Raw genomic sequence first — 141,778 nt, forward strand, 5'->3', positions numbered from 1 at the left:
GTGTCTGAGAAGTATGATGGGGGTTACTAGGCTGGATAGAGTGAGAAATGAGGAGGTGAGGAGAACAGGGGTGGAAAGGGAGTTGGGAGATAGGGTTGATGAAAGAGTATTAGGATGGTTTGGACACATGGAAAGAATGAGTGAAGAAAGACTAATAAAGGAGGTATGGAAGGCAGATGTGGAGGGAGTGAACATGAGGGGACGTCCTAGGATGGATGGGGTGAAGGGGGCTTTGGGGAAGAGGGGAATGTCTGTTGAGGAAGGACGGGAGAGGACATTACACCATATACAACCATGGAGAATGGTTGTGTATGGAAGATGTTGTGATGCATGAGGTGGAATGGACGGGGGGATGGGGGGTGAGGTAGTGTGTGAGCAAAATTTTGACGCAGCCCGAAGGGATTTCTCCCCGTCCTCTCCTTTATATGGGTGGACGGAGAGGGGGGTCGCCGACTTAATGAAGCGGCCTTGCTGTGGATGTGCTGTGTCTTTCGACACTGCTTCTGACCCAAGGCAGTGGACAGGGTGCAGGGATGACCCGTCATCTAGGAGGTGCTAAGATGGGAGGGAGGGTGGAGGGGTGTGGAGTGTTTTCGGGGATGGAATGGGCGGGAATGATTTTATGCCTTTTCCTTTTTGGCTACCTCCCTTGTAAGGGGGAAAAGCCTTGGTATATGTATGTATGTATGGTGACCCGCTGTTTTCTGTTACTAATCCAAGCTCTAATCCATTCTAACACTTTTCCTCCTACGCTATGGGCTTTGATTTTATTTAGTCTCCGGTGTGGTACCTTTCTGAAATTTTGTCACCACTCTAAAATTTAACAAAAAAAATGTCAAGTTTGTGTGGTCAAAACAGTGTCAAGTAGCTTATAATGTCATTAAAGAAGTTTTGTGTAAATCTTGTGTTGTATCATGATTTACTGTAAAGTCAAAATTGACTCTTGAATGTGATGCTTCTCCAGTAGGTGTAGGTTGTGTATTGATACAGGTTTAAAATGTTGAAAAACCTATTGGATTTGCTAGTAAAAATTTTGCTTCTGCTTAAAAAAATTACTCAGACGGGGAAGGGCTAGCATTAGTGTTTGGTGTCACAGTTTCAATACTATCAATTAGGTAGAAATTTTGAGTTGAGAACTGATCAACCACTGCTTGGATTGTTTGGAAAAAAAACAAAGCGATTCCAATAAATTCAAATGCAAGATTAATCAGGTGGTCTATTTTGTTTTCGCAATGTAGCTATGATCTTGTTCATAAAAGTGGTAAAAACAATGTAGTTGCTGATGATTTGAGTAGGTTACATATTGCTGATTGTGTCAATTCAGGTACAAACGCAGAATATGTAAAATTTAAAGAAAATTCCAATGCTTTTATCTTTTCTTTTGAAGCTGTGCGGAAAATGACAAAAGAAAATCCTGTACTCAGTAAATTAATTTCTCTTGTAAAATTTGGATGGTCTAACAATTCAGATGTTTGTAGAAAATATTCTCGTGTTACAAATGATTTATCCATTCATAATGGTGTTCTATTTAAAAAGTTATTGTTCCATTTGCCTTAAGAGTTAAAGTATTAGAACTACAACATTCCAGTCATAATGGAATTGTGGCAATGGAAGCTGAAGCTAGAGAAAACATTTGGTGGCCCAGGCTTTCTGATATTGAAGAGCTTTCAAAAAGTTGTAATGAATGTAGTGTTAGAAATAATCAAAATTCTTCAAGCAAATTAATGTGGAATTTTGCTAGTAAGCCTTGGAGTAGGATTCACGTTGATTATTGTGGACCAATAGATTTTTTTTTTTTTTTTTTTTAGATTCTTATTCTAAGTTTATTGGTGTTCTATATACTTCAAGCATGACAAGTGCTAATACTATGGAATTGTTAAGGAAAAGCTTTGCTAATTTTGGTATTCCTGATGTCAGTTTCTGATAATGCTGCTTATTTTGTTTCTGCCGATATCAGAGTTTTATGAAAGGAATGGAATAAAACTGAACAATCCAGCTCTATTTCACCCGGCATCCAATGGATTAGCTGAGATATGTTAAAAGTTTTAAACATGGAATGCTAAAATATCAAAGTGGTTCAATTAACACAAGAGTTCGTTTCTGTATATAGCAGCAGGAGAACCATTCATTCAGGTACAAAAGAAAGTCCTGCATGATTAAATGATGTTTCACAGAAAATTTAAATCTCCTATAGGCATATGTACAACAACTAAAACAAAGAGAATACGCTAGTTAATAAGAAAAATGCTATTGATTGTGTAGAAAGCAGATTTGAAGTTGGGCAAGCAGTTTTGGCAAAAAAATATTCTAGAGGTGAACCTTGGTTACCAGGCATTGTTATTGAGGTTACAGGTGTCGGAAATTGTTGTAAAAGTGTTCACTGAAAGTGGATTTTTTTTTCTTTTTTTTTTTTTTGCATAGACATTGTAATCAATTGAAAGCTAAGTATAATACTATTGAAAATAAGATAAAAAATCACCAGTTTCTGCATTTTCTGTTTAATTGTCAAATTGAAAATTCGTTTATTAAACCAAATACTATCAATGTTGGAAACAGTGAAACTGTAAATGACTGTTAACAGTGAAACTGTAAATGACTGTTAACAGTGATACCATTTCACAACCTGCAGGTGCCACTGAAGGGCTTACTAATAATGATATTGACAAATCTATTAACCTTATGTTCCTACTGAGCCACTAATGAGAAGGTCAAATGGGTCAGTGAAACCTAGTAAGAGATTAATTGAATCAATGTAATGTTTTTTATTTTGTATAAAAAATAGGAGGGGAGGAATATGTAGTGTATTCAGATTAAAACAATGTTTAGGTTAATGACGACATGCGCCTTTTGCTTTTGTTTTGATGTTTTTTGCGCGCTTTTAGAGCGCCATGATGTAAACATAGTGTATAATATACAGTGTTACAGGGAACATGAGTATAATTACCCTTACTGAGGAGAGATGTTGCAAAGAAACTGATTTGCACGCACGGGAAAATTAAAACATAGCACGTTGCATCTCAAGAACACGTGCATGACATCGGTATTAATGAGTGCGGATGCAATTTTCTCCCACCATATCAACACCGCCAAAAACAATCAGCAAGCTAACTGGGTAGACCCTCAGGAACTTTCGAACAAGTGAGAGGACTTGTGTATTAACTCTCTGGAAAGTCTTGATCCTCCCAAAGCTTGAATACAACTGTCAGATCGGGGCACCACATAAATTAGGAGATAAAACCAAACAAGAATCCATACAAAGGACCTTTACACACAAGATCTACGGTCTCCAGTATATGAATTATTGGGAGCGGCTGACATTTAAATTTGAACTCGTAACAAAGAAGACGTGAACGCTACATACCCATTCGTGTATGGAGGGTCTTGTTCCTAATGTGTGGATTGAGGTAACAACCATATAAGAAAAGGATGACTATGCCCAATCAAGAGAACAGCAACGCCATTACATAACTGCTTCGTAAGGAACGAGGCTCGTCTTTTCAATGCTGCCAAAGGCAATCGGAGAGCTGACAAAAGTCGCAACTGACTCTTTCAAGCGTCAACTGGATAGATGGCTGGTGATATCTGGCGACCGACCCCCTCCCATACTGGGATCCCTAGCACTGCTACAAACTGCCTGGACATCCTACAGAATCCTGGCGTAGTAGAGTTGACTGGTCCCACGGAGGCCCAGCTTAGCTGCGCTCACTGAGAGCGGAATTCTTCCGAGTCAAACAATTATAATCTACAGGAAGGAAATAGACTTTTAAAATCTTATCTCTTACTCTCGAACTACCATACCTAGCTTCGAAAGTGTTTTTATTCATGCTAGTATCAACTATATTTGTCTGAATATTTCCACATATGAAGTCTAATAAATTGGTCTAGTGTATTTTGATGACCTCTAGAGGTGCCAGATGCATACCCCAAAGGAGGTTAGGTTAAGTTGGTGTGATGTGAATGTAGTACAGACGGGTACGCAGTTGGCACCCCCGGCGCCGGGTCAAAAAGGTCACGGTGAGGAAGGAGGGCCGGGGCATGGACGATGACGTGGGTCGCAGTGTGTGTGTGTGTGTGTGTGCGCGCGCGCGCGAGTGGAACGAGGGGAAGCAAGTGGAACTTTTACAATAGGTAGTGGTTTTAGGCAAGGTAGAATAGGGAGCGAAGAGGGATTAAAGAGTGAAACAGAAGCAACCGGAGAAACGGGATTCTACAGAAATCGGATAAATGATCGAAAACCGTATAGTTAGGTTAAACTGGACCAATTCATTAGACTTCTTCGACAACAAACACAAACATGTCTCGAAGCTCGCCGACGTCCGATAGGCCTATATACTCGCTGTAGTTGGCAAGCGTAGTTAGCAAAGACGTCCAGGCTAGTCAGGCGCCAGCCAATCAGGAACTCTGAAAGCTCCCCGGGTTCCCACCAGCCTCCTTAAAGGTCGGCACCTAGCCGAGACGAACATTTACACAATTCTCAATCACGTGATTCTCTGCTCTCAGTCGTGATTGGAAGGAGAGAGATAATACAACACCCGACCGCCTGGCTCCCCTCGCACCGCCACTGAATCAACTCTACAGACTCTCAAACCCAACCTGGGGGAAAGCGGGAACAGCTCAGGCCTTGCCTGGGGCTAAACAGGAACGCGCTCTACATGCGGGAAGTGAACTCTACTCACTTCCCGTAAGATACTTACACACACCTCTCACGAACATAACCACGACCCACACACAAACATCTACACTTACTTTTTCTTCGACTAAAATTTGCTTCCTTTCTAACTTTCTCTTACACTACATCTTCTCATTTCAGTTTACCTCCCACTAAAGATTCTTCCGCATTTCCACCTTTCTCTAATACTATGCCTCCTACCATTTTATGAACTTTTGGTGATTTTAATCCCGGCGTCGGCGCCGCCGTCCGATTTCCCTGTCCATTTCTCCCGAGCCACGACCACCAACAGCCCCTGATCGCTCGCTTAATCGCCCGGTGGCAATAGCCCTCTTTTATACACTATCTTTTCATTTTCTTACAGACCTTCTTCCCCTCCCACAAAAACCGATCCCGTGCAAGCGGGTGGTCTTACCTTGCAAGTCGCAAGTTTACTCCAAGCAGGACTCCTCTCCAAGCAGGACTCCTCTCCAAGCAGCAGTCCTCTCCAAGCTTCAAGTTCCCCCTTCGCTCTCTGACTACGACCTTCTCTCTACGAGCTTAGTGTTCATTAAAAGCTCGAGTGCCTTAGTGTTATTGTGAGTTTCATTTCCCTGGCTTGTCTGAACCATATCATGACACTGAAAATGTATATTACGTTTATGCATTATAATTCACAAAATCTATATTTTAAATTCTATTAATATATCGCTTAGGTGTGCACTTTTGAAGATTTACCAATACTACTGAGCTGAGTACAGCCATGAATCCTTCGTGTCTATGGCGCAATACAGTTTATTCAGTTGAGTGCTAGCTTGTTTCATTCGCCTGAATGTGAAAGAATCTTATTTACAGAAAGTCAGACCATACAATCTAGTTGTTCTAGCTATATTTTTATTTACCTAGCACCAGACTATCTTGTTCACCTAAGGTAAGCCTCGGCAGGGAATTCTGCCACTTCACGCGGCTTACATGGGATTTTCAATATCCATCTATCTTAGTCTATTTTTTTCATTTTTCAAGCCCGTATAAAAAGCCCTTTTTTAAGCCAATTTTTTTTCGTTTGTTTTAAATCCCATTTTTCTTTTCAAATTTAAAGTACTTTTTCAGAATTTAAGGCCGTTTTCCATTGGAAAGTTTTTCCATATATGCTTTTTTTCAAAATAAACCATATTTTTTATTTTCGAGCCCTTATTTCCATTCTCAAGCCCTTTTTTCTATTTTCACACCTATCCGTTATCAAGCCCTTTTTTGAATTTCAAACCTCTTTTCCATTTGAAGAATTTTTTGTTTAAAGCTTTTTTCCATTTCATGTCTTCTCTAATTCTCAAGCCATTTTTTATTCTATTTTTAGCCCTTTTTCTTACATCTCAAGCCCTTTCTCTTCCATTTCAACTTTCTTCTATTTTCGAACCCTTTGTTCTCTTAAGCCACGTCCACACGGTCGAGCTGTGCCTGGCAGGGCAAAGTCTGCAGTCTATGCCCGCGTAAGATGTCCACACAGCTGTCTGTGGTGGTTGGAGGGCAGTCGGACGCCAGCAGTTGTGAGCGAGTGGTTCATTACGGTAAGATCACCATGGTGCGCTCCATACTTCGAAAGAAGATAGCACTATATTCTATCATAATTGGTGCCTGCATTAAAAAGAGACGTGTCTGGTGCCGGGAGTGGTTGCAGAGACGTGAAAGAATGGGTAGCTCTGTGACAATCCTACGTGAATTGCATGAGGAAAATGAAACTTTGTTCCGCAATTACGTGCGGATGGACATAAACAGTTTTTATATTCTTGTATCGAAAGTGGAGAGCTATATTCAGAGGAAGAGACAAATATGAGGCAAAGCATTACACCAGCAGCACGTTTGTCTCTATTTCTGTAATCAAAACACCTTACATTCCACAGATATTCATGTGATTTATATATATCAATCGAAGTTAGTGTCTTGTCGTGACCAATATGCACTAGCACTCGGTGTGGACATGGTGTACTAATAACGTGGTAGTCAGTGGATCTGCCTACACCTTACCTCGTGCGTTTGGCAGTGACGGAAGACCTCCATCCACTGCCCTCTATTGGCGCCGGGAGCGGACAGTTTGATGGTTTGCCCGCTGAAACTGCTCGTACAAGGGCAAAGCCTCCGTGCCCGACGGTCACTGCTCGACCGTGTGGACGTGGCTTAAGGAAATAAAAAGATAGTTGTGTATAAAAGAGGGCTTTTGCCATTGGGCGATTGAGCGAGCGATTAATTGGCGGTCTGTACTGAGCGGGTTTGCTAACTTTGCTCGCACCTCACCTTGTACGTTTGGCAGCGATGTCAGCCCTCCATCCATCCACTGCAAAGACTATATAGGATATATAGTCTTTGATCCACTGCCCGCAAATGGTGCCGGGAACGGACAGTTTTATGGTTTGCCCGTTGTCGAGCAAAGCCCTCGTGCCCGGCGGGCAGTGCTCGACCGTGTGGACGTGGCTTTAGCCCTTTTTCACAAGTCCTATCTTCCATATAAGCCCTTTTTTCATTTGAGCCCGATTGTTTCTATTTCAGCCCTTTTTTTTAAGCTCGAATTTTCCATTTCAAGTCCAATTTTTTTTTCAATATCGAGCACAATTTTTTTTAAAGTTCCAAGCCCAATTTTGTCCACTTCTAGTCCGATTATTATTATCATCATTATCACAGATTGGTTACAAAATAGGGAGAATCATATGAGAAGTACAAAGAAAAGAGAAGTAAAACAAATGATAAAGGAAGCAAAGAGGAGACCAGCGATATGAAATGGGGTAGGAGTATGACAAATTTTTTAAAGTAATAGATGTTTTGGAAAGAAATTAAGAGAGGAAGAGGAGGCAAATCAAGTAGAGGAGAAAAGGCAAAAGGTGTAGATGAAGAGATGATAAATTCCTTGGCACCAGCCGAAATGCCTGAGATGTATGGTATGGGTTACTAGTCTGGTTAGAGTGAGAAATGAGGTGAGGAGGAGAACAGGAGTTGGAAGATGGGGTTGATGAAAGAGTATTGGGATGGTTTGGACACATGGAAAGAATGAGTGAAGAAAGACTAGTAAAAGAGATGTGGATGGCAGAGGTGGAGAGAGTGAGCATGAGATAGATGGGGTAAAAGGGGTGTTGCCACAGAAAGAGGGGATTGTCTGTTGTGGAATGATATTTTGTGAATGATATTTTGACACAACTCAAAGGCATTTCTCCCAGTCTTTTTTCTGCACGAGGGGACAGAGAGGGGGGTTGTCAATTAAATGAAGTGACCTTGCTGTGGATGTGCTGTGTCTTGCTACATTGCTTCCAACTCAGGGCAGTGGACAAGATGCAGAGATGGCCTGTCATCCAGGAGGTGCCAAGATAAGAGGGTGGAGGGAAATGGAGTGTGATAGGGATGGAAATGGGAGTGGTTTTTATGCCTTTGTTTTTTGGCTACCTCCCATACAAGTGGGGAAAAAAGCCTTTGGTATATTTATGTACTTTTGATTTCAAATTTTTTCATTAGTTTCCTTTTCAAGCCCAAATTATCCCTTTTCAATTTTCATACCAGACATTTCATGACAAATATTTTTGTCTATATATATATATATAATGTATAAATATATATATATATATACTGTGTAAATATATTTTTTCTGGCTATATATTTTTTAACAATTCCCCCCCCCCTTTTTTTTTTTAGGGGGGGGGGGCATTTGGGCCTGCTTCTAATGGAACTCTTTGTTTTTTTTTCCCACTCTGTGAGGATCCTGTGTGAAGCACTGGCCACCTAGGAAACCCAGGAGGCCCTCCATCAGGAATAGGGAGAGTTTTTTTTTGCCAGACACCATGCAGACTACAGGCTAGCGATAGGAAAGAGTAAGACTTGCTAAGGTGAGGCAAAAAGGATTTGTGTAACTTGCAACAACAAAGGAGAACCATGCTGGTGCCAAACAAAATGAAGAACATCTCTTTTTGCTGGCTCTTGAGGTTGTCAAGTGGCCCCATTTGAGATCAGGTTGGTGCATGTGGCACTGGGCAGTGAGGTTCTACAGTCAATATTGGTGGTGTTGTTGCTTTTGTTGTTTTTGGTCATTGTAATTGATGTTCTTACTATTAATATTTTTCCTGTTGTCACTAATATATTGCTGTCATTGTTGTTCCCAATGTTGTTATTCCTATTGATCTTGGCACTGTTGTCATTGTTGTAACTCTTTGGTGCTGTTATTTTTCTTGACACTGTTCTCATCATTGTTGCTGCTGTTGTATTCAGCAAGTTGTGACATCAAAGTAGAGCACACCAACAATGGAGTGTTTCCCTAACGAATATTAGCACAAGTACATACCTCAGGGGGGCTAAGTGGAGATGCATCTCAGCCAAGTCAATATTGGATGAGAACTTCAAACATTCAAATTACTATATATATTCTTTGTCTGGTTTGATGAGCCCTATAGCCTTAGACAGAAAAAAAGTGTAAATGATTTCTCAGTTTTCATTTACTACCCTGTAACACCATGATAATCCCTGACAATGTAATTTTCAGTATCTAGCATGGATGTGTCAAATTACTTTCATCATTCTTCACTAACCCTGTTGCTGCAGAAAACTACATCCTCACTCCATCATATGATTTGTTAGGCTTGGGGTCAATTTGATTTTTGCTTCCATCTTATTTTCATCCTCCAATTTGATCAGGTACTGCAGCAAGTGTATAAATCAGTCAAGAACCAGTGGATATCTGTATAACCATTTAACTAATGATGGAAGAACAATCTCTTAACAGTTTTATTCATTCAGAGTAACTATCAGCTGTCCGTTTCCTATGATGCTTTTCACAGACATTTTGGCTAATGCCAGACTATTGTATTTAGCTTGGGGAAAAATATTGTGCTGAAGAGGTTAAAGTTAACTTAACCTCATTGCTACAATGATACCCATTGTAAATTTTGTTCTGGGTTATGCCAGATGATTTTATTCAGGTAAGGGTAACTCCTTGTGATGAAGTTACCCTGTAGTTTTGTATACTGTAATTTGGAATTTACATTGAATTCACATTAGTATGTTTGTGTATAATACAGGTTTAACCTTAGGTCAAATGCCCAGTTCTAGTAGTCTAAGGCACAATTATTAATGTTAGTCAAACCAAATAGGAACCAGCTAAAAGAATCTGAAGGCATTTTTCTACTGCAGTACATTATGACATTATAAGCAATATATATATGTTACTTGGAAGCATAATCTTGATAGAAAGGATGATGATAAGGTTTAACGTCACACACTACACCCTATCAGGAGGCTAGGACGGTGCCCCTCACAGAGGGTTTTGTAATGTGGAATTTAATGAACCATGCCCTTGGTTCAACTTCACTGGCGATAGGATTCGAGCTGCCCTCGTCTCGACCTTCGCCGTAAGTGATGACGCCCTAACCCGCTCAGCCAGCGAGCTTCCTGGGAATTTGTATTAATTCTCCTTTCTTTGTATTTTCACATAGATGGTAGTCAAGAATCTTATGTATCCTAATCTCATCTACAATAGCAGAAAACAATTTGTTACAAAAAATTAAGTTTTATTTAGACATCTACTTGCTTCTGTTGACTACAGATATGGGTATATTGATGTATCACTGCAATCTTTAGATATTTCACTTAATACATGCTTTGTTTCTAATTTGAAAAATAATTTTTGTTTCCTATTTATTCTTCTATAGAACTGTGCAAAACTACACTTGAAATCTATACCTGGAGAGTGAATTCACTTCTACAAGAGGCAAAATATATAATTTTATTTTTAATATAAATGGTTAAATAAAGTACATTTGTTTTCTCATGCAACAAAATATTGTAATGTACTGACGAAAATGTCAATATTTTGTACAATTAATACTTTGTATCTTGTCAAAGCAACCTGACAAAACCAGTATCAATAAAAACCGAAAATGAGGCACACTGCAGCACAATTCTAACCGCTGCACTTTATTTCTAGCGAGATAAAATATTGACCAACAATAAAATATGGAATTGCAAGTCCTGTCAATTGCACATAGTGGAAAAGAAACATGTTTACAGCTATTATTACACAACACTTCTTTTTTATAATTAACAATTCTAGGGCACTATATTTTGGTAAATTATATCTGGATGCCATACAGCAAATGTGCTGCTGATAGTTTGGATAATATGAATGACAAGATTCATCTGCGAGGAGGTTTGCGATTAAATTTGCCAACGGGCAAACTTGGAGGAGGACCAACTTTTGCAGCATCAGTTGGGGGAGCTGTTGGATCCATTCCCATTGGCTGCGTGGTTATATCAGCGACAGGTCTTCCACCAATGACTTTAGCATTGCTGGGGGGAAGAGCAGGATTAGATACATTGGGAAAACCTCCAGAAATGGGGAATGATTGATTTGAAACAGGTAGGTTTATTGTAGGAACTGGGCAACCTCCAGCACTAGCTGGACTTATGAGAGGAACTGAAGCCCCTGAACTGGATTCAGCCAAATCTGGATTGAAGGTAGGAATATCCTCATTCCTTTCTGATGCTACAGGGATATACTGAGTTGAGAGTACTGGTGATGACAGACTTCGTGGTTCTTTGGAGTCAACACTATCAATCATTTCAGCATCACAAAGTGTGTCCCATGGTCTATACAGTTCCTTCAACATCATAAGCATTGTATCTTCAGATTCCCTAAAATGGAGAGAAAAAATAAAGAATAATAAGTACATAACCACTAAGACTGGTCAGTATAAAGGCATTTTACATCACACAAATATGAATATACAAATTCAAAGCAAATAAGGAAGGGAGGAGGAATTGTATTGTATTTTGTTGCTAACAATTTACCAGATCTATCTTTGTGCACAATATTGTGCCATTGTTGAAGGATATTTCACATTCATGGTGTGCGAGTTAGCTAGAGAATAGTTGTGAATGGACAATAAATTGACATGACCCAAAGTGATTTCTTCATGTCTGCTCAGTGCTATTATGAGTGGATGAGGTGGGTGGGGGGCACCATACAATGAAGCTATGAAAGGTAGACCAGCTTTGTCTGTCAGGCCCTGGTATGGAGAAGCTGTGTCTTGCTACATTGCTTCTGACCTGGGAAGTGGGTATGATACAGGGATGGCCATTCATCCACAAGAAGCTAAGAAAAGAGGGAAAACAAATAGATGATGGATGGGTGAAAGGTAGGTGCATGACTCAACTGACCACTTCTCTTATCAGGGGGAATGGGCCTTTTGACATATGTATGGCATATGTATGAACTGGAGGAAGTAGACAGTTTTAAGTATCTAGGGTTGCATGTGGCAGGAAATGGAGTAGGGGTAGAGGTAAATTATAGATAAAAGCGACTAAATGTCTCGGGATCTGAAAAGTGTCATGAGAAATAGGCATCTGGGAATAGAGAGATTATATGAAGGGGTGATTGTGTCAATGACAGTATGGAGCAGAGACTTGGAACAGTGAGGCACAAAGGAAAAGTTGAAATGTGCTTGAGATGAAGTGTCTAAGAAGTATGGTAGGGGTTACATGGTTGGACGAGAGGAGCAGAAAGGGGGTGGAAAAGGAGCTGGACAACCTGTAAACATATGTCTACACACATCTATACAAATGTTCACTCATTATTACCAATAGGACACATGAGCCTGTAGAGCAAAGATGTATTCATTGAAAGTTTCATAGGGTTTTTCTTGAAGAACATAGTCAATTCTTCGTCCATTGTTCAGCTGACCTATGGGGGGATGGTTTTTTGAGTGACTGTGGCAGCTTTCATCTTCCTCTTCCACTTGCCCCATTTTCTGCTCAATAGCCTGAAAAGTATCATTCAATTCAATTCTGGACACATAATATGTACCTAATTATTTTAGTCTTCAACAAACATGTATATAAAAACAGGTGAACAAGGTATGATGAGCCACTTTTCACATTCATTATCCTTGCAGCTAAGCTAACAAGTTTAAAGACAGTTTCACCATCTTCATGAAACCAAATACTTTAATTACCTAGAGAATCCAAATAATACTCCACATTGAACTCAGTTTACCATCTGAACCCATATAGTATGGTGAGGAAGGCTGGCAACCAATCACCAAGGTGCTGAGTTAAGAAGGGTGGTGTGTGTGGGTGTATTGGAGTAGGTGGTTGGTTTCACTTGGCCACACACCCTTACAAAAGGGACCGATGTCTGTACACACACATTCCTTACCTCACTGACTTGTTGCTCAAGCTCCCTCTGGCTTCCTCCATATAGCTTTGAATACAGGGAATTCCATGTGGATGACACTGTATCCAAAACCAATTGTTTGATGTCGGAGCCAACTCTTCCTATGGTCTCCTTAATTTCTGGATTTGTTAATGAAATGAATATTATTACAGATAAATTTGGTGAAGTTATTTTTGCCTCTCTATCTCCCTCTCTCTCACTCACACAAAATACACAAGATAATTGATTTCCCACTCAAAGAAGGAAAAATACCACAAGATTAGAAAAATGAAAATATTGTACCAATATACAAAAGAGGACAAAGAAAATCCAACCAACTATAGACCAGTCTCCTTTACAAGTACAATAGCAAAAATATGTGAAAAAGTTATCAAAAGTAAATGGATTAAACACTTGGAGGACAAAAAATACTAAATTCAATTTTTTTTTTTATTTAGACGTGGAAGATCATGTGCCACAAACTTAATATGCTTTTACTCAAGACTAATAGAAATAATTCAAGAAAGGGATGGATGGGCAGATTGTGCCTTCTTAGATTGACAATAGTCATTTGACAAAGTACCACACAAAAAGCTACTAAGAAAAATTGAAACAATAGGTGGAATACAAGGAAAGTTATTGGAATGGATGAAATATTTCTTGAATGGGAGAAAAATGAGGGTGGTACTCAGAGACAAGAACTCAAATTGGGAAGAAATAATAAGTGAAGTCCCACAAGGCTCTGTATTGGCTCTGATAATGTTTCTCGTATATATAAATGACATGGATGAAGGTGTGGAATGTCATATGAACTTCTTTGCAGATGATGCAAGACTACTAAAGAGAGTAAGTACAGAGGAAGATTGCAAATCATTACAAGAAGACCTGGACAAAATCTGGAAGGGTGAAATGAATTTCAACATCCAAGAAATGTAGTATAATGGAATTTGGAAAAAGGAAAAACAGAATATCGGGACAATACAAAATTGGTACAAAAGAAATTAAAAAAGTCAACTCAGAGGGGGACCTAGGAGTAACTATCACCAATGACATGGCACCAGACAAACATATCAACAAAATAGTCAGAGAAACTTTCACTTTATTAAGATCAATGAAAGTGGCCTTTGACTATATGAAGAAATTGTAAAGAAAAAATTAGTTACCACCACTCACTACCCTTCCTTCTATTTCCTCCCACCCTTCTTGTTCCACACACCATCTCTGCACACTTTGTGACTCCCTCCTTGAACCATCCTCATTCCTCCTCCGCACCTAGTTCTACTGTCCTTCACTCCCTCCAACTCCTCTCTCAGCTTCTTCTTGTACTCCTTCTCCTTTTCCTTTTCATTTAAGCAGTTCACTCTAAGCACCTCCCTACCTTCTTTCCTTTTCCTCTTTTTCCATCTATCCTCCACTCTCAACTTACCTTCTACCAAAAAATTATCTGATATTCCCCCAGTCTCTCCCCTTAGCACATGTACATCCTTAACTCTTCCTATTATACTACTATCTACCACTACATAGTCCATTAATGCTCTATCTATCACCCTTCCATCCACCATCCTCTCCCATGTGTACTTACATTTGACTTTCTTCTGAAACACTATACTTGCTATCATCAACTCTCTTTCTAGACACATCTCCACCATCAACTCTCCACTACGATTCTTTCCTGGAACTCCACATTTCTCAACCACTATATCAATTGGTTTATTTCCTACTCTAGCATTAAGGTCTCCCAATACTACTACATTGATGTTCCTCCCTAATCCCTCTATGCACTCATTTAAATCTATCCAAAAAGCCTCCCTTTCTTCTACACTCTTCTCACTACCAGGCCCATATGCACTTACAAAAACCCACATCTCCATTCCCAGTTTCACCTTCATCCACATTAACCTTGAAGAAACCTCCTTCCACTCCACTACACATTTACCTATCTCTTCACCTACTAGTATAGCCACCCCTTCTCTCCCTCTCTTCACTCCTGAGAACCTCCCAACTACACTCCCAAACTCACACTCGCCCTTCCCTCTCAACTTAGTTTCACTCAAAGCCAACACATCCATCTTTCTTCTCACAAACATACTACCTATCTCTTCCCTTTTACTCTCATCTGTATCACATCCATGCACATTAAAAGACCCAAACCTTATGGAACTGGTTGGAAAACTCCTAGACCCTCTTATGCCTTTACTTTTTTTAGGAATGTCCCCTGTGGGGCTACAGGGAGAAGGATGCCTGATCCCAATCTCTGTCCCTTTTTTCTCGCCTCATATGATGCACGTAGGAATACTTGGTGGCAGGATTCTTTTCCCCCACCACAGGGTAGTTCATTCATAAAGAAGGAAAGGTACCACAAGATTGGAAAAATGCAAATATTGTACCAATATATAAAGGGGGGTAATAAGGAAGACCCAACAAACTATAGACTGGTCTCCCTTACAAGTATAATAGCTAAACTATGTGAAGTTATCAAAAGTGGATGGACTAAACATTTGGAAGAAAACAATACAGACGCTCCTCTACTTACGTTCATTCGTTTTACGTTTTTTCGATTTTACGTTTGAACCGACGGTAAAAAAAAAAATTGTAAAAAAAAATTTTTGAGTGAATTTTTTGTTTACCGCGCTCTCCGTAGTTCAAATGATACTTGCACACGACGCTGCGTCCATTGTTTACATTGCGCAGACGACAAACTGAACATGCCTTGCCTCCTCCTCCCCCTCCTCCTCCACCATCTCAATTTATGTTGCTTGAATTTAATCTATTTGAAATTAATGTTATTATTTTACAATGTTATGTGTTTAATTAATGATTTAGGGGTGTTTTATAAGATACGGTAATAGAATTTACCGATGTATAGTACAGTAACAACTTACGTTCATTTTCAACTTACGTTCGGCCGTTCGGAACGTAACTAAAACGTAAGTTGAGGAGCGTCTTTATACTAAATCCAAAACAATTTGGCTTTAGACAAGGAAGATCATGTGCCACTAAGTTGATTTGTTTTTACTTGAGGCTAATAGATATAATGCAAGAAAGGGATGGATGGGCTGATTGTGCTTTCCTAGATTTACAAAAGTCATTTGATAAAGTACTACACAAAAAGCTACTAAGAAAATTTGAAATAATAGGTGTGCAATGAAAGCTATTGAAATGGATGGAAGATTTCTTGAACGGGAAAAAATGAGAGTGGTGCTTAGAGACAAAAACTCAGTTTAGGGAGAAATAAGTGGAGTTCCACAAGGTTCTGTATTAACTCTGATAATGTTTGCCATATATATATAAATGACATGGATGAAGGTGTAGAATGTTATATGAACTTCTTTGCAGATGACGCAAGACTACTAATGAAAGTACAGGAAAAGACTGTGAATCACTACAGAAAGACCTGGATAAAGTCTGGGAATGGAGTCAAAAGTGGGAAGTGAACTTCAACATCAAGAAATGTAGTATAATGGAGTTTGGAAAAAGTGAAAATAGAGTATTAGGGCAATATAACATTGGTACAAAGGAAGTAAAAAAATGTAGCTCAGAAAAGGACCTAGGAGTAATTATTAACAAAAACATGACACCAGACAAACATATTAACAAAATAGTCAGAGAAACCTACAATTTACTAAGATCAATAAAGATGGCCTTTAACTACTTGGATGAGATAATGGTAAAGAAAATATTAGCCACACTGATAAGACCAAGATTGGAGTATGCTGCGACACTATAGACACCCAGCACAAAAAAGAATATAAAGAAATTAGAAAGAATTGAAAGAGCAACGACAAAAATGGCACCAACACTTTCAAAATTTACAAACAAACAAAGGTTGTCTAAACTGGAACTACCAACCCTGGAACAAAGAAGAGAAAGAGGAAATTTATTGGCCATTTACAGAATCATGAAGGGCATTGAAGTCCTTGACAGAGAAGATTTATTAAAGTGGAATAAAAGAAAAACAAGAGAAAAAAAAAATAAGTTTCCCACAGTGTGCGGTATTTGGAACTAATTGGATGAAACAACAGTATTTACAAAAACCATACAAGAATTTAAGAACAAACTATATCTTGAAAGATACAAAGACAGGTTACTACATAGCTCCCTTCCCATATAATATAACTAAGTAAATACAACTAGGTAAAATACACATGAGGGAAATAACAATAACATAAAAAGAAATAATGGATCAACTGACGAACCTTGATGTCATGAAATCATATGGCCCAGATGGAATTGCAAATTGGATACTAAAAGAATGTAAAGAGCATAGCTCCCCTTCCCATAAGATACAACTAGGTAAATGCAACTAGATAAATACACACACATTTATCAAAATCTCATGTGATCTAGACTAGAACATTATTCAAAGGATAGCAACTATAGAGGTGAATGAAAAGCTTTACTGTAGCCATAATATAATCAAATGGCCATCCTTTACATTTAAGATCATATTAATATTTCTTTTTCATCAATATAACATTCACATAGACTTAATCAAGGGAAGTATGCCAATATATCAAACACTCAGGTCAAAATGAACCTTACCTAGGTGCATTCGCTTTCTGCCTTTATGGTGAGGAATAAGTTCAGCTCTTAAATCTGTTAGTCCTGGATTGATAAGTGTTTCAAGTCTGTAAGCCACTGGGTCATATGGGTGAAAGATGTTGAAGACACGGTCACAGGTGGGAAGCTTGAAGGACTGATCAAGGCAGCTTATACCACGAACTGTGACGAACATTGCTGAAAAATGTAATTCACATTATATCTATTCAGTATCAGTACCAACACTACTTTCAGAAAGCATACATGAGTATTTAGAGGTGAGAAATGTCACGTAGTCAATGTCCACTTTTTTTTCTCGTATTGGTTGTTAGTTGTCTATCAGCATGTATCTTAACAGACCCCCCCCCCCACCTATCTCTGTCATTGGTGTATACCAGTGTCACACCCAGAAGGTCAACATTAGTAAGATCACAGCAGGTTTTGGTTGTCCTAGCCTCAGGTCATATGGATGCCAGATTTATTATATTTCTTTCCTTATGATTTTACTTTCCTCATTGATGTAATGTGGCCAAATCAATTTAATAAAACTAGTAACAAAGATATTATGAGTCAGTGCATTGTGATGTACTTCAATTTCTGTATTGTAATTCAAGTTTAGATCTATGGTAATGGTGATTCCATCACCAGCAGGCTAAGCATGCGCATTCGAGTTGCCAGTTAATTATCTTGTTGTTTTGCTTCTCTTTTCTGTGTTAGTATTAAGGTAATTTTGGATATGTATATTCTTGTATGTAATTTAAGGTTAGTATGTAAGTGGTTAGGCTGCAATGCAGTTATCCAAAGTGGGGCAGGAAAACTTCCTTTATTGCACCCTTCTGGCTCCATTGACCTGTCAGGGCAATTGTGAGTATTTCAGGTGGTTTCAAACCTCCCTTGCACTATTCTCTCCCTCTTCTTGTTGAGTTGGTGACTGTCCACCCATCTCCTTTTATGTGACTTTTTCCCACAGGGTATGTAGTAACAGCCAATGTGTTACAACACATGTGTTTTTTTTTTATAGACATGAGGAATTATGTCCTATGTCTGGCATGAGGTTTTTGATTTATTTTAGGCTCACCTTATATTAATTTAAGAGTATCATAAAGGGCTTTTTCTGGATTCTCATGTGTGACCTTTTTCTTTGTTTCCTCCACATGTATATCCACATTACGCATCTCCTTAGGAGACTGCAGCTGGGGTTAGTTTTATGTTTCATTTAGTGGATTGTGTCTATGATGTGAGGGGTGGATAGGTTCAAAGGCTCTTGTGTACAAGTATGTGCCTATCATTCTCATGTGCTGCTCTATGAGAAGGATTTTGAATTCTAAGCCTATATGTTCTATTGGTGTTGTTTTAGTGAAGTCTGTTATTATTTCTATTAGCCCTATTTTATTTTGTGTGGTCTGTTTTCTTAATTGTTGGATACCATACTGTGGATGCATATTTAAGTGTAGTTTGAGTTGTTTACATATAGTGATTAGCATTTCTTTTTGGTTTCTAAAACCTATGCTTGCAACTGTTAGTATATTAAACTTCTTCTCTAATTCCAATGTAAGGTCTTTTATGGTGTGTGTGTCAAATGTGCAGTCAAGTATTTTAGGGTTTTTGTTCAGTGAGTAAGGTTGCCCATTCAATCTGACCACTGGGTACTTTTTAGGTTCATGGTAATCAGGGATATGCAATGTTACCAAGGCTTTTTGTGAGGATGCAGACCTTCTGTTTTGTGTCAACAATAATTCTAGCTTATTGATAAAAACTTGAGTGTTTTTTGGCTGCTATTACATAGTAGTGGAGCTGGGCTGTTATTGACAGGTCACTTTAGCTGTGCATCAATAGGGATTCATGATAATACTGTTTTTTGCTGTGACTTGTGAAAGAGTATTTAGTCAAGTAAAATAATGCCTAATGTTCCTCTTGCAGGGGACCCATGGCTCCTAGATAGCTGGCAATGGCTACTGGATTGGCCCACAAGTCAATTGGAGAAGAGATTCAATGTTGTTTGGATAGGGTGAGGGTGGGGCAGTATAGGACAAAGTGCTTTGTGTTTTCTGTATCATGGTTGATACATTACAATTACACTAATGAACTTACCTACAGGTGATCCAAGAAGAAAGAATGCATCTGGTTTAAAACATATTGTTGGGTATACTACAGACAGTTGTCCAGTTCCAGCTACACCAACCACATAATCAACTTGGGATGTGTTGGAGTTTTCACGTTCTCGCAGTCTTATTGAACTTGGTTCAATAGCACTACACTGTCATTGTAGAAATAATAAAAACTTTAATAATAATTGATGCAATCAATTAATCAATCCACTGACCCCATTTTCTTGATGCAAACATAAAGCAATAGTCAAACATTATGTTTAATTAGAGAAGAATGAATAAAATAGAGCAATATGAAATAAATGAAGCTATCACTGATAGTAATTGATGATGATGATCATCATCACTGATAATTGATATAATCAACTACATTAATTATGATATGTGAATCTGTAAATAATGTCAAGCCTTCAATAAATAAGTATTAAATCTGTACATTCATACACACTGGACAAAATCTAAATAATGCCTGAACAAGAGGATGTCATCATTGGCATTACTAACAATTAACCTATAACCTCAAATATCTCTAGCATAATACCTGCAGCCCTGAGGAATCTAACTATAGCCACTGGTTTAGTCCATAGGTCTAAGAGAAGATTTTTTGGTTGTCCGAAATGGATGTCTGTTGTCCTGTATGAGATAAAAATGTTGGGTTTCTTTTGTTGTGATTTGTCCTATGGCAAATTTTATACTTCAGCAGATATACCTAGGAATTAACTCAGAAGAGAAAATAATCCCACATAAGCAAGAGTGATACTTGCATGTCTGTGTTCAGATTATACCATGCACTGAAACATCAGAAATGACTTAATGTTCTACACAGAATTGCAGAGAAGACACAGTATGCATTATCTTTTGCTGTCCTACACTCATTGCAGACAGCTCCACACATCTTCATCATTGATTGATCTATGGGCTGAACCAGTAGCTGTAGTCCATTTCCGGGGGACTTAATCCCTCTTGCAAGAGAGAACAGAGGTAATGGATTAACTGATGTGGCACTTACATTCCCCCCTATCTTATTAAGAAAATTACAAAGTTTTTCTATCTGTCCTTTTTCTAGGTCTAACTGTCCAAGTTCCTCATTTGTAAAAGTTTTCAGGGCTTCCAAGTCAATCTGTTCCTTCTCAAAGGTTTCAGACAGTTCCTCCAATTTCAGATGAGACAGTAACTCTTCAAGTGTGTTAATATTTTCCTGAAAAAAGAAATATAATTAATTTTGTTATATATAAAGAATAAACAAATATAAGTACAGTACTTGCAAATCTCCTAGCTTAGAAGGTCCACTATATTTTTTCCATTTTATTTTTCCAACTTTTAATTGAATTATGTAAACTGCTGTGATTAGAAGAGAACTGAGTTGTGATTCAACAAGATGGATATGTGGTGTGACAAGTTGTAGTATGAGGCATTCTGTAACTTTGGAGGGGGTACAGAGAAATGTGACTGGGTAGTGTGATGCTGGAACTATTGGGTCTTTCTTGTTTTTAGGGATTGTGATAATTTTCCCAGACTTCTATATGTTGGGTATAGTGTTGTGTGAATAGCAGTAGTTTGCAATGTTGGTGAGTGCATGTATGCCATGTGGTCCAAGGTATTTTAGGTGGATGTTGCTTATGTTGTCAGGGTTATAGGTGGATGAGTGTTTGAAGTTTTGGCTTACATGTTTTGTCTAGCTATCTATGAAGGGTGTATAGTCTGGATCTGTAGGGAAGTCTTTCTTACGTCGAATGATGCATCAGTCATCAGGGTGAAGGATGAGATGGCTTGTATGTGCAAAATAATTCATGAGTATGTTTGCTTGTCTGTTTGAGGGTAAACTGACTGTTGTTGTGGTAATTGCTGTGCGAGAGCATTGAGCAAGGAAGGGAGAAGGCAGGAGAGTAGGATGAGTGGATAGTGGCTGTGTATAGATGATAAGGAAGGGAGGGACATGGAAAACGGGGTTTAGGGGGTGCTTATGTGTGAAGAACATTTTGATGCAGCCTGAAGGGATTTCTCACTGTCTTCTTTTTTTCTGGATGAGGGGATGGAGAGGGGTGTTGCCAATCAAATGAAGCAGCCTTGCTATGGATATACTGTGTCTTGCTGCATTTATTCTGACCCAGGGCAGTGGGCAGAATCTAGGAATGAACTATCATTCATGAGGAGCTAAGATGAAAGGTATAAAGTTTGGGTTGTGTGTTTTTCTGTTGTCTCTGAATATGTATTTCTTGTTTGCATTTTGTATGGTTGTACTGATGATGTGCACAGCAGCATCTATTTCTGTGACTGATATACTATTCAGTGTCTCAAATTGTTGTTCTGTCCCTTCAGTGAAAGCTTCCCAGTTTGCTCTTTTGAAATTGGTGTATGCATGTCTGTGGCCAACTGGGGTGTATCGTGTTTTAGTGATGATAATGATTGGAAGATGATCAGATCTGATTGCTCCGACCTCAATAACTTGTTATGGATTCCCTTGTCAAGGATTTCTTAATATACAACATTCCAGCCTACTGAATGGTGAACATAGCTAAAATAAACCCGTGGAGGACTACATATTCATACTCCCTTAATACCATTCCTCCAGACAATTCTTTATCAACTTACTTTGCTTTCAGGAGTCGAAGATTCATTTTCTTCCTTATCCATCTCTGATTCTGATGTTGGTTGATTCATGAGGAGGTCAAAGAGGATAACAGATCCTAGAGAGTGACCTCCAAGCGAGACATGACCCGTAAAAGATGGGTTTCTTTTGCAGAACAAGTTATACAGCCGATTCATCTCTGAAGCTACTGTATTAAGGATGTGCTGCACAAAAGAACATATATAAAGATTAATCAAAAGTTACACTAAACATGCAATAAACATTTTTAATAAACAATGTCACAATAAAGTTGGAGTTGAATATGTGATACAAAATCTATATCCATTCACTGAAGGAGAGCTGGCAGGTAGGGCAGATCAAGGAACAGTGGGTTTGGGCATAAGGAAAGATTAAAAAGTGTGAAAGACAGAGGTGGAAGGAGTGATATCAAGGGGAGGACTGAGAATGAGGTAGATGGATGGGGTGCAAGGGACCTTAGATGTAATTTTTATCAAGCAGGGAATGGAGAGGGTAAGAGATAAGTGTGAGTGGGGAGTATTTACCTAATTGTTTTACCTAATTGTAGTATACAGGAAAGGAGCAATGCTCATGGGGTCCCGTCTCCTATTCTCTAATTTTCTACCTAGACTCAAATTCATGTACAGTTCTAACTTAATCTATGTCTTTTATTTCCAATTACCATATTTATATTTGGCAGAAATATGGAATATAAGAGAGGAAGGGAGGAGGAATTTCAATGTGTTTGAGATGAGGTGTCTGAGAAATATGATAGGGGTTACTCGGCTGGATAGAGTGAGAAATGAAGAGGTAAGGAGGAGAACGGGTGGAAAGGGAGTTGGGAGATAGGGTGGATGAAAGAGTATTGGGATGGTTTGGACACATAGAAACAATGACTGAAGAAAGATTAGTAAAAGAGGTGTGGAAAGCAGAGGTGGAAGGAGTGAACATGAAGGGATGAGATGGATGGATAGGGTAAAAGGAGCATTGGGAAAGAGGGGAATGTCTGTTGGGGAAGGACAGGAGAAGACAGAAAATAGGGGTGAATGGAGAATGGTTGTGTATGGATGATGCTGTGATGCATGAAAGGGAGTGGGTGGGGGATGGGGGGTGAGTGAGTATGTGTGGAAAAATAATTGGATGCAGCCTGAAGGGATTTCTCCCTATCTTCTCTTTTTCTGCATGAAGGGATGGAGAGGGGGGGTTGCTGTGGATTTGCTGTGTCTTGTGACACTGCTTCTGACCCAGGGCAGGGGGCGATATGCAGGGATGACCCATCATCCAGGAGGAGCCAAGATGGGGGGAGGGGTGTGTGTGAATGGGAGTGGAGTATGTGGGGATAGAATGGGTGGGAGTGGATTTTATGCCATTGCTTTTTGGCTACCTCCCTTGTAAGGGGGAAAAAGCCTTTTGTATATGTATCTATGTAGATCTGAACTCATGTATTGTTTGATCTTGGGCTATATCACCTTCTAAGCTATTCCACATATTTATACACCTATATGGAAATCTGTATTTCTTTGCCGCCTTTCAACATGTGGTCTTTCTTAATTTACTTCCATAATCTCTTAAAGCCTTCCCATCTTTAATCAGGTCTCTTCTATCAATGCAATCTATTTCCTTTAGTGACCTGAACACTGTAATCATGTCAGCTCTTTCTCTTCAGTCTTTCAAAGTTGGTAAACCCAGTATTTTTAGTCTTTCCTCATATGGTTCATCTGCCAGGTTGGGGACAGTCTGGTTGTTGCCCTTTGTATTACCTCAATTTTGCTTATATCCTTCACTCTGTGTGGGAACCATACTACTGATGCTTATTCCAGTCTTGGGAGTATCAGGGTTTTGAGATTTTTTTTCATCATCTCTTCATCCATATAATGGAATGCCACTTTAATCTTCTGCAGTAGATTAAAGTGGCTGTAAATGGATGTGGAAATGACACAGCACAAAGGGTTCTCTATTTTCTTCCATGGGTGGAGGAGGGTAGGGGGTTACTATATAATGAAGAGGTGGGGTGAACCAGTTCCTGCTGTTGGACCCTGCTGTCGAGGTGGTGCATCTTGCTGCATTGCCTCTGTGCCAAGTAGTGGGCAGTGGACAGGGATGACCTTTTATCCACAAGGTGCTAAGATGGGTGTGGAATACATGTGTGTATTTACCTAACTGTAGTATAAAGGAAAGGACCAACACTTGTGAGGTCCTGTCTCTTACTCTCCAGTCAATCATACCTAGTTTCATATTCATGTATGGAGCTAATACAGAGCCTTGTGGGATGGCACTTATCACATCTTCCCAGTTTGAGTTTTTGTCTGTGAGTACCACAATACACTTTAATTCTCGGCCATCAAAATTGAGAGACTCAAGAAGGCCAAGATGCAGAAATTGAAAATGGTACAGCCAAGGACTCGAACCTGTCTGCATGTTGGCCTCATCGAGTCTCTCGATGTTGATGGCTTAGAATTAAAGTGTATTGTAGATGATAAAAATGTATATCTGTTCACTGGGACCCATTCAGTGTTGTATATACATACATACATATATATATACATATATATACATACATATATATATATATATATATATACATACATATATATACATACATATATATATATATATATATATATATATATGTACAACACTAACACATTTGTCACGTGCTAGCCTAGGTTCAAGTCCTTGACCGTACCTCGTTTCAATTTCTGCATGCTGGCCTCCACGAATCCTCCTTGATGTTGATGGCTTAGAATTAAAGTGTATTGTGGTTGATAAAAAATTGATATATATATATGTATATATATATATATATATATATATCTATATATATAAGGAACCCTTACAACAGTATCATGCATAGAAAAAAGTAATAGCTATGCACTGAACATATGCTGATATGTTGACCTGATAAGAAGGCCAAATTTGATTACCTGACAATATACAGGGCTTGTGAAGAACAATATGTCAAGAAGTGTGTCATTGGTGAACTCTCTCAACTTGGGAATAGACCGCAATGTAATTGGCTTGAGCCTCTCATCAATTCCAGTAGCATCACCATGAAGAGCCTGTGGGGCAGAAAATAATTATCAGTATGAGGAATAATAAACTATGATCTATATATACTCTATATCCCTAAGTCTTTTTTCCTCTTATAAGGGCATTGCCAAGTGAAGGGATGCACCTACTCCCCCCCCATATAATAATAAATCATGATCTACATGGCCTATAAGCTTCACTTCAATCGTAGGAAAAAATTATGGACACTATCATCAGAGATGCTATTGAACATCATTTAGAAAGTAACTGATAAATGATAGCCAGCATAGATTCAGACGGAAACGTTCTTGCGTGACTTACTTGAATTCTACTACACAGTCATATCGAGTTGTGACAAATGAAACAATATAGATTTAATATATTTAGACTTTGCAAAAGCTTTTGATACCATTCCCCACAAAAGACTACTTATTAAATTAGCTTCACACGGAATAAGTGGTAGCCTATTAAGTTGGACTAGTAATTGGTTGAATGATTGAAAATATGTCCAAACCATCCTAATACTCTTTCATCAACCCTATCTCCCAACTGCTTTTCCACCCCCATTCTCCTCACCTCCTCATTTCTCACTCTATCCTGCCTAGTAACCCTTAGCATACTTCTCTGGCACCTCATCTCAATCACATTTAATCTCCTCATCTCCTCCTCTCTTATGTTCCATGTTTCTGCCCCATACAGTGCTGTCGGCACAATCACTCCTTCCTACAATCTCCTATTAGCATCCATTCCCAAATGTCCATTTCTCATTACACTTTTTAATCCCACATGGCATTTACTCACTTCTCTCACTCTACATTCTACCTCCACCCCCACTCCTCCCTTTCCCGCCACATTCGCACCCAAGTATCTAAAACTATCCACTTCCTCCAGTCTCTCTCCGTTAATACTCACTTCCAGTCTGCTGCCACTTTCTCCCCTTGTACATCTCATCACCTTGCTTTTACCCACATTTATCTTCAACTTCCTTCTTTTGCACACCTTCCTAAACTCTATCAATAGCTTTCTTAATACCTCCTTTGATCCTGCTAAAAGCGCAGTGTTGTCAGCAAACAACAACTGGTTTATCTTCCACTTTTCCCAATTTCCTTTAACCATCTCCAATCCCCAACCCATTACCCTTGCATTTACCTCTTGCACCACCCCATCCATATAAAAATTGAACAGCAAAGGCAACATAACATGTCCCTGACAAAGTCCCACCTTTACCTCAAACCACTCACCCTCTACATTTCTAATTCTAACACAAGCTCTACTACTCTTGTAAAAACTCTTGACTGCTCTTAACAGCTTTCCTTCTATCCTATCCCATATATCTGCAATACTGTTCTATCTACCCTGTCATAAGCATTTTCCAAATCCATAAAAGGCCAAAAAACATCTTTACCTTTTCCTATAGCTTTCTCACATATCTGTCTTACCACAAAAATCTGAGTCACACAACCCCTACCTGTCCTAAACCCACACTGTTCTTCACCAAGTACTCCCTCTGTTCCTCTTCTAATCCTCTTCATCAAGACCTTTTCATAAGCCTTTCTAACTACACTAAACAAACCCATCCCTCTGAAACTATTACACTCACACTTGTCCCCTTTTCCCTTGTAAAGTGGAACTATACAGGCACTCCTCCAGTCCTCCAGCACTCTAACCTCTCTTAAACAAACATTAAATATCCTTACCAGCCAGCCCACCATCACTGTACCTCCTTTTTTTAGACATTCTGCATGAAATCCATCCAACCTAGGTGCCTTACCTGCTCTCATCTTAACAACTGCCTTCACCTCATCTTTCCTTATTTCTCCTCCATTTTCCTCATTCATCACAGTCGTTTTCTTAGCGCTTCCCTTTGCAACTACCATTCCCTCCCCACCCTCCTTCACATTTAGCAACTCCCTGAAATACTCTGTCCATCTTCTTCTTCCTGCTGTCTCTTCCATTACCATCTCTTCATCAGCACCTTTTACCTTTTCTCTACTTAATTCACTTCCTCTTCCTCTCTTAATTTCTTTCCAAAACTTATATTTATTACTTTTAAAAATTTGTCATAATCTTACCCACCCCATTTCACATCTGCTCTCCTCTTTGCCTCCTTTATCTTATGCTTTACTTCTCTTCTCTTTTCTTTGTACCTCTCATATGATTCTCTTGTCCTATTTTGTAACCAATCTGTGAAAGCTTGCTTCTCTTTTACACCTTTCTTTGCTTCATTATCCCACCACTCACTACCCTTCCTTCTATTTCCTCCCATCCTCCTTGGTCCACACACCATCATTGCACATCTTGTGACTCCCTCCTTGAACCACTCCCATTCCTCCTCCACTCATAGTTTTACTATATCCTTCATTCCCTCCCACTCCTCTCTCAACTTCTTATACTCCTCCTTTTCTTTCTCATTTAAGTAGTTCACTTTAAGTACCTCCCTACCGTCTGTCCTTTTCCTCTTTCTCCCTGTATCCTCCACTCTAAACTTACCTTCCACCAGAAAAACATCTCATATTTCCCCACTCTCCCCTTAGAACACATACATCCTTAATTCTTCCTACTATACTCCTGGTCACCACTATGTAGTCCATTAATTCTCTATCTACCACCCTTCCATCCACCACCCTCTCCCATGTGTACTTATGCTTGACTTTCTTCCTAAACACTGTATTTGCTATCATCAACTCTTTAGACACATCTCAACATCAACTCTCCACTATTATGTTTTCCTAGAACTCCACACTTCCCAACCACTGTCTATTGGTTCATTTCCTACCCTAGCATTAAGGTCTCCCCAATACCACTTTATAATCTATACATGCATGATATACCCACACCCTACACCTCATTAATACAGATCTCTTCTTACACCAGCCTCCAGAAGCATATCCATAGTCATATCACTCACTGCTCCATCAGCAAACTGAGACAATACACTGATGCATACCAAACCCCCTGATGTCTTCTCTCACTTGAAAGGATTGAGTCCACCTGGCGAGACTGTGGTGTGGTCACCATCCAGCCCTTCTAAGCTACCATAAGAGGTTGGATGACTGCATCCCAGATAACTGTCCAGAATGCAACACTTCACCCCATACTATACAACACATTATGGAAGACTGCACTCTACATAATCATGCAAGCTAACAACACAATATAAACTTTATAAAGGATTTATGGGAAAACCCCATTCCAGTCAAGGCATTCCTCAGGGAAACCTGACTGCTTGGCCAGACAGTCTAGGGAACGACAACAACAACTTGTGTATCTATCTCATTTGTCAACACTTTTGACTCATTTCTTACTCTCACCTTGTGCCATGAGATGGGGAGAAGTTCCACACGACCAACCAAACCCTGATCTTTAACTCTGCTAAAGTTGGTAGCCAACAACTGATCTCCAAGTTTTCTGAAGTCATTCACTGTAAAGAAAAATGTTAAAACCAAAACTTAACTGAAAAATCTGACCAGCTATAGTTATATTTTAATTTTTTTCTGGTTGCTGTTGATGGTGACTTGGATGCCATAGGACTCAGGCAAAAGAGACCTGGGGCAATGAACTGATTTATTTCTTTTTCCCTCAAACAATTACTATTCTCTATAACCTACACATAACTTTCACAAAACAGAGTGTTTTTAGAGCAGGTTTTCTAAAACAATCTTATATATCACAAAACATTGTGCTTTATCAAGTATATACAGTATATTATACTGACAAGCTGTTCCCATATTTTCTTTAAAATTTACTTTTCCCTCAAAACTCACCACATTCCTCAACTGCACGAAACCTGAGGTCACATACTGATCCAATACCATGGACCAAAAACAGGAGGTGGTCAATCTGCTCATCCTCCCCATCCTCAATAATGAAATCATCCATTCCACGTTTAACATACATTGGGGTAGAGGCATCCTTTGGGAGAAAGAAAAAAGGTTATAAAATAGTCAATATTAACTGCACTTTCTATAAGGACCAATGATGGGTGTTTGTACATAATGGTCCTGAAGGACAAACACTGTAGTGTGTCATCTCCCAATATGCAAGTAATTGTTGTTGGTCCCTTATCTGTATCTATGCTAAACTTATGTCAAAAAGTTTCTTAAAAAATATTATTAAGCAGTAAATTGGTCCCTCAAGCTCAAGCTTTTCTATAGAAATGTAATTTTCGCAGGAAAATTAATTTTTCCCTGATACAAACCTGAGGTACTCCTTACACTAGGATACTCTCGCGTAGCGCGAATATTTCTACTGCGAAATTAAAATCCTCACTCTGGGTCTGGGCAACACTTATCCTCAGTAAGGGGCCCCATTGGGGCAAGGGGGGGGGCCCTTGCCCTCCACCACAAGTCTCGCACACTATAACCATTCTCTGAGCCAAGTATGATTTAAGCACAAGGTTGTCAGGCAAGGAGAAGGAACTGTTTAGAGGGGTGGTTGAGGAGGGCCATTAAAGGTAAGGAGTACCTCAGGTTTGTATCAGGGAAAAATTAATTTTCCTGCGAAAATTACATTTGTTCCGAAGAATACAAACTCTTCGGTACTCCTTACACTAGGAGACTCGGACTTAGGAGGGAAGGAAGTTGTTATCTAGCCTGGGAAACCGCTGTAAGGAAAATCTAGTGTGCTAAGACTATGTTGACCAGACCCCTATACATTCCCCTCACTTTGAAGTGCACCCCTTTCTGTTCCCTGGAGTGGAGACAGAAAGGTTATAATCACTTTTGTACCACTGAAGGGCTTGAATTGATTCCCTTGGAATGCTTGAGAGCCCGCGGGTGAGGTAAGGGAATGTAAGAGTATGAGAAGGATTTTAGAAAGTTATCCCTGCAGTTGCCGAGCCAGAACCTGGATGAGTTGTCAGGGTCGGCTGTGTGCTCTTGAGGAGGGGTATATCATTTTCAGGACTTCTTGGGCGGCCACTATGGGGCCCAAAGATAAGTTCCCTAAAGATTCCCGCATAACTTCTTTGAGGTAAAAGGAAGTGAACGTATTCTGGCTCTTCCATATACCTGCTTGAAGAACCTGGTTGACTGACCGATTCTTACTGATGACTAGGGAGGTCCCTACTGCCCTCAGGTCATGGGCAATCTGTGTGGTTCATGTCGCAGGCTCTGCGGATGACTTCCATTGTCCAGTAAGAAATGGAATTCTTAGTGATGGGCTACCTTTAGTAGAGATGAACAACCACTTTAATTCTGGTCGAAGATGTTCGGTTCTCTTGAGGTAGGTCCGGATGGCTTGTACCGGGCACAGAACTGTTTCAGTCTATTCTCCCCCTGCAAATTCGTCTAAGGATGGAACACTAAAGGACCAGAATCTAGGGTCGGATTTGGCAGGATCTTTGTTTTGGCAATGAATTGAGGCATGAAAGTGAAGGAGACCTCTTTCCATCCTTTGGAATGGGCGACTCTATAAGAGATGGCATGTAACTCCCCTACTCTCTTGGAAGATGCCAGGGCTAGCAGAAAAAACTGTCCTCTAGGAGAGGTCCTTCAGATGTGCCTCTCGGAGAGGTTCGTAGGGGGGACCCCTCAGAGAGTTCAGGACTAATGCCACATCCCGCGGAGGAGAACTGATTTCCCTGGGAGGGGCATGATCTTTGAAGTGCCTGAAGAGCATGGAAATTTCCTGTGAAAGGGCTAGGACCATGCCCTTCAGAGAAAACACCTGAGTTAGAGCTGCCCTATAGCTTTGTACTGCCGAGAGGGAGATCTTCCTGGACTTCCTGAGGACGTGGAAGGAGGCGATCTCAGGAATGGTGGCTCGAACTGGGACTAACTTCCTGGAGTGGCACCATTTTGCAAAGGCGCATTTCCCTTGATAAAGGTTAGCTGAGGAAGAGCAAATAGGAGCGGACATGTCCTCAACCACTTCTCTGGGAAAACCCTTCTTTAGGAGGATCTGGACTATAGTCTGAACGCGTGAAGATTGAGTGCTGAAGGGTTCTTGTGCCAAGGCCCGTTGATGGGTGGATACAGAAGATCTGGTCTTCCCTGAAGGGCCAGAGGCTCTTCTACTGCTAGCTAGAGGGCGTCCGGAAACCATGGGGCTTCGGGCCACCAAGGAGCGATCAAAGTCATCCGAAGGTAGGATGCGTGTCTTGCTCTGAGGAGTACCTTCTGGAGCAAGGGAAATGGTGGGAAAGCGTAGGAGTCCAGGTTGTCCCAACTTTGCAGAAGAGCGTTTTCTCCTGCTTTCAGAGGATCCAGGAAAGGGCTGAAATATATTGGGAGTTGGTGATTCCATCTCATTGCAAAAAGGTCCACTAGAGGGGAGCCCCATTTGCTGAGGATGAAGTTCGCTACCTCTCGATAGAGGGACCATCTGTGTTGATTATCTGATTCTTCCTGCCGAGGTGGTCCGCCCAGACACTCCTCTTCCCCGGGATGTAACGGGCTTTGAGTGACACCTGGAGATTCTTGGCTAGGTTGAGGATGTCCATCATCAGAAGGCATAGTTCCTGGGAGACTGTGCCCCCCTTGCTCGTTTAGGTAGGCTACTACCAAGGAATTGTCCGACATTATGCCCACTACTTTTCCTGAGACTTGATCCTTGAAGTGACGGAGAGCCAGGAGTACTGCTTTCAACTCAAGCCAATTGATATGGGCTGTCCACTCGACTGTGGACCAGGAACCGCTGATGTGATCGTCGTTGAGGTGGGCTCCCCAGCCCTCCTTGGAGGCATCGGAGAACAGGAGGACTTCGGGGGGAGATGGGCCGAGGGGCATCCCCATGAGAAGGTTGCATGGGCCTTCCACCAGAGAAGAGAATCCTTGACTTCTTCGGTGAGGGAGATGTGTTGTAGGGGTTCTCCCTCTTGCGGGGCCCACTGAGACTTGAGGAGCCGCCGTAGCGGTCGCATTCTCTGTCTACTCCAGGGGATTAATTTCTCTATGGAGGCCATATGGCCCAGGAGGATTTGGCATTGTGTAGCCGTCAGGAACCTGGTCGATAGTGCCTGTGCAACTAGAGATGCGAGATGCGGGATCCCCTTTCCTACTGGGAAGGATTCCATTAGGGAGGAGGCCAGGACCATACCCAGGTACGTGACTCTCTGTTCTGGTAAGAAATCTGACTTTTCCGGGTTGACTACTGTGCCCAATTTCAGGACAAAGGTTAGGACCATTCTCAGGTGTTCTTGGCATAGCTGGGCGGAATGCATCTTGGAGGTCCAGCGACACCATGAAGTTCCCTTCCCTGATAGACGCCCTTACGGACTCTGGGGTGGCCATTCGGAACTTCGTCAGGGAAAAGGAACTTGTTGAGTGGAGACAAATAGATGACTGGTCTCCACACCCCTGTTGTCTTTTCTACTAGGAATAGCCGTGAGAAGAACCCTGGGTCCGGAGTCGAGACTTCCACTAAAGTTCCTGTCTGGAGCAGAACGGAGGATTCCTCCGCTAGGGCCCGCCCGCGAGCCGAGTCCGGGTGGAAGCTGCTGACTGGGATGGGATAGAGGGAGAGGTTTGGGACAGTGGAAAAGGGAAGACAATAGCCCGTCTTAATGACTTAGTAGGTCCAGTCTTCCGCCCCGGCCTCTTCCCATGCTCTCCAGTAGAGGGAGAGGCAACCCCCTATCTTGTGCGGAGGGGCTGGCGAATTCCTAGGAGTCCTGTGGGGGAGTCCGGAGCCTCTATAATGTTTGCGTCTAGGATCTCGGAGTCCACCATATCCGGGGGAATCAGCGCGTGGGTGAGCATAAATCTTCCTGAGGAGGGGGTCATTAGGGTTCCCCGAGGATGGTGTCTCTCCTGCGGGACTCGAAGTTGGCTCAGGACGTTGAGAGACAGGAAACCTGATGCTTCAGGGCTCTGCTCGCGCTTGCCAAAAAGCCTGGAGGTCGCATTCTTCCTGGGGTTGTAGTGCGGGTAAGAACTCCCACGCCGAGGCAAGGAGGCGTTCTAGCCAGGAGTTCACCGCCAGGGACAGAGCCAGTGATTGAAGGTGGGAGCTGACTTCCCTGCCAGAGAGGAGGACGTTTCGCCTGCGCAGCGACTCGGCGTCCGCCTAACCAGCTCTGGTAACCTCGCCGGGATCGAGGCTGCTCCGAGGGTTGACCCCGATGGGGTGTAGAAGCGCTTCTGGTGTTCCAATGGGACCGGAAGCCAACGCGTCTTCTCGGTCGTCCTTGTTGCGAGAGCGTCGGAGGCCTGGGCCATGGCTCTCGCCGTCTGCGTACTCCATGGAAGGTGGAGGGGAGGAGGCTGGGCTTTCTGAGAGTTGGCCGTCAGGAAGATGTCAGACTCGAATGTGGCTTCCTCTGCTTTCGGGTGGCCCAGTCGATTCGCCCTCCGAACCCTCGCGAGGACGTCCGAGAAGGAAGGAGGGACCACCATCGAGGATTCCGACTGGGAAACGGGAGGGGAAAGGGAGCGTGCCCCCCCCCCCCCTACGGAGCTGTGGACATCGTCGTCGGCGTAGGAGGGGTCGGCACGGGCAGAGAGGAACCTCACGCTACCATCCCGGTCACTGATGGGTACAGAGGGGGGCCGAGCAAGTGGAAGATGGTCGAGGGGGGCCCTTGGGGGCGGTGACTCCTCACGAGCTTCCGTGCGGTGCACGAACCGCGCTTGAGAAGCGCGGAAAAATTCCCGTTGGGCCTCCATCTGTTCCTTCAACGTAGTGACGAGTGAACAGAGAGTGGGGAGGAGGTCCGGGGAATGTCCGCTTGGTGAGTCCCGCCTGGGTGCGGATGGTCCGGGAGACGCCAAGGGGAGACTGCCTCCAATGGACGAAGCTGAGTCACCCACGACGAACGCGCGCGTGGGCACATCTCGGGCTTCCTGCCCACCGGGCATAGAAAGGGTTCCGGCGATGACCCGGCTCGTCTGACGACGGGTGGAAGGTGGATGTGGGGGACCACCTGAGGAGAAGAGGCCGACGCGCTCCGAATCTCCGAACTCGGCTCCTTTGTCCGTGGGGGGGCGGAGCCGCCGGCAGCGTCGCGGGGCCGGCGGACGCATCCGGGAAAAATCTCGTGCCCGGGGGGGGGGGTTCGCGGGGGCGGCTATGTACAACCATTCCGTTTACTACGCTTAGGAGGGGGGAGACAACTGTCCGCGTCCTCCGCCGACGTAGCATCCGGTCAGCGAGAAATACCGCGTCTGCAACCTCGTCCCTGATCTCTGTCCCTGTGAGCAAAGGGCATGGAAGGTCACCGTTGATCACCCGGCTCTTTGTGCGTACTGCGGGATTCCTGAGTAGAAGAGACTAAGGGGCTCTTTGCCCCCCCCCCCCCTTTGTCCGTGCCGGCGTCGAGTTTCGGGGGCAGCCGCAAGCGACCACATCCGGGAAAAATGTCATACAGGAACGGTAGCTAGCGGTGGCGTTGACGCGCATGTCCGGCTACGCTAACCGTCCTGGTTTGAAGGAAGAGGACAACTTGGCCTGAGAATGACTCGAAGTGGCGTTGTACCACCTTCCTGGCGACTGTTGAGTTTCTGGGATGGGCGAGGGCAAGCCGCAAGCGACCACATCCGGGAAAAGCTCGTACAGGAACGGTAGCTAGAGGTGGCCTTAGGCGCATGTCCATCTACGCTAACCGTCCAAGTTTAAAGGAATAAAGGACAACTTGGCTTCCTGTCTACTACGCCGTGGAGGAGGGAGAGAATGCTCGTCTCCTCCGAAGCCGTAGGCCGCCTGCCCATGTTTTTGGGGGGGTGAAGAGGGAAGCCATTTTCTATGCGTGCGCACCTTTCCCCTTATCACCCTGCGGCAAAACCACAACAATACTGGAACCAGATTCCATACTTACAGTGAAGGGTAGGATACCCGGTGGCGGTTAAGGGAATAATACAGGGAATGGAGAAGCACTTAATTCCAGGACACAGGATGGCGTAGGGAAAACCCCGATGAAATCGAAGGACGACGAACTCCTTAGCGTCCTTAGAGTGAGCTGGCGACAATCGAAGCGGATTGCTTGATTTTCGGCACCGACGTAAACATAGAACTAAGTAACGGTTCGCTGCCGCGCCAATAAAGGAATTTGACTGAGAATCGGCCCATTAAGGGGGAAACCGAAAAATAACTAAACATGCAGTAGAGAGATGTTAACGCGGTCACTACTGCGAAGAGAATGGTTATAGTGTGCGAGACTTGTGGTGGAGGGCAAGGGCCCCCCCCCCTTGCCCCAATGGGGCCCCTTACTGAGGATAAGTGTTGCCCAGACCCAGAGTGAGGATTTTAATTTCGCAGTAGAAATATTCGCGCTACGCGAGAGTATCCTAGTGTAAGGAGTACCGAAGAGTTTGTATTCTTCGGAACAAACTTGTAACCACATGGCAGTTGGGAATAGTCCTTCAGTGCTACCATAGCTCTTTCGATGAAGAAATACTGAACTAGTTGTCATGTTCCTTGACGCATCATTGACTCAAAGAGATGCGGATATGGCACCATAAACCATATCCTAGCAAGAGACATATTTACTCACCATCATTATTGAAAATGTGTATGGATGTTGAATTCAACCACTACTAGGTTATCTTAAGCTAGATAATAAGATGTAGGATTATAAACATAAGGAACTTATGATAAATGACCAGTTACAGGAGTTTTTGCTGTGCACACAGCAAAGGAATATATACTAAGGCTTTCCATGGAAGAGATAAGGGGGCATCCAAACAACTATGGCACATGAAAGTAGTATACCTGTGTATATGGTGTTATATTTCTATTAGTCTAGATAAGTAATGACTGATAATTTGTAAGCCTTCTTCACACAAAAATAAAGACGTGAATGGATTGTGTGAAGCCAAGTAGAGGTAGATTAGGATTATTAACATAACTAGTTGGCACTTGCCATTGGCACTTGAGTTGTGTGCTCTAGTATAAAAGGAAAGAGATGCAGGCAATGAAGTCTCCCTTGCTCGCACTCTGTTTATACCCCAACTTCAGTGCAAGTTGAAATCTTATATTTTTATATCATGCATGTAAATTAAGTAGTTTTGTACCTCACCCTTTCTTTGGTCCTTGTGAAGTGAGAAAACCTCTTTAAAAGGCAAATAATCACACTGGCTATTGGATTGAAGGAACTGTTCATATCAAGGCTGAAATTTGATACATCAACTCAAATACAAAGGCTAGTCCATGACAATAGTCTATGCTATATGACTGTGGGGCTGTTTCTATGTCACCTGCTGGTAGAAGAGCAACCACCTGTTGTACATTTAGCTCTCTTAATGTGAAAAAGTGGTGTAAATACATATGATGGAATTAATAAGAGAAAGAGCTTAGGCTTAGTCTGAAAGAGTACAAGTCCCCAAAAACTTGCAACTCCAGATGGAGGTGAGGATGTTGATGGTCTCTGGAGACAAGTACCAGGGAGAAGATATTCTTTAATACCTATAGAAGAAAGGGTAGTGAATGGTGGGATGAGGAAACAAAGAAGGTTGTAGAAGAGAAGAAGCGAGCATTCACAGATTGGTTACAAAAGAGGACAGGGGAGTCATATGAGACGTACAAAGAAAAGAAAAGAGAAGTAAAGCAAAAGGTAAAGGAGGCAAAGAGGAGAGCAGATGTGAAATGGGGTAGGAGTATGACAGAAAATTTTGAAAGTAATAAAAAGATGTTTTGGAAAGAAATTAAGAGAGGAAGAGGAGGCGAATCAAGTAGGGAAGAAAAGGTAAAAGGTACAGATGGAGAGTTGATAATGGAAGAGATGGCAGTGAGGGGAAGATGGGCAGAATATTTTAGGGAGTTGCTGAATGTGAAGGAGGATAGGGAAGGAAAGATAGCTGCAGTGGGAAATGCGAAGAAAATGAGAGTGATGAGTGAGGAGAATGGAGGAGAAATAAGGAAGGATGAGGTGAAGGCAGTTGTTAAGATGATGAAAGCAGGTAAGGCACCTGGTCTGGATGGATGTCATGCAGAATGTCTGAAAAAGGGAGGTTCAGTGATGGTGGACTGGTTGGTGAGGTTATTTAATGTTTGCTGGAGAGAGGGTAGAGTATCGGAGGACTGGAGTAGTGCCTGTATAGTTCCTCTTTACAAGGGAAAAGGGGACAAGTGTGAATGTAGTAATTTCAGAGGGATTAGCCTGTTGAGTGTAGTAGGGAAGGCGTATGGGAGGATCTTAATTGAGAGGATTAGGAGAGGAACAGAAGGAGTAATTGGTGAGGAACAGTGTGGTTTTAGGATGGGTAGAGGTTGTGTAGATCAGATCTTTGTGGTAAGACAGATATGTGAGAAAGCTATAGGAAAGGGGAAGGATGTTTTTTGGGCTTTTATGGATCTGGAAAAGGCTTATGATAGGGTAGACAGAAAGGCACTGTGGGAGGTTATGCAGATTTATGGGATAGGAGGAAAGCTTTTGGGAGCTGTCAAGAGTTTTTATGAGAGTAGTAGAGCATGTGTTAGGATTAGAAATGGAGAGAGTGAGTGGTTTGAAGTAAAGGTGGGACTTCGTCAAGGATGCGTTATGTCGCCCTGGCTTTTCAACTTATACATGGATGGGGTGGTGCGAGAGGTGAATGCTAGGGTAGTGAGTCAGGGATTGGAGATGGTTAAAGAAAATGGAGAAAAGTGGGAGGTGAGCCAGCTGTTGTTTGCGGACGACACTGCGCTTGTGGCAGGGTCAGAGGAGGGATTGAGGAAGCTGGTGGCAGAGTTTGGGAGAGTATGTGATAGAAGAAAGCTAAAGATAAATGTGGGTAAAAGTAAGGTGATGAGATGTACAAGGGGTGAAAGTGGCAGTAGACTGGAAGTGAACATTAAGGGAGAGCGACTGGAGGAAGTGGATAGTTTTAGATACTTGGGTGCAAGTGTAGCAGGAAAAGGTGGAGTGAAGGTGGAGGTAGAATGTAGATTGAGAGAAGCGAGTAAATGCCTTGGTGGTTTAAAGAGTGTAATGAGGAATAGACATTTGGGAATGGATGCGAAGAGGAGACTGTATGAAGGAGTGATTGTGCCAACAGCACTGTATGGGCCAGAAACATGGAACATAAGAGAGGAAGAGAGAAGGAGTTTGAATGTGTTTGAGATGAGGTGTCTGAGAAGTATGGTGGGGGTTACTAGGCTAGATAGAGTGAGAAATGAGGAGGTGAGGAGGAGAACAGGGGTGACAAAGGATTTGGGAGATAGGGTTGATGAAAGAATATTAGGATGGTTTGGACACATGGAAAGAATGAGTGAAGAAAGACTAGTAAAAGAGGTATGGAAGGCAGATGTGGAGGGAGTGAACATGAGGGGACGTCCTAGGATGAGGTGGATGGATGGGGTGAAGGGGGCTTTGGGGAAGAGGGGAATGTCTGTTGAGGAAGGAAGGGAGGGGACGGAAGACAGAGGTGAGTGGAGAATGGTTGTATATGGATGATGTTGTGACTGCATGAGGAGGAATGGGCGGGGGATGGGGGGTGGGGTAGTATGTGTGAGTAATTTTTGACGCAGCCCGAAGGGATTTCTCCCCGTCCTCGCCTTATATGCAAAGGGGGACGGAGAGGGGGGGTCGCCGATTAAATGAAGCGGCCTTGCTGTGGATGTACTGTGTCTTGCGACACTGCTTCTGACCCAGGGCGGTGGGCAGGGTGCAGCGATGACCCGTCATCCAGGAGGTGCTCAGATGAGAGGAAGGGTGGGAGGGGTGTGGAGTGTATTTAGGGATGAAATGGGTGGGAGTGTTTTTGTGCCTTTCCCTTTTTGGCTACCTCCCTTGGAAGGGGGAAAAGGCCTTGGTATATGTATGTATGTATGTACCCATTTTCCAGGACCACTACAATTGACCATTGTTGGTCATGTGAAAAGTTTACATATTTTCTATTCTAACTTCTATGGAAGTATAATTCAAAGACTGTGCTGTGTCTTTCTGCATTCTTTCTGACCTAAGTAAAAGGACATCAGACAGGAATGACCCTTCGGCCAAGAGGAGCTATGAGGAAAGAAACAAGTGGGTGATGGATGGGAGTGAGTGCATGCATTGGCAGGCTACCTTCCTTATAAGAGGGTGTATAGTTACATAATCTAAAGGATACCAAACTCAGGGAAAGGAGAAGGAAGGTTAAAAGGTCAGTCACAGAGAAGCATCAACAACAAATCTATGTAAAGAAAATGGGTTACTCACATTCACAGAGACTCCAGATGGGAAGTCTGTCAGGTTATTTAATGGGTAGTAAAACATCGAAGTTGCCGAGTGAATCATTATAGTATCACCAGTCTTCAATTCTACTTGTTTATGCCAAACACCTGTTTGCATGGCTATGCGAAATTCATTCTGTAAAGAAAATAGTATTTTAGAATATAGACACCTACATTTCCTAAATGAGGGGACAAGGAGGGAGATTCATTGTGTAAAATGAATCAGATGGCCATGCTGTGGATGTGCTGTCTTGATGCATTGTTTCTGACACAGGTAGAAGGCATGGGACAGGGATTGCCCTTCGTCTATATGAAGCTCAGATTAACGAGTACACAAATAGGTGGAAAAGGGTGTGGGATGGGTGCATGCCTAGGCTGCCCAACCCCATGTAAAGGGGTAAAGGGGAAAGGGTGTTTAGGTATATGAGAGGAAGAGGAGGTGAATCAAGTAGAGAAAAAAAGGTAAAAGGTGCAGATGGAGAGATGATAATGGAAGAGACGGCAGTAAGAGGAAGATGGGCAGAGTATTTTAGGGAGTTGCTAAATGTGAAGGAGGATAGGGAGGGAAAGGTAGTTGCAGTGGGAAGCGCTAAGAAAATGACAGTGATGAGTGAGGAAAATGGAGGAGAAATAAAGAAGGATGAAGTGAAGGTAGTTGTTAAGATGATGAGAGTAGGTGCGGCACCTGGATTTGATGGGTGTCATGTAGAATGACTGAAAAAAGGAGGCACAGTAATGGTGGACTGGCTGATGAGGTTATTTAATATTTGTTTAATAGAGGGTAGAGTGCCAGACGACTGGAGGAGTGCCTGTATAGTTCAACTTTACAAGGGAAAAGGGTACAAGTGCGAGTCTAGTAGTTTTAGAGGGATCAGTTTGTTAAGTGTAGTTGGGAAAGCTTATGGGAAGGTTTTGAATGAGAGGAGAAGGGGAACAGAGGAAGTAATTGGTGAGGAACAGTGTGAGTTTAAGTCAGGCAGGGGTTGTGTGGACCAGATTTTTGTGGTAAGACATATGTGAGAAAGTTTTTGGGAAATGTAAGGATGTTTTTTGGGCTTTTATGGATTAGGAAAAGGCTTATGACAGGGTAGACAGAAAGCCATTGTGGGACATATTCCAGATATATGGGATAGGAGGAAAGCTGTTGGGAGCAGTCTAAGAGTTTTTACAAGAGTAGTAGAGCTTGTGTTAGAATCAGAAATGGAGAGAGTGAGTGGTTTGAAGTAAAGGTAGGATTCTGCCAGGAATGTGTTATGTTGCCTTGGCTGTTCAATTTATACATAGATGGGGTGGTGCAAGAGGTAAATGCAAGGGTAATGGGTTGGGGATTGGAGATGATTAAAGGAAATGGAGAAAAATGGGATATAAGCCAGTTGTTATTTGCTGACAACATTGTTTTTGTGGCATAATCTGAGGAGTAATTAAGGAAATTAAGGACAGTTTGGGAAGGTGTGTGAAAGAAGTTGAAGATAAATGTGGGTAAAAGTAAGGTGATGAGATATACAAGGGAAGAATGTGGCAGCAAATTGGAAATGAGTATTAAGGGAGAGAGACTATAAGAAGTGAATAGCTTTAGATACTCGGGTGCAAATGTGGCAAGAAAGGGAGGAGTGGAGGTGGAGGTGGAATGTAGATTGAAAAAAGCAAGTAAACACTTTGGGGAATTAAAAAGTGTAAAGAGAAATAGACATTTGGGAATGGATGCTAAGAGGAGACTGTATGAAGGAGTGATTGTGCCGACAGCACTGTATGGGGTAGAAACATGGAACATAAGAGAGGAAGAGAGGAGTGTTTGAATGTGTTTGAGATGAGGTGCCTGAGAAGTATGATAGGGGTTACTGGGCTGGATAGAGTAAGAAATGAGGAGGTGAGGAGGAAAACAGGGGTGGAAAGGGAGTTGGGAGATAGGGTGGATGAAAAAATATTGGGATATTTTGGACACATGGAGAGAATGAGTGAACATGAGGGAGCAACCAAGGATAAGATGGATGGATGGGGTAATGTAAGAGGCTGGTAGACAAGTGGGTAGAAAGAAGGGTAGATGACAAGTGTTATATTTTTATAGTTTATGTATTTACATAATACATGAAGGAGAGAAGGCTAGGAGTTGCACAAGCTCGCTCTTCGCCTAATGTTTACAGTCACCGGGGACCTGATTTCATTGCTGTACAATGTTCATGTTTATGCATAGAATATGTAAACTAAGTGTGCAGTAAATTCGAGATTGCCTGAGTAAGTAGTATTACATTGCAAAGTTGTAACAGTGGATCTGACTGGAGAAAGGGTGTACAAAATTCAATGGGTTCATGATTGTAAGATCACACCCTTAGGGGAGGTTCTTAAATCTAAAATTAAAGATCATTGGACTATAGAAATCATGATGTCATTGCAGAACTTACCTAGTACCAAATTCAGTGTTCTCGACAGAAATCCCTTAGAGTAACTTAGAGAACCAAGTGTAGTTATGTTCGGGAAAAATTAAGTTCCATTTAATTGCTCCTCTCCTATAAGATAATACTAAGTGGAACTTGACTAAGTTGGATGATCAGAAGGAGAGGGCCTTCCAACTAAAATTGTGAGTGACTATCATAAGTAACAAAGACAGTAGTGAAAAGAAAGTAGAAAGTGAGAAACATACTAAAAGAAATTAAATGCACGAAAGAAAGACAGCAACAAAGTAGTAACAGATGTCAGTAAAAGGGGCATTGGGAAAGGGGGGAATGTCAGTTGAGGAAGGAAGTGAGAAGACAGGTGATAGGGGTGAGTGGAGAATTGTTGTGTATGGATGATACTGTGATGCATGGGAGTGAGTGGGGGATAGGGGGTGAGGGAGTATGTGTGAATGATATTTTGACACAGCCCGAAGGGATTTCTCCCCCATCTTCTCCTTTTCTGCATACGGGGATGGAGAGGGGAGTCACCAATTAAATGAAGAGGCCCTGCTGTGGATGTGCTGTGTCTTGCTACATTGCTTCTGACCCAGGGCAGTGGGCAAGATGCTGGGATAACCCATCATCCAGGAGCCAAGATAGGAGGGAGGGAGGGGATTGAGTGGGAGTGTAGTATGTGGGGATGGAATGGGTGGGATTGGATTTTATACCTTTATTTTTTGGCTATCTCCCTTGTAAGGGAGAAATGGTCATTAGTATAAGTATGTAATTTTGATTAAACTTTCTGCATTAAAGAAAATAATAAATGCAACTTTTCTAAATAATTCAGAACATTATTTAACTATTTCAGGTGAATGTTCCACCTTAAACTTACTTCAAGCAAATCTGATACATCCTCTTCAAATGGAATAGGTCTTGCTTCTAGCTGTCCTTTTCTAAACCAGCTGCACCGTCGAACAGGAGTACAATTCTCATCCCAATAGACACTCATTCGTGATCTGTCACTGATATTCACATCATATCGACCACCGTCTGTAGGCACAAGCTCCTTGCTGTCTGATGATTGCAAAATCAGGAAAAAAATAAGAGGAATATAGATACATACATACATACATACATATACCAAGGCTTTTCCCCCCTTACAAGGGAGGTAGCCAAAAAGGAAAAGGCATAAAATCATTCCCACTCATTCCATCCCTGAATACACTCCACACCCCTCCACCCTCCCTCTTATCTTAGCATCTCATGGATGACGGGTCATCCCTGCACCTTGTCCACTGCCCTGGGTCAGAAGCAGTGTTGCAAGACACAGCACATCCACAGCAAGGCCACTTCATTAAATCGGCGACCCCCCCTCTCCGTCCCCCCATTGCATAAAAGGAGAAGACAGGGAGAAATCCTTTTGGGCTGCATCAAATTTTGCTCAAACATACTACCTCACCCCCCATCCCCCTGCCCATTCCACCTCATGCATCACATCATCCATATATCATCATCTATATGAATGACATGGACGAGGACATGAACTGCTACATGAGCTTCTTTGCTGATGACGCCAAACTGTTAAGGAAAGTAGAAACTGATGAGGACTGTGAAGCACTGCAAGAAGACCTAAATAGGGTATGGAACTGGAGTCAGAAATGGGAAGTGGACTTTAATACTAAGAAGTGTAGCATAATGGAGTTTGGAAAAAGCAAAAATAGAATATCAGGAAAATATACAATTGGAACCAAGGAAGTAAAGAAAGTAGGATCCGAAAAAGATTTGGGTGTAATTATCACGAACGACTTGTCCTATGAGATACAGATTAACAAAATTGTCGGGGAGACTTACAACTTGCTAAGATCAATAAAAGTGGCATTTACATACTTGGACGAAGACATGATAAAAAAAATATTGGTTACATTGACAAGGCCTAGATTAGAGTATGCGGCGACATTGTGGTCCCCCAGTACCAAAAAGAATATAAAGAAAATAGAAAGAATCCAAAGAGCAGCTACAAAAATGGCACCTGCACTTGCAAACCTATCATACGAGGAGAGATTGGCTAAACTGGAATTACCGACACTGGAGCAAAGAAGAGAGAGAGGTGACCTATTGACCATCTACAGAATCATGAAAGGCACAGAGATACTTGATAGAGAGAACTTACTTAACTGGGACAAAAGAAACACAAGAGGACATGGTAAGAAAATAAAAAAACATAGCTATAGAAGAGAACTGAAGAAAAACAGTTTTCCACATAGAGTTTTGGACACTTGGAACAAACTGGATAATGAAATAGTATGCGCAAAAACCATTCATGAGTTTAAAAACAAACTAGACACTGCGAGATACAATGGCGAGACAACACGAGCATAGCTCCCCTTCCCGCAAGATACAACTAGGTAAAAATACAACCATTCTCCATTCACCCCTATCTTCTGTCCTCTCCCATCCTTCCTCAACAGACATTCCCCTCTTCCCCAAAGCCCCCTTCACCCCATCCATCCACCTCATCCTAGGACGTCCCCTCATGTTCACTCCCTCCACATCTGCCTTCCATACCTCTTTTACTAGTCTTTCTTCACTCATTCTTTCCATGTGTCCAAACCATCCCAATACTCTTTCATCAACCCTATCTCCCTACTCCCTTTCCACCCCTGTTCTCCTCCTCACCTCCTCATTTCTCACTCTATCTAGTCTAGTAACCCCCATCATACTTCTCAGACACCTCATCTCAAACACAATCAAACTCCTTCTCTCTTCCTCTCTTATGTTCCATGTTTCTGGCCCATACAGTGCTGTTGGCACAATCACTCCTTCATACAGTCTCCTCTTAGCATCAATTCCCAAATGTCTATTCCTCATTACACTCTTTAATCCACCAAGGCATTTACTCGCTTCTCTCAATCTACATTCTACCTCCACCTTCACTCCACCTTTTCCTGCCACATTTGCACCCAAGTATCTAAAACTATCCACTTCCTCTAGTCGCTCTCCCTTAATGCTCACTTCCGGTCTACTGCCACTTTCACCCCTTGTACATCTCATCACCTTACTTTTACCCACATTTATCTTTAGCTTTCTTCTATCACATACTCTCCCAAACTCTGTCACCAACTTTCTCAATCCCTCCTCCGATCCTGCCACAAGCGCAGTGTCGTCCGCAAACAACAGCTGGCTCACCTCCCACTTTTTTCCATTTTCTTTAACTATCTCCAATCCCTTGCCCACTCCCCTTGCATTTACCTCTCGCACTACCCCATCCATGTATAAGTTGAACAGCCAGGGCGACATAACACATCCTTGGCGAAGTCCCACCTTTACCTCGAACCACTCACTCTCTCCATTTCTAATCCTCACACAAGCTCTACTACTCTCATAAAAACTCTTGACAGCTCCCAGTAGCAAAGAGGAATATATAAAATATAAACATATCTATTGATACAGGTGACCCTAGCAAGTTATGGGGATTTGAGAAAAACAGCTCTTCACATACTGGAAAAATTTGCAAATGCGTACAATACAGAAAGACTTGAGACAATGGACTGACTGAATGAATAGTTCCCATTGTGCAATTCAGTGGTGACCTTTAATGAGCTATTTTTACATTACATTCAATATTCCATGACTGACTTCAGGCATATACATTGTTTAGATCTCATAATAATTTACAGTCTTCTTTACTCTTCTCTGATCTTTCCATCACCTGCAAATATGTTAGTATAGCTTGTACTTTCCATTGTGTCATTTAGATACACCAAAACTATTACAGGTGCCACAAATGACCCTCATGGGATTTTGCTAGTCACCTCATCTTGATCTCTCATCCCTTATTACTGTTCTTATGTACTTGTCTTTCAAAAAATCCTTTATCCATGTAACACCTAGAATATGAGTGAAGTGCATCATGAGGTGTGAGTGAATATACAAGGATGCCAGCATCAGCATCCTGATTATATTTATTTTGTAGTTGTAGCTGAGTGACCCCCATATTCTGTGGTTATAAACATTCTAGATGAAATAGAATGAGTTTAACAGCTGTAACTTTTTATCTTGTAATGCACATATTGTAATGGATCATCATACATTTACCTAATTATAATATACAGCAAAGGAGCAACAGTCATTGAGGCATGTCTCCTATTCTCTAATTTTCTAACATACCTAGACTCAAATTCATGTATGGTTCCAACTTAATGTGTGCATGAATATTTGACTCATATTGAAGAGGTTACGAAACTTATCAAGTGAGTGTTTTTGGCCAACAACACTGTATGGGGCAGAGATATCAATTTTAAGAGAGACAGAGAAAAAGTTTATATGTGTATGAGATGTATGGCCAATAGCTTTCTTCTTAACCCTGTTCTTGGCCTAACTCACACATTTCTCAATACCCCTTCTTGTAACACATATCATGTTTCTCAAACATCTCATCTAAAAAACATTCAGTCTTCCTTTATATCTCATTTATATCCCAAGTCTGTTCCATACAGCAGCATATGTATAATCACTCCTTCAATCATTTTTCTTTGTATTTATTCCCACATACCTACTTCTTTTAACACTGTATTCCACCCAAACATATATTCACTTCCTTCACACTATAATTCACTTCTACAAGCCACTCACCCTTCACAAATTCAAGTTGCCATTATCATCACTCTTTGTACATCTCATAATTACTTTTGCCTACATTCATGTATAACTTTCTTCTCTTATGTAACCTAACTGGTTCACTTCTTATGTCTTTTCATCCTCATAGCACCCAGCACCTTCTCCTACCATATCAAATATCTCCTTTACCACTTCTTTAGTGGATATTGTCCCTAAGGATATAAATGTTCATTAGAAGTAATGAAATACAATCCCACTTCTTTCAAGGTTTTACAATAAAAATGAGCCATACCTTGCCTGTAGCTTTGCTCCAAATTAAGAGAATCGTTGAATGAAAATGGGCGCCATTGTGGAGGACTACCTTCAGCATAGAACCAGTGAGGAACCACAGGATGATACATACTGTGAGGTGCACCCTTGCTTGCCTGAACAGTAGAGAAAATGCTTTAAGTAAAAACAGAGACATACAATCATGCAAAATTTTTGCACTCTGTAACCATTAAAATAATGAGTATTCAGTGAGTCTATTTTCACAAAGAAAATTACAAGACTAATTTTAAACAAGGCAAATAATGTGTACATTGGGTGCTCATCCAGAAACAAATGAGTAGGAAGAAAGACCAGGGAAGAGATGTGGAAAGTTCTAGAGATGTATGCTGTTGGGGAATACGGACTATATATGAGGATAGACCAGGGCCTATGAGAGGAGGGTCATGCAGGTACATTGTTCCGGGGCCCGAGAGCTATGGAGGGGCCCAAGACCAAAAGAACATTTGAGTGTTTGTTACTAACAAACTAGCAATAATGTAGATTGAGTCTAGCAATGCCAGACAAGTTTATTTTGATAGTGTTATTAGAAATTTTGCAAATAAGAGAGCCAGAAAAGCACTTATATAATAGTTAAATGTTTTTTTTTTTAGTTTCTTCCTTGATAAGATTTTACTACGAACATTTAAAGGTCATGTTAAAAAATTATAATATTGTCACATTACTTGAATACCAGTATGTTTGTTTTAACATAATGTTTCATATGATCAATAAATGAGCACTTCTTATTGAAGTTTGATGCACTTTAATTAGCCTCAATTTCTTTTTTCAACTCTTAGGGGCCCCAAGTGGGTTTTGTTCAGCCTAAAAAGATTTCTCTTGGAGATCCTGGGATAGACATACAAGTGAGGGTATACATAAATCATATGGTATTTTGTTGAATGTACCTTCTGTCTAATGAAAACCACCTTGAAGTGATTATTCATGACTTCGGTCATTTCTAGGTCTTCTGTGTATTCTGTATTTCCTTGGCATAGTTTCACCATTTCCTCATTATTTTTAAGTTTACAACTCACATATCTATAGAATAGTTTGGGATGCTCTTTGCAACCTATATATTTTTCTCTGTGTACTACTCTCATTTTTCTACCATTCAGGAAATTTTCCATCCAGTTTAGTAGGTTGCCTTGTATCCCTCCTATGTTTTTCAATTTTTTTAATAACTTTTTGTGGGGAGTGGCAGTATGTGTGAGATAAATTTGACACAGTCCGACGGGATTTCTCCCCATCTTATCCTTTTCTGCATGAGGGGATGGAGAGGAGGGGTCACCAATCTAATGAGGCGGCCTTGCTGTGTCTTGCAACACTGCTTCTGACCAAGGGCAGTGGACAAGATGCAGGGATGACCCGTCATCCAGGAGGTGCCAAGATAAGGAGGGAAGAGGGTGGAGGGGGTGGAATGAGATGGGGATGGATTGGGTGGAAGTGGTTTTTATGCCTTTGTTTTTTGGCTACCTCCCTTGTAAGGGGGAAAAATAGCCTTTGGTATATATATATGTACTTTGTTGAAGGCTTTCTGTGTATTTACCTAGTTATATTTACTTAGTTGTATTTTACGGGAAGTGGAGCTATGCTCCGAATGACCCATTTTTGTATCTCGCAAGATAAAAAAAAGTAGAATATGGAAACAGTGAATGTTCGAAGAAAGAAAAGCAGTGAGTGCATTGAAAAAGGTGTGGCAGGGAAAGAAGATGTAAAGTGAGACAAAAATAGGGTTGGATGAAAGTCTATCATTCACATGCAAGTATCTTGTTGAGTATAGATGATATCTGATATTCTTTGTAGTCTGTATTCATTCTACTCCCTTGCATTTTTGGTGTCATTACTGTATATATAAATCATATATATATATATACACACACACACACACTTTCAACGAACGGACGGCTTGACGAACGCTCTGAAGAAAAGTGCAGATTGTGGATACCAACGCAAAGAGAAGTGCCTTTTTGTATTTGCAGGGGGGGGGAAATTGCTCGTGAGGTAGTGGGAAAGTAAGGAAAGAGGAGAGGGGGAGGGATTGCTGGGGAAATGGAAGGAAATGAGGATGTGGAGGACTTGGCCCAGGCAGACGGGCGTAAGGTCAACATGAAACGACCACCGGACCAGCTCAGTGATGACGAAATGGCAAATAGAAATGTAAAGATTAGAAGTATAGAGAGGAGCAATACAGAAGAAAGTGACGAGAATATGTTCCAGGGATTTAAAGAGGGTGGGGGGGACACAACCCCCCCCCGACTGATAAGACTAGAGGAGAGAGTTGATAAGGTGATCGAGGACTTGGAGCGTAAGTTAGGTAACGTAGACTCCATTTTCCAAAGAATTGAAAGGTTGGAACAACTAGAGAAGGCTAACAGAAACTTAACTGAAGAAATAGAGGACCTAAAAAGACAGTTAGGAAATGTAAAGGAGGAGAATGAGAAATTGAAGAAGAATAGTAATGAAAACAGAGAGAAAATAGCTACAGAAGCTAAAAATTGGAGAATAACTCAAGAAGGGAATAAGGTTTCATTCACTGACATAGTCAAACAGCAATTGAAAGAACATAATGAAGACTCAGTTATTAAAGTGATGAGACAGAAGGAGAATATAGTAAGAGAATTAGCTGACAAAAAGAAATGTATAATTATATTAGGAATGGAAGAGAAACATAACCCAGATAGAACCGCAAGAATCAAGGAGGAAAATGAAAGAGTAAGCAGTTTATTAAAATTAGTCCAGGAAGATGAACCAGAAATTATAAAGGAAATTGAGGAAAAATTCAGACTCGGAAAATATAGTACAGATAAGACCAGACCAATTAAGATTAAATTCAGGTCACAAACAACAGCAGAGAAAATTCTATCCAAGACAGGGAAACTAGCAACAAATGATCAATATAAAAAGGTATGGATAAAAAGAGAAATGAATAAGGAGGAAAGAGAGGCAGAAAAGCAGAAAAGAATTGAAGCTAAGGCAAAAAACGAGGAAAGAACGGAGTCAGAGAAAGAGAGATTCTATTGGAGAGTAGTGAACATGAAAATAAAGCAGTTCGACATACTAAAGAAAAACATAAGGGAAACAGAGAATACAATGGAAGTGGCAGAAAACTAAGAGTGTCTTACACAAATATAGATGGATTGATAACAGGATTGAATGAACTGAATGATTATTTGAAAGAAAAAGAACCGGACATAATGGGAATTGTAGAAACAAAATTAAAAGGCCCACTACCACCCAACAGTGTAGGACATGATACATACAATTATTGGATTAGAAACAGAGAGAAAAAACAAGGGGGTGGAGTTATGTTCCTGACTAAGAAGGATATAAACGTGAAAGGTGTCATATATGGAAAGAATACAGTAGAGATGATTATGATAGAAGTGGAAGACCGAGATAAGAAGAGCAGAAAATTTGTGATCAATTATGTGCCTCCGAAAACAGCCTCATGGGAGGAGAGTGAACATAAAAGTATGTTAGAGGACACAAAGATAGCATTAACTAAAATAATGGAAGACGGAGGAAGAATAGTTATGATGGGCGACTTTAATTGCAAAGAAATCTGCTGGGAAGAAATGACAGTAAAGAGTGGTGATGACTCATGGGGAAATGCTCTACTTGAGATGATTACTGACCATTCAATGACACAATGGATACAAGAGAACACTAGGTATAGAAATGAAGAAGAACCATCGAGGCTAGACTTAATAATTACATCTGAACCTAGAATAGTAGACAAGATTGAATATAAAACACCAATAGGTAAAAGTGACCACATATTGATTGAACTGGAACTTAATGAAGAAAAATATATGAAAAGAAATGAACAATATAGAAAAGGAAGAATGATGTATGAAAAAACAAACTTTGATAAAATAAGAGAATTCTTCCAACAAGAAAACTGGGAAGAAATATACAAAGAAGAAACAACAGTGGAAGAGAAATGGAATATTTTGACAAAAATTTACAAAAAAGGAGTGGAAAAGTATGTCCCAAGACAAAAACAAGAAAAAGAATATGTAAAATGCTGGTACAACAAAAGTTGTAGGGAGTTAAAGGACAAAAGAGACAAAGCCTGGAACAGATGGAAAAAAGACAGAAGACCTGAAAAATGGAAAATATATACTGGTTATAGAAATGAATATGTACAAAAGTGCAGAGAGGAAAAAAGAAAATATGAAAAAGATGTTATAGAAAAGTGTAAAGATCAACCAAAACTATTCTACAGATTTGTAAACAATAAACTGAAAAACAAACAAGACTTAGAGAAATTAAGACAAGGAGGAGTTGAATACACTGAGGAAATGGAAATGGCAGAAATTATGAACAAACATTTTAAATCAGTGTTTACAAGGGAAAATATACAACCTGAAGAGATTGAGTGGAAGGAAAAAGTCCCCCCTATGGAAGAAATAGAAGTAACAAAGAATGAAATATTGACACACTTGGGTAATTTTGATGTCAGAAAATCGCATGGGCCAGATGAAATAGCAAACTGGATTCTGAAAGAATGCAGGAATGAACTGGCAGACAAAATACATAGCATAATAAGCAGTTCCTTAAAAGAAGGAAAAGTTCCAGAAGATTGGAAAAAAGCAAATATAGTACCTATATATAAAGGAGGAAATAAAGAAGAACCTACCAACTATAGACCAGTCTCTCTAACAAGTACAATAGCAAAAATATGTGAAAGAATTATCAAAAGTAGATGGGTAAAATACTTGGAAAAAAACAACGTACTAAATCCAAGGCAATTTGGATTCAGACAAGGACGATCATGCGTCACCAATTTAATATGTTTCTATTCAAGGCTAATAGATATAATACAAGAAAGAGATGGATGGGCTGATTGTGCATTTCTAGACCTAAAAAAAGCTTTTGACAAAGTACCACATAAGAAGTTGCTTAAGAAATTAGAATATGAAGGAGGAATACAAGGTAAATTGCTAAATTGGATGGAAGACTTTTTGCAAGAAAGAAAAATGAGAGTAGTGATAAGAGATCAGCACTCAAAATGGAATGAAGTAATAAGCGGTGTCCCGCAGGGAACAGTTCTGGCCCCAATAATGTTTGCTATATATATTAATGATATGGATGAAGGAATTGAAAGCTATATGAGCTTCTTTGCAGATGATGTAAAACTACTGAAAAGAGTGAAAACTGAAGAAGATTGTGAATCACTACAGAGAGATCTAAATAAAGTACAAGAATGGAGTAGGAAGTGGGAGATGGAGTTCAATACAAAAAAGTGTAGTATAATGGAATTTGGAAAAAGCAAAAACAGAATAACAGGATCATATAATTTGGGAGAAGAAGGAATAAAAAAAGTAGAAAATGAGAAGGACCTGGGAGTCATTGTTATGAATAATATGTCACCTGAGAAACATATAAATAAGATTTTTGGAGAAACTTATAATTTAATAAGAACAATCAAAGTGGCATTTACATACCTGGATGAAGAAATGGTGAGGAAAATCCTAATCACCCTGATAAGACCAAGATTGGAATATGCAGCAACGATATGGTCACCAAGTACAAAAAAATGTATAAAAAAAACTTGAAAGAATACAAAGAGCAATTACAAAACTGGCACCAACACTCTCAAAACTATCATATGAAGAGAGACTACAAAAACTTAAACTACAGACACTAGAGCAAAGAAGAGAGAGAGGAGATTTGATAGCTATTTACAGAATCATGAAAGGCATAGAAATTACTGATAGAGAGAATCTGATAAAATGGGATGACAGAAATACAAGAGGACACGGAAAGAAAATAAAAAAAGACAGCTATAGAAGAGATTTTAAAAAGAACAGCTTTCCTCACAGAGCAATAGACAGTTGGAACAAGTTAGATGAGAAAGTGGTGTGTGCAAAATCAATACATGAATTTAAAAATAGTTTAGATAAAATGAGATATGAAGACGGGACCCCACGAGCATAGCTCCCCTTCCCGTAAAATACAACTAGGTACAACTAGGTAAATACACATTGTCGTCGTAGTGACAACACCTAGTACTTGGTGCTCCAGTGATATAATATGTATATTCACAAAATCATACAACAGTACTTCATTTATATATTAAGTGTATTTATGGGAAGGGGAGTGTTTGTGGACACCCCGAAATGATTATTTAGAATGTAAAAAATGAGAAATAGAAGGAAAATGGAGAAAAGTGTTGTCTGGTCGGAAGATTCCCAAGATGGCCAGCCACCACATTTGAATGTAAACACCTATGCAGAAGCACTTGTTAGTGTGAAACCAAAGCAGAACATAAATCCTGATTATAGATCAACAAGAGGTACCAAAAGATTTTTACTTGATAGTGAGGATAATATTTTTTCTGGATTTATGGGACATGAAAGAAGGCTATTTAGTAGAATTTTAGACATAGAGATGTGAGAAATATGAATACATGGAGAAGAGAAACAAATGAGTTATGTAAAACAAATAATAACTTGAACAATGAAATGGCTGTCTTAAAGAAAGTGAACAATGAAATGAAGGAAGAAATTAGGGTATTAAACAGGAACTGGCAAAACTGAAAGGTGAAAATAAAAATTTGAAGAAAAAAAGAAAAACAAAAAAAACATAAATAATGAAATCATAAGGAAAGAGGTACATGAAAATATTAAAACAATGACCATGGAAGCAGGAAATAGTATAGGAGAAAATGAATTACAACAGCTTAGAAATGATTGGAAAAAGGATAAGGAAGAAGATAAAGTAATTTTCAAAGAAATAGTTTGTCAACAGATGCAGGAGAAGGCCGAAGTGCAGTCATCAAGGTAATCAAACAAAAAGAAAATTTAGTAAGAGACACAGTAGACAAGAAAAAATGTATAGTAATTTATGGTTTAAAGGAAAAACATAACCAAAATTGGTTCCAGAGAGAGAGAGAGAGAAAAAAAAAGATACAGTAGACAAGAAAAATGTATAGTAATTTATGGTTTAAAGGAAAAGCATAACCAAAATTGGTTCCAGAGAGAGAAAAAAAAAAAATAGGACAAAGAATTGGCAAAAAGTGTTCTGAGGAAATAGAGGAGGTTGACCAAGAAATAGACAAGAAAATATAAGAAGTGCAAAGATTGTGTAAATATGTAGAAGGAAAAACTCAACCAATAAAGATTAAATTAAGGTCACAAGTGGCAGAAGTTTTAATAACAGGAAAATTGGCAAGAAGTGAACACTATAAAAATATATGGATAAAAAGAGACAGGAACGATGAAGAAAGGGGAAAATTTAGGATATTAAGAAATAAAGCTAAAGAAAAAATGAGATGAGAATGGAGATAGAGAAAACACAGTTCTATTGGAGTGTTAGATATGAGACTTAAAAGCCACTCTGTCTATTGGTTTATTTCCTACCCTAGCATTAAGGTCTCCCAATACAACTACATTGACATTTCTCCCTAATCCCTCTTTGCACTCATTTAAATCTATCCAAAAAGCCTCCCTTTCCTCTACGCTCTTCTCACAACCTGGCCCATACACACTTACAAAAACTAACATCTCGCTTCCCAGCTTCACCTTCATCCACATCAACCTTGAAGAAACCTCCTTCCACTCCACTACATGCTTACCTATCTCTTCACTTACTAGTATAGTCACCCCTTCTCTCCCTCATCCCCTCTTCACTTCTGAGAACCTCCCAACTATACTCCCAAACTCACACTCGCCCCTCTCTTTCATTTTAGTTTCAATCAAAGCCAGCACATCCATCTTTCTTCTCACAAACATACTACCTATCTCTTCCCTTTAACTCTCATCTGTACTACATCCACACACATTAAAAGACCAAAACCTTAGGGTACTGGTTGGAAAACTCCCAGACCCTCTTATGCTTTTACAGATTGACCTCTCATTAACAGACTAAAAGGGGGGTAACGGTGTCTGTTGATGTGAATAATCCATTGATTTGGAGTGGTTTTTGGGTGGCATAGTGATTGCACAGTGCTAAACAACAGCACCAAAAACACAGCAAAAACACCACAAACACAGCTAATTAACGTCCGTTAATGAGAGGTCAATCTTCACTTTTTTTTAGGAATGTCCCCTTTGGGGCTACAGGTAGTAGGACTCCTAATCCCATCCCCCATCCCGTTTTTTGTCGCCTCTTACAACTCAAGTGGAAAGACTTGGTGGTAGCATTCTTTCCCCCCACCATAGGGTAGGCGAAAAAAGGAAATGAATACTCAGAGAAATGGTACAGGACAGTAACAAAGTGTTGGGGGACAGCATACCGGAGGGACAGTTGTAGTTTAAAAGTGTCATCATTTCTCTATGAACAGAGTTTTCCTTTATCACAGACGAAATGATGTTTGGCTCTGATCTGTAGGGGCACCCCATATAGACCCTAAAGTATCAACTGCATGCTACTTTGCCACAATAACATGCAGCCAATATCCCAAATGGAGTAAATACACACACACAAAACAAAATAGTCAGAGAAACCTTCTGGAGGCTGATCTCTACAGGTTGTAGATGAAGAGAAAAGAGTATTTGTGTGTGATATAGGTATTTGGGTGTGGTTTTGATGTTTCTTGGCATGTGTGGATATTTTGCTATGTGTATAGTGGGCATGCTGTGTTTGTGGAGGCTGCAGTGTTTGTGTGCCTTTCATGTCAAAGTGATCCTTGACTTTGAGAACTTTTGTTTCATGGTGTAAATAGTTTTGTATGGTCTGTTTGGTCTTGTGGTGTCTTAGTGAGATTAGGGCCTATGCAGGGTTTGCATAATTCATCAGTGATGTATGCATTGTTTGTATTCTGTGGTAATAGTTTCTTTTTTATTGTCCAAATGTTGTTCCTGCAATTGATTTAAGTGCGTTAAGTCTCGATGTGCACTTTGTCCTTATGTTTGTGATGTGCTGTTTGAATTATATGGATGTATCATATGTTATGCCAAGAATCTTGGGTGTATGTGTTGACAATGAGGCAAGGTATGTATTTGTATTCCACTGTCCAGGTGTCTCAAACCAATATAACACAGACAACAAACCAAAGTTTCTCCCCAGATAGATCTATGGGAGGGCCTGGGAACACTGCCAGCCACTGTGAGGCTGCAGACTGCAGAGGATAGAATGGAAATGCATGAAATCTTAATGTAAAGAGCAGTACAACAGACTCTACACTTACCATGTTCTCAAATGATGAAGGTATAACTGTAGCATAACTGGGAGCAGGGTCTGCAGGACTTGTAGGAACTATGGCAGCTGCTGGTGCTTCCTCATGAGAACCACCCGACACTACTGAAGAGATAGATGCAACAGAGCTGTTCGGGGCTGGTACAGGAACTGACGGGTAAGTAAGTGCTGTACCACTGGATGCAGACATACTATATCCTTCTACATGACTATGGCCACCTAAGCTATGAGGATAGGTAGGCTGGGCTGCTTCAACTGGGGGTCTAATAAAGGGCTGATTAGTTAACTGGGATGCTGAGAAAGGTGGTAATATTTGCTGTTTGTTCTGAGATGGGAGTGGGGGGGCCTGGAAAGGAGTGGTAGTTTGCCTCACTGAACCCTGACCAGGTGGGACAACATACTTGGCATTGGGCCGACGCAGATGTCCAGATCCTGGAAAGACCCACAAATCTGTCACCACACAAATAACTCAATACAGCTGCAAATAACAAAACAGATGTTACAGAAAACCACACAGCACTATAGAATAAAAAGCAAGGAAATGGAAACTGTAGGAGAAAACCCAAACTAAAATCAACAAAACTCAAGCACAAAACAAAATAAAACTAGTATTCCCAAAATGCAACAAACAAAAACATGAATTAAATTTATGTAACAGTGCACTGAGACATATCCAAGAAAGCTGTACTGTATTCTAGTTAAATGCAAAGAAGTCAGACATACCTTGGTAGACTGGTGGAGCCATAGGTAGTTGTGCACCTGATGCAGATGCAGAGCTTGACAGTGGTGTCAAATCCGGAGGTCTAACAGGAGGTTCCATTGATAAAGGTGAACTTACTGGAGCTTGCCCAAATGGTAATGGGGGTACAGGTGGTGGAACTTGATACCTTTGTGGCCCAAAAGTTTCCAAACCCGAGGAAAATACCGATGAGGTATTGGGTGGTGGAGGAGGAAAAGCAGGGGTAAAAGCTGGTGGTGCAGCTGGGGGAACAACTGGTGGCATAGAAGAGGGAGGTGCAGGCGAAATTGAAGGGGTCAGTGCTGGTGACACATTTTGGGGATGTGTAATTGATGAAGGGGGAGGTCCTGGTGAAACTGAAGGAGTCAGTGCTGGTGACACATTTTGGGGATGTGGAACTGATGAAGGGGGAAGTGCTGGTGATGAAAGAGATGAAGTGGGAGGAAGTGAAGGTGAGGAAGAGGGTGGAAGTGTTTGGGTTGAGGAAGAGGGAGAGAGTCGCTGATACGATGACGATGATGAAAGACACTGCATTGAGGATGATGGAGAGACTCCCTGTGATGAAGACATTGCAGCTTCAGGAGCAAGTAGATGTGCTGCAGCACTGCTAAGTTCTTGGGAATCCATAGAAGGTCCACCTCCAATTTCACTGAAAGGATCAGCATCTGATCTATCTCCTAAGAACCACCCAGAAATTGTCTTCACATCTTGATTTGAAGAGCCATCTGGTTCCTGACTATTCGTCTCTGAAAAAAAAATAAAAACTCATATCATTATAAAAACAAAATGTATAGGACCAATGACAAGTACCTACAAGTGGTGGTCCTTCAACATGTCTGAAAGAATCATCTTTCTTTTGTCCATCAAAACCACTCAATATTTGTGATGTTGATATCCAAGTGGGCAATGGTAAATACAGACTTTTGGAAAAAAAAAAAAAAAAAAAGGAGGTGGAGCTATAATTAAGAAATGATATAATGATGGCTAAAGGAATCCAGACTGAAGGAATGGCTAAAGCAATAAACTGAAAGATTATAACCAACCATTTAAATCTGCTTTACATACTACACTTGGCCTACTGCTCTTGACATACATACACACACCCTACCAAAAAATCTTATGTCAACTTTGCTTGTTGAAGGCTAAAGATACGTTTTTATACCTGTTATACACTATGCTACTTACAAATAATTCTATGATAGTATATACACATAAATTCTACACAGGTATACAATTGATCTTAGTAATATTTCAAATATATTCACTCTGACAAATTCATAATACAAAGCAGATCTGAGCTGCCCTAATGAAACTCACTATTTTCTCTTAATATTGTACCTTTAAAATATGAGGTAGCTAACCCAGTGAGCAAGAACAAGATAAAAGAGTCTTCATGTAACATACATTACCCACACACCTCCCAGTAAGACTAAATTATACTATTTTAAATCAACAAGACAACTATCAGGAATATGAAAGAATGAACAATAATTTCAAAAGCACATGCAAGGAGGTGGGGAGTCCTTCATAAACCAAAGAAGCATCCCCATGTGACAAAATAATATCGTTAGCTACCAGACAATCAGCTTCTTGTGGGAGAAATTAATCTTGTGGACGTAATTAATATAAAGGAGTTAAAAAGAGCCAGAAGTATGATCTAATGAGGACTCTGATCTTCCCATCCAAGGTAAAACTTCTGTAGATTTGTAGTTAGTTATCTACATTGGTTGTTGGAGGTTTTGTGAGATAAACTCAACAAGGTTGTCGTCACTTTAATGTTTCAGTCTTCTCTGGTTTACAAATAAAAGCAACCTCCAAGGAAGACTTGGGGGGTTGCCAGATTCTAATTTAAACAGGTACAAGTAGGCTGTTGCCATATTATACATTATTTCCTTAATCTAATATGTACAATGCATGGACTGCATCTGGACTCTCAATATCCATGCATGGAATATATCTACATTAGTATTTACAAAGGATAGAGACATACAACAAAAATATGTGATAAGAAATAAAATGGTGATGCAGTTGATCTGGAAAGGTTTGTCAAGTCAGTTGGCAAGGTCCATTGTCCTACCAGGTGTTCAGGCTTTGACCAAAAGGCTGGTTCCTCAGGTCACTGTTCAGGTCCAGAGACAATGACCCATTCCTTGGGCACCAGATCCCGAGCACAATGGAAAATCTCTTGAGAGTTGTCCAAATGAAGGAGGTGTCTTTAGTAGTGAAGTTAATGGTGCTACTATACCAACGTAACCTTGAATGTAACATCCGTAAAATCCTGATAGACCAAGGAATGAACATATGTGTTCAACAGAAATAGGGCAGGGAAAATCAATGACTGCCTTGTGAATTAAGAACATCCCCTAAGAAGCCTATTTCTTTCTGAAGGAAGGAGCACTTCTTGAGCTTCAGTTTGAGACCTGCTTATGCTAGTCATGAGAAGACAGTGTGTAGTGTGTGTAAACATTCACTAACAGATTTAAAAGTGATGATCACTTTTAGCTCTGTTGCCACCATCACTTTTGACTCCCTTCTCTCCTTAATTACTTGTTTTAATTCTGTTATCTGTTCCTTCTTTGGTATTATATTTCTTCATTCACTTTCAACTTCCTTCACCTAAGTATGTCTTTCATCATATCTTTCTGTAGTAAGAAGTGATGTTTCTCAATGGGGTTGAATTAAACGTAAATTTTCTTCTTCATTTCTTCTGAATAATATTACACTTGGCTTAACACGTTACACCAAGGGACTCCGTCCTGAGATCCCCAATCCACTCACCAAGCCCACTCTGCTCCAACATCACTACTTAATTCATCCAATAATTTTGACCATTACAAATAAGTGCCTCCCCTTAACCACTTCATGCAGGGCCAAAATCTCGCGGGCAGCGTTAGCTGCCAGACATACGATGTTGTGTCATAATACTCGGATTATAAAAAATAAAGTCACCACTGTATCGATCATTCTCTCTTTCACCCGTGAATTTTGATAACCATAGAAAATATGATGAAGCCAGTTTACAGAGTATGGGGGTCACGCAGGTACAACTACAATAAATATAATCAAGATGCCGATATGGCAGCCTCGCGTACCCACTTGCTCCTCATGACGCCTACGTAGGCATCACCGTATGGAAGGGGTTAAGGTTTGACTTTTCTTCTGTGTACCAATAATTTTTCTCCTCCAATCAGAAAGACTGTTACACTGTCTCAAGCAATACTGCTTAAGCAAGCAATCTTGGTCACGAAGCTGAATGGCTTAGTGTTTACATTTCATCATATCAGCACCAATATCAATACCCTGGCTTGTGTTTACAAACTTTAGACAGTGAGCGAGATTATGCAACTCTGCAACTCCATCACAGCTATTGTTTTCAAAACATCTAACTTGTAAAATTAATTTCTCGCCACCTACCCCTCTATCTACCTACTTGTCTACCTTAATCTACCAGCTTCTTACAATCACAATGAAGTACATAAACACCTATGGACCTCTGAAACCAGCAAGTACTGTGTGCATAAGTAGTGTGAACACTAAAGGAACTGAAATGAGACCCATGGCTAGTCGTTTGAAATGATGACCTGTGGGTGTGCTAAAGGCTGTCAGATACCTAGACTCTGGAGCAAGGGGGATCTGGAAATATCCTGACATAAGGTCCAAGGTTGTGAACACTACATTGTTTTCACCAATCAAAAGGAGGATGTCTTGTAATATAAGGATGGGATGTTGGTTTGGTATGGTTTTCCACAATATATTCTTACCTGGTGAGCTTCCCATCCCCTCTTCTCAAGTTAGTACAAGGTGCTGCAGACACCACACTCCACTGATGTACCAGCCCATTAGGATGGAGAGTGCATTATATGCAGCAATTTGTTAATAGCAGCAGGTTCACAAGTATTGGAACATTTCCTTCCCAGTGTTTGACTGATTTCCTTTTGAAGACCTCCAAACTAGTTTTCGAAACTATTGAATTTCATATAGAATTCCAGGTATTGATGTCTAATACTGAAGAACAGTTTTGAAAGATCTCTGCATAAAAGCTTATATTGATGACCTCTAGTGGCAACATCAAAGACTCTTGTAAACAAGTCAGGAGAAATTGATGAGAGACCATTATGGATCTTCCAATATTCAATCCATTTCTTATTAGTCTCCCATAATTAGGGAAAATAAATCATATCTTTATAAAGTCAATTGTCATATATTTATAAGATATGAAATATAGTCATATCTTTATTAGAAATATGTTACATTCCTTGTATCTGTTTAGTTCAATGTTGCTAGACTGACTCTAGGCGTTTAACATCACCCACATATCTGTGTTCCACAAGGGGGAGCAATAATCAAATATATGATGTGTCATGAAAGAGGAATTTCTAACAAGTATGGATTTAAGGTTGTTATCCAAGGCTACGTTCTTATTTACTAGGGTATTGATGTGGTGGTGAAATATAAATGTTGGATCAACTTGGGCAACAAAATCAGTTACAAAATATGAAATTTGAATTAGACAATCATCTAGAAAGTACATTCCAGAGCATCCCAGTCCACCATACACCTTTGGAATCTTGAGATATTGTATTTCATGCTTCCCACTTCTGACCCCATTCCCAGACCCTGTTCAGATCTCTCTGCAGTGAGTCACAGTCTGTTTCAGTACTCACTTTCTTTAACAATTTTACATCATCTGCAAAGAAGCTCGTGTAACATTCCACACCTTTGTCCATCTCATCTACATAGCAAACACTACTGGAGACAATACTGATCTTTGTGGAATGTCACTATTTATCTCTTCCCAAGTAGAACTTTTATCTCTGAGCACTACTCTCATTTTTCTTCCATGCAAAATGTCCTCCATCCATTTCAGTAGTTTACCTTGTATCCATCCTAAGGTTTCCAGTTTTCTTAATAGTTTTTTGTGAGGGACTTTATCAAAAAGAGGACTTTACGTAAAAATGAAAAACGGGGAATCACACCTTAGATCAAGTTATAACGAAATGGCAAAGCTGGTTAAAAGGAATACACGTTCAGCGAAACGTAATTATGAAATCAAGGTTGCCAGTCAAGCAAAATCCAACCCAAAGGGTTTCTTTCACCTCTATAGAACAAAAAATAAAGAAAGAATAGGACCAATTAAAAACAATGAAAATGTCATGATTGAATCGGAAGAAAAAATGAGTGAGGAGTTTAACAATTATTTTCTATCGGTATTTACTGATGAGAGGTTAGATAAAGTACCTGACTGCGATCCGATTTTCAGAGGGGATGAAGAAAGTAGTCTAACTAATATCAGCATTAGTAAAGAGGAAGTAGTCAAGCAGATTGACAGACTTAAAGCTACAAAATCTCCGGGTCCAGACGAAATTTTTCCAAGAATGCTTAAAGAGTGTAAATTTGAAATCTGCGACCAGTTAACTGAAATATTCAATAAATCGGTAGATACTGGTTCTGTTCCAACTGCTTGGAGGCAGGCAAACGTTGTTCCTGTTTTTAAGAAGGGAGATAGATCGTCTATATGCAACTACAGGCCAATCAGTTTGACATCGGTTATAGGAAAAATGCTTGAATCAATAATAGTAAATAGACTCGGAGAACACATTGAAGGGCATAATTTAATTCGTGTTTCACAGCATGGTTTCTCCAAGGGTAAGTCATGTGTGACTAATCTTCTATCCTTTTACACTAAGGTATATAAGGCGGCAGACAACAATGAAAATTACGATGTTATTTACCTTGACTTTAGCAAAGCGTTCGACAAAGTGCCACACCAGAGACTACTAAATAAAATCAAAGCCCATGGCATAGGAGGAAAAGTGTTAGAATGGATTAGAGCTTGGATTAGTAACAGAAAGCAACGGGTCACCATAAATGGAATAAAATCTAGGTGGGGCAATGTTACTAGCGGGGTTCCCCAGGGCTCGGTTTTGGGTCCCTTGTTGTTCATTATGTATATAAACGACTTGGACGAAGGGTTAAATAGTGATGTTAGTAAGTTTGCGGACGACACTAAAATAGGACGCCTAATTAGGTCAGGAGACGACGCCCAGATTCTGCAGGATGACCTTAATAAGCTGTTAACATGGTCGGTGAAGTGGCAAATGAACTTCAATATCTCTAAGTGTAGCGTGTTAAACGTAGGGCTACACAACCCCGAAAATAGATACAACTTAGATAACACGTTTTTAGAAAAATATGAGTGCGAGAGGGACTTGGGAGTTCTGGTGAGTCCGGACCTTAAAACCAGGAAGCAGAGAATTAGTGCCAGAAATAAAGCTAACAGTGCATTAGGTTTCATTGCTAGGACGGTAACGAATAGAAGTGCAGAGGTAATTATTAAACTCTACCTAGCGATAGTTAGACCCATCCTTGACTATGCGGTACAGTTTTGGTCTCCGTCCTACAGAATGGACGTAAATTCATTAGAATCAGTACAGAGAAGAATGACCAAAATGATACAAGGACTCGGAAATTTGCCTTACGAAGAGAGGCTTAGGCACCTAAACTTACACTCTCTGGAAAGACGCAGAGTGCGGGGTGATCTAATAGAAGTGTTCAAGTGGATCAAAGGCTATAACAAGGGTGATGCAAACAAGGTCATCATAATAAAACAACAGGGCAGGACTCGCAGTAATGGGTACAAACTGGACAAATTTAGATTTAAGAAGGAAATAGGCAAGAATTGGTTTACTAATAGGGTGGTCGATGAATGGAATAAACTTAGTAACCATGTAGTAAGCGCTGAAACTATCAGTTGTTTTAAAAAACGATTAGACAACTTTATGGATGGGGATGACAGGTGGTGATGGATACGGAGCTGCCTAGTGTAGGCCTTATGGTCTTTTGCAGTCTCCTTTATTTCTTATGTTCTTATGTTCTTAAAAGCTTTTTGTAGATCTAGGAATGCACAATCAGCCCATCCGTCCCATTCTTGTATTATGTCTAGCAGTCTTCAGTAAAAATAGATCAAATTTGTGGTACATGATCTTCCCTGTCTAAATCTGAATTGTCTTGGATTTAGGATGTTGTTCTCCTCCAGATGTTTTATCCATCTATTTTTTATAACCTTTTCACAAATTTTAGCTACCGTGCTTGTAAGGGAAACCAGTCTGTAATTTGTTGGGTCTTCCTTATTTCCTCCTTTATAAAAGGTACGATATCAACATTTTTCCAGTCTTTTAGTATTTTTCCTTCTTTGAGTGAGCAACCTATTATGTTATATATTTTGTCTGTTAGTTCTTTACATTCTTTTAATATCCAATTTGCTATTCCATTCAGGCCATGCAATTTTCTGACATGGTTCATTATTTGATCCATTTTTTCCGTGTAACTATTATTTCCCTCATCGGGGTGGGGGGGTGGGGGATTTCATTTCTCTCCCTTCACCCCGATGTTGCATTTTTCTCTAGTGAAAAAAGACTTCAAGTGTTTGCTCATGACTTCAGCCATTTCTGTATCTTCTGTGTATTCTCTATTCCCTTGGTGTAGTTTTACTATTTTCTGTTTATTTCTTAGTTTACCATTTACATCTTAACTCCTAGATGTAAGATGAAAATGGTAAATTGTTAAGATGATGACAACAGGTAAAGCACCTGGTCTGGATGGATGTCATGCAGAATATCTGAAAAAAGGAGGTACAGTGATGGTGGACTGGCTGGTGAGGTTATTTAATGTTTCTTAAAGAGAGGGTAGAGTGCCGGAGGACTGGAGGAGTGCCTGTATATTTCCACTTTACAAGGGAAAAGGGGACAAGTGTGAGCGTAGTAGTTTCAGAGAGATTAGCTTGTATAGTTTCTCAAAGTTCATTTTACTATACATCAGTCTTCCTTTTATGTTCCTCATTTCTCTTTAAATTTCCTCCTTTAGTTTTAACTCCAGTAGTATGTGGTCTTTTTGCAATTGGTGTCTTGTACTCAATTTTGTCTATTTCAGGTTCTGATGTAAATAATAAATCTAGTCTGGGCTATTGTATGGGTGGGTGTGATGGATACTGACTGATTCTAGGTCTGGGTGATACCTTTATCCGTGTCAGAGAATTTCCTGGGGAATTCACCAAGTGTCTTATCTGGTGTGAATGGAATTGTGCTAGCTTTCTGATGTGTGTCTGGATGTAATTGGGAGATTAGTCGAAAGTATGCCATGGGTGAGACTATGTGTTCCAATGATATTTTGTTGTCTGTGACCCAGTTTGAGTTTTTGAGGCTGTCTCCGAGTTCACTTTTAAATGTTGAAGAAATTTTGGCAGCTTTCTCTTTGGTGTTGTGTGGACCATGATTGTAAGTTCTGGCTAAAGAGTATAGGGGGAAAGGACTTTTTAAACTGTTCTATGAATTCCTGATAGTTTGAGGTTCTTCAAATAAATCAGACTGAATGACGTCACCAGCTAGTGTGTTATTCTTATATTTTCTGGATGTTAGTGTGGAGATTTTTGTTCTTGCTGTTAAAAAAGGTAATGTTGTCTCCTCCTTGACTACAGTGATAAGGTTTAGTGTTGTCATGGTGTTTTGAGTGGCAGGTGAATTTTCTGAAGAGTTGTTAGGAGGCAACATGTTTGGTGTATTGGAATTGAGCACAGGATCAATATGTCAAATCAGAGAGGGGTTTTGACACATTCATGGACTAACTGATAATAAAAAGGGCAGGGACTGTCTGGTTCCTAGGTGATAATGAGAATGGAAAAATACCTACTTACACAAAATAATGCTGGAGTGTTAGGTGATGATGCAGTGTGATGAATTGGTGGTAAGATGGGGAGGAAATGGGGAGGAATTAGTACAGTGTATTGGCTGGTGAGTTATTGCTTCATAGTAGGATGATGAACAATTCTGTGATGAAAGATTATGCCTCATAGTGATGCTGGACAATGCAGCCTTGTAGTGATACTGGACAATGCAAAGGAGAGCGGTGAGTTGGAAGTGGTTATGTTTGACCAGAGTGCAGATCTGTGGTGTATTTTCTCAGCACATGGAATCCACTAATCCATAGCCACTGTCGTAGGGTTGTTGCTTCAGAGGAGTTTGTGGATTCAAATATCTTGCCACTGCCCACCAGAATGTAGATTTGTAGTTAGTTATCTACATTGGTTGTTGGTGGTTTGGTGAGATAAACTCAACGAGGTTGTCTTTGCTTAAATGTTTCAGTCTTTTCTGGTTTACAAATAAAAGCATGCTCCAAGGAAGACTTGGGGGGTTGCCAGATTCTAATTTAAGCAGGTACAAGTAGGCTATAGGTGACAGAGTTTGGGAGAGTGTGTGATAGAAGAAAGCTGAAGATAAATGTGGGTAAAAGTAAGGTGATGAGATGTACAAGGGGTGAAAGTGGCAGTAATCTGGAAGTGAGCATTAAGGGAGAGCAACTGGAGGAAGTGGATAGTTTTAGATACTTGGGTGCAAATGTGGCAGGAAAAGGTGGAGTAAAGGTGGAGGTAGAATGTAGATTGAGAGAAGCGAGTAAATGCCTTGGTGGATTAAAATAGACATTTGGGAATGGATGGTAAGAGGAGACTGTATGAAGGAGTGATCGTGCCAACAGCACTGTTTGGAGCAGAAACATGGAACATAAGAGAGGAAGAGAGAAGGAACTTGAATGTGTTTGAGATGAAGTGTCTGAGAAGTATGATGGGGGTTACTAGGCTAGATAGAGTGAGAAATGAGGAGGTGAGGAGGAGAACAGGGGTGGAAAGGGAGTTGGGAGATAGGGTTGATGAAAGAGTATTAGGATGGTTTGGACACATGGAAAGAATGAGTGAAGAAAGACTAGTAAAGGAGGTATGGAAGGCAGATGTGGAGGGAGTGAACATGAGGGGACATCCTAGGATGAGATGGATGGATGGGGTGAAGAGGGCTTTGGGGAAGAGGGGAATGTCTGTTGAGGAAGGTTGGGAGAGGACAGAAGACAGGGGTGAATGGAGAATGGTTGTATATGGAAGATGTTGTGATGCATGAGGTGGAATGGACAGGGGGATGGGGGGTGAGGTAGTGTGTGTGAGCAAAATTTTGATGAAGATTTAATGAAGCGGCCTTGCTGTGTCTTGCGACACTGTTTCTGACCCAGGGCAGTGGACAGGGTGCAGGGATGACTCATCATCTAGGAGGTGCTAAGATGGGAGGGAGGGTGGAGGGGTGTGGAGTGTTTTCAGGGATGGAATGGGTGGGAATGATTTTATGCCTTTTCCTTTTTGGCTACCTCCCTAGTAAGGGGGAAAAAGCCTTGGTATATGTATGTACAAGTAGGCTGTTGCCATATACATTATTTCTTTAATCTAACATGTAGAATACACGGACTGGATTCTCATTACCCATGCATGGAATACATTTACATTATTATTTACAAAGGATAGAGACATACAACAAAAATATGTGGTAAGAAATAAAATGGTGATGCAGTTGATTTGGAGAGGTTTGTCGAGTTGGTTGACAAGGTCCACTGTCCTATCAGGTGTTCAGGTGTTGAGTGAAAGGCTGGCTCCTCTGGTCACTGTTCAGGTCCAGAGACAATGATGCATCCTTTGGGTGTCAGATCCTCAGCACAATGGAAAATCTCTTGAGAGCTGGTTAGAGATAGAGTTCACACTCACTCCATATGTATGCGTGCACCTGTGTGCACACTGGGCATCTAAAGAGTTGACTCTTGCTTTCAATCATCTTGCAACATTTCTATTATAGCAAATTCTGCTATAGTCATTTATAGAGAAGATTTTTTTTACTGGTCTAGGCACTATTTGAGATGCAACTAAAAAAAAAAAAAAAAAATTTTTTTTTGCAAAAAAAAAAACTGACCAAAAAAACATGGATATTTTCGTTTTTTATATATTTTGTTTTAAAATAACTCAGCAAGGAAACGAACCATATTACAATAATTTTTCTGTTAGAATATCAAATAAATCAGTATACCCCTCATTTAAGGTTTTCTATGGTGTTAGGGCACTTCCATTTTCTGTGGTTTCATGCTTTGATGTGTTTTATTTATTTTACAATGTACAGTTGCCCCACTTAGTTTTGGCACAGTTTTAAAAATGTTTCAGACAAGAATAGCAACTCGCCCAGTATTCTTTTTTATTATATCTTCGTTCATTTACATGTTTTTTTTTCTTTTTTTTTGCTAAATAGTAACTACCTTAAAAATGTGACAAACAGCGAAATACTCAAAATGGTGTAGCAGATGACACATTTTTCTTGACTTACTTATGACATCTATCACTCTTATTTGACAAGTAATACAATTAATATATGTTGCAGAGGAGAGAGAACACAGGAATCCATTCACGTAGTGGTCGATGGTAGACTAACAACCAGCTTCAAGCTGTGAGTGGTGTTGAGTGCAGTGACAAACTAACCAAAGCTAACTCGTATACTTATGACTTATGTTATAATCCTATTATCAAATCAATTATTTTCATTTATTTATTCAGCAGAGGGCTTGTGATCCAATTATGTTATGTATGATTGTAGGTTAAAGTTAAGGGATAGCGAGCAAAAAGTCAGGGAGAAAGTAAGCTCTGAGCCTTGATGGGTGGCGGGGAGTACAACAGTTTCCCCCATTACTATGTTAACCCCTTTTCCATTGTCCAAGTGGCAGATAAAAGATAAATTTTGTAAGGTAGCCAGCCAATAGCCATACTGGCCCATATACAGTATCTACACTTGTTGCAGGCTTGCAGCATTTGACAGTGACTAAAATGGTCAATTACTTGTTTATTTTTATACTCTGTCTAATGCCTCTTTGAATAAGATAGATGCACATATGTGGAGGGATGAATAACATACTTGCACCTGTTTTTATATAAATATTTAATATCTGAGCAAATTTGGACGAAATTATAAGAAAAAAAACTCATAAAGAAGTTTTTTATAAAAAAAAAAAAAGGATTTTTTTTTTTTTTTGCATCACAAGGCACTATATACATATATATATAATAATATCAAACAAGGTATATGGACATGCTCAAATTTTACCTCTATTTCTTATTCAATATTTGGTCATTCCCTAGGAGGGTTACCAGTGAATACATTACAGAAAATAACTAATAATGCCTCAGCCTTCTTCATCATTAGTCTTAATTACTTTTACATCATTAATATAAAGGTCTGCTATACTGCATGTGCTATTTTTGTTTGTTTTTAACGCATTTCCAGAACAAGATAGGACTCCCCTTTAAATTCACACAAACACAAGATGACACAACCTCGCGGCATGGTGGTTAGAGTTCTCACTTGCCACTATGGAGGTCCGGGTTCAAATCCCGCCCAGGGCTGAAATAATTTCAGTATTGCAACAATGCAGGTTGTTACTCCAACTCTCATGGGCAGGGAGTTGGGGGTGCGTGTAAGGTCACAGTATTACCCATGGATCGGTCATACGAGCTCTAAGCTCTCATCCAGGAGGTTAATAACTGTTGATCACAAGTCCAATGTGTGACCTGAGACCATGGTGAATCACAGCCAGAGGCTAGCAAAAAACTAGACACAAATCTAAAAGGATATTTTTTTATTAACCAACTGTGAGCAGTACTATATAAACTAATAAAATATTGGAATAGTAAGTCTCCCAAAAGTAGTCACAAGTCAGTGTAAATTTTCATAAAAATAAAAAATGTCTATGGTAAATATTCAGAAAACGCCCCTTGCACGAACAATAATTCCCATACTTCTTTATTATTACTAAATGCAAACAGACCATTTTTGGATATATTAATATTTTCGATCCTCAACTTCGTTGAATCAGTGTTTGTTTACACAAGTCAGCTGATGAAGTTGGGCAAACCCAAGTGCATGATATTTATTTCGGTTAACATGTCGCATACATTTTGTATCAAGTCAAATATCATAAATATTGACAGTATACAAAATTTGAGTTCTTAAATATGCCATATTTACATATAATAAGGCATCCCAGAAACTTTCAACCCCTTCCGTATCGGGTATTACTCTTCCTATTATTTCGACTATCACCTGGCCACTTTCTTCATTTTCGAGTCATTCCTTCGGTAGTAATGAAGTTCTATATGGTTTTAATTCAACCCCTCTATAACAGTTGGCACGATTCGTTATTACGACCTAGTTGTAATGAATCTAAACATTATTCATCTCCGTGGCACACCCTAGAAAGCAAAGAGTATGGGACACAGTCACATATGTTAACCTACCTCCAGCATTTGACTTATTATCCTCTTCCTGTGATGGTGGTACCAACACTGCCGACGTACTTATGTCAAATGATACATTGCTACTTGCAGAAAACAAAAGAGGGTTGACCTTAGGAGGATCTGACATTGTGACCGTCTTGCAACACCAGCTGATTTCCTCACTGACGTGAGACACTCAGACACCTACTTGTTATCACGATAATTTACATAACATTTAACATCTATACAATGTCTTCGTCAGAGACACCGTGGCATTTTTCTCATTTATAGAACATTCATTTCAAGCAAAAAATTAAAACACATTTACTAGTTATTGTTTTTATAACTGCATTTTATTCTACTTAGACAATTTAAATCTGTCTTATACGTCTGATCTTTAAAAACAAAGGGGAAACATTTGGTTTCCCTACTTTGACTTCGATTTGACATATTTCGAAGCAATATAATGTTCGTGATGATAACAATTGTCGCCTTGAGTTTCACGGACTGAGCACCCGCAACCCTACAGTGACCGGCAACGATCCCCTCCCTCAGACCTTATAAGGAAAATGTTGGCCTGCCGTATGGGTTGGCCAAAATAAATACATAGAATGTAATAGATTTAAAAATAAAATATACGAAGTAAAGCCGCTCCTGAAATAAAAGAACTTAGTACATAGCAATTCGATGTCAAGTGTTAGTGTAGATATCCTTATTTCGTTTCCTGAAAAATTTCAATTTCACAGACAAGTAGAAAAGTGTAGGAGAGAAGTTTTAGTCTTCCAATGGAAGAAAAGAGTTTACTGGTTCACTTGTAAACTGATGTGGTGACGTTGTCTCAACCGTCGACGCCGGACACACCGGAGATGTCTGCTTCCCTGGGCGGTCCAACCCAGACTGATGACGTCACCAACGTGAGCGGATGCGTATCCACTTGCCAAGCTCGCAGGTCGCTCGCGTGTATCACAGCCAAAGGAAAGGCGGCCAATCAGAAGGCTAGATGTTCCAACGGGACCCGTCCGTGATCCCACCACGGGGTTTAAAGGGACGTTCTCCTGCCAACCGAGGACGATTGAGCGAGCGATTAGGGGCGGTTGGTGGTTGTGGCTCAGGAGACATGGGCAGGGAGCATGGACGTCGGCGCCGACGCCTGGGATTAGAATCACCAAAAGTTGAGAAAATGGTAGGAGGCGTAGTAGTAGAGAAAGATGGAAAACGGAAAAATCTTTAGTGGGAGGTAAACTGAAATGAGAAGATGTAGTATAAGAGAAAGTTAGAAAGGAAGCGAATTTTAGTCGAAGAAAAGTTACGTGTAGATGTTTGTGCGTGGGGTGTGGTTATGTTCGTGAGAGGTGTGTGTGTGTATCTTACGGGAAGTGAGTAGAGTTGACTACCCGCGTGTAGAAAGCGCGTTCCTGATTAGCCCCAGGTTTAGGCATGAGCGCTCTTGTTTAGTCCCAGGTTGGGCTTGAGCGATGAGCGAGCGATGTCCGAAGCGTAGTCAGGAGAGTGTATCCAATGGCGGTGCGAGGGTGGGTGGGTGGGCAGGCGGGCGGGTGTTGTTTTATCTTTCTCCTTCCAAGCACAACTCTGAAAGGAGAGAATTACGTGACTTGGGAATTGTGTGTAAATGTCAGAAGTGTAAACCCGCTCGCCAGCGTCAGCGAAGAGGCCAGGGCTTGGATGCGGGCCGGACGACAAGAGAGGCTCCCCAGTTCCTCTCTCGCAACCAGCCGGCGAAGAGTTAAGGGCTCTGAATCAGAGTTGAATCGTGGGCCCCCGCTAAGCCAGCGAGCAAGTGTGCGTGTATCTCTTTTCTTCCAAGCACAACTCTGAAAACAGAATTACGTGATTTGGGAAATGTGTCATGGCCGCTCGCAGACCTGACAAGGACACTGCTCCCAGCGAGGACGGAGTCACCTACTCCATGCTGGCACACCTCGGACCTGCAGGAGATGAGGAGATGAAAACCGGGAGACTACCCACGGCCTGGAAGACGGCCACAATAGTGCCGATCTCCAACCCGAGGAACCCGGTGCCTACCGCCCCATCAGCCTGGTCAGCTGTATGGGAAAAACAGCAGAAAGAATGGTGCTCAACAGATTGCTATGGAAACTAGGTCCGTTGCATGAGGATATCTATGCTTATCGCAAGGGCACTGGTACGACCCACAGCATTACCGCCCTTCTCGCAGCAGTGAGCAGCGAGCCCTCCATCGCCATTTTTCTCGATCTGGAAAAGGCCTTTGAGCTAGCCAGTCCTCTGGCTACACAAGACACTATCGCATGCAAAGGTGTGAGAGGAAGACTTCTCACCTGGATAGGTAGATCTGTCACGCAGATCTGCGCGCGTGCGTTCTCAAGGCCACATGTCGGAGCCCATGGTGCTAGAGAATGGTACACCACAGGGAGGGGTCCTCAGCCCGACTCTCTTCAACGTGCTGATCTCCAACGTACTGGAGCTCCCCCTCCCCCACGGGTGCAAAATCATTTCCTGCGCCGATGATCTGGGACTCATCATTGCTGGGAACCAACGATGCCACGACAGGGCACAGCACTGCTTCGACGCCGTCGCAGCGGAATGCGTCAGGATCGGAAGTCCAAAGCCGTACCATTCGGTCTCGGGCGAGGAAAGGAACCCCTCGTTACTCAGGGATTCGTGCTGGACTGGGTCAAACAATTCCAGTACCTGGGCGTATGGCTCGGCAAGGGCCTCACCTTCAACAGGGAAATATCCTACCTCAGAGAGAGAATGGCGGCCAGAACCACAGTGATGAGGGCCATGTGCGGAAGAGCATTTGGTGCCACACATCAAGTCCTACGCACGCACTACGTACAAGCGGTGCGTCCTATTGCCGACTACGCAGCCCCGGCCCTCCTTACTGTGGACGCGGATAAACTCCAGAGGCTTGAGACATGCCAGAATGAAGCGGCCAGAGTCATCCTGGGAGCACAACGGTGGTATAAAATTCTCAACCTCCAGCGGGAAGCCTCGCTCCCTCCTCTGCAACTCAGGATCAGAATGCTCGGGGCGGACTTTATTGCCCGCGCACTCCACCCCCGCGACGAGACAGGTCTAAGTGGGGCCATCCACACCTCACTTGCACGCGCAGACATACTGCAACGCCCCAACACTTGGCCCTCACACGCGGCCAAGCTCCTGGATTCCTTCCAACTGCGGCAACCTCTCCTCAAGAAGGGTATACCAAAATCCCACCCGGACTTCAATTGCCCGCCGCCGTGACCTTTAAATTTACGTCACTCCCGGGGAAAAGGGACGCATGCCAACCAGACAGAGCGCGCGTCTCTGCAAACACCGGCATCCGGGCACTGACGCGACCTGGTCATACCGTATATTTTACAGATGGCTCTGTAGAACAAAACAGCCCACACACGGCCGGAGCTGCCTTCGTCACTGATGGATACATCTGCGGCAGGAGAGTCAGCGACTCTGCGTCATCTCTTCAAGCCGAAGCCGTGGCGATGCAGGGGGCCCTAGAACATACCCTTGTATCCCACTCCAATTCCGTGGTCATCCACACCGACTCTCTGAACCTGATAAGCTGCTTGCAGCAGGCAGAGCCCGAAGATAATGTCCACCTCCTCACCAATATAATTGCGCTCCTGCACAAAGTACACAGTGCTGGACGGAATATCATCATCAACTGGGTGCCAAGTCACGTCGGTGTGCATGGAAACGACCTTGCAGACGCAGCAGCTGCCGCAGCCCGCAAGCGCGCCAGTGTCGATGTCCAGGTCCCTCCCAGCAAAAGCCAGCTCCAACTTAGAACTAGGGCATTAGCACGCACGCAGTGGCACCTCCAACAGTCTGGAGGCGCAGATTTCCCAACGAGCGGGGTGGTACAAAAAGGTGACAGCATATGAACCTCTAGTCCTCCCCCGCTCCACTCCCAGAAGAATAGAAAAGCTGCTCTTCAGGCTGCGTCTCGAGGACCATTGCCTCTGGCAGCTTAATCCCCAGAGCACCATGGAAGACCGCCGGTGCAACCACTGCCGTGCAGAAAATGTCGACCTCCACTACCTGAGCGATTGCCCCGCCACCTCTTTCCTCAGATGGGGACCACCGGCTCCCCCTGAAGGCCTTGTGAGCCGCCTCTGCCGTCTCCAAAGCCCCTATGAGCTATTAAAGCGTCCGCTCTAACAGCTGCAGTCTTTCTTTTCTTCTGCCCCCTATCCCCCTCTGTATAGCTATAGTACTCCACCTCCTCTCCCTTGGTGTGTCTTCAATAAACACCACCGCACGGGCTCAAACAAAGCCCGTGGGAGTGATACTTCACTCCCAAATTAAGAAGAAGAAGGAAAAAAAAAAAAAACGCCCCCACACCACCACCTTCCACATCTGATGGTCACTAGCACGATTCACATGTAGCATTCATCCACAAAACAACGCATTCATACACACAACTCATGATAAATAAATCCGAGAAATAAGATAGTGAAAATAATAAGTAAGGAAAATCAATGAAAGATCCTTCACAGAAGGTTACAGTGCCTAAGATCATGTGGTAGAACTGGAAATACATACGAAATTTTATTATTATATGAAACTTCCATTCTTTATATTTTGGCTCCCATAAAACTATGCGTTTGTATCACCTCACCGCTTGAAGTTGTTTACAGTTTTGCTTGGGAAGTTCCCGCCAAACGGATTATCTGTAATTAAAACCGAAATGTTTCAGCAATGACAAGTTCAAGTAAGCATATCCCAAACCTGACAGTTGATTGGACTACTTATACATGAGATTCGTGTTGAAGGAACCGTATATCAATAGTACTTTTGTCTAAAGGTGTCCCAGAAATACTCCCGTTCCGAAGGGTAGAACGGAAAATACACACGAAATTTTATCATTGTAATATGAAAATTCTATCTTTTATACTTTGGCTCCCTTAAGAACATGCGCTTGTATCGCCTCACCGATAATATTTGTTTACAGTTTTGCATGGGGTGTTCCCGCCGAACGGTTATTTGTAATTAAAACCGAAATGCTTCAACAATGACAAGTTCAAGTAAGCATATCCCAAACCTGACAGTTGATTGGACTACTTATGTATGAGATTCGTGTTAAAGGAACCGTATATTAATAGTACTTTTGTCTAAAGGTGTCTCAGAAATACGCTCGCTCCAAGACTTGGACCAAGGGCTTACCCATGTTGGTGATTAGAATTGTCGATATGTTTGACAAATTATATTTCAAATTTTAAGTTTTACAAAGCCTGTAGTAGAAATATTGACCTTTGTACATATGCTAAGTGCATGGTATTCAAGAAATATGAATGTAGATACATTAATAGAAGCAATGAATCTCAAAATGAGATAGGTCTGTGATATACCTACCTAGCTAGGTCAATATGAAAATGGAATTCCTGATATTTGAGCTGAAGTAGTTCTCATGGGATGGAAAAAGTCGCTATGAGTATAATGCAATTTGATTTATCCATCTTGCTGTCCTAGTTCTCGAGATATTGCATTTTGAATGGAATTAAATCGGGCCTATTTTGTCCGAGGAAATCGGGCCGAAACGTGCGGTCTGACTGATCGCCGATCAAACGTAAACAATGACGGTTTTTACAGACAGGCACAATTTTATATAAAAAATTAGCATATGGTTGCATTATTTGACCTATTTTCTATAAGATGTGTGATTTCCATGTAATTTGATCATATAATTACGTTTTTATCCTCTGCAAAATTACCCACCACAGCTACGAATACCGTAAAATTACATGAAAATCACACATTTTAAAGAAAATAATTTGAATAATTCAATTATATGCAAGGTATTACGCTAATAACCCAATAGTAACAAACTTAAGAGTGTAGTTTGATCCATACCACCAGTGATCATAGATAGCGGGCAGGACGAATCGTAGCTGTGGTCCGTAATATTACGGAGGATGAAAACGTAACTTCTCTTCGATCAAATTACATGAAAATCACACATTTTAAAGGAAATATTTAAAATAATTCAACTATAAGTCTATTACACTAATAACATAATAGTAAGAAACTTAATAGAGTGAAGTTTGGTCCATATCACCAGTGATAGATAAGATGGCGGGATGGATGTTGATGTTGTTATCCGATAATCCGACCCGATAGAAAAAAAACTAATTTAAACAACCAATTTCTCAGCTCTACCGTAACATACTGACTTTATTTTGGTATTAGAATAATCCACGATACTAGTAGTTTTGGTTCATTATGGTCAGTTGCCCGCACGATAAATTTATTAGCTCATTTTTTACGTTGAAACATATACCAATTTTTGATCTACTGCTGAATGCAGGCCGCCATGTTTATCTAACGTTTTTATTGACCGACATGTAACTGATGATGTGAATGTTTGAAATTTATTACGATCGTAGTAAATACACTCACACAACATTTTTATTAATTAAATTTCCTGCGGTATGTAAATTTGGCCGTTTGAACGGCGTGCGCATAAAATGACGCGCTATTGTGCTCGTCATCGACGGTGGCGCCTCTGGTGGTGTTTGACCTACCTAACTTACCTTACTGATCAGATGTTATAGGTACCCCCACAAAAAAAAAAACAAAAAAAATTGACCCTTGAATTATTGTTGCATATGAAAGACAACTTTATTAGAAACAAAGTGTTTTTTAAATTTTTTAAATAGCTTGAAAAATAAGAGAGATACGATTTTTTGGATTATTTTTTTAGCCCGCAATTTTGGCTCGACTTTACCATAACAAAGTGTTAGAATTGGGGGTGGTAATTTGTAAAGATTTCGGTAAAGAAATACATATTAACTCTAAACCACTGGTCCAATTTTATTAAAATTCGGAATACTTGGGTTTTATGGATCAACAAATCACATGAGCATGTCAAAAACAATGTGAGACATCTCCATCATACCATATTTGCCTTTTCATGGCAACCATGAAGCTGTCAATGGTGGGTCTCATTAAACGATGATCAAAGTCGACCAACGCCGACCAAAACCTCACAATGATGGTTTTTGCTCAAATGCATAATTTATATACATAAAATAGCATATGGTTGCATTATTTGACCTATTTTCTTTAAAATGGATGATTTCCACGTAAAATGATCAAAGAGAAGTTACGTTTTTATCCTCTGCAAAATTATCAGCCGGCAACCAACGCCGACAAAACCCAAACAATGACGGCGTTGGTTGCCGGTTGATAATTTTGCAGAGGATAAAAACGTAACTTCTCTTCGATCATTCTACATGGAAATCACACATTTTAAAGAAAATAGGTCAAATAATGCAACCATATGCTATTTTTTATATATAAATTATGCATTTGAGCAAAAACCGTCATTGTGTGATTTTGGTCGTCAATGGTAATAAGTAAACAAAATCAACCGCAAACTGGACGCATCAGATTCATGGGTGATATGGCTACATACCGTGGCGCTAAGCTCAAACATGAAGTGCTCAACGATATTAAGCTTCTCATGTCCGGGAGAAAATAGGTTGATAAAAACTTGTTTATGTAACTTAAAATTATGTTTAGTGATTCCTTACCTTAATATTTTTACTCGGAAAACTATGTTGCTGAGTTTGATAACCAAATTTCCGTTTAAATCGCTGAAAATTTGTTTCTATTTCAAGAATTAGCCTTACACTTGCAAAACAACAAGGTAATTTGAATATCTTGGGCATGCGCTAAGCACGGGAAGCATTCAAATTGAACTAAATAAAAGCTAGTGGGCCGCAACATATGGCCATGAAAAAGTCGCTATGAGTATAATGCAATTTGAATTATCCATCTAGCTGTCCTAGTTCTTGAAATATTGCATTTTGAATGGAATTAAAGTGGTCCTATTTTGTCCCAGGAAATCGGGCCGAAACGTGCGGTCTGACTAATCGCCGATCAAACATATACAATGACGGCTTTTACTGATAGGCACAATTTTATATAAAAAATTAGCATATGGTTGCATTATTTGACCTATTTTCTTTTAGATGTGTGATTTCCATGTAATTTGATCATAATTACATTTTTATCCTCTGCAAAATTACCCACCACAGTTACGAATACCTTCAAATTACATGAAAATCACACATTTTAAAGAAAATAGTTTGAATAATTCAACTATATGAAAGCTATTACACTAATAACACAATAGTAACAAACTTAATAGTGTAGTTTGATCCATACCACCAGTGATCATAGATAGCGGGCAGGACGAATCGTAGCTGTGGTCCGTAGTATTACGGAGGATAAAAACATAACTTCTCTTTGATCAAATTACATGAAAATCACACATTTTAAAGAAAATAGTTCAAATAATTCAACTATAAGTCTATTACACTAATAACATAATAGTAAGAAACTTAATAGAGTGAAGTTTGATCCATACCACCAGTGATAGATAAGATGGCGGGATGGATGTTGATGTTATCCGATAATCCGACCCGATAGAAAAAAACTAATTAGTACCACCGATTTCTAAGCTCTTCTGTAACACGCTGCCTTTATTTTGGTATTAGAATAATCCGCGAGACTAGTAGTTTTCGTTTATTTTGGTCAGTTGCCAAAAATCTGAATTTATTTAGCTCATTTTTTACGCTGAAACATAAACCAATTTTCGATTTACTGCTGAATGCAAGCCGCCAAAAGGTCTGTTGGCATGCTCCGCCTTTGTAATCCTTTACTGAATTGATACCTGTAATTTAAAGATCCAGATCATCATCATCATTGTGACGGATGTTGGTGGCCTGTTCAATCACTCTTTCTGAATATGAGGTATATAGGTTTCTCGTAGCTTGAAGGAATGTGTGGATTTCAGCTCCATAGCATTCCTTCATTCCTCGTGAGGTACCGGCGGAAGTACCGAGGGTGTACACCAAGCCTTAACTGGACCAGGCAGACGACAAACTCTTGACAAACAACTAGATGGTGTCCCAATCCTATGCTAGTGACTTTATTCGTTAGTATATTTGCTTATAGCAAGTTGTTGTTTTTTTTTCCACCAAGAAAATTGCTTATTACGTTCATGTACAGACGCTCCTCTACTTACGTTCATTCATTTTACGTTTTTTTCGATTTTACGTTAGAACTGACTGTTAAAAAAAAAAAAAAGTGAATTTTTGAGTTTAGCGCGCTCTCCATAGTACGAGACATTCAAACTATACTTACGCATGACGCTGCGTCCATTGTTTACGTGGCACAAACGACAGACTGAACGTGCCTTGCCTCCTCCTCCACCATCTCACTTTATGTTTCTTGAATTTAATTTATTTGAAATTAATGTTATTATTTTACAATGTTATGTTTATAATTAATTATTTAGGGGTGTTTTATAAGATATGGTAATAGAATTTATGGATGTATAGTACAGTATGAACGGTCATACATTACTGGAACGTACAGTAACAACTTACGTTCATTTTCACGTTACGTTCGGCTGTTCGGAATGTAACTAAAACGTAAGTTGAGGAGCGTCTGTATTATAATTTACAAAATTGATATTTAATTTTGGTATTATTTTAGTTGTGCACAACTATGTGATATAGCATTAGAAAATTAAATATTAATTCTGTAAATTATAATACATGAATGTAATATGCAATTTTCTTGGTGGAAATAGAAATAAAATATATCTTGCCACAAGCAAATATACTAAAGAATGAAGTTGCTAGCATAGGATCGGGATGCCATCTTGTCGTTTGTCAAGTGTTTGTCATTTGCCCGGCCCAGTTGAGGCCTGGTGTATGCCCTCAGTACTTCCACCAGTACCTCGCGAGGTATATATTCTTGAAGGAATGCTATGGAGCTAAAATCCATACATTCCTTCAAGCTATGAGAAACCTATATACCCCGCAATCAGAAAGAGTGATTGAACAGGTTGCCAACATCCATCACGATGACAAAGATCTGGATGACCTTTAAAATAAGAGGTACCGATTTACTAATTACAGGTTAGGTTAGGTTAGAATAGATGAATTTGTCATCCTTTCATTTCTTCAATGTAGGTATCTATCAAAACAAACATAGAGTACCATTCGTCTGGCGAGACTTCGTTAGTTACAAAATCTGTTTTTCATTTTAATTTTCGCCAAGAAATTTGGAAATTATGTTGATATATTATAATTTACAAAATTAAGAATTAATTTTCTATTTCTGTATCGCGTAATTGTGCACAACTAAAATTTTACCCAGAGGTTTCCCACATGCCTCATCAGATTTTTGGTATTTTAGTTGTGCACACTTACGCAATATAGCATTAGAAAATTAAATATTAATTTTGTAAATTACTATACATGAGTGTAGTATGCAATTTTCTTGGTGGAAATAACAAAAAACTTGCTTCAAGCAAATCTACTAATGAATGAAGTTGCTAGGATATGGTACAGACACCATGCTGTCGTCTGTCTAATCCAGTCACTGTCAGTTGGATGATGGATTTCACGTGGACCAGGTGTTCGATATTATTTTAGTTGTGCACACCTATGTGATATAGCATTAGAAAATGAAATATAAATTTGGAAATTATAATACATGAATGTAATATGTGATTTTCTGGGTGGGAAAAAAAATTGCTACAAGCAAATTTACTAACGAACGAAGCCAGTAGGATATGGTCCAGACGTCATGCCAGTCCAGTCACTATCAGATTATGGCTTTTTTCACGTTGTGGACTGTGTGTTCTCCAGCTCCAGGTGATGTTAATAAGCGCTGTTACAAAGACAGTAGTGCTTCCTTGGACTTTATGAGAGAACATGGGCTTCTGCCGTCGTCTGTTAATTGTCTGAGGTACAATAATAATCAGGCTGTCAGCATCCATGACAATGATGATGACCCGGATGATCTTTAGAATTGTGAGGTTCTGAATTACTAAACATTGGTTAGGTTTGGTAGGTTAGGTTAGAATAGATTAATTTATCATCCTTTAATTTCTTTCACCTTGGCATCTGTCAAAATAAACATGGTGTATCATTCAACCGCCATGACTTCATTTGTTAGAAAATAGGTTTTAGCAACTTTTTTTGTACATGGACGCTTGCTACATAGGCATTGGCGCAGTCCTCACGCAGCACAATACAAAACTCAGACCAATTGCCTATGCTAGCTGCACACTAAGCAGTCATGAACAAAATTACTCAGTAATGGAAATAGAAGCACTAGCTGTAATATATGCCCTTAAGGGGACCGGCTGATCAAGAATCGATGAAAATTGGGGAAAAAATGAAAAACTGGGAAATATTTTCTACATCTGCGTATGGCAATCGACAGTCTGTATGCGGAATATTTCATCAAAATTCACCTTATTTTCGTAGTTATGGCAAATAAACCCCCTCCTCCCCCCAACTAAACCCCATCTCGGCCCTATGATACGTATTGGTTAGTACAATATATATATTATTGCAATAAAAACAATGATTTGTAATGATTGAGTGCTATTGCTAGTGACTTCTGGCAACTCTGTCTCTGTACCAGGGGTTATATATAGACCCCAGCATGGAGGAATGGAACAAGAAGGAGCTACAAGAATGTTTGCACGGTCTGAGTCTCTAGGATTCCGATACGTCAATTTTGTTGGAGATGGGGATTCCAGCGCCTACAATGCAGTTTGTGCACTGAACAATGACTGTGGCCCCTATGAAAACATCAAGGTCAACAAATTAGAATGTATCAATCATGTATAGAAGAGGATGGGGACAAGACTGAGGAAGCTGCGTGATGAGGAATGAGTGGAGACTGTGACGAAGAGAGCTCAAAAGACCAAGTTTGCTGGGGCATCAAGACCAGTTTGTATGCCAAGCAACAATTCTGGATCACAATTTTGGGTACCAGCAGGCAAGTTTATTGAAAGCCCTGAAATTAGGCTCTGCATCCCTTGACCATTCCCTAACAATGCAGGAAGATCAAAGACAGTTGTTGTTGTTGTCGTTCCCTAGACTGTCTGTCCGAGCAGTCCCGTCTCCCCAAGGAAGGCCACAGCCGAAACTGGGTTTTCCCACAAATCCTTTATAGAGTGTATGTTGTGTTGTTTGCGTGCATGATTGTGTATAATGCAGTCTTCCATTATGTGTTGTATGGTATGGGGTGAAGTGTTACATCCTGGGCAGCTGTTCACAACACGGTCGTCCAGCCTCTTCTGATAGCTTAGAAGTGCTGGGTGGTGACCGCATCGCAGTCTGGCCAAGTGGACTCTGTCCTTTCGTGGGAGAGAGGATTCAGAAGGGTGGATATCAGGGGGTCTGGCATGCAGCAGTGTGTTGTCTTTCAGTGTGTTAATGGAGCGGTGAGTGATATGATTATGAATATGTTTCCAGTTGATGAGTCTGAGGAAGAAGAAACCCAAAACTGTGAAAAAAACAAAGAAAAGTGTAAAAGAATATGCTCCTGGAACATTCAACTGAAAACCTGGCAACAATGAGTAGTGATGGCAACTATGACACCCTAATGTAATAACCTGCCTAAAATGCAGGTGGGGACCAGGAGCCAGAAGACAGAAGATTATATGACTGGACATCAACATATATGACTGAATATGAATAAATTTTATTCTAAATATTATCAACATTCAAGCCTAAAAAACTAAATAAGGAAATGACACGATATCCCTTATTTATATTAGTATGTATGGGTTCAAAGTTAGTGAAAACTTTGACGGCCCGTATCTCAAAACCTATGTTTTAAACCTTCAAACTTCTACTCCTCCATAACATCTTAATCAATTTCAATGAAAATTCACACATAATATGTCTAAATCTGCCTGATTGATGAAATAGAACGTTTTTTTTTTAATATCTGAAAGGGTTAGTTTTTGCCAAAAAAAAAAAAAAATTCCCTATTTGAAGGGGGACAGGGTGGGAAAAAATATAAAAATTAAAATTCCACAAATAATTACTTTAACTAAAATTTCTCTCTATTAGTTTGAAGGTCTGGATGAGGTCCTTCCACCATATTAGTTTCATTCATGTAGAGCAATTATTATAGGAGTAGCCATTTCAAAATTATCAATTTTTTTGAAAGGGAGGTGGGGTGGCAAAACATGAAAGGGTTGCAGATTAGTTTTTTTGGGTTAGGAAAGATGTATATGGTGTCCCTAACTCCTGGCATAAATTTCTGTGCAATAACCACTGATCTATATAACACCTGGATAGCGTATACGGGCCGTGGGCTGCCCCAGGAGTGAGGCCGGCAGGCGGGACATGGCTGCCATAATGGAAGTACCAAAACAGCTAGTGTGGACCGCTCCGCCGGTCATTATAACACCATTTTTAGATCAGTGTCATGGGAGCTGTCGTGTTACTCTCGTGGCCTGTGATCCAAGCATGATTGGGTATATAATGGCCACACAATTCATCGCTGCTGGGCCCTCCATATACATACATACATACGTACGTACGTACATACATATACAAGGTGTATATCAAAATAGCATCATAACAATAAAACAATATATTGATATTTATTACCTCTAGCAGAAATAACCATTTATATACATAAACTTGTGCATGTATATGGTTGAGTTGGCACTGACAAATTATAATTCCAGTATATATTATAACTTCAAGGGAATGTTACACAGACAACAAATGGGATAATGATATATAGTCAAAATATTATAGGGATAATAATAGATCTATACTAGCATTTAACGGAATAAATATCCCTATAACATTTGATTACTGTACTGCTTATCGTTATTGGTGCTTGAATAAAACAAGTTTTGATAACTCCTTCCTCACTTTGACACCGGTTACTTTTTGAGAATATAATTTGGAGATATGATGGAGCCTGATTTTGCAGAAGCACGTGACGATACACTTGATCAAATTGACGATGTGGTTAGAATCCGGGGTTGTGTCGAACATGTGGAAAGATAGAGAAATTGTCATATCTATGATCTAAATTGTTTCAAATAGTAAAATATCGCATTAAAGTGGTGAACATGTAAGGGGCCATTCAAAGAGTATGTAACGCTGGGGGGGGGTGCATGGTAGATGCGATGCGTTACGAGGATGTGGGGGTGTTTTCAACAGCGCTACGCAACGCTAATAATGGTTATTTATATTCATTTATTAATTTATGTCATAAATTATGCACTGAAATAGCATATCCTTAACAGATCGAGCAATAAATATCGAGCAAAAAAATCCAAAAACATCATACCATGTTTCATTCTTTGATGCAATCGTAAACAATTTCACACAGGACAAATAAAAATGAGTATGTTTTGGTGAGAAGTCAAGGGGGAGGGGTGTTTGGCGGATCTGGCCTACACTTGATGGGGGTGCCGAGTTGTTATTAGTTGTAATCAGTGTTATGTAATACAGGGAGATGTAACACCCAGTGTTACGCAATGTTACATGAGGTGGGGGGTGTCGAATTTCACCAGAAAAAACGTTACATAATTTTTTAACGGGCCCCGAATAGTAATTCAGCCCATCTAATATGAATTCCTCACACTTCACAATATAGAAAAAGCCTACACATGTAATCAGGAAGAACAACTGGTTCTATACACCTACACAGCTCTGGACAGCGTTTGAGCCTTATAAGATATTTTTAAATGATAAATATCTATCCTGCTATTGCCACGATTACATTCGTGACAAATGGGTTGCTGCTAGATCTCTATTTATTACGATAATAAATACAAAGCATTAACATGACAACACTTAACAAAACAGTTGGTGGGCAACATTTTATGGCTCCTGATGGCCGCATCATTTGTTGATGGGTATCGGGATGTTTTGGGTAATAAAACTTTAATTTACTTACGAGTGGAAGGACTGCTCACATCCACCTTTTCTCCGGTTGGTGCAGTTGAATGCAGCACAAGTTGGCATTGTAAAATGATCGTTGAATATGTATATGGGAGCGAAAGCTGCCGAGAACTGTAATTGTATCAGATCAGTGGCGCGACTTTGTTTTGGTACTAACATCATGGCTGCCGCCGACCTCATAATCTCGACAGCGATCCGTGATCCAGTTATATCTAGATCAGTGGCAATAACCCAATTAATAAAGATTTTCATCTTTTGATCAGCTGGTCCCCTTAAGTACTTCAAAGAGGGTATCCTTGGTTATAAGATACATATCCACACAGGCCACCAACCAATCTTACACTTCTTCAAAGGGAAAAATCTCGCAGGCAAATTAGCACATTGGTTTCTCACCATACAAGAATTTATGCCAACATTCCATTTTGTTCATGGAAAAGTGAACATGGTAGTAGATGCCCTCAGTTGCCATGTTACTTTCATTGGTCAAGATCCCCCTCCAGTCAACCTTACACAAGCTCACACTGCCACAGCACAGAAGTCAAATTCCCTTTGGAAATGTGTTATATACTTCCTCACCTCTGGTGATACAACACATGATTTTCCTCCAAATATCAAGAACTACACCTTAATAAGATGAAGTACTGTATCACGCCACAACACTGAAGAACAAACATAAACCCCACCTTCCAGTGCTTCAGCTTGTTCCTATGGAACTCATACATTAAGTTCTGAAACTCGTACATGATTCACCCATCACTGCCCACCCAGGAAAGGAGAAATGCTTAACACAAGCCAGATTGCAGTATTTTGGTTAACTGTGAGGAAAGATATACACATTCATATTGATGCTTGCATTCATGTGCTTCACACAAAGGTCATATTAGTGGTCATGTTCCCATCTTAACTTATCCTGCCCCTTGCAAACCTTTCAACACAGTAGCTATTGACCTTAAGTTACCACTCACCCCCAGCAGAAACCAATACCTCTTTGTGCAGACCATTTTTCCCCAATTCTGCATTCTTTCACCCTTACCAGACAAGATAGCACAACACATTGCACAAACAATTATTGACAAACTCATATGCCCCTACACTACACCCAAAACACTCATTTCAGACAACAGAACAGAGTTCGTCAATGAAATTCTCACACACATTTGTAAACACTTTAACATCATGAAATGCAACACTACTCCTTATCATCCTAGCTCTAATGGCTTAGTTGAGAGACAGAAATGCAAAATCCTAAATGTTCTCTGACATACATTCTTCTTGGGATGAACATGTACCAATGATCCAAGCTTGCATTAACAGGTTAATGTTGGAATCACCACATTTTGTCCTCTTTGGCTCGGACAAAAAGCTCCCACATGATCTTACATCAGACCCCCTATTTATAAATTCGATGATTATGTCAAAGTTCAGAATTTCAACATTCTTCAAGAGAATTAACAATACCATTACTCTCTTCAATACAGGAGTGAGAGATTGCATATTTGAAATTGGAGAAGTTTACACCTGCAAGCACACACCCACATCAAAACTTTCTCCTATGGTCATGGGACCTTCTTGCATTATTGGCCTAGTACCAAACAATAAAGTCAAAGCACTTAGTTTGCACAATTTAACAGAGACAGTCCTACACAAAGATAATATCAAAGTAGTACCTCAGGGCCTAGACCTCCAGCATATCCCATCTCCATCTCCAACTGCCACTCCGTCACAAGATTCTCCCATCTTCTCTCCACCAACTCCACCTGCTCCTGTTCCTAGATACAGCTTATGCAAAAAAGCCACTATATAAGATCATATCTTCTAGGTGAACGGAATTGTATCTACTTTCCACATGTCCTTAGATTTAAGTAAATATTATTGAATTATCTTCTACAAGTAAATTACTGAGGACAGCAACAGATAGCTGGACTGAGCGCTGTTGGAAGAAGATATATTACATGTCACAGGACATCACAACTACATGTCACAGGACGTCACAACTACATGTCAGGACATCACAACTACACATCACAGAACATCACACTATGAGAAGATAGATAAGCCATACATGTACATTATCATCATGTACATTACAGCAGCAGCACCAAACATCTTTTGAGTGCCAGGTCTCACCAGAACCTGACCAGAGACCCACTTAACAATGGAATTAGGCTGACCTGACCTTGACCTCTTTGGCCTGGTCCACACAATGATACAACCATTGAGAAGCATACGTCCACAGAAGGAATCATCCTTATATTTTATTTTTCACCATGTATACATATACCTTGTCCCTCTATATATCATAATTGTATATATTTCTTTAATATTGAGTGTGTCATTCAACCACATAAATACCTACTTCTGTCACATTGTAAATATATATTGTATGACAATTTATGTACTGGTAACCATCACAGCCTTCATGGTCAGTTTCTTTGCTTCTTAGTGCAGCTCATGACTGGCTCTGCACAAGACAACTGGCTGCGATTTACTAGATTAAATCCATAGAACCAAACAGCCTTTACTTGTTCTGCTACTCACATTGCCTCCAAAGTGTGGATCACAAAATTTATATTTAATTTTGTAATGCTATATCATGCAGGGTGCACGTTTCCAAAAATATACCAAAGTAACTTAAATTAAATCAATAAGATACCAGTGGGAATGAATTTGTATCATGTGATATCTTTGAATGAGTAAAGTATTTTAACTAGAATAAGACAAATAAGTTAAAACAAGACATAAAGCAGTATATACAAATGAAGCTGAAATGTGGCCAAAACATCCTACATCGTCAAGCATATAGGGACTCCTGGAGTAGTCATGTCCAACAACATGATTTTCTCCCCTACCCCTCCTATGTTGAACATGCCAAAATAAATTGAACTATTTTAATATTATCAAATATTCTAAGTACCTAAGTGTGAATAATGTCAAAGGGGTTGTTGGCAATTTATATTACAGTACCTTGTTTGGCATGGGAGGGACAGGGAGCAAATTTTGTTGCCAGACAGGAATATTAAACTCTAGGTATGTTATCATTCATTTTGCTGTATTTAGCAAGGGGGGGTGAGAGAACAAGTTGTATTTCCAGAAGTGATCAATTGGGATCTCACTTCAAAACTAGTGTACATTACTTCCATTTGATATAGGAATTCATAGTTTTGTTTATAGATTATTTACATTAAGATTAAATTAAGAGTGTTGCTGTTACAATGTACATCACATTAAACCATTATGGCTTTTAGATTCTACTCTAGGTGGCCTCCCTCCCCACTTATATGTGATGCTTTCTATGCCTAAAGATCGGATAAATACAACCTAACCTAATCTAAACTAACCTCCTAACCTAATTATTTATTCAACAACCTAACAACAGTCTATCAAAAGTAGTGTAATAGTGGATAGAATTTGTGAATTCAAAGCATGGGCAGATTAAAGTTATGTACCAATCATACTAAAGGCTGACAGCTGCCATCAACCACACCCACTCATAAGTGCAAAATTTTAATTCAACAAATTTTTTTTCATTTGAAGATATACTGACAGGGAGTAAGAAAAACATGTTTTTCATTAGCCAACTCAAAGAATGCAGACAGAAGATCAAAAGGACAGCAAAGTACATATGTGGATGACTGGAGTTTGAGACAGGAAATTGTTGTTAACTAAGAAAACCGGATTTTTGTGTAGAGATAATGGGATAGGCTTTTTTTTACTAAGTAAAGAGGACTTTATCTCATGAACAAAGGGAATAATGAATTAAATCCACAGCTAGGGGAAGATGATATCCTTCTGCAATGGTTTTACTCTACATTGAAACAGGACATTTGATTACCAAAAGCAGATGTTGTGGTTAGAACTGCATGGTGAATAATAGAAAATTGCAGTTGTGGAATACATTAGTAAGTACCCAAGTTCTATTTGTGTGCATAGAAACAGCAAAAAGTCAGGTGTGGAGTATACCAGGACAGAGGTAAAAATACAACTTGAAGACTGGGAAACTACCAAAAGAATATATGGATATGGTTCTAGACAATTCAGAAAATGTGCCAAGAGATATAAAGAAAGTGCAGAATGCAAAATATTTAACTGAAACCAGGACAAGGACACAGGTATGAAAGGAGGAGCACCACTGGTGAAATGTACCTGACAACATACAGATTCTTCACAATAAGGTGGATGATCATCCATTCATTCAAGAGGTAATTCATACAAAGGATAAACCACAAAGATTGATATTATACAGACAGGAACAACTTACAGGCCTCAAGACTTTTTTTCAGCAGACAAAGATCATCTGTAGGAGTGGCTAAGACAGATAATCTGGGACGTTGTTTTGCAATGCCTCTAGCGTTAAAGAATACCAAACTCATCGGGAAATCAAGTCAGGAACCCCACCATCATGCTAGGTTCAGTTTATCTCTTGGTATGAAATATTTCTCTCTTTCATAAGTGCCAAATTGGAAGATTAAGGATTAGAGCTAGAAGTTGGAATGGGCAATGTAATGTTAATAGGATTAGATGAAGAACAGGTGCTAACTAAAGCAATCTCACAAACTTTAAAAAATGCAAGATGGTATTTAAGGTGGAAATTGGGCATGCTAAGGAGAAATATGCAATCATCAACAGAATTTTCAGGTAGGCAGGACTGCTGATGCGGGAGGACTTATTTACTTTCGAAAGCCAGGCATATGATATAACAGTACATTATCAGAATAGCCTATCTAGTCATTGATTACTGCAAGAGCAAGCTCCTACCAGCACTAGAATCAAGTGTTAAAGACAAGACAACACAGCTGTATTGCCATTGAAGTAGACTAATAATTGTGAGTCTTATCAACCACATACTCAAGCTAACTGTCAACTGGAGACCTCAGAAAGTAATGGATTTACTCGTCGTTGAAAAACTGGATAGCATTGTCAGGCTTCAGTATAAGGGCATGGAAAGAGCTCTTTATGAAGAATTTACCAAATGGTGCCAGTGCAAAAAGCCAAAGTGCTGACCATGGTATGGGAAGCAAAAAGAAAACAAGAAAAAGAAGCTCTTTTCAAGAAGTTCATGGATCAGAAAATATGCCCTAATCACAGAGGGAAAATTCACCACATCCACCAACAGATTAGTCAGAATTCCAAAAACTTTATTACTGGTGAGAAAACCAGGACAGAAAAATAGGCCATAAACAAGTTGGCCCAAGAAACAAAATCTGTGAATGAAGAATGGATATTGATTGATTGGATTGTTTATTTCCTTGTCACCTGTTGATTGTCGAGTTTGTTAGTGGTTGTCAGCCTTTGTTGTAACCCTTATGTACCATGATGCCTCGTATTAATTTTGTGGCTAACTTTTACTGGTGAGGGTTGGAACCCAAGTCAAAATACAAGTATTATTTTTATTGTTTGAAATCCTACCCAGACTAGAGGCTACACAACAGTTGAAAATAATTGTCTCCTGTATGTTATATAAAATTTTACTTGTATATAGTGCATTGTCATTGAAGGGGTTGAATAGAGCTGGCATGATTTGACACTATACTGTGTTACTGGTTGTGCATTTTTATACTTGATATCCATTTTGACTAGTTGTTATTGTTGTGTGGATTATTTGTTTATCCAGTAGACAGTATAATTTTTTATCTGTTTTTACATACATATACCAAAGGCTTTTTCCCCCTTATAAGGGAGGTAGCCAAAAAACAAAGGCATAAAAATCACTCCCACCCATTCCATCCCTGTCATACCCCACTCCCCTCCACCCTCTTATCTTGGCACCTCCTGGATGACTGGTCATCCCAGCATCTCGCCCACTGCCCTGGGTCAGAAGCAGTGTCACAAGACACAGCACATCCACAGCAAGGCCGCTTCATTAAATCGGGGACCCCCCCTCTCCGTCCCTTCATGTAGAAAAGGAGAAGACGGGGAGAAATCCCTTTGGGCTGTGTCAAATTATTTCTCACACATACTCCCTCACCCCCCATCCCCCACCCATTCCACCTCATGCATCACAGCATCATTCATATACAACCATTCTCCATTCACCCCTATCTTCTGTCCTCTCCTGTCCTTCCTCAACAGACATTCCCCTCTTTCCCAAAGCCCCTATTACCCCCATCCATCCGTCTCATGTTAGGTTGAACCCTCATGTTCAGTCTTTCCACCTCTGCCTTCCACACCTCTTTTACTAGTCTTTCTTCACTCATTCTTTCCATGTGTCCAAACCATCCCAATACTCTTTCATCAACCCTATCTCCCAACTCGCTTTCCACCCCTGTTCTCCTCCTCACCTCATTTCTCACACTATCCAGCCTAATTACCCCCATCGTACTTCTCAGGCACCTCATCTCAAACACATTCAAACTCTTCCTCTCTTCCTTTCTTATGTTCCATGTTTCTGCCCCATGTTTTAGTTCATAATATTATCCTGTTACAAACTGAAGACTTTTTTTTTTTTTTTTTCATAGGTAAAGGAATGTGGGGCTCCATGATGGCCCTTGGAGCTGTGGTGCAGAAGGCTGTTGGTGGAGGACCAGCATCATTTGAAGTGGCTCAGGATCTTGATATGGCACTACAGCGGCATCGGTCAAACTTCATCAGTCTCCTCAGGAACCCCCCTAAGAATCCACCTGATCGATCAACCCTCCTCCGTTCTGTTAATGAAGCAGTGACACTACCTGGCTATACAGGACCCACTAAGCTTCCTGAAATGTTTGTGAAAGAGAGTTTGATATTGTCAGATATGTATGATCTCAATGAGATGTCTGCTTTGTCATTACTGCGAGCAGCTGAAGAGGAACGTACCTTGTACCCTGGTGTACCTAGGGGACTTATAGCAATTCTTTTGTATTATGATAGTAGGGAGCAGTTAGTGTTAGCTTTTAAAACCTTGGTTCAGGCTCGGCAAGGCATTTCCTGGGTGGTGGGTGACAATGAAGAACTCTCTGCCACCATTACAGGTTACACAGATCAGATTCTTGGTATATCTTTAGCAGATAGGATTCTGGAACTTATAAATAATATGGAAGTTACCAAGGAGCTTAAGTTGCTTCAAGATAATAGAGCTATTGGTGATGCAAAGCACAGAATGATGGTGCTTCAAAAGTACAAGTCTGTGAGGACATGCCTTGCAGATATCATGTTTAGCTGGGCAGCCCAAACACCTCTGAAAAAGGAAGAATGTCGACGTCTTATTGCGCACCTCTCCAAGGTCAAGCTTAGTGAGACTGGAAATGGAACTGTGGACTCTGTTAGCATAACTCTTTTGATGGCTCTGGTGTATAGCTTAGAAGTTGGATATATCTTGAATGCTGAAGATGTTACAGAAGCTGTGCACCATTTTCCTATTACAAGTGATAAAACATTTGTTACTGAAATTCACCAAGAACTAAGATCTTCAAGAGTGTGGGAGACTCCAGGATTGAAGGCAGTGGTGCAGCTAGCATGGGCTGTAAGTTTGTCAAATTTGCGGCAAGTAGGGCAGGTGGCACAACTGCAGGAGATAGACTCCATTATTGAAGAGGATGAAGCAGTGTTAGAAGAAGCAGTTAAGGGCAAAGTATTTGAATTCCTTGAGAAGGCAGTTATTTCATCATCAGATAAGCCATTGGATACATTTTATTGCAACAAACTTCACACCATATTATCAGATTTTATCATTTGTATGCCAGAAAGGGTGAAGACCATGAAGAATAAAGCTGATGAAAATTCCAGACAGATTGCAGCAAATTTACGTGAAGGTTTGCAGTCTCCAACAAATTTAGAACAGCCTTTTGAGGAGCTTTTGTCCTGCTTAGCTGCTCTCTATAGAGGAGGACAATGTGGAGATTTAGTAGAGGAGTACTGGTGCCCAAGTGAATTTATGCCATCAGCTCCTCAGACATCACGTGGGCAGGGATCACGTCAAGTAGCTCTTTTCAAGTTTGTTAGATTACCAGGAGACTTTTTGCCCCCACCACTCTTTATACCATATATTAATCTCCTCACCAGTCTTTCAACTACACCAAGGGCAGCCCAATATGTTTTTGGTTTTCTCCGCCTCAATAGCCAGCCACAGTCTCAAGGAAGCAATGTGTCATGGGACCACTTTATCCAGGCATTAACACAGTATTATAATAATCTTCGTGTAGAACACATGCCTGGTACCGACACTGTTTATAGGAACTGGCAAGGAGCAAGGGGTATCACCCCTCAAGAAACTCAGGGTTTAAGGACTGTACTTCAGCTGATAACTCAGGTAGCTGATCAAGATGAATTAGCTCGTGTAGCTCTATGTGACAATGCTGCTTGGTCTCCCATTATTGTGTTTGTTGGATTACTTGGCTGTGGAATACCACTTGCAATTAAGACAGAATTGCTTAATGCACTTGCTGTATTCAGCAAGAGCCAAAACCTTGCCAGCAAGATATGGCAAGCTGTAGAAGGAGTGGGCTTAGTACCAATACAGTCTACTGTGGCAGGGTACTCCAGTCGTGGCCTTGAAGGTGATATTGAAGAATTAGAGTGTAGTCATGAAGAATTCCCATTGACTCGTGCATTCTTGCGTCTCATGCTCGACCTGGTATGCAGTGGTGTTCCACCAATGTTAGGTGTCAGCACCAGAATGCCAGGCTTGGTGCCCTATCTGGTTTTTGTAAGGGACAAGATATTTTTCAGGCATGACTCTAGAACCTACAAGGATGTCAAGGAGCAGTGGAAAGTTGCTAGAGGATGTCTGATGATATTTCTAGAGATCCTGCAGGATTATACTCCTAGCCCTGTTGATGTGGCAGTTGGCACTGGGAGTGATCAAGGGCTTAGCACAGAACCCCATCAGCCAGGATATGTTCTTCTAGTAGATCTGGTACAAGACTCCCGACTTCTGAAGATGATGCTGTCTGTGTTGCACGATGGTGTGCAGTTGCTAAATCAGTACACAGCAACTTCAGGTATGGAAGATTTACACGAGTCATTGCTGCTTGTTCTCAAGATATTCAGTATAACTCTTGGATCTCAGAAGCAGTTACTGAATATGACCTCTGAGCATGGCGGTACACAACTTTTGTTGGGTATTGACAAGATGCTTATGTCCATGAACCCAAGAACAGGAATATGTGACCATATGCTCAATATTGCTCACCTGATTGGCCACCATGTGACACTCCCACATCATGCAGAGCTAGCAACTGCCATCATAAAAGTAGTTGGTACTCCTTCAACAACTCAGTCACAGCTCTTGTCTCTCTTCACTGCCCCGGCCACCACTGCAGCAGTTGTCAGACATCACTTTGTTGAATGTCTTGATCATGTTGCAATTACCCCTGATACCCACAGTGACATTGCATTAGTAATCCTTGATCTTTTGCAGACATTCCTTCGCCTTCCTGGACCCAATCTGGCACACTTCCTTCTTGGTTATACAAATGAAGGTGGGGAGATGAGAACAGATTTATTGGACCCAGGTATACGAGGATTTCCACGCACTGTCATTCATGCTGTTATCAACCTTCTGCCATCATGCCCCCCACCTCAAGCTGAAGCAGCTTACCACCTCATCTTCTCTCTCTGCTCTCATCCAAGCACCTGTACCCAGACACTTCGTTACCTTCGATCCTCACATGATTTCCTGTACAAGACCATTGGTGCCATGCCCTTACCTTACACAGACACTCGCTACCGACTTCTGGCACAAGGCTGGGTGTTGCGCTGCATGGCTATTGAACTTCGCTACCAGGCTACACATCAGCAGCGTAGTCAGGTCCAGAGGCTCATACAATTACTTGTGTCTGGTGGCAGTGATGTGGTTGATGGCACTGATATAGAGGGTGGGGCAGGTGAACCCTCAGTCCTCTGGACAAGCCAAACAGATTCGGTGCTGAGAAGCAGTGATAATGAACGAAGCAAGCTCCTGACACTACTTGATCGTGTTGATCTCACTGTAGAAAATGCACCACCACCACATTGTGAATACTTTACGCGTGTAGATGAAATGCTTAAGCACTGTGATACAGCAACAAGTGAGGGAAAGATGATTGATATCAAGAGACTCCATTACAATCTTCAGGTAGTTCTTCAGGAGGGTGTAGCTGCAGCGCCCTTGGTGCAAAAGGATCCCCTGCAAGAGGAGGTGCAAACTGTAGTGAGCTATGCCATGGCAATCAACAGGTCACGGAGTCTTTTAGCTGCCCACAAGCACTTCTTAGAAGCTTGGAAGCAGTTGGTTGAGGTTGTTGTTGCTGTTTGTCCTCCAGAGATTGTGGAAGCAGCTACTCATCACACCTTTCTTCACACCCTTACTCTTGAGTTGATTAAGCGTGTACATGATGATGAAGCACAGCCGGATTTGTCTACATTGTTAGTGAGCACCATTCTCCTTCTTGTCACAACCCTACGATCGTTATATTCCCAGCCTACAGTGAATGTTAATACACAGTATGTTTCACTATTGGACCACACAGCTTCTAGTACACCAATGGCATCACAGTTCCCCTCATCTCTTCAGTTGATTCTTAAGGACCTTGTAGATTGTGTTTTATGTTTCAAACAGAATTCACAGAGTGTTAGAGCAAGCATCTATGCAGCACTTTTGAATTACTTACTGATCAGAGGAGAGGATAGCACACCAAAACCCCAATCAAGTCCCACCCACATCCTACTCAGACCAGTGCAAGAAACTCAGGTTGAACAGTTCCATAGGGAAAATTATGATGTTTTACAAGAAAAGTTACCACATTTGATAGATGTCCTTAGCTCAGAGTTTAGAGCAGGGCATGATGTATGCAAGATGTTGTCCCTCTCTATTTTGGATGCTTTAGTAGCTGTAGAACGTAAAGCCTCAGTCTTGGAGTACGAATCACAAGTGCTTAGGTATATGACAGAACGTGACTCAGTCCGAGAACTACTGGACTCCTTATTGAATGATGACCGGCTTCTCGTATCTCTTCTAACTGAAGATCCAGATAATCTAAGACCTATGTATGTGTTTGAAGCTAAAATGGCACTCTTAGCTCGATTTGCACTAACACCTGTTGGAGCTAGAACATTACTTCAGAGTGGTCTTATGAGTCGTATGGGTGAAATGAAAGCATTTGATTGTCGACCTGATGACCAAAGCTATCAGGTTGACCCAGGAGATGAATTTTTACCCTCTGTCACTCAGCGGTATCAACAAATACTTTTCCCTGCTCTTCGTATGTGCTTGGGTGTCTGTACAGTTCTTGGTTCTGAAAATTACTCTGCCAGCACTCATGTCATGCACTTCTTAGTGTCACATGTTGATGCCATGGCTACTGCATTACGCCCTCCACGCTCTGCACACCCTAGTTCTTTAGAAGAACTTGCCCTAATCACTGCCACAGTTGCAGGTGCCACACACCATAGCCATGCGCATCCACTGGATCCTGCTGCCATTGAAATACAAGCACAGATGACCAGGTTGCAGCAGCTTATGTTGGCCCTCATCCCACATTTCCTTCCCAGTGGCCGCATCATGAAAGACCTAAGTGAACTCCCTCAGAATAAAGATGGCCATAACTTGCAAGTACAGGCTAAAACTTCTGCTCTTCAGGTTCTCTCCAACTGTATTACCTATGCCAGAAATTTGGTTCAGCAGTCAGGACAGAATGTTAGAGTTTGTAGATTACTGTTCCGTCCAACACTTGATGCTCCTCAGCTTAGTACCCATGATTTGAAACGTGTTGTAACAAGTGGACAGCCCTTAACACTTGGTGTACTTGTGGAGTGCATGAACCAAGCATGTGTGCAGTTTAAAGAAGTACAGAGTGCAAAAGATTCAGCCTCAAGCAAATTACATGCAGTAGACACAGCACAACATCAGGATCTTGAACAATATATCAATCCTGCACTTCTTGACCAGCTCTCTCCATTGGCAAGGAGACGCCTTGCCGCTACACATTTAACAGAATTGGTAGCTGCACGAAGCCTTCAGCTGCAGCTGGCAGCACACACTGTTGAGGGCTGTGTGCTGCTGCTGTGGCGACATCTTGAATATTTCATTCTTCACTCAGCATATTCAGTAACATCTCGGCCAGAAGAAGAGGGAACAGGGCATGGTATTGGGAGTGCAGTCCCAAGATCTATGTCACCAACAGAAGTGAGCACACTTAAAGCACAAGCAGACAGTGCTCTCCAGGAAGTTTTTCCTCTTCTTGAAGAGTTAGATCATCAGTATTCTTCAGGTGTCACTCATGTGTCATTCCTGGGTGCAGCTGTAAGACGAATTAAGCGACTTTTGAAAACATGAGCCTTTCTCATTTTAATGTTTGTTTCCTTATGTAATACTCCATCCTTTTAATATTATTCCTTGTTGTTCTGTATTTTACATTCTCTTGATTAGGCATCCCTGTGTTTTTGTTTATGTTCAGGATACGCTTTCACTTTTGGATGATTTTGTAAATTACCATTTCTTCATAGTAGGTATACATTTTTAAGTTTTTCAAATTGCAGTTTATGCCTCTGTGCCAACTTTACAAAGGTCATAACTTGTTCATTATATATCTTTTTCTGTAATCGTCTCTCCTGTGTTATCCTGTAGAACTTGTTTGTGTTAGACACATGAAAGGTATATTGTTATAATTCACCAAGTAGATTACCAAGGTGATTAAACAGCTGTAATTGTCATGCATATTTTGTGTTACCAGTTGAAAACATCTTGCAATGAATTACAGATAGACATATACCAAAGGCCCTTTCCTTCTTTTATAAGGGGGATGGCCTAGTCAAGGCATACAGACCCCTCCCCCATCCAACACCCATTGTTGTCCCCTTATCTTTGCTCCTTGTACTAAATTAATAGTGTGTATTTGTATAAAACAAGTGTAATTGAATTTGTTAGGAGGAATGTGATGGAGACTATGTGTAATCATGTATTGCAAGGAAACTTCACTGCCAATAGATAAGGTATAACATTTTAATACTGAACATTTATATTAAAAGGGTATTGCTGATGTCAATTATATGTGGTATGTTTGGCTTGAGAGGTCATGTAATAAAGATCTTGGACCAAATTTAATTCCAAGTGAATAGTGATCAGATTTCTGTTTATAATAAATGCACAATGTGAATTGGTTTTATCAATCCTCTAAAGGTTGGGTTTATAAAAGTAATGATAATATGAAACAAATGTGCTGCAACATTTAAGCACTGATATGTGTAAAAGGTTTGCCTGCAGTCAAACACTAAGGATAGTAAACAGAACTCAAGATACCTTTACATGATAGACATGCAGCAAAAAATACAAACCACAATGAAGCAAAGTGGTATGAATACATGGTAAAAAATAGAAAAGGTATTAGAAAATTCAGATAGCAATGTCCAAAGATAAAATGCAGGAAAAGATTACATATTATATTGGAGGCTGACAAGATATATTCGTTTCAATGCACAAAATCTGTTAGGCCATGAATTGTAGTGCATCATAGTGACTACTTTGCACTCTCCCATACACCTCATAACCCCGATGGCCCCCTTCCCATTCAAATTTGAAAACTTTTCGAACGGTAAATCACATAAATAATCGGCATAACACCGGCAATCACGTGTTTGTAAATGCTGTCTCGTGACGGAGTCGTTCAGCCGGTCAGGAGAGGGGGAGGCCGGGTCACGGATATCAGTCTTGCCGTAGCAGTCGGTCTGGTAGCATCTCGCTCTCCTGTGAACGCTAGATTGCACTCGTGGTGTGAGACCGAGTTGCATAGGGAACGCAGTGAAAATTGATTAAATATTTTCCTGTTTGGTATGGTCCACTTTTAGATGCCATACAACAATATATCATTATTTAAATTTCGTGGTAACAAGGGAACTGCACTGTAATTTGAGCAATTTTGACGAATTTCGATAAGACTAAGATACTGGAGGCAATTGACCGAGTCGTGCTTCACGCAAGAATTGACTTTCGATTAATGAGTTACTAAGTAGTTCAGTGGGGTAGAGGAAATTGAAAAAAAAAAAAATCCTACTCAAAATTTACTTCGAAGAACGTGAACATGGTAGCCTCGGCGGATTTACCGCCCGACATCGTAACCCGTGAACACTATACCAACGACTCTGTCTTTGCCCCGAGTCGTGGCGATCCCCAACGGCCTGTCACGCACCCGACGACCCTCTATACCCTATCTACACACTCGCCCTCAATCAATTCCCCCTCTTCCTCGACGCCTTCTTCTGCGTACACTTCAGCTGGTTGGAAGCGGAGATCCTCGAGGCACCTTCTGTCGTCCTTCCTGCCATCCTCCCTTTCCCCTCCTGAAGCCCCCATCTACCCCACTTCCTTGGAGCCTGCCTCTCTCCCTTCGTCGTCACCTTCAACGTCTTTGGTTTCTTCCAGCTTGCCTCCCATTTCCTCTTCCTCTACCTCTTTCCTCTCCTCCAACATTTCACAGCTCTTCTCTTCTCCCTCCTCACCGCCCCAGTTTTCATCTTCCATGACACCACTCGTTTCTCCTGATCCCCTTTTCTCTTCCATTTCCTCCTCCTCCTCCGATGCCCTTGAGTCTTCCATCAGTGAGACACCTGTAGCCAATCACACGCCTTTGACTTCTCATCGACCACCTCTCTATATAAGCTTCACACGTTCCACTTCCCCCTTCCTCTCCTCCACCTCTTCCTCCTTCCTCAGCACTTCGACTAAGCTTCCTAGTACCTTCACTCCTGAAATGGCGAGAACCACATCTCAGGATGATTCGAGCCATGTGCCCTTCGACTTGATTAATGTGGCTTCGGCGCAGGTTACACACTCGGAGGTGGACCTCAACAATCCGAGTGCGACCTTACCCTCAAATTTTCTTCAGCCCAGTCAAAGTTACAACGACTCTTTACCATTCCAGACTCTGGAGTCAGTCTCGGAGGTGATCTCGACGTCCACAATAACGTCATCCTTCACTTCCTCACTCAATCCCGCCTCATCCTTAGAGCCCCATCTTCCCACACATGAAGGTCCACACCCCTCCCCCTCGGAAGAGACCTCTTTCGAAGTCTCGAGCCCAGAGGCCTCTTGGACTTCGGCTGATCTCTTTCTTCTCGACGGCCTTCCTTCCTCGAACTCCCTCGACCTCGATTACCCTGATCACAACTACACCCAGGGCATGTGCCAAGGATCCACGAATTCCTTCACCACTAACACGACCTCGGCAACGAATTCTTCAGATGACTACAACTACGACTACTGCGACTCCTACTACATCTTCTTCTGGGAGGAGCTGGGTCCTCTCTTGGTCGTGTACGGCCTGACCTTCCTCGTGGGGGTCGTGGGCAACCTGCTCATCATCGTCGTCGTCAGGAGGAACCCAAGGCTTCACAACGCCACCAACATGTTCCTCACTTCCCTCGCGACTGCTGACCTCCTCTTCCTCCTCCTCTCCGTGCCAGTCAAGGCAAGTAGCGGTTGAAGAGACGCAGTAGGTACTGCAGATAGTTTCCAGATGCAGATTCTGTCGATTGTGTGTGTGTGAGTTTACCTAGTTGTATAAAGGAACAACGCTCCTGGACTCCTGTCTCTCTCTAATCATCATACCTAGCTTTAAAATTATGTATGGTTCCAACTTGGGCATGTTTTACAATTGTCTTAGATTTAAATCCATGAACTGTTCCAGTTTGGCCTATGCCACCTCGGCTATTTCAAATCTCCATGCATTTGTATGGAAAACCATTTCTTCACATGTAATGTGTGTGTGGACGATAAAGAGGCGAAATTCATTTGAATTACAATGGTTATTTAGACCTTACAAACATTCAATCCTGATAATCATTATCAGGATGTGAGAGCTCTGTCACATTATCATAATGTGACAGCTCTCACTGTCACAGTCGATTCCTATGCATGCTTTAGTCTAGGTACAACTCAAAGAATTTTTGTCTACCTCACTGGGCTAATAATCCTCTTAACAATTTCGTTGTTGCAAAAGTAGGTGAGGAGCCTACGCCAGGGGGCGCTGAGTAGCTGCTGCCGAATCCATTACCTTTGCCCTAAATATTCGCTTAGAGGACTTTTGGGGCAGGTTATTAACAGTTGCTGCTGGGAATCGAAGAGGAGTGCGTGATTCGAACCCATAATTAAACGCATGTAAGACTAGCAAGCTTCCGATTACGCCACCAACACACTTTCGTCATAATGGCTGATTTATATATTTTGTATTTTGGTCGTCAACAGGCGAGAAAGAATGTATTCATCCCCACAAGGTAATATATCTTAGTCTTTCACAAATGTGAGAAGGTAGAACGAGTTTACGTGCATAAAAATATATATATAAATAGGAAAAGGAACTAGTATGAATTACGCTTTACGTGCCTAGGAAGGAGAGAAAAGAAAAACTGAGTTCTCTGTGTGTGTCTCGTTCTCAATATACCAGTCTCACGATGCACCCTTTCACATTTTGCATTTCATACATTCATGAAAGTTTCTTATTTCTGGCTTCTGTTCACCTGTCTCTCGTTAACTTTTTTCTTCTTCCCACATTTTCTTTTCATTCACTCGCGTTCTTTGTGATGGTGTTAGTCTTTTGATTCCCGTTTGATCGCCTCTTGTGCAAAACGTGTACCATTTTCATATTGTCGTGTTTACCTCCTTCCTTTGTTGTTCTTCCTCTCCGCTCGCAGCCTCATCCCATCCCTTTACATTCCTCTCTCCCTCCCTCCCTCCTCCTGTCCATTTCCTTCCTTCTCCCTCTCTCCGTGCTTCTCACTTTCTTTTATAAAAAAAATCCCTTCATTTCGCTTCATTCCCAGCGTATTTTAGTCTACTATTTACATTAATTATTTATTCTTTAGCAATCACTCCTAGAAATGACGGCGTTGATGTATTTGTCAGAACCAATTCTATTTGAATGGAAGAAATCTTAGTTTATCAAAAAGTAAGACTACTTTAGATTTCTCGTTGAGGAAGCTCGTTGCATTGAAGGATCTTGTCTTTGCTGGACTGTGCATGACAACTTCTTAGAGCATGAGAAAATCTAATCTCTTCCTACACCTCTTCGTTTTTTTTTTTTTTTTTTCCGATATCTAATTCTCTATTTCGTCTTCCTCCGGGAGGATTGAGACAGTGATAAGTGGGCCCTGATACCTGTCTCTTGTGCTATATCACTGTCCTTTCTTGCAACATTTCGTGTCATAGATGACAGAGTCGGCCTGCTCTCACAAACATACCTTCTACAGTACATATAAGTACACTGCACACTACAGTATACTTAATTTTTTCTCCTCGTGATTTCACTGTTATTCCGTTTTCATTGTTTTTTACCTCTATGAATTGGTGACACGTTAGCAATTTACCAATCCTTTGTCACTAATCTTTCTTTCAATGAAGACACGGATTGTGAATCTTGACAGTTTTCAAAGTATTACAAAGGAGGAGCATGCCGACAGGAGACCTTTTAGTCCATAACAAGATCGGATGCGAAAAAATGTATGATATTGATCAATTAATTAATTAATTATATAAATAACAATAAAATGAATGCATAGGTATAGTTAAATAATAAACAAGCAGGTAAATAGTAAATGATAATAAATTGACAGATAAATAATAATAAATGAGAACTAAGGAAATAATAATAAACAAACAGACTAATAATAACAAACAAATATAAAAATGGCAAGCATTACAGCATCCTGCTTAGGTGTTTATCCAGACGAATCAGCTTCGAACATTGGCACTGCCTCTGCAGGAAGTTTATTCCAAAATTAACTTCAAGGTTGGCGAAGTTGTTTCTACCCACTTCCAAATTAAATCTATTTCCTGGCAGTTTGAGACATATTATTTCTTGTTGAATTCTCATTCAGTGTGAAAATTTTGTCACTTTTTATGTCAATTCCACTTAGAATCTCAAGATCTGTATCACGTCACCTCTGAGTCTACACTTTTTTAAGGAAAACATATTCATATGTTTTAGTCGATTTTCATATTTATTTTTTATATTTTGAATCAGTTTTGTGGCTCGCCGTTGTACTTTTTCCAATCTGTCAATGTCTTTTATGAGATTAAGTGACCATACGGAAACAGCATATTCCAAATGTGGACGAACTAACGATTTATATAGCTTGCTAATGAGAGATGGACTTTTGAAGTCAAAAGATCGCGCAATCAGTCCTAGAATATTATTTGCTTTCTCAGAGGCTGAACCACACTGCTTAGATGATTTGAGATCGTTACTGATAATTACACCGAGATCCCTTTCACCATTCACTTTTGTTAACGAATTTCCAAATAGCTTGTAATCGTACTTACTGTTATTTTTACCTATGTGCATAACCTTGCATTTACTTGTGTTTAATTTCATTAGCCAGTTTCAGACCATTTCTGTAATTTATCTAAATATTCTTGAATAATTGATTTCAAAGGTCATTTGCCATTCCGCACTGTTTTGTATCATCAGCAAATTCGGAGACAATAGATTTTAGTCCGTGGTCTATATCATTTTTATATACTATGAATAGAAGAGGCCCAAAAACGGAATCCTGAGAAACTCCACTCGTAACATTTTCCATACTAATAGGCTACCACTTATTCCGTGTGAAGCTAATTTAGTAAGTAGTCTTTCGTGGGGAACGGTATCAAAAGCTTTTGCAAAGTCTAGATATATTAAATCCATATTGTTTCTTTTGTCATAATTGGAGATGACTGTGTTGTAGAATTCGAGTTAGTCACGCAAGAACGTTTCCGTCTGAATCCATGCTGGCTATCATTTATCAAACAGTTACTTTCTAAATGATGTTCGATAGTATCGATTGAAATCAAGCTTATAGGCCTGTAGTTATTTGGTTTCTTTTTGTCACCTTTTTTGAATATGAGAGTAATGTTAGCTAGCTTCCATTATCTTGGGTCATCTCCGAATATGATGGATTTCTTGAAAATAATTTCTAATGGGACAACAATCTCATTTTTCATTTCCTTTAAGATTCTTGGATGCCAACCGTCAGGCCCTGGTGTTTTATTAACTTTGAGTCTTTCTATATACCTTTTAATTTTTTCTTTTGCTATATTTGCCGTAGTAAGTTCACCCTAGACTTTTCACAGGTTTCAGTTTGGAATTCACTTTGAGGGCTTTCGTTTGCGAATACCGAGCTAAAATAGTTGTTTAAAATATCACACATTCCTTCATTTGAATATTCAAGTTGACCATCGGCAGATGATAGTGGGCCAATATGATTCCTAATAACCTTTTTATCTCTAATGTAACTATAGAATTCTTTGGGATTCTCTTTGGATTTATCAGCAATATTCATTTCATATTGTTTTCGTTTTTCATTGTCTTATTTTTTAATATCTCTGTATTATTACATAACTTCGATAGTTACTAGGTCCGTTGCATGAGCATATCTACGCTTATCGCAAGGGCACTGGTACCGCCCATAGCATTGCCACCTTTCTCGCTGCAGTGAGCAGCGAGCCCTCCATCACGATATTCCTCGATCTGGAAAAGGCCTTCGAGTTAGCCAGTCCTCTGGCTATTCAAGACACTCTCGCCTGTAAAGGTGTGTGAGGCAGAATTCTCACCTGGATAGGCGACTACCTATCACGTAGATCTGCGCGTGTGCTCTCCCAAGGTCACATGTCGGAGCCCAGGGTGATGGAGAATGGTGGGGGTCCTCAGCCCGACTCTCTTCAATATGCTGTTCTCCAACGTATTGGAGCTCCCCTCCCCCACGGGTGCAAAATCGTTTCCTATGCCGATGATCTTGTAATGGTGACATACTTCTTGTGGGTTGTATATACATGTTTGCAGTGTTATTTATTTATTACTATATATTCATTATTGTATATTTCTGTAAGCATTTTTTTTTGTAATCGCAAATGCGATTCATGTATGCTTTTCGCGCCAACTCAAGGGTTGAGTGGTTGCACTGTTGCCACTTTGTGGGATTTTCCCACAGATCTGTGGGACAAATGATCTGACGTGGGACTGTTTGTGGGGAGACCAATTTTGTTCTTAATTTGTGGAATTTTTTGTGGGAATCCATACAGTTTGTGGGAAATTCTATGGAATCAACAATTAGTCAGACAAATAACTAAGATTCTCCATAAATAAGAGAATTTGAAAAAGTATTGTTGGCATACATAACTAGGTTGTGTTGAATCAGTCAGTTTTAAATACTGGAACTAATTCTGTGGTACATAATATAGGTAAGCTGGGAATGGGGTGGATCATAGTTTGGTCCGTTTCATAACTCACGCGTCCTGGACGCGTCCATCTAAATCCATCACTCGTTTAGTCGGCACTCGGAAGGGGTTGGGTAGGGGGGAGGAAGAGGACTACTTCACAATGAAGACACAGCCCAAGCGAAAACGTTTTCTCTTCCCTCCCCGCGATAGGTCGAAAGCGTCATACGTTCAAGTACGGTCGACCCTCCCCGCGATAGGTCGAAAACGTCATACGTTCAAGTACGGTCGATCCTCCCCGCGATATGTCGAAAGCGTCATACGTTCAAGCACGGTCTGGCCAGTAGAAACTCTCGACTCCTTTGTCAACAGGCTCAAGCTGGAATCTTGGAACGTTTTGGAAGTCTCGCCAGAGGCTTACTTCACTCTACAGTTTCAGTTCTACAGTAAGCTCTGTTGCTCAGCTGCTGTTGGTCATACCGGTCTGCAAGACGGCCGGTGCTTGTAGGACCTACTTTACTTGCTAGTGATAGTCAAGATGACTGACAAAAGTACAAGGAAATACAGTCAGAGGTACCGTCCATCATAGGAAAATGATCAACGTTTTAAAGGTAAAGACAAAAAATTCGAATCTGTTATGTTACCTTGTTAAAAATAGATGAAGAGCATATACAAATAGATACATGTATGCTTTCCTTATATCCATTAATTGATTACCGCTGGATAATTTTACTTTACCAAGGTGTGGTGTACGCTAGGCTAGATCTACGTTTTCTCAGTGCTTATGTAGTCGTAATATAAATTACCGCAGGATGAAATGGTATAACTATTGTATGTTTATCAGAGAACTTTGACTTCTTGGTTTTAGGTTGGCTGCAGTCAGTCCCAGGTGATGCAAGCAAAGCACGATGCAAAGTTTACGGAAATTCCTTTCAAGCGCACATGAAATCCGTGATTGGTCACTCTCTTAGCAAGAAACACGTGGATAACACTAAATCCTCTACAAGCAAGAGCCAGAGGTCCATCAAAGATGCTATGCGTCCCATAGAGAGAGATCCAGTCAAAATTGCTGAGCTTAGAATAGCAGTTTATATAGCTGAACATGCCTCAGCTTTATCAGTAGATCGTTTGGGTGAACTTTTGCCTAAGTTGGATATGAAATCACGCACATTACAAGATTTCAGAATGCATCATACTAAATGTGCACGTCTTCAGAAATATGTCATTGCTCCATATTTTGCTGTTGAATTAAGAAATGAAATTAGAGACCAATTTTTTTTTAGCTTGGTGGTTGATGAGAGTACCAACGAAGCAAATATATCTTGCCTTGCCCTTTGCATTCGTTTTTACAGTACAAGTAAAAAGTCTGTAGTGGACACTTTCTATCGTCTACTACCAATAGAAAATACTACAGCTGATACTCTCTATCAAACTGTTAAAAAATGCTTGGCTGAGGACGGCCTAGATGTGAAAAAAATGATAGGCCTAGGGACTGATGGAGCCAGTTCGATGATCGGTCGAACTCATTCACTCTCAACACTTTTAAGAGTTTATAATCCTGAATTAACCCTGTTTAGGTGTGTGTGCCACTCCCTTCACCTTGCTGCCAGTAAGGCTTCTGAATGCCTTCCTATAATTGTTGATTTTGTAGTTAGAGAAACTCATAATTGGTTTTCTACTAGTCCTAAGAGGACTAATGAGTATCAGGCTATATACAGAGTGTTAGAAAACAGTGTACCTAAGAAGGTGCCGGGACTGGCAGGCACACGCTGGTTGGCAAGGTTAGAGGCAGTTAGTATAATTATCGATCAGTGGGAGGCTCTAAAGCTTCATTTTGACCTGAGTGCTTCCAAAGAACGTTGTTACACAGCGAAAACCCTGTCTGATGCATACAGAGATGACCAGAATAAATTGTATTTGTTGTTTGTCAGAAAAACTGAAAGAAATAGTGTTAATAAGATTTTCCAGTCACAAACTGCAGATGTCACAAAAGTAACACAGGATCTCATTGCAATGTATCGTAATCTAATGAACATTGTAGTAAATGGAAAGCACTTGTCAAAATGTTCTGATGAAAACCCACCCAAACTTAAATTTCTGGATCATGTTGTGCCATGTGAGGCAATGAACTTTGGATACGAGTTCACCGCATATGCATCTGCTTGTTCTTTAACTGTAGCTCAAGTTCACTATATCAAAGAGCGGTGTAAAGAGTTTGTGGTTGAACTCATAAAACAAGTTCAGATGCGCTTACCTGATAATGTTGAGATACTTATGATGTTGAAAAATTCCCATCATTCCATTGCCACATCGCAGATTAAAGACCCTGTTGCTCTGATTGGTGCTAGGTATCGGTCTACCTTTGAGGATCTAGATGGTCTTGAAAATGAATGGAGTTCAATGTGTCTTCAGCAGTGGCCTAAAAGTTGCTTGGGTAATGTAGTAAGTTTTTGGACTGAGGTAAATGAAAGGGAAAATTCTGCAGGACAAAAAATGTTCCCAAACATTTCAGGCCTCGTACTGGCATTATTGTCCCTTACATTTTCAAATGCCTCAGTAGAAAGAATTTTCTCTCAAATGAATGTTGTTCACTCGAAACTGAGAAATCGTCTAAAGGTTAGGTCGGTAGAGGCATTGTTGCAGATAAGGTATGGGTTGGTTCATTATTATCAGTCGTGTGTAAACTTTCAGCCCACTGATGACATGATAAGAAATTTCGGTGCTAAAGGTTCTAGAGAGGAGGAGGAGAATGTCATTAATCTTTTTTTAATGCAGTAAGAAACTGAGACTGTAGGTAACTATAAATCTAATTATTGTCATTATGATGTTTGTATTGCAAAGTTTTGGTTGGCCTACTGTAGCTGCAGGCTGTCTACAGAACAGTCATAATGGAAAGACCTAGTTTTTAAGTTTATATAGTTGTTTTAAGTATTAAGTAACTGTTTTTTTTTGTAAGGAATTTTTTTTAATTTTCTTCATTAATAAGAAATTTATATGAAATAATGCTGTATTAATTTTGTGGGAATTTTTGTGGGATTTTAATTTCAGTTTGTGGAAATCTGTGGGGAAATTTTTTTTAATCTGTGGGAATTCGCCTCTACAAAAGTGGCAACACTGAGTGGTTGACGTGAGGCAGTCTTGTTCTCGCTTCTGAAGCGTGTCCACGTTTGTCTGCGCTGTAAAGAATTTACTTAATTACTGTTTCATTCAGCCACCCTATACAATCGGCACTCATCATTGCTGGAAAGCAGCGATGCCACGACAGAGCACAGCGATGCCACGACAGAGCACAGCGATGCCACGACAGAGCACAGCGATGCCACGACAGAGCACAGCGATGCCACGACAGAGCACAGCGATGCCACGACAGAGCACAGCGATGCCACGACAGAGCACAGCGATGCCACGACAGAGCACAGCGATGCCACGACAGAGCACAGCGATGCCACGACAGAGCACAGCGATGCCACGACAGAGCACAGCGATGCCACGACAGAGCACAGCGATGCCACGACAGAGCACAGCGATGCCACGACAGAGCACAGCGATGCCACGACAGAGCACAGCGATGCCACGACAGAGCACAGCGATGCCACGACAGAGCACAGCGATGCCACGACAGAGCACAGCGATGCCACGACAGAGCACAGCGATGCCACGACAGAGCACAGCGATGCCACCAAGATCTTGGATGCCACGACAGAGCACAGCGATGCCACGACAGAGCACAGCGATGCCACGACAGAGCACAGCGATGCCACGACAGAGCACAGCGATGCCACGACAGAGCACAGCGATGCCACGACAGAGCACAGCGATGCCACGACAGAGCACAGCGATGCCTCGACGCCGTTGCAGCGGAATGCGTCAGGATCGAACTCAAAATTTCCCCAACAGTCCAAAGCCATGGCATTCGGTCTCGGGCGGGGAAAGGAACCCCTCGTCATTCAGGGATTCGTGCTGGTCTGGGTCTCACATTTCCAGTACCTGGGCGTATGGATCGAAAAGGGACTCACCTCCAACAGGGAAATATACCACCTCAAGGACAGAATGACAGCCAGAACCACAGTGATGACTGAGGGCCATGTGCGGAAGGGCACTTGGTGCCACGCATCAAGTCCTACGCACGTACTACGTACAAGCTGTGCGCTCTATCGCCGACTATGCTGCCCCTGGTCTCTTTACTGTGGCGGCGGAAATCTCCAGCGGCTTGAGACATGCCAGAATAAAGCGGATAAAGTCATCCTGGGAGCAAAACAATATACTAAGGTTTTTAAATCTACAAAACCTATCATATGAATATCCAATGTCTACAAAATTTATTCACGAATTTAACTTCAGACTGTAACGTTGTGGTCTTACTAACATAAGCTTTTTTTTTCCAAAATGTCATTTTTTATTCAAAACTTAAACTGAGGTTATGTTCTTTAAATCTATATCCAAGGCTACTAAGTTTGAAAAATAAACTTCATCTTCCACTGCCATAAACAACTGGTCTCTCACTCTCGAATAAAAATGTCATCCAAATGCACGATCATTGTTTTTTTTGTTTTTTTTGTTTTTTTTTTGCTTATCATTCATTCACAGACTCTTCCTTTCTCGTTTTCCTCTGCTGGAATACCAAAAGGCACCTATGACAAGAAGGTTTGGCAATATCATTATATGATTTGGAACCTGGTAAATCTGGTGCACATAGATTACCTAGAACATTTAAAAAACTGATCCCAATGACGCGTAAAGAATATTCTTTTTAACATCTTCAGTCATTGAAAAGCTACAAAGATTAGCCTCTAACAGATCCAAAGTAATCTATACAAAGAACGTACCAAAACGTCGATGCGTAGGCCAAGTTCCAAAACGAACATTTAAATCAAACCTCGAATATGCATCAAGTCAAGATAATTCAGTCAGAAACCACACTGTGTTACTGCAACAACAATCAATCCTCATTGGTTTCTTGAATTCTTCAGAATCGATACATAACCGACATGCTTCATGGCGTCATTCCGAAAACCACATGAACTCCAGAATTACTCCAAAACAATCACATAAAACACTGTTTTATAGTATTTTCACTATACGGGCACTGCGTGTAGTTCTTTTCGTTCCCTCCCGTCGCCACTATTATATTCTGGGGATTTGGATGTATGATAAGATACTCGATTGGTCTTTAGCTTAGATTTAATGTAACCTCTCGGTCTGCATGTAACTAATAAAACATCAAGACAACTGACGACCATGACAATATGATTCACCCAGTCGCAGCAGGGTTACTAAACACTACAACTATTGTACATTATCTTATATCCAATTTTAGATCCCATCATACCCTAAAAAAATTCTCATATCCAGTGTTGCCAAAAGATTGTGCACTTCCTTTAGTTATATGTTTATATCTTCTAAACTTAAAATAATTGCTCGCTTTGCCTATATACAAAACCTCTCAATTTTGCGAAGACAGTTTAGAAACTTTAATTATTTGTGCACCTGAGCAGTAGCCTTCTCAAATATCTCACTGTCCATCATTAGCTTAGCGATTCCTTCCCTGTGTCTCAATTTACCATTGATAAGCGTAAAACCATTTTGGTTCACATTTGCATGCATATACGATACCCCTTTCAATTTTTTTCTCTCTAATATTCAGGTTCTTTTGTAGTCATTCCTGGTTCGTGTGTGTATACTTCCTTTGTTCTCTTGGTTCTTCTCTTTCTCAATTTTCCATAAGCCTTTTTTTTTTATATACTAATCTTGTTTCCACTTCTTCCTTCCATTATTCCTCGGCACGTACGTTCTCCCCAAGTTATAAATGTAAAGAAAGATTTTCCATTTCCTTTTAGTTCCGGTGACATTCATGAATTCCTCCTAGTCTGCCTCTTCACTTCTTCAAAGCCTAAGAAATCAGCCTTCCCGAAATTTAGCCTACCATACCAGTATGATTCATTTCAAGGATCTATTGTCTCATTTACCAACTAAAATTAAGTTATTGAAATATATTATTCATCCTATTGGGTTTCTCTTAAGAACAGCCACCAACCCTTGTGTAGTTTTCTATATAGTTCACGGTGGAATATTTGCTGAGTTGTGAGTTCGAATTCCGTATTATTCTACGATTTCCAGCATTGACAGCTAAAGCCACAGTTACTCAGCGCCTCCTGGCGTAAGCTCCTCACTTTCACGTTGGAGCCATGAGGTGCTCCACCACACCCTTAACTAACAGACATTTTTTTTCTTCTTCGACAGGTGGCAAAGCTGTTCTCGTACACGTGGAACTTTGGCCCAGTGTTATGCAAACTTGTTCATTATGTCCAGAACATCCTCGTCATATGCTCCGTCCTGACTCTGGCCGCCATTAGCGTTGAGAGGTGAGTTTATGAAATTTGTTCGACAGTCGAGGCTAGAAAGGTGCGTATAGCTGGGTGCTCCTTGGAATTGGGTCGGGTAAGGGGATATGATCATCCCCAATGGAACTCTCGCTACCGATTTGAAAATTAGAAACACAAGGTTAAAGATCTGAAGGTTTAGTGGTGGTGGTGTGTATGTGTGTGGATGTGTGCATGTGTGCGTGATTCACCATGGTCTTGGATCACATGTTGGACTCGTGATCGACAGCTATTTCCCTTCCAGAAGAGAGCTCATATATGACCGATCTATGGGTAATGCTGTGACTTTACACGCACACACACCCCGAACGCCACACCCACGAGAGTTGGAGTAACGACTCGCAGTGCTGCGATACTGAAATTATCTCAGCCCTGGGCGGGATCCGAACTCGGACCGCTGTAGCTGCTACCACTGCGCCGTCGAGTCGTGCGCGCGCGCGCGCGCGTGTGTGTGTGTGTTTACCTAGTTGTATTTTACGGGAAGGGGAGCTACGCTCGTGGTGTCCCGACTTTGTATCTCGCAGTGTCTAGTTTGCTCTTAAATTCATGAATGGTTTTTGTACACACTATTTTTTCGTCCAGTTTGTTCCAAGTGTCCACCACTCTATGTGGAAAACTGTTTTTCTTCAGATCTCTTCTATAACTATGTTTTTTTTTTTCTTTCCATGTCCTTTGTGATTCTCTTGTCCCAGTTTAACTAGTCCTCTCTATCGAGTATTTCTGTGTCCTTCATGATTCTGTAGATGGTCAGTAGGTTACCTCTCTCTCTTCTTTACTCCAGATTCGATAACTCCAGTTTGGCCAGTCTCTCCTCATACAAGTTTGCAAGTGCAAGTGCCATTTTTGTGGCTGCTCTCTGGATTCTTTCTATTTTCTTTATATTCTTTTTGGTACTGGGTGACCACAATGTCGCCGCCTATTCTAGTCTAGGCCTTATCAGTATAACTAATATTTTTTTTAATCATTTCTTCATTCAAATATGTAAATGCCGCTTTTATTGATCTTAGCAAGTTATAGGATTCTCCGACAATTTTGTTTATCTGTTTATCATAGGACAAGTCGTTTGAGATAATTACACCCAAATATTTTTCGGATCCCACTTTCTTTACCTCCTTGGTTCCTATTTTATATTATCCTGATATTGTGTGTATGTGTGTGTGTGTGTGTGTGTTCACCTTGGTCTTTGGATCACGTGTTGGAGTCGTGATCGACAGCTATTTCCCTCCCGGAAGAGAGCTCAGAGCTCGTATGACCAATGTATGGGTAATGCTATGACCTTACACACACACACACACACACACACACACACACACACACACACACACACAACTCCCCGCCCACGAGAGTCGGAGTAACGACCCGAAGCGCAGCGATACCGAAATAATTTCGGCCCTGGGCAGGATTCGAACCAGGTACTGCCGCACCTCCGTACTGGCAGTTCAGTACTCTATCAACCGCGCCACCGAGTAGAGTGTGTGTGTGTGTGTGTGTGTGTGTGTGTGTGTGTGTGTGTGTGTGTGTGTGTGTGTGTGTGTGTGTGTGTGTGTGTGTGTGTGTGTTTACCTAGTTGTATTTACCTAGTTGTATTTTACGGGAAGGGGATCTATGCTCGTGGTGTCCCGTCTTCATATCTCATTTTATCTAGACTGTTTTTAAATTCATGTATTGTTTTTGCATACACTACTTTCTCATCTAAGTTGGTGTGTGTGTGTGTGTGTGTGTGTGTTTAGTATATGCAGTGCATGTGTGCCATTCAGTAGGTGGGCAAATAAATTTATATATACATGTATAAGATAGGCGTGAAAGGAAAGAACACGGGGAGAGCATTATAAGTGTTTTCCTCTTCCTAGTGGACTTTGCATATATATATATATATATATATATATATATATATATATATATATATATATATATATATATATATATATATACTGTATATATATACAAGAGAGGTAGCTACTCCATCCACCACATTTTCTTCCCTTTCATCAACTTAACTAACGTTTAAACAAATCCAAAACGGCCAACTTGGGATCCAAGTCTCCTCGTGCTGCATTAAACATCACAACAGTCTTTTGTTCCAGCTCAACCCACGCCAAAGTGGTTCGATTTTTTTATTCTTTCTTTCTCTATTTCCATTGCCATGCTACAGCTACAGCCCCCCATCCCCTATTGCTCGATGTGTGCAGGAACTGGATAAAAAGTCTTGTTTTTTTTTTTCTTTTTAATCCAACCCTTATTTTCTAAATGTTGTTTACTCCGCCATCGTAAACAAAGCCAATGTTTACAATTCTTTTAAACACTCTCATAATCTCGTCCCAAGGTTACTCTGTTTACCTATGGTCAGGGAGGTTGAAGGTCATTGTGTTGTCAAGCTAACGAAGTGGACAGATTAATTAGCCTATCAAGTTGATTAACTAGGAGGCTGAAGCAATAATGCAAGGTGTCTCAGCTTGCGCAATGGGGGTGATGTCCGTCTTATTATTATTATTATTATTATTATTATTATTATTATTATTATCATTATTATTATTATTATTATTATTATTATTATCATTATTGATATTTTTATTATTATTATTAATATTATTATTACTATTACTCTATCATTATTATTATTATTACTATTATTATTATCATTATTATTATTATTGTTATTATTATTATTATCATTATTATATTATCACTATTGTTATTATTATTATTATTACTATTATTATTATTTTGTTATTATTATTGTTATTATTATTATCATTATTATTATTATTGTTATTATTATTGTTATTATTATTATTATTATTATTATTATTATCATTATTATTATTATTGTTATTATTATTGTTATTATTATTATTATTATTATTATTATTATATTTTCTTTTCTGCCAGTGTCCCCAATCTTTAGGTATATTTCTAAAACGTACGTCATGCAACATTAGTGGATGACAAATAGAAAGAATATAAGAAACGAGGTGGACTTTTTTTTCTTCAAATTTTCATATTTTTCTCTCTTCCTCCACCTTTCCCTCCCCCCTATTCTACCTTCTCCCTCCAAATTTTTGCTTCACACGGAAACCGTCAACCCCAATCACTGTCGTCATCCTCAATTTAGGTTTTTACCTCTCATTCCTATTCCTACCCACTTATTTTTATTCTTATCTTACATATATCTGACGGGGCCCAATATTGTTTCAACGCTTCAAACTTCAAACTCCCTATAATCCTAATAGGTCCCTGCTTGTTATTAATAGTTCCTTTGACTCGTTTCTTGCAGGCGGATCGTTGTTTCTTTTCTTGCAATTCTCTTTGCTTCTTCGTATTAAAAACACTCCTATAAAATGACAACATCTATCATTCTACGAGGAAAATAAAATTTTGTCAATTTGTTTTTATATAGAACTGAATTTTAGAAGAAAAAAAATTGGGATCAAATCAGCTCCAGTTGGTTGGAGCTCGGAAAAAAAAAGTACGATTAGGCAGCTGTGTGTGTGTGTGTTTGTGTGTGTGTTCTCATGGGTAAGTTCAGTAAGTGTGTGTGTATTTACCTAGTTTTTTTGCGGGTAGGGGAGCTACGCTCGTGAATCCCGCCTTTGTATCTCGCAGTGTCTAGTTTGCTCTTAAAATCATGAATGGTTTTTGCGCACACGATTCCATTGTCCAGTTTGTTCCAAGTGTCCACCACTCTATGTGGAAAACTGGCTTTCTTCAGATCTCTTCTGTAGCGGTCTTTTTTTTCATGTCCTTTTGTGCTTTTCTTGTCCCAGTTTAACAAGTCCTCTCTATCGAGTATTTCTTTGCCCTTCATGATTCTGTAGATGGTCAGTAGGTCACCTCTCTCTCTTCTTTGCTCCAGCGTCGGTAACTCCAGTTTAGCCAATCTCTCCTCATATGAAAGGTTTGCGAGTGCAGGTGCCATTTTTGTGGCTGGTCTCTGGATTCTTTCTATTTTCTTTATATTCTTTTTGGTACTGGGTGACCACAATGTCACCGTGTATTCTAGCCTAGGCCTATGTTTTTTAAATAATTTCTTTGTCTAAATATGTAAATGCCACTTTTATTGATCTTAGCAAGTTGTAGGATTCTCCTGCAATTTTGTTTGTCTGTTTATCATAGGACAAGTCGTTTGAGATGATTACACCCAAATCTTTTTCGGATCTCTCCTTCATTGCCTCTTTGGTTCCAATTTTATATTCTCCTGATATTCTATTTTTACTTTTTCCAAACTCCATTATGCTACACTTGTTAATATTGAAGTCCACTTCCCATTTCTGACTCCATTTCCATACCTTATTCAGGTCTTTAATCCCTGCAGTGATTCGCAATCCTTTTCAGTTTTTACTTTCTGCACTGTATGGGGCAGAAACGTGGAACATAAGAGAAGAAGAGAGAAGGAGTTTGAATGTGTTTGAGATGAGGTGTCTGAGAAGTATGGTGGGGGTTACTAGGCTGGATAGAGTGAGAAATGAGGAGGTGAGGAGGAGAACAGGGGTGAAAAAGGATTTGGGAGATAGGGTTGATGAAAGAATATTAGGATGGTTTGGACACATGGAAAGAATGAGTGAAGAAAGACTAGTAAAAGAGGTATGGAAGGCAGATGTGGAGGGATTGAACATGAGGGGACGTCCTAGGATGAGGTGGATGGATGGGGTGAAGGGGGCTTTGGGGAAGAGGGGAATGTCTGTTGAGGAAGGAAGGGAGAGGACGGAAGACAGAGGTGAGTGGAGAATGGTTGTATATGGATGATGTTGTGATTGCATGAGGAGGAATGGGCGGGGGGGGGGGGTAGTATGTGTGAGTAAATTTTGACGCAGCCCGAAGGGATTTCTCCCCGTCCTCTCCTTATATGCAAGGGGGGACGGAGAGGGGGGGTCGCCAATTAAATGAAGCGGCCTTGCTGTGGATGTGCTGTGTCTTGCGACACTGCTTCTGACCCAGGGCGGTGGGCAGGGTGCAGGGATGACCCGTCATCCAGGAGGTGCTCAGATGAGAGGGAGGGTGGGAGGGGTGTGGAGTGTATATAGGGATGAAATGGGTGGGAGTGTTTTTATGCCTTTCCCTTTTTGGCTACCTCCCTTGGAAGGGGGAAAAAGCCTTGGTATATGTATGTACTTTCCTTACAGTTTGGCGTCGTCTTCCAAGAAGCTCATGTAACATTTCACATCGTCATCCATGTCATTCACATCGCGCACATTTACTTAGGATAGAGATGTGTTTATGGATCCTGTCTATTTGTCTCCACTTATCAAAAATTGCCCTTAATTGATTTACGTTGTTGGCCTGGACTATTTTCATCCATCTTGTTCCACGAATACATGCATCTTTATGTTTCCTCATAACTATTGAATAATCTTATTTTGTCATGTTTTTTTTTTCTAACCAGTAACCTCTCTCTTCACAACACCAATGTAAGAAATCCCATTTTTCAGTCTTTTATAGTATATCTTGTCATTTGCGTTTGCCATCGTCATGGTTGCCACCTTTTGTATTTAATTTTCCCTAAATATTAATTTATGTATAAAATAGGCTATGATGAAGTTGATGTGCTTCTAATACGTAAGTATTGCGTCGGGAAGAACCATTCAAATACAGGGTATTTTTAGGGTTAGAATGATATGGCTAATTTTAGGGTAACTGTGATATATCAGCATGTGACCCTAAATCTGTCATTCTTTTTTTTTTTCCACGTATCCGGGTTCAAGGGTTAGGTAGCGGCCATTTTCCGTGGCCCAAACAAACACATACTAAGATTTTATCTGTCCTTTGCCCCAGGTATTACGGGATCGTGCATCCAATGAAAGCAGTGTACAAGTGCACCATGTCCCAGGCGAGAAAAGTCATAGCTATCGTATGGATCGCGTCCTTCTTCCTGGCTTCACCCATCATCGTCGTGCAGGTAAGGGAAGGTGAAGGTAGGAACGGACGAGGAGGAAAAGGAGGTGAAGAGCCTACGTCAGGTGGCGCTGAAGCCACCTTTGCCCGATGCGCTAGGACTGTAAGGACAGGTAATCAATAGTCACTGCTAGGAACTGGAGAGAAATGTGGGATTCGAACCCACAACTAAGCGAATGCGAGATCAGGAAGTTTCCGATTGCACAAACAGCGGGAAGGAAAAGGAAGAGGAGAAAAACAATTGAAGTTGTTATGTTGTCATATAATGAAAATGATGATAATGATGAGTATCTAAGCCATAGACAGTGACATCCTCAGTTATAGGTTCAGACCTATAACTGAGGATCTTCTTCCTGTTCAAGATGCCAAGAAAATGTTACCTAACGGTTTCAGCCTTCTCACACCCACTTCCACCCTGTTCACCCTTCCCTCCAAAAGGTGACTGCTCACCCACAGTCAAGGGGCCGGTGAGAGTGAGAGAGAGGGTTTAGGGGCTGCCCGTTTGTTCACCTTAGTGTATTTGTGAAGCTGTACATCCGGCTGTGTACATGAGGTCAACCTTTTGTAGGTTTGCAGAAGTTGTTTTGGGGCCAGCTTTGAATTCTAGCCGATTTGAATAGCAGTATTGACGCTGATATTCTTTTGATGTTTCACGCGTATAATGGTAAAAGTTCAGGGCTTTACTCTGTCAACGGTGAGATCTGCATTTGTCGTAATATGCGTTGTGACAATGCTTTCGATCCACCGAGTGTATTTTGATGTTTTTTTTTTCTTTTTCTCCAAATTATTGCTATATCCGACCTAGATATGGACCAAAAGGTCTCCTGTCGGCATGCTCCGCCTTTGTAATTGGAGGTGATTACATAATTTATTTTCTGTGTGATTCTGGCCGTTTAGTTCAACTTTATGTAACTATGACAATGATGTAAAAGATAAAAAGTACAAGTCCTATTTTGTTTTGAGTCAGGCAAAATGAGCGACGGTAGCCGTAAGAGATTCGATTGCAGTTCCCTACTCTCCCATGATCGCCTCCCTTCGCCCAGCTTGCGGATTACACAGCTTGGTTGGAACTCATAATTTACACTATTCATTCTAAAAGTAGCAGACCCGTCAGCTTTTCTTGTCTTCTTGATGCCAAATAATGGTGAAATGTAGTTGTCTTTAATCAAAGAATTCGGTAAAATCAAGAGGTTGTTGAAATATTTTGTATTCTCCAATGGCAGGCTCCTCTTACACTTCACGCAGGATCATTTTTGCAAATTGTTTAAATATAGGATTATGAAAAATAAAATGTATATGATATGACAAAACAACCGAACTATGCATACACGTATACATTATGTGCTATTGCCTGTGTGCATTGTCAAACCCACGCGCCCTTACATGGGGCGAGGCTGAATGGCGCCAATATGGTTTAGGGGCGAGACTGATTCAGACCATGTACTTATGAGATGAGCTAAGAAGATCATAAAAAAGTTTGTAAAGACACTTGATAGAGTACGCACCAATATGCAAAGGAAATTGTATAAATGTACTGGGGGACAAAATACAGCTGTGGAATGCAGTGTCAGCCGAATGCTACTTTTGCGAGAAATCTCCCTCAAATGATCCAAGTCGCTTTCTGAAAACAATGTAATTCTTCGGTTGTTAATATTTGACAGTAAAAACGCCAATTATATTGCCAAGATCCCAGTCTGTTCCCCCCTTTTTATACAGTTGTGGATTTTATTTGTTCCCAAAAAGTAACTATATGACAATCCTTTTAGAAGTTTCCCTCACAAGCGCGAGGTTCAAATATTGCAACCGTCTTCACAGTCCCATTGTGCGTGCGTAGCGGTGGGGGTTTTGAGGATTCAAGGTGAAGCTACTACTCAGCAGCCCTAACTGATGGAAATTGTGATCAACAATAAGCGAGCCCTTGACCCTAACACACCTAAAACTGTCCGTCTCCACACTTGGATATAGTTTGACCTCACCTGTTGTTCACGAAAACGCTTAGCTACAGTTATGTTAGTCAACGGAATGCTTAAAGTCCAACCATATCATTCGTTCATCCAACCCTATATTTGAACAAGTGGTAGTCTAACACAACCTAATGATTTATCAAATACCACAGACCTTATTTGCACGAAGAAAATATACATTACAACTACGGAATAATTGATGGTTGTGAATGGATTGGTTGGTCGAATATACATCCGTAAAGGGATATCAAGATTGGCTCGCTTTAAATTACCTTTCCAGTAGAGCTCAGGTAGTACAGAAGTTCGGGTTCTTGTAACGATTTTCTAACAAACGACACAATCACAAAATCTGAATGTGAACAAATATCTGATAGTTCTAGTCATAGCCAATTTTTGGCATAGGCCATATAGTCGGTCGCCTAGGGCACCGCCAGCGGGAGGGGGGGGGGGCGCCCATGAGAGAAAAAAATCACAAATGTGTATTAATTATTTAATTAAATAGTTTCTGCAATTATGTGACATCAGTTTGAGAATTTTGCCGCTATCAAAGTTGACTGAACTGTAAGCGGTATCATATATATATATATATATATATATATATATATATATATAGTGCGTGTGTGTGTGCGTACATGCATAGTGTATGTGTGTTGGGAAGGGGGGAGCACACAGAGGGGGCGCCAAAATAGAACCAGCCCCTGAGCGCAGTCCCTATCTAGTGACTCTCACGCTCGTCAACGATTATATTGGGCACAAAATAGTAAAACACAAAGAAAACCTGTGATTGGAGTGTGTGTCGACGCTTTCACTAGATTGATATGCCGCCGGGAATACTGTTTTATACTGGTGAGGCATTCTGCATGTAGGAACATCACAAAACATATGCTCATTGTACAAATATGAGATCCTAAAATAATCTATTCTGATGTGTACATAAACTCTACTGACGATACACAAAAATGCATGGAAATTTAACTTGACGCATCTGCGCCATTTACATTTCGCTTACGTATACGTTCGATATTGTAATCTGCGTAATAGGAGTCCTACCGCGGAAAAGGTTATTTTCATAACAGAGATCAAAAGCATGCGTAACGTGACATCTATTTATAATCTAAGGTTCACAGGTGCTGCACGGCGGAACTCGACGCCACAAAAGGTGTAGGTCGGTTGCAAAGGGACGTTCGCAGTCCGTAGAAATAATGGCCGGACAGGTGACGTCTGCCGAGCATTTAGGAGTCACACGAAGTGAAGATGACGTAAAAAATAATTATAGAATGACAATAAAAATAACAATAACAACAATAACAATAATAATAATAAACAAAAATGTGGTTACACATGAAATACTTTTAAAACTAAAACTAACTATAATCACGATGTTCCGTATGCACCTCGTCAGGATGCAAGGCGGAACAAACAACTACTGTACTGTCCTATAATGACAAATGTATGTTTGATTACCTTCCAGTTTTCACCTTTCAAATGTGACGTTTGCTACTGAGTTTTTTTGTTTGATTTATTTTTTCTTTTACGAAATACCTAATATCTACAGTAAATAATATAGAGAAAATACATGAAAATATTCAGTAGGAAATTTACAAGTATTTTGAATATTATGGAGTGTTTATTTATATGTAGTCGCAATACCCATTCGCTTGTCCCTTTACCCTTTTCTTGCCTCTATGCACTATGACCAATGTACTACTAAAGCTATAGCAGACCATCCGCTCGAGCGGAATCGGTTTTTGTGGGATACTTATTTGTCTCATGCTGTTTATATTCTCCTAGGCTGGTGCTAGACAATTTGAAGAACTTCACGTGCGAAATAACTAAATCGCTTTCATTTAAGAGATCCAAAACCTTGTGGATTTAGTTTCATACTCACGCCGGACTCTGAAGGCCACCCAACCGCTCTTCCTCTTCAGAAACATGTTTACATCCACGCACTTTTCTGTGCAATGACGAACTCTTCTCTTCCGTTCGAAATTTCAAAGAAACGTGTGCATCAGCGTGCGGAAGTACCAAGTAGGCATTATGTTGGTTCAGTCACGTGGGAGGTAACTCGAGTTTGCAGCTGCTGAGAAAAGTTTGAGAAAAATACATTGTTCGCCTAAGTTTACAGAGAGGGGAAGCTGAGCGAGAAAAAAATAAGATAAACAAAACGAGAAGGAAAGTACAGGAAGAAGAGGGGAGGATGCAAGGGAGGGGAAGTCGGGAGGGATAAACAGGAGGTACGGAAGTGAAATAGAACACAATGAGATGAGGAAGGAATTATTGTCAAGGAAGTAACGACAGGAAATAGATAAGGAGATGAAAGTTGCACGGGAAAGAGGTTGGAAGTTTCGTCCGGTAGTGCGTAGCTCCGACCATTTATTTATTTATCTTAGCGTGCTCAGATTGAGCACGTGGCAGTCTCCTGTAGTTACCGACGACTAATCCCAAGCCTTCGTTGTCACGAGAGAATATCGGAACCCACCGCACAAGTACATACATAAGACACATACTCCCCTAGTCTCCTTTTCTGAAACTACTAGACTCGGGTTCGACGTCTCGTATGTACAGTGCATCGTACAAACACAACCCACATAAGATCTCGTCTCATATACTTCCATTTCCTATAAATAGCCCAATTGTCGAAGCAAGCACTCAATTTCTGTCTTCTACACCTTCCCAGATGCACCTGGAAGTTGGCGAGGCGGTCCGGGCCTACTGGTGTGTGCGTTCTTGGGACTGGGTCTGGGCTTGGCGTTTGCACGAGACCTACCTGCTCCTTCTGGTAGTGTGCGCGCCCTCTATTCTCATGGGAGCCGCTTACTACAAAGTGTGCCGTGAGGTTGTCAAGACCTATGCTGCACATCAGCTGTAAGTAGACAAACACCCAAAATTTATCTTTGTGTTAGTATTCATTTTCAAGATGAAGCTTCCGATGCCAGGTTCATGCCCAAAAGGAACACAATGTCACGATTACCAATTATAGCTACAATAATACAATGATATATATATATATATATATATATATATACATATGTATATACATATGTGTATATATATATATATATATATATATATATATATATATATATATATATATACAGGTAGAAAGAATAATTGAAGAAAGATTAGTAAAAGAGGCGTGGAAGGTAGAGGTGAGGGGAGTGAACTTCAAGGGATGACCGAGGATGAGATGGATGGATAGGTTGAAAGGAGCGTTGAGAAAGAGGGGAATGTCTGTTGAGCAAGGAAGGAAGAAGGTAGGAGATAATGATCACTGGAGAGTTGCTGTATATAAACGATACTATTATGCAAGGAAAAGAGGGGTGGGAATGGGGCGGTAGAGTGTGCTTATGTGTGAATGATATTTTAACGCAGCCCGAAGAGATTTGTCTCAGTCTTCTCTTGTTCTGCATGAGGGGATGGGGTAGGGGGTCGTCGATTAAGTGAAGTGGCCTTGCTGTGGGTGTACTGTGTCTTGCTACATTGCTACTAACCCAGGGCAGTGGGCGGGATACAGGGATGACACGTCATCCACGAGGAGATAAGAAGAGAGGGAGGAAAGGATGATGAAGGGTATTGGAATGTGTGTGTGTGTATATATATATTTATATACATTCAAATTAATATTGACTGTTTATTACACTGATGACGGTAAGTCGACAGCGTACCGATGCTAAAGTTGCACCATTACTTTGACATTCGATGATGTCACAGTGAAACTGGAATCTGGCAGAAGGAACAGGTCGAAGGACTGAGTAGGGTCGATGTCCAAGCCGTGAGCAAGACAGGCAGGTTTCGTAAGGACGCTGCTACACGCACGCAGGTGGGTGCAAGCACAGTACAAGCATGTCATATATGTACACAGTTGTTGCACAGAAAGAGAATGCCAAATTGTATTTACCAACTTGTGAGGTTCGGTCTCTTTTTTTCGGACTACTGGCAGGTCCAATTGTACTGGTTTATATATACCTCACATCTGTCAATGAATACATTTGAAGGAGGCACAGTATTTCTGACTATAACTTAATTTATTTGTCCCTTGTTCTTCCCTTTTTCCATCCCCCCCCCCCCCGTGGATTTTTCATTACACGTTTCGTCCTTACCTACTAAAGATGCGTTCGAGAGCGTGACTTCTTTTACGTTAACGCTCGTCGGACTGTCCCTAACTTTCTTCATGAGAAGTTATGGTCGAGAGACTATTTCTGACCGTATCAGGGCAGCACGTGCGTGACAGAAACGCATTGAGGTGACGCTTCAAAATAACTAAGTCATATTTGAGTAGCTAGCCACGTGACCGAGACTCCCAAACCTTTCTCTTTGCCTGAACATTTGTGTTTCTCTAGAATTTCGTCTAAGAACAATGCTATGAAGGTTCCACAGTGTAATAATGCTGTATTACTTCATTCTTTTCAGGTGGTCCGTATGCTGATTGTGGTTGTGTTAATGTTTGTGGCTTGCTGGTCACCTGTGATGATCATCCATGTGCTCCAGGCTTGGGACTTCCTGCCTCTCTACTCGACCGTCGTCAAACATCTGAAGACCTTTGCAGATTTCCTTACCTACGCTAACAGGTGAGCATGTCGTCGATGGCCGTTTTGTTTCTACCCAACAGTCGGGAAACCCACTGCATTTTTTTTTAGTAGTGTAGATTTAGAAGTAACAAAAACAGTACGAGTTTTGACTTTTGAAGTCACATGCACAGGTTGGAGATCAAATACCGACACTTAAATTACCGATGGATTTCCTTTGATAAAGTCGAATGTCGTATACATTTATAATACACATACACAACTAGTGTAGCAGGTCCAACCTTCTCATTATCTCTGTTTTCTTGCCTCGTTCGTGCCTTTGCCGTCCCCGTGCTCAGTTGCATCAACCCTCTGGTGTACGGGTTCATGTCACGGAATTTTCGTGACGCCTTCCGCTTCGCCATGTTCTGCGGCAGGAGGCGCCGTAAAAGGAGGACTTCCCTCCTGCGGCAGTGCCGTTGGGGAGAGAGCAGCAGCACGCGCAGGACCAAGACGAAGGACGATGTCGACGAGTCTCGCGTAGCGAGTAGCGTCCCAAGGAAGGAGGAGGGGAAAACGAAGAGGCGAATGGGACCCAGGAGGACCCTGGGGCCGCGTACAAACATGTTCTCCTTCAGGTCATCATCAACGTGGTTCTCCCCATCCGCTTCGCCCAACAGGTCTTTCGAGAACGATTCCGTCAGGTAAGGCGGTCATTATTATAGATATAAAACCCAGGTACTGGCTACAGGTACTTGCATGAGGTAGTCCTGCATGGCAGACGTTAGAGAGGGTCATTTCCCTGCCGTCCATCGTCTTAACCCCGTCAATTTCTTCATTTCCATTTGGAGGTGTAGCTCCTATGGGCTGGCACGGTCCTCAGATTGAGTACAAGATCTGCCTTTATCAACTTCGTCTATAGTTCCTCCAGATTTAAACACAAGGATAGCTGACAAATGAAAATTGCTCTCCCACATCCTGCTTCTTCCAGCCGGTGACATAAGAGTCACATTGAAAAAATAAATAAATAAATAAATAAACAAAATAGATAAAAAAGTAACAAAATAATAATAATAGTAATAATAATAATAATAATAATAATAATAATCATAAATCAGCTAAAGGGATCTATGGGAAGTCCTGAGGACCATTGCCAGCTGCTGTGGGGCTACCGGTTTCCAATCAGCAAAACTTGAGGCAGCAATCAGAATGACTGTTACAAGACCCCCCCCAACTTCCTCATGACATTATTCTTAGTCTTTCCTTGTTATCAATGCCATTAGAATAAAAAAAAAATAAAAAAAAAAAAAAAAAACAGACATGAAAGATATTTGTACAAAGTATAAGTCATTATTAAACCCATGCCAATTAGTGTTTTTGTTTACAAAGGATTACAAAGGTGGAGCATGCCGACAGGAGACCTTTTGATCCATATCTAGGTCGGATGCGAGAGAAAAAAAAATCATATTAATAACAAAATAATAAATAAAAACTATAATAATGCAAATAACAAATACAATACATAAATAAATGCATAGGTATAGTTAAATAATAAACAAACAGGTAAATAGTAAATAATGATAAATTGACATATAACTAATAATAAATGAAAATCAGACAGACAAATGATAACAAAACAAAAACAAATAATATAAGATAAATTATAATCATTACAGCATCTTACCTAGGTATTTATCTAAATGATTCTAAAAGCTTCGAACTGAACTACATTGCACTACCTGTGCAGAAAGTTTATTACATTCATTAACTACATGGTTGGCAAAGTTGTTTCTACCTACTTCCAAATTGAATCTATTTCCGGACAGTTTGAGACCATTGTTTCTTGTCGGATTCTCATTTAATTTGAAAATTTTGTCACTTTTGATGTTGTCAATTCCCTTTAAAATCTTAAAGATCTGTATCAAGTCACCTCTGAGTCTACACTTTTTTAGGGAAAACAGATTCATGTGTAAATCAGATCTCTACAGTTCAAAGAAATATGTTAATTCTGTTATTTTAGGATTTTTCAGTTCATGGTAGGCCCACCTAGATAAAACATTGTTTTTCCTTTTATTTTTTTTTTTTACATCCTTTATTCCTTCCAGAGACTCCCCTTGTGGTGCCTCCCTCTTTTTTGGAAGCCCCTCGGTCACCAAGATTGGCAACATTCGTCTGCAGTTCCCTACAGATTGCACGGTTACCCTGACGGTCACCCAGCCTGACCAACATCATCACCACAAAAACAACCTCAGTAGTCACTGCCACTCGAAGTGTCTGCAGCAGCTTGATGCTTTTCAGCTGCCCCAGGTCTGTCAACATCATCAGCACTGTCTGAATCGAGACTGTCACCTCACCAGCCCATGCCACCACATCTGCCGCATCTCCAAGAGCATAGAGACTCTAAAAGCATCCAGTGAATACAACTGATAATGCAGCAACTTTTTTTTTTATGAGATCTGCTCTTCAACCATCCCATGTATAATGAAGAGTGTTACATTTATATTACAATCTACATCAAAGGAAATATGTTGGGGTTGGTTTTAGCTGTGCAGTGATGGCAAAGTGACTTTATGTATAAGATAACACATTTGCATTTAATTTTTAGATTGCTAGTTTATTTTGGTGATTTCCACTTTCACAACATACATTCTGATGTGGAAGTAAAAACAATGGTTCAATAGTAACAATGCCTTTAGTGTTTTGCATTCCTTTAAAGTCAAGTACCCATGAAATCACACACATATTCCAACAGAAAAATCTTCACACTTTTCATGCAAATGAACATGTGTATTTATGTATTTACCTAATTATAGTATACAGGAAAGGAGAATGCTCATTGCAAGTGCATGTTTACACTTGGGAAATTAATGATACTACCAATAATGAAAACTTAAAAAAAAATAAGAGGTAAATAACAAAATTCAAGAAATGACTGAAAGAACTGAAGAAAAATTTGGTGAGGAAAGTATGCAAAATATTAAGAAATGGAAGGAAAACAGAGAAAATGAAGAAATTGCTTTCAAAGAAATAGTCCAACAAAAGATGCAGGAAAATGCAAAGGATACAATCATTCAAGTAATTAAAGAAAAGGTAAATTGGGTTAGAGATCCAGTGGATAGAAAAAAATGTATTGTGGTATATGGGCTACATGAAAAACATGGTCTGGCAAGGTACATGAGAGAAAAAGAAGCAGCAATAGCAATCTTAATAGAAATAAAGGATGGTGCTTGGGAAGTAGAGAAAGATATAGATGATGTGTATAGGATGGGACATTATTCTACGGAAGGAAATCTACCCATAAAGATAAAACTAAGATCATAAATGGTAGTTGAAGCCATATTAGAAAAAGCAAGTTGGCAAGGAGTGAACATTACAATAAGATATGGATAAAAAGAGAAATGAGTGTTGAGGAATTAGAAAAAGAGAAGACATTAAAAGATGAAGCTAAGGGAAAAAAATTAAAGAGAACAGAGACCAAAAGCAAGGAATTCTATTGGAGGACAATTGACATGCGACTGAGAAAATGGTGCATCAGAATGGCCGAAGCAAAAACAGGAAAAAAATAAATAAATAAATAATAATAATAATAATAATAATAATAATAATAATGATAATAATTAAGGGAAAAAAATTAAAAGTGGCCTATACTAACATTGAAGGATTAATTTCAGGACTGAATGAACTAAATGGTTACCTGTTAGAAGAAAAACCAGACATAATGGGAATTGTGGAGATGAAATTAAGGGGTTCAATACCACCCATTAATGTTGGACAAGGGTTATACAATTACTGAATTAAAAACAGAAATGAGAAACAGGAAGGAATCATGTTCTTGGCCAAGGAAAACTTGAATTTGACAAAGATTATGGAGGGTAAAAGCAATGTAGAACTGATAATGATTAAAATCGAAGAAAAGGACATGAAAAGTAGAAAGTTTGTGGTGATTTATGTGCCCCCAACAATGAACTCTTGGAAAGAGAATGAGCATATGAAAATGCTAGAAGATACAATGCATTCATTAAATGAGGTACTAATGGGCAGAGGTAACCTGGTAATTATGGGGGACTAGCTGCAAAGAAATTTGTTGGGAGGAAATGACAGTGAAAAGTGGAGAAGATCTGTGGGGTAATGTATTACTGGTCATGACCATGGAATATACAATGACACAGTGGGTCAATGAAAACACCAGATACAGAAGTAATGAGGAACCATCGAGACTGCATTTAATATTTACAACAGAACCTGAAATTGTAGATAAAATTGAATACAAGACACCACTTGGAAAGAGTGACCATATACTTATAGAGACTGAACTAAAGGAAGAAGTATAAATGTAGAGAAATGAAAAGCATAGGAAAGGAAGATTGATGTACAACAAAATGGACTTTGGAAAACTAAAGAAATTCTTTCAAAATGCAAATTGGGAAAAATTCTACATGGAAGAGACAAAAGTGGTAGAGAAATGGAAGATCTTGATGGATAAATACAATGAGGGAGTGAATAGTTAAGTACTAAGGCAGAAACAAGAGAGAATGTACATTAAATGCTGGTTCAACAGAAGGTGCAGTGAGGCAAAACATAGAGACAGAGCTTGGAAAAGATGGAGAAAAGATAAAAAACATGGGAAATGGCAAATATATATAAACTATAGAAATGAGTATGTAAAAGTGTGAAGAGAGGAAAAAAAGAACTATGAAAAAGACATTATAGAAAAATGCAAAGAACAACCCAAACTATTCTATAGATATGTGAATGGTAAACTTAAAAATAGACAGGAAATGGTGAAACTATGCCAAGGAAATATAGAATACACAGAAGATCTAGAAATGGCAGAAGTCATGAATAATCACTTCAAGTCAGTTTTCACTAGAGAGAAGGTACAGTATTGGGAAGACAGAATGGAAGTGCAATCTCTCCCCCCCACCCCCATGAGTGAAATAATAATAACAAAAAGAAATAATGGAGCACTTAACAAACCTTGATGTTAGGAAATCGCATGGCCTAAACGGAATTGCAAATTGGATTCTAAAAGAATGCAAAGAAGAACTAATGGCACTATAGCCAAAATTTGTGAGAAATTTATCAAGAATAGATGGGTAAAACACCTGGAAGAAAATAATGTAATAAACCCAAGACAATTTGGGTTCAGACAGGGAAGATCATGTACCACAAATTTAATCTGTTTTTACTCAAGACTAATAGATATAATACAAGAAAAGGATGGATGGGCTGATTGTGCTTTCTTGGACTTACAAAAAGCTTTCAACAAGGTACCACACAAAAAATTATTGAAAAAATTTGAAAATATAGGAGACACAGAACAACATGTTAAACTGGATGGAGGAACTTCCTGAATGGTAGAAAGATGAGAGTAGTACTCAGAGAAAAATATTCAGGTTGGAAGGAGGCAAGTAGTGGAGTTCCACAAGGATCTGTATTGGCTCCAATAATGTTTGTTATTTATGTGTGACATGGAAGATGATGTGGAATGTTACCTGAGCTTCTTTGCAGACAATGCTAAATTGTTGAGAGTAAAAACTGAAATAGATTGCAAATCACTACAGGAAGACCTGAATAAGGTTTGGAACTGGAGTCAGAAATTGGAAGTGGACTTCAACATTAAGAAGTGTAGCATAATGGAGTTTGGAAAAAGTACACATACATATATCAAAGGCTTTTCCCCCCCTTACATGGGAGGGTAGCCAAAAAAGGAAAAAGGCATAGAAACTACTCCCACCTATTCCATCCCCTACATACTTCACTGCCCTACCTTCACTCCCTCACATCTTGGCACCTCCTGGATGATGGGTCATCCCTGCATCCTGTCCACTGCCCTGGGTTAGAAGCAGTGTCACAAGACACAGCACATCCACAGCAAGGCCACTTCATTAATTCAGCAACCCACCCCCTCTCCGTCCCCCCACCACCCTCTGGTGGGAGGAGAAGAATACTGCCACCAAGTCTTCCCACTTGAGTCATAAAAGCCAACAAAAAAGGGACGGGGGTTAGGACTAGGAATCCTGCTACCTGTAGCCCCACAGGGGACATTCCTAAAAAAAGAAAAAAAAAAAGTAAAGGCATAAGAGGGTCCAGGAGTTTGGAAAAAGTAAAAATAGAATATCAGGACCAAAAAAGAACAAAGAAAATTGAAAGAATCCTGAGAACATCCACAAAAATGGCTCCAGCCCTTTCAAACTTGTCATAGGAAGAGAGACTTGCTAAACTGGAGTTACCAACTTTGGAGCAAAGAAGTAGGAGAGGCAATGTACTAACCATCTATGGAATCATGAAGGGCATAGAAATACTCGATAGAGAGGACTTGTTCAACTCGGACAAGAGAAACACAAGAGAACATGGAAAGAAAAAAAAAAATAGTTATAGAAGAGATCTGAAGAAGAACAGTTTTCCACACAGAGTGGTGAACACTTGGGACAAATTGTATAAAACAATAGTGTGCAAAAACCATTCATGAATTTAAGAGCAAACTAGACACTGAGATACAAAGGTGGGACAACATGAGCATAGCTCCCTTTCCTGTAAAATACAACTAGGTAAATATGTATATAAGTACATATGTGTATTCATGAAGTGAGGAGGCTCTCTCTCAAATCTGGCCTGTTGAAAATGACAGCAAATGAACTAGATATTAATTAATTTTCAAACTTTTGAAAAGTAGATTTGTTAGTAGTTAGGACATGTGTATATATAATATATATATATACATACATATACCAAGGCTTTTTCCCCCTTACAAGGGAGGTAGCCAAAAAGGAAAAGGCATAAAATCATTCCCACCCATTCCATCCCTGAATACACTCCACACACCTCCACCCTCCCTCTCATCTTAGCACCTCCTGGATGACGGGTCATCCCTGCACCTTGTCCACTGCCCTGGGTCAGAAGTAGTGTCACAAGACACAGCACATCCACAGCAAGGCCGCTTCATTAAATCGGCAACCCCCACTCTCCGTCCCCCCATGCATAAAAGGAGAAGATGGGGAGAAATCCCTTCAGGCTGCGTCAAATTTTGCTCACACATACTACCTCACCCCCCATCCCCCTGCCCATTCCACCTCATGCATCACAACATCATCCATATACAACCATTCTCCATTCACCCCTGTCTTCTGTCCTCTCCCATCCTTCCTCAACAGACATTCCCCTCTTCCCCAAAGCCCCCTTCACCCCATCCATCCACCTCATCCTAGGACGTCCCCTCATGTTCACTCCCTCCACATCTGCCTTCCATACCTCTTTTACTAGTCTTTCTTCGCTCATTCTTTCCATGTGTCCAAACCATCCTAATACTCTTTCATCAACCCTATCTCCCAACTCCCTTTCCACCCCTGTTCTTCTCCTCACCTCCTCATTTCTCACTCTATTTAGCCTAGTAACCCCCATCATACTTCTCAGACACCTCATCTCAAATACATTCAAACTCCTGCTCTCTTCCTCTCTTATGTTCCATGTTTCTGCCCCATACAGTGCTGTTGGCACAATCACTCCTTCATACAGTCTCCTCTTAGCATCCATTCCCAAATGTCTATTCCTCATTACACTCTTCAATCCACCAAGGCATTTACTCGCTTCTCTCAATCTACATTCTACCTCCACCTTCACTCCACTTTTTCCTACCACATTTGCACCCAAGTATCTAAAACTATCCACTTCCTCCAGTCGCTCTCCCTTAATGCTCAATTCCAGTCTACTGCCACTTTCACCCCTTGTACATCTCCTCACCTTACTTTTACCCACATTTATCTTTAGCTTTGTTCTTTCACATACTCTCCCAAACTCTGTCACCAACTTCCTCAGTCCCTCCTCCGATCCTGCCACAAGCGCAGTGTCGTCAGCAAATAACAGTTGGCTCACCTCCCACTTTTCTCCATTTTCTTTAACCATCTCCAATCCCTGACCCACTACCCTTGCATTTACCTCTCGCACCACCCCATCCATGTATAAGTTGAACAGCCAGGGTGACATAACGCATCCTTGATGAAGTCCCATCTTTACCTTGAACCACTCTCTCCATTTCTAATCCTGACACAAGCTCTACTACTCTTGTAAAAACTCTTGACAGCTCCTAGAAGCTTTCCTCCTATCCCATATATCTGCATAACCTCCCACAGTGCCTTTCTGTCTACCCTATCTTAAGCCTTTTCCAGATCCATAAAAGCCCAAAAACATCCTTCCCCTTTCCTATAGCTTTCCCACATATTTGTCTTACCACAAAGATCTGATCTACACAACCTCTACCCGTCCTAAATCCACACTGTTCCTCACCAATTACTCTCTTCCTCTCCTAATCCTCTCAATCAAGATCCTCCCATAAGCCTTCCCAACTACACTTAACAAGCTAATCCCTCTGAAACTACTACATTCACATTTGTCCCCTTTTCCCTTGTAAAGTGGAACTATATAGGTACTCCTCCAGTCCTCCGGCACTCTACCCTCTCTCCAGCAAACATTAAATAACCTCACCAGCCAGTCCACCATCACTGTACCTCCTCTTTTTAGACATTCTGCATGGCATCCATCCAGACCAGGTGCCTTATCTGCTTTCATCATCTTAACAACTGTCTTCACTTCATCCTTCCTTATTTCTCCTCCATTTTCCTCACTCATCACTCTCATTTTCTTAGCATTTCCCATTGCAACTATCTTTCCCTCCCTATCCTGCTTCACATTTAGCAACTCCCTAAAATATTCTGCTCATCTTCCCCTTACTGCCTTCTCTTCCATTATCATCTCTCCATCTGCACCTTTTACCTTTTCTTCTCTACTTGATTCGCTTCCTCTTACTCTCTTAATTTCTTTCCAAAACATCTTTTTATTACTTTCAAAATTTTCTGTCATACTCTTACCCCACTTCACATCTGCTCTCCTCTTTGCCTCCTTTACCTTTTGCTTTACTTCTTTTTTTTTCTTTGTACCTCTCATATGACTCCCTCGTCCTATTTTGTAACCAATCTGTGAAAGCTCGCTTCTTCTCTTCTACAACCTTCTTTGTTTTCTCATCCCACCATTCACTACCCTTCTATTTCCTCCTGTCCTTCTTGTTCCACACACCATTCTTGCACACTTTGTGACTCCCTCCTTGAACCATCCCCATTCCTCCTCCACACCTAGCTCTACTCTATCCTTCACTCCCTCCCACTCCTCCCTCAGCTTCTTCTTGTACTCCTTCTCCTTTTCATTTAAAGAGTTCACTCTAAGCACCTCCCTACCTTTTGTCCCTTTCCTCTTTCTCCATCTATCCTCCACTCTCATCTTACCTTCCACCAAAAAATTATCTGATATTCCCCCACCCTCTCCCCTTAGCACATGTACATCCTTAACTCTTCCTATCATAGTCCTATTTACCACTACATAATCCATCAACGCTCTATCTACCACCCTTCCATCCACCACCCTCTCCCATGTGTACTTATGCTTGACTTTCTTCCGAAACAATCTATTTGCTATCATCAACTCTTTCTAGACACATTTCCACCATCAACTCTCCACTACGATTCTTTCCTGGAACTCCACATTTCAATCAATCCATCAATTGGACCATTTTCTACCCTAGCATTAAGGTCTCCCAGTACTATTACATTGACATTTCTCCCTAAATCCTCTATGCACTCATTTAAATCTATCCAAAAGGCCTCCCTTTCTTCTACACTCTTTTCACTGCCAGGCCCATATGAACTTACAAAGACCCACATCTCCTTTCCCAGTTTCACCTTCATCCACATAATCCTTGAGGAAACCTCCTTCCACTCCACTACACGTTTACCTATCTTTTTACTTACTAGAATAGCCACCCCTTCCCTCCCTCACCCTCTCTTCACTCCTGATAACCTCCCACTTACCCTCCCAAACTTACACTCACCCTTCCCTTTCAACTTAGTTTCACTCAAAGCCAACACATCCATCTTTCTTCTCACAAACATACTACCTATCTCCTCCCTTTTACTCTCATCTGTACCACATCCACGCACATTAAAAGACCCAAGTCTTAGGGTGCTGGTCGGAAAACTCCCAGACCCTCTTATGCCTTTACTTTTTCATTTAGGAATGTCCCCTTTGGGGCTACAAGAAGGATGCTTAGTCCCACTCCCTGTCCCTTTCTTCTCGCCTCTTACGATCCAAGTGGAAATACTTGGTGGCAGTATATGCATATTTTCTTCTATAAATTCTCTCTATCATATGCTGTTTTTTTTCTTTATCTATTTATTTCTCTATGTTATTTTTCTTGTAGATAAATGGTATGACAGCCAATGTAACTTCATTGTGGTCCTACTGATATGATAGCAATACCAGCATTCAATACTGTACATTACTGAAACAAGATGCTTTTGCATATATTGCAAGACCATATGTCAACATTCATTATAATCCATATTTATGGTAATATTGATTTTTCAAAGTGTAGACCCAGTACTTCTAGTCTTTCCTCATATGCTTTGTCTCCCAGAGAGGGGACCACTTTGGTTGCTGCCCTTTGTATTCTCTCAATCTGTGTGGGGGGCCATACTACTAATGCATATTCCAGTCTTGGACATATCATGGTTTTGATTTTTTTTTTTTTTTTTAATTTTTTCATCATCTCTTCATCCATATAATGGAACACTACTTTAACCACTTCAGTACAAGTCAAATGCTCGCACACAGCATTGGCTGCCATATGTACGCTGTATCACATGACTCGCATTATAAAATATAAAGTCACTGCTGTATTACTCATTCTCTTTTACTCTCAGTAATGATAAATAGAAAATATGATCAAACCAGTTCACAGAATCTAGGGGTAACTTACAACTACAAACAATATATATATATATTATCAAGACACCGATGCTGGCATCCGCATGTACCCACTCATGCCTCATAATGCCTACGTAGGTGTCATCACACCAAAGTGGTTAATCTTCTGCAGTAGTCCATATGTATCTCCCACAATCCTGCTGATATATGTGTCAGGTGACAGGTTTTCTTTCATCAACACTCCCAAGCCTTTCTCCTCTTTTGCTCTTGTAATGTGTTTGCTTTCTAAGGAATCATTTAAGGATGACCTTTTGCTGCTATTGCCCATTTCCAGTACTTAGCATTTTTTGGTACTGAACTTCATTTCTAATTTTTGGCTCCATGTAAAAATAGTATCTACTGTAGATATTTTTGCAGTATTCATACTCATTTTTCACTCTTCTCATGATTTTTACATCATCTGCAAATATGTTGGCATAGCTTGTTATTCATTCCATCATGTCATTAACATAGACAAGAAACATTATTGGTGCAAACACTGAAACTTGTGGTACTCCACTTATTACTGCTCTCCAGCTTGACATTTTGCCCATTATTATTGTCTTCATGTATCTTTCCTTCATAAAGTCTTTAATCCATTTGAATAGTTTGCCTCTCCTACAAGTGATTGATTTTGGTGGTTATGTTAACTGATAAACCTATACATATTATGATCTATTTTGCTGCATTTATATATATATTTGTAGTTTCACCTATTTCATGTTGATGTAATAATCTTACTTATTTTTTGCTATCTAAATGCAGGACTATATACAAAATTGTTACTCCTTTGCTTTGCCTAATGCAGGGCTGGCCTTAAGCCAATTGGACCAATTGCTCTCAATTGGGTCCCAAGCTACGCATACATGTACATTATGCAGTTTTATATTAAAATTTTGCTTACATCTCTTTGGTCTATCAACTTGCATGCACTATTTCAGCACACATCATGACTGCTTTCCATTCTATCACAGAGTAATAAAGTCTATTTTCTATTTTTATCTTTAATGATTTTACAGACCTTGGTGCAAGTTGGCTGGGAAAAAAAAAAATAAATAAATAAAAAAAAATCCAGTAAGGCCCCACACCTCCTAAGGCTGGCCCTGGCAAATTTATATATTGTTATTCAGCATGCTTTGAAAAGGTTGACTGAAATGTTTAGTATTATGATAAATTATCATTCCCATTATGTGCAGAAGGACTTGATTTTGGTGCATATATTACACATAAAATTTAACATATTCCATTCTATGGATTTTGCACTGAGAATAATTATATTCACTCAGTCAATTTTTTTCCTCTACCTTTGACCGTTCATACAGAATGAAACAAAAATTTATACTACTTTTTTGTTTTAACTTCAGAAAGATCTTATGGAAATATGTATTACTGTGAAAAACTATATTTAGCCTTGTTATTGTGGCAAAGTAATATACAGTTGATATTTAAGGGGGTACGTGACACCTGGTGGGGTGAATTTGGTCAAGATATGGCATTTTTCAAAACTGTGTTCAAAATGTTCATATACCATTTAGAAATAAATCCCGACAAATAATTTTCCAGCCGCGCGCAATTTAAAGGTCTTGGGTGAGGTTTAAAGGGACAGAGTTAAAGGTGCAACCCACACTAGGGAGAGGCGTGCCATTTGGGACCTTCAGGCGCATCGAATAACGTTGAAATTTGATTGAATTTACGCTCGCCCAGTGCTTCAATGGCCAGTACGATGGTGGAGGGGAAGGGAGGAAGGTGGAGGGAGAAGTTTTGCCAACTTTGAGCGAAGCTAAGCATCAGTTACCAGCTAGCTCTGAAAGGAATAGTGCGCATGTCTCATGAGCTCTCATTGCAATCTATTACTTTAGCTAGTACATATTACTCTTTAGTACAGTCATCATGGGTAGCAAAAAGAACAAAAGAACATCCACAATGACAAAAAACAGCAGTTAAAGATGGCAAGCAGTCAAAGACAACTAGCCAAGACCTCACCACCTCTCACTCCACCACTGCCCTCACCTGCACCTCTGTGACAGTGACAGAGGTAAAGGACAACATTAGACTAAACAATTCAAAGAGGAAGATTAAATCCAAAGAAGAAAGCAAGAGGAAAAAGATCAAGGCTATACAGGAAGAAGAGAGAAGAAGGGACATCATATGATGCTGGAGGGGGTGCCCTACCAACATAGATTGGTGAGGGGAATCTGATGAGGAAAGAGAAGGCGCCCACTGCTGGAAAATAAACCTCTTTCCAATGATTTAGATACCCTGAAGACCCCCAGCAGTGAGGTTTCATATGAAGAAACCGCCAAAGGTGCAAAAAAGCAAATTATATGATGGTGTCGTCTGTGCGTCGTCACTACTGTGATATACTTATACTTTAGTTTTTCAGTATTTAAAGTACTTATAATTAACATATGTTGATGATTTTTACTGAACTTACTCATTATATAATAAGAATTAAGCCATGAAAAAATCAGTCAAATTGGTGAAACTATAAGCAAGGTACAGATATATTTATATTTCAAGTTGCCATATCTCTGTTCGATATTTTTTTTACTTTTTTTTATCATAAAAAATCTAAAATACATCAGATTTAGATGAAACTTACAGGGAATATTACTTTTAGTAACTGCTAGGGCCGATTGTTCGAATATTTTGAATAGGATGAAAGAATTCGGAGTAATAATGGAAACAAGACAAAAAAAAAATTATTTTTCACGATTTTTGCCGGACATTAAAATTGAAATGCCTGTATGCAAAAGTATAAAGGAAATTGTTCAATTACTCAATGACTGGCCCTAGGTGTGCCTACTGACTAATCATAGCCAAAATATAAAACAAATTGGTCCACGTATTATGGTGCTGTGCACATTTAAATGTCGCTACTGGTATACGTACATGTGTACATGTGTACATATGTACATACATCATTCTGTTTCACCTAAAATGTAGGCAACATGGATACCTATTTATCTGAGAAGTTTCAGCTCTTTACTCTAAATAGTTTAGAAAATGACCTCCAGGTGTTGCGTACCCCTTTAAGGGTCTATATGGGGTGCCCCTACAGACCAGAGCCACACATAATTTCATCTATGGTAGAGAAATAATGACACATTTATTATACTGCACTGTCCCTCTGTTATGCTATCCCCCAACCCCTTGTTACTGTCCAGTACCATTTTTCTGAATATTCATTTCCTTTTTTTGCCTACCCTGTGGTGGGGGAAAAGAATGCTACCACCAAGTCTTCCCACTTCAGTCGTATGAAGTGACAAAAAACAGGACGAGGAATAGAATTAGAAATCCTTGGTACCTGTAGCCCCACGGGGGACATTCCTAAAAATAAAGTACAGTAAAGGAATAGGGGGGTCTGGGAGTTTTCCAACAAGTAGCCTAAGGTTTGGGTCTTTTAATGTACATGGCTGTGGTACAGATGATAGTAAAAGGGAAGATAGGCAGTATGTTTGTGAGAAGAAAGATGGATGTGTTGGCAGTGAGTGAAACTAAGTTGAAAGGGAGGGGCGAGTGTGAGTTTGGGTGTAGTTGGGAGGTTCTCAGGAATGAAGAGAGGACGAGGGAGAGAAGGGGTGGCTATACTGAAGTGAAGAGATAGGTATGTGTGTAGTGAAGTGGAAGGAGATTTCTTCATGGTTAATGTGGATGAAGGTGAAACTGGGAAGGGAGATGTGGGTTTTTGTAAGTGCGTATGGGTCTGGTAGTGAAAAGACCATAGATGAAAGGGAGGCTTTTTGGGTAGATTTAAATGAGTGCATAGAGGGATTAGGGAGAAATGTCAATGTAGTTGTATTGGGAGACCTTAATGCTAGGGTAGGAAATTAGCCAATAGATGGAGTGATTGGGAAGTATGAAGTTCCAACAAAAAATCGTAGTGGAGAGTTGATGGTGGAGATATGTCTCGAAAGAGAGTAGCTGATAGCAAATACAGTGTTTAGGAAGAAAGTCCAGCATAAGTACACATGGGAGAGGGTGGTGGATAGAAGGGTGGTAGATAGAGCATTAATGGACTATATAGTGGTAACCAGGAGTATAGTAGGAAGAGTTAAGGATGTACATGTTCTAAGGAGAGTGGGGGAATATCAGATCATTTTTTGGTGGAAGCTAAGTTGAGAGTGGAGAAAGAGGAAAAGGGCAGAAGGTAGGGAGGTATTTAGAGTGAACTGCTTAAATGAGAAAGAAAAGGAGAAGGAGTACAAGAAGCTGAGAGAGGAGTGGGAGGGAGTGAAGGATAGAGTAGAACTAGGAGTGGAGGAGGAATGGGGATGGTTCAAGAAGGGAGTCATAAGGTGTGCAAAGATGGTGTGTGGAACAAAGAGGACGGGGGGAAATACAAGGAAGGGTAGTGAGTGGTGGGATGAGGAAGCAAAGAAGGATGTAGAAGAGAAGAAGCAGGCTTTCATAGATTGGTTACAAGTTAGGATGAGGGAATTGTATGAGAGGTACAAAATAAAGAGATGAGAAGTAAAGCATAAGATAAAGGAAGCAAAGAGGAGAGCAGATATGAAATGGGGTATGAGTATGACAGAAAATTTTGAAAGTAATAAAAAGATGTTTTGGAAAGAAATTAAAAGAGGAAGAGGAGGCGAATCAAATAGAGAAGGAAAGGTAAAAGGTGCAGATGGAGAGATGATAATAGAAGAGAGGGCAGAGAGAGGAAGATGGGCAGAGTATTCTAGGGAGTTGCTAAATGTGAAGGAGGATAGGGAGGGAAAGGTAGTTGCAGTGGGAAGCACTAAGAAAATGAGAGTGATGAGTAAGGAAAATGGAGGAGAAATAAGGAAAGATAAAGTGAAAGCAGCTGTTAAGATGATGAGAGCAGGTAAGGCACCTGGGTTGGATTGATGCCATGAAGAATGTCTGAAAATAGGAGGCACAGTTATGGTGGACTGGCTAGTGAGGTTATTTAATATTTGTTTAAGAGAGGGTAGAGTACTGGAGGACTGGAGGAGTGCCTGTATAGTCCCACTTTACAAGGGAAAAGGGGACAAGTGTGAGTGTAGTAGTTTCAGAGGGATCAGCTTGTTAAGTGTAGTTGGGAAGGGTTATGGGAGGGTCTTGACTGAGAGGATTAGGAGAGGAAGAGAGAGAGTAATTGGTGAGGAACAGTGTAGGTTAGGACAGGTAGGGGCTGTATAGATCAGATTTTTGTGGCAAGGCAGATATGGGAGAAAACTATAGGAAAAGATAAGGATGCTTTTTGGGCTTTTATAGATCTGGAAAAGGCTTATGATAGGGTAGATAGGAAGGTACTGTGGGAGGTTTTGCAGACATATGGGATAGGAGGAAAGCTGTTAAGAGCAGACAGGAGTTTTTATGAGAGTGGTAGAGCTTGTATTAGGATTAGAAATGGAGAGTGAGTGGTCTGAGGTGAAGGTGGGACTTCATCAGGGATGTGTTATGTCGCCCTGGCTGGTTCAACTTATACATGGATGGGGTGGTGTGAGAGGTGAATGCAAGAGTAGTGGGTACAGGGTTGGAGATGGTTAAAAAAAATGGCGAAAAGTGGGAGATAAGCCAGTTGTTTGCTGATGACACTGCACTTGTAGCAGGATCAGAGGAGGGATTGAGGAAGTTAGTGACAGAGTTTGGGAAGGTGTGTGAAAGAAGGAAGTTGAAGATAAATATGGGTAAAAATAAGGTGATGAGATGTACAAGGGGAGAGAATGGCAGAAGGCTGCGAGTATTAAGGGAGACTGGAGGAAGTGGATAATTTTAGATACTTGGGTGGGAATGTGGCAGGAAAGGGAGGAGTGTGGGTGGAGGTAGAATGTAGATTGAGAGAAGCGAGTAAATGCCTTGGGGGATAAAAAAGTGTAATGCAAAATAGACATTTGGGAATGTATGCCAAGAGGAGATTGTATTTACCTCGTATTTTGCGGGAAGGGGAGCTACCCTTTTGGTGTCTCACCTTTGTATCTCGCAGTGTCTAGTTTTGTCTTAAATTCACGAATGGTTTTTGCACACACTATTTTTTCATCCAGTTTGTTCCAAGCGTCCACCACTCTATGTGGAAAACTGTTCTTCAGGTCTCTTCTATAACTATGTTTTTTGAGTTTCTTTCCATGTCCTCTTGTGTTTCCCTTGTCCCAATTTAACAAGTCCTCTCAAGTATTTCTGTGCCCTTCATGATTCTATAGATGGTCAGTAGGTCGCCTCTCTTCTTTGCTCCAGAGTCAGCAACTCCAATCTAGCCAGTCTCTTCTCATATGACAAATTTGAGAGTGTAGGAGCCATTTATGTGGCTGCTCTCTGGATTCTTTAAATTTCCTTTGTATTCTTTTTGGTACTGGGTGAACACAATGTTGCTGCATATTCTAGTCTAAGCCTTATCAGTGTGGCTAATATTTTTTTAATAATTTCCTTGTCCAAATATGTAAATGCCACTTTTATTGATCTTAGCAAGTTATAGGATTCTCTGACAATTTTGCTTATTTCAGCAAGTGGTTCAAGGTAAAGGTGGGGTTGCATCTGGGCTGTGTCATGTCACCATGGCTGTCCAATGTGTACATGGATGGGGTGTTGCAGAAGTTAAATGTGAGTGTAATGGGCCGGGGACTGGAGATGGTCAAAGAAAATGGAGAGAGGTGGAAGTTGTTGTTTGTGGATGACACTGCACTTGTGGCAGGGTCAGAGGGGGGATTAAGGCAGTTAGTGATGGAGTTTGAGAAGGTATGTAATAGGAGAAAGTTTGGTAAATATGAGCAAAAGTAAGGTGATGAGATGTACAAGGGGAAAGGAAGGCAGTGTGTTGGAAGTAAGTCTTACAGGAGAGAGACTGGAGGAAGTGGATGGTTTAAAGTATTCGGGGTCACACATAGGAATGGGAGGAGTGGGGGTGGAAGTAAACTGTAAATTGAAAGAAGCAAGTAAATGCCTTGGGTTGACCAAAAAGTGTCATAAGAAATAGGCATCTGGGAATATGCAAAGAGGAGGTTGTATGAAGAGGTGACTGTGCCAATGACACTGTATTGGGCAGAGCCTTGGAATCTTAGAGAGGCAGAGAGAAGTTTAAATGTGTGAAAAGTATGATAAGGGTTTCAAGGTTGGATAAAATGAGAAATGAGGAGGTGAGGAGGAGAGCAAGGGTGGAAAAGGAGATGGCAGATAGAGCTCATGAGAGAGTATAGAGAGGAGTGGAAGGCAGAGGTGGAAAGAATAAATTTGAAGGAACTGAGGATAAGATGGATGGATGGTGGTGAAAGAGGCTTTGAGTATGAGGGGAATGTCTGTTAAGGAAGGAAGGGAGAAGGCAAGAGATAGGGATGAGTGGAGAATGGCTATATATAGAAGATACTGTGATACAATAAGGGGATGGGAAATGGTTGTGTGCAGATATTTTGACAGCCCAAAAGGATTTCTTCCTACCTTCTCTATTTTCTGCAGGAGGGGACAGAGAAGGAGCTGTAGATTAAGTGAAGTGGCCCTGTTGTGAGTCAACTGTGTCTTGCTGTATTGCTTCTGACCCAGTGTAACTTTGTTTAACCATCACCTACCACGCACATGACAGAGCTCTTGCCGACTTCGCTTTCCCAGACCTCAGCAGTAATTCAAACATGATTTTGCCACACGAAGATGCCTAATGTCACCAGAGAAACCCATTAAACCCCCTTTATTATACCTGCCCCTATTATATTACCCATAAGCTAACATACATAAGTCTAACCATACAACTAACCCCAATAAGTAAAACTGACTCCAATGCATAAGACTTTACTAATGACAACCCACTAACCCCCTTTTATAACGGACCATAATGTAACCAAGACAGCAGAGCTGGGCAGGTCAAGAACCTGCCAAGCAGAGCTGGCCAGGTCAAGTGCCTGCTGGACCGATCTACCCAGGTCACGCACCTGGCAGAGGGCAGACATCTGCCCAAGGCAGTGTCGAGGTGAAAGCCCAGCACTTAAGAGTATTTTGCCCAAAGGGTCTATTTATTATCTGTAGT

General features: G+C 40.5%; 3 protein-coding genes across 6 annotated transcripts; 2 read left to right on the plus strand and 1 right to left on the minus strand.

The window, feature by feature from the left end:
• Nucleotides 1-10,164: 10,164 nt before the first annotated feature.
• LOC143035284 (triacylglycerol hydrolase DDHD2-like) lies at nucleotides 10,165-69,680 on the minus strand. Of its 3 annotated transcripts, none has more exons than XM_076202152.1 (16): nucleotides 69,481-69,680; nucleotides 56,324-57,085; nucleotides 55,593-56,032; nucleotides 46,440-46,572; nucleotides 42,423-42,604; nucleotides 39,145-39,294; nucleotides 28,856-29,003; nucleotides 28,403-28,512; nucleotides 24,986-25,120; nucleotides 22,067-22,267; nucleotides 20,484-20,672; nucleotides 19,458-19,623; nucleotides 17,370-17,564; nucleotides 12,831-12,967; nucleotides 12,254-12,435; nucleotides 10,165-11,308 (listed from the first exon to the last, which is right to left on the minus strand). In XM_076202152.1, exons 1-16 carry the CDS (start codon nucleotides 69,605-69,607, stop codon nucleotides 10,810-10,812), a joined length of 3,756 nt encoding a protein of 1,251 aa, XP_076058267.1. In that variant the 5' UTR covers nucleotides 69,608-69,680; the 3' UTR covers nucleotides 10,165-10,809. The 3 variants fall into 3 exon arrangements, with proteins under 3 accessions (XP_076058267.1, XP_076058269.1, XP_076058268.1); XM_076202154.1 differs by having other exon boundaries at nucleotides 55,593-55,705; nucleotides 69,481-69,679; XM_076202153.1 differs by having other exon boundaries at nucleotides 55,593-55,738; nucleotides 69,481-69,679.
• A 4,390-nt stretch (nucleotides 69,681-74,070) lies between these two features.
• On the plus strand, nucleotides 74,071-97,264 carry Nup205 (nuclear pore complex protein Nup205). 2 transcript variants are annotated; one of them, XM_076202156.1, is made up of 2 exons: nucleotides 74,071-74,173; nucleotides 90,671-97,264. In XM_076202156.1, exons 1-2 carry the CDS (start codon nucleotides 74,161-74,163, stop codon nucleotides 96,442-96,444), a joined length of 5,787 nt encoding a protein of 1,928 aa, XP_076058271.1. In that variant the 5' UTR covers nucleotides 74,071-74,160; the 3' UTR covers nucleotides 96,445-97,264. The 2 variants fall into 2 exon arrangements, with proteins under 2 accessions (XP_076058271.1, XP_076058270.1); XM_076202155.1 differs by lacking the exon at nucleotides 74,071-74,173 and adding an exon at nucleotides 74,346-74,486.
• A 570-nt stretch (nucleotides 97,265-97,834) lies between these two features.
• LOC143035286 (uncharacterized) lies at nucleotides 97,835-126,580 on the plus strand. The gene is made up of 8 exons (XM_076202157.1): nucleotides 97,835-99,571; nucleotides 110,533-110,654; nucleotides 116,442-116,565; nucleotides 121,203-121,390; nucleotides 122,237-122,345; nucleotides 122,936-123,093; nucleotides 123,390-123,734; nucleotides 125,136-126,580. Exons 1-8 carry the CDS (start codon nucleotides 98,186-98,188, stop codon nucleotides 125,455-125,457), a joined length of 2,754 nt encoding a protein of 917 aa, XP_076058272.1. The 5' UTR covers nucleotides 97,835-98,185; the 3' UTR covers nucleotides 125,458-126,580.
• Nucleotides 126,581-141,778: the final 15,198 nt, after the last annotated feature.

The sequence above is a fragment of the Oratosquilla oratoria genome, chromosome 18 (assembly GCF_046742065.1).
Source record: "Oratosquilla oratoria isolate Oo_2021 chromosome 18, ASM4674206v1, whole genome shotgun sequence".
Taxonomy (NCBI): Eukaryota; Metazoa; Arthropoda; class Malacostraca; order Stomatopoda; family Squillidae; genus Oratosquilla; species Oratosquilla oratoria.

Coding starts and splice junctions, on each gene's coding strand:
- LOC143035286 (XM_076202157.1), top strand. CDS start 98,186: ATGGTAGCCTCGGCGGATTTACCGCCCGACATCGTAACCCGTGAACAC. Junction 121,391..122,236: donor ACCTATGCTGCACATCAGCT/GTAAGTAGACAA, acceptor ATGATGTCACAG/TGAAACTGGAATCTGGCAGA. Junction 122,346..122,935: donor ACGCTGCTACACGCACGCAG/GTGGGTGCAAGC, acceptor CATTCTTTTCAG/GTGGTCCGTATGCTGATTGT.
- LOC143035284 (XM_076202152.1), bottom strand. CDS start 69,607: ATGTCAGATCCTCCTAAGGTCAACCCTCTTTTGTTTTCTGCAAGTAGC. Junction 46,573..55,592: donor CTTCATCATTTGAGAACATG/GTAAGTGTAGAG, acceptor TCTACTGTTCAG/GCAAGCAAGGGTGCACCTCA. Junction 11,309..12,253: donor CAGGCTCATGTGTCCTATTG/GTAATAATGAGT, acceptor TCTCCATTTTAG/GGAATCTGAAGATACAATGC.